The sequence below is a fragment of the Haliotis cracherodii genome, unplaced genomic scaffold (genome assembly GCF_022045235.1).
Source record: "Haliotis cracherodii isolate W230 unplaced genomic scaffold, xgHalCrac1.p SCAF_22, whole genome shotgun sequence".
In the NCBI taxonomy this organism is placed as follows: Eukaryota; Metazoa; Mollusca; class Gastropoda; order Lepetellida; family Haliotidae; genus Haliotis; species Haliotis cracherodii.
In genome coordinates, this window is record NW_027266278.1 from 7,702,867 (window position 1) to 7,847,045 (window position 144,179).

At 41.1% G+C, this 144,179-nt stretch overlaps 3 protein-coding genes and 1 pseudogene across 6 annotated transcripts; 2 read left to right on the forward strand and 2 right to left on the reverse strand.

Annotated features, from left to right (window-relative positions):
- Positions 1 to 14,986: 14,986 nt before the first annotated feature.
- Positions 14,987 to 16,539, reverse strand: LOC139471503 (ankyrin repeat domain-containing protein 50-like). The gene has a single exon (XM_071253860.1). It carries the CDS (start codon positions 16,537 to 16,539, stop codon positions 15,010 to 15,012), a length of 1,530 nt encoding a protein of 509 aa, XP_071109961.1. The 3' UTR covers positions 14,987 to 15,009.
- Positions 16,540 to 29,551: 13,012 nt separating this feature from the next.
- On the forward strand, positions 29,552 to 31,546 carry LOC139471166 (uncharacterized; annotated as a pseudogene).
- Positions 31,547 to 40,171: 8,625 nt separating this feature from the next.
- LOC139471319 (neurogenic locus notch homolog protein 1-like) lies at positions 40,172 to 84,823 on the reverse strand. Of its 4 annotated transcripts, XM_071253628.1 has the most exons (20): positions 84,760 to 84,823; positions 81,695 to 81,841; positions 67,202 to 67,324; positions 65,734 to 65,844; positions 65,119 to 65,250; positions 64,179 to 64,289; positions 62,388 to 62,498; positions 60,594 to 60,704; positions 58,826 to 58,936; positions 58,193 to 58,324; positions 57,231 to 57,341; positions 56,598 to 56,729; positions 54,415 to 54,546; positions 48,809 to 48,925; positions 44,855 to 44,971; positions 43,928 to 44,044; positions 42,600 to 42,719; positions 41,957 to 42,079; positions 40,676 to 40,792; positions 40,172 to 40,338 (listed from the first exon to the last, which is right to left on the reverse strand). In XM_071253628.1, exons 1-20 carry the CDS (start codon positions 84,800 to 84,802, stop codon positions 40,244 to 40,246), a joined length of 2,313 nt encoding a protein of 770 aa, XP_071109729.1. In that variant the 5' UTR covers positions 84,803 to 84,823; the 3' UTR covers positions 40,172 to 40,243. The 4 variants fall into 4 exon arrangements, with proteins under 4 accessions (XP_071109729.1, XP_071109726.1, XP_071109728.1 ...); XM_071253625.1 differs by lacking the exons at positions 65,734 to 65,844; positions 67,202 to 67,324; XM_071253627.1 differs by lacking the exons at positions 58,193 to 58,324; positions 65,734 to 65,844; positions 67,202 to 67,324.
- Positions 84,824 to 108,678: 23,855 nt separating this feature from the next.
- LOC139471459 (buccalin-like) lies at positions 108,679 to 110,649 on the forward strand. The gene has a single exon (XM_071253819.1). The coding sequence runs from the start codon at positions 108,679 to 108,681 to the stop codon at positions 110,647 to 110,649; it is 1,971 nt and encodes a 656-aa protein (XP_071109920.1).
- The last annotated feature ends 33,530 nt before the right edge of the window (positions 110,650 to 144,179 follow it).

Below are 144,179 nucleotides of genomic sequence, written 5' to 3' on the forward strand. Positions count from 1 at the left end.
TTTTTCCAGATTTGTGTTACGGGAAAATCATACCTAAGTTCCACGAAGAAGGGAAATACCTGTATCTAATACTTTGTTAAATAGTAATTTCAAAAAGGGAATTAGAAGTCCCGCGCACTTAAAAACCTCTGGAGGTAATGTGTCCTCTCCAGGTGCTTTGCCGAGTTTTAGATTGGAAATGGCTTCTTCCATCTTGTATGCAGTGATTTCGTCTGATAAATCATAAATAAAATATATACTACCATTTTCACAAGAATGGTTATCAAGGACCTGGGAAATCGAATGATCCATTTCAGAACAATCTTCTGCATCTGCAGGGTTCAATAAGTTTTTAAAATAGGATCCCCAAACGTCAGGTGCTATTGTATTACTAGAGTTCTTGTATTGTTGGGCACGTTTAAGTGTATCCCAGAATCTCTTGCAGTCATTATCCTTTGTTGCTGCATTTATCTCATCACTCATTTTCATATCATAGATTTTCTTCTTTCTTTCACAGCACATTATAAAATCTGCCTTTGCATCAATGTAGTTTTGAAAGTTTAGCGCACAGGTATATTTTCTGAACTTGTTCAGTAGTCTATATTTCTCTGATTTGAATTGGGTACAGTCATCATCAAACCAAGGAGGTTGTAATCTTCCAGTTTGCTTAGATGCTGTATCATAAGCTCCTCCATTTCGAGCACTATGAATCATAATTTCAGATAGTTTGTCAACGGCTTTGTTAATGTTTTCATATGATATCACTGAGAATTGTTCATACATAATCTGACTTGTAGTATTCCGAAGACATTGTAAATATGACGCAAAGTTTCCAACTGGTAGAATATATCTAGGAAAAGTCTCCAATATACCATCTGTGGTTTCTGGCGATTCCACTACTTGATTGTATAGTACACTTGACGGGCATATGATCTGAATCTGTAGGCCGGATAACTGTCATGCCAATGACATTTGGGAAAAGATCACTTGAAACTATGAAATAATCTACAGTACTACATCCTGTAGGTGACACAAAAGTGAAGTTACTCGGGATATACAATGGGGCTCTGCCATTTACAATATGTATGCCGATTAATTTACAGTAAAGCTCTACCACACCTATTTGTTGTGTCGTCACGGACACTTCTTGTAACTGAAAACATATCTCTAACATAATTTTGATCAGTTGGTAAATATTTTATCAAGGATAAAATCCCGGTCACACCAATTTCTTGCATTAAAATAACCACTTAAGATGAATTTACAGGACTCATCATAATCATGTTTGATATGTACGAACTGATTTTCCAATCTATCTATGCCATTTTCCTCACAACTATTGTAGAACGGAGATGATTCAGGATGGGTATAGACAAAAGCAATGAAATCGTGTTTTGGACTTTCAGCATTCACAATCACAATATTATCCCAATTTGAGTGGACTCTCTCGAAGTATCCTGCCGAACAATGTTTATGCAAACTGGAATTCCACCAGATAACCTTCCACGGTCAGGGAGACGTTTTGCGTCACAAACATAATTAACATAGTTACTGAATACGTTCGTCAATACATCACTAGCATCTGTACACATTGTTTCAACAAAACAGAATATATCAAGATCAGGCAGAATGAAATAAAGTCATCAAATTCAATTTTGGATTTTAGTCCTTGGATGTTCCAGGAACATATATTTAATATGTTAAGTGTAGAATCAGTGTTATTTTCATGAGTGTCATTAAGGCCACGTCCATCATCCTATTTGCCGTTACTATAGGCTGATGTAGACGTTGTTGATCCAGCAGCAGATGCAGACGGTGATGATGTCTCAGTAGGATTGTGTGATAATCTTGTCTGCGATTTAGTAACTGATGTCCAGTTCCTACGCTGTCGAACCTGTCTGATTTGTGTGTCGTCGTCTCCCACAACAAAAACTAAACCAGTTTATCGTAGCTCAAAAATGCAACATTGTTCTCTTGTCTGGCTCTCATAAAGGGAAACAACTTTGACCAAACCTCCCTCACTCTGTGTGTGAAGTCTTCTGAAACCCTGTACTCTGTATTCCCCTTCAGAAGCTTTCTGGCAGCTCCCATCACAGCTGCTCTGTCCTTGTAGAAAGAGAACTTGACAATTATCGGTCTACTTCCAGATTTTGGGTGCAGCCGATGTGCTCTTTCTATGCCGATGGATTGAATTTCGCTGTTTAGGGTAACGTCCATAAAATCTCTGACACATGGTCATGACCCACTCTCTTCCCATGTTTCATCCCTCTTTTCTTGCAGACCATGAAAGATTACATTTGATCTTAGAGACTGTGCTTCAATGCTGTCATTTCTGGATTCCAGGGCATCAAGTTTCTCTTTCAAACTAGGACCGCCTCCGTGGTCTAGTGGTAGATCGTCCGCCCTGAGAGCCGAAGGCCTGGGGTTCGATCCCCGACCGCGTCATACCAAAAGACGTTAAAAGATGGTACTTATTGTTACCCTGTCTTGCGCTCGGCATTAAGGGGCTAAAACCAGGACTGGTCGGCTCGGAGTCAGTATACTGTGTCTGATTTGGGTATTCATGTTAAACTGCGGCATGGTATCTCAATGAGCTAGCACTATAAATCGGCATCAGTCCGGACTAGTACAAGCAGCCACACACACACACGTACATGCTCGTCGCTATATAAGTGCAATAATCTTGGACACGACGTTAAACCCCTTTTCACCACACCTCACCTCTTTCAAACTTGTGTTTTCCTCTTGAAGGTCACGAAGTTTGTCATCATAGTCCTTTGTGAATCAGTCCATCTCGTCATTTAGGTTGGTAATCTGTGTTTGTATTGCTTTTAGTGTCCTAGGGAGATCATCTAGTGTTGATTGGCTATGTGAAGTGTCATTTGCCAGAAACATTTGTGCAGATAATCTAGTGTGTACTTTTTCAGAAGAAGGGGGTACTTTGGATGGTCCTGGGTTGGATTCCACGTCTCCTGCTATCAATAAAAGTGACAATGATAACAGAGTGAGTCTCAAAACCAACCTTATACCACTTGGTAGCAGTACACCGGGTACACTTCCACGTGAGTGTTTCCTTCTCGGACAAAAACAACCTGTTCTGCTCCTCTAAACGACAATATCCACACCCATGCTTTTGAATGACAAAGTGTAGGTATTTATGCTCTTACTAGTACACACCTTGTTCTTGCACCAACGGGGGCACGGGTGGCCCAGTCGTCTAAGGCGCCGCGATTCGCTGTGCAGAGTTGCGTCACTTGTGCACGCCAGAAACCTAAGATTGTGGGTTCGAATCCCGGTTCGACCCAATTATGTTTCTAGGTTTGTCAGCACCATACCCGTGCTCGTGGGTTTCACCGAAGTGGTAAACATCTAAAACCTGCATCACGTCGGGCTTTCCTCCCACATTAAGCTGACACGCCGTGATATGACTGGAATACTGTTAAAAGCGGCGTTAAACCCAACTCACTCACTCACTCACTCACTCACTCTTGCACCACCTCTTAATATCTTGAAATTACATTTTCACTCTACAATGAATATGCTGTGTCAACACCATTCAAATGTCAAGCTGTTTCGAACACTGGGTATAAACATTTTTCATTCTTTTGAACAACCAGCAGACCTCTCACCAGAAGCAAATAGGACCCGTGATGATCCGGGGTAGAATAGGTCTTCATCAACCCATGCTTGCCGTAAAAGGCGACTATGCTTGTCGTAAAAGGCGACTAACGGGATCGGGTGGTCATGCTCGCTGACTTGGTTGATGCATGTCATCGATCCCTAGTGCTTGGATCGATGCTCATGATATTAATCACTGGATTGTCTGGTCTAGACTCGATTATTTACAGACCGCCGTTATTTAGCTGGAATATTGCTGAGTGCGGTGTTAAACAACAAACAAACAGGAGCAAATAGCAATGATGTTCTCAAATGTAGGTTGACTTAGCCTAAAGCAGCTTTTTTTTATTAAAGTGGCCAACATGCAGTGTTTTGTATGTCGATCTAAGGATATTATATATCACTTTGTCAATGTTAATTAATACACAATTTGGTTTTCCTTCTGAAACTTGGCAGTTATTTCATTACACTGCAGTAAATGCGCCGCAATGCGCCTATGATCGTGAGTTCGCGCTGATCATGTTTCTAGGTCTGTCAGTACCATACCCATGCTCGTTGGTTTGACCAAAGCAGTACAAGTTTAAGATCTGCATCACTTCGGAATTTCATTCCACTGCAGGCTGACTCGCCGTGATGTACTGTAACTGAAATAATGTTCAAACCCAACTCACTCAATCATTGTTGGAGAGAAATGTCGATTGAAAAACTGTGTCAATCATATCGCCTTCAGAGAATAAGGGAACATCTTATAATTCCGACATTGGCACAGTGCTTTCAGTGAACAGACTGGCATTCATAGTGTGCATCATGAAGTCGATACCTGTGAAGGAGCGTATTGATATATGAACAGTTCACAACACTTGAGTGAGTACGGTTTCACTCTTATTTCAGCAATATTCCAGCAATATCAAGTCGGGGACACCAGAAATGGACTTCACACGAATGGGGAAAGCGAGTCCTGGTTTTCGGCTTGATGAGTTTAATTTGTTTGCTTGCTGTTTAACGCCGCACTCAGCAATATTCCAGCTATATGACGGCGGTCTGTAAATAGTCGAGTCTGGACCAGATAATCCAGTGATTGATATCATGAGCATCGATCCACACATTTGGGACCGATGACATGCATCAACCAAATCAGCGAGCCTGGCCACCCGATCCCGTTATTCGCCTCTTACGACAAGCATGGGTTCCTGAAGACCTATTCTCTACCGGGATCTCAGAGGTCAATGCAGCTTTGAACAGTATATAGGACGTTCACTCATCAATGAAGACAAGGTGTGTTTGTAACGATGTGATCACCTAATGTCCTGCTATAGATGATAAAGAGAGCTACCATCTGGCTGATGTCATGGCGGATACTAATGAGGAGTGTTACCATATGAACTCCAAGCCGCGAGGTGAGAATATGGTTGCAAGGGAGGGGTATATTTCAGTATGAACAGTTGTATTTGACACTTTATTATAATATGTGTCAGTTAGTGTTTTTTTGTTTTTGTTGTTGTTTAATGCCGCACTCAGCGGCAATCCATTGATTGACATCATGAGCATCGGTCCATGCAATTGGGATACGATGACATGCATCAACCAAGTCAGCGAGCCAGACCACCCGATCCTGTTAGTCACCTTTTACGACAAGAACAGTCACCTCTTACGGCAAGCATGGGTTGCTGAAGACCTATTCTACCCCGGATCTTCACGGGTCTTACTTTAGGGACACAATGGACATTAATATATAAAATCCTAACTAACCGTTGCGTAATTTCTTCCCTGTATTCGGGGAATATTCCAGAACGTAAATGTGCATAGCTCTAGCAATGGAACCGTCTTGATAAAGTTTTACTTTTGAACACTCAACAATTAGTCATCGATCAATGGAAATAATAGAAATGATTAAACATTCCGTTAGTTTCATTATTTCTTTTTTTGAAATAGGATGTTTTATCGCCTGTTACATTCAAAGGACCCACGGGGGGGCACAGTCGTCCAAGGCGCCGCGATTCGCTGTGCAGAGTTGCGTCCCTTGGGCACGCCAGAAACCTTTGGTACTGGGTTTGAATCCAGCTTCACCCCGATTATGTTTCTAGGTTTGTCAGCACCATACCCGTGCTCGTAGGTTTCATCGAAATGGTAAACGTCTGAGACCTGCATCACTTCGGGATTTCCTCCCACATTAAGCTGACACGCCGTGATATGACTGGAATACTGTAAAAAGCGGCGTTAAACCCAAATCACTCAATCATTCACTTAAAGGACCCTCTGAAAGAAAAGATTTTCATTTGTTGTCTGAGAGATTCCTGACGCTTCTATCATTTGTATTTGTAAGGGAGGTTACTCTTTAGGTACAAATTTGCAGCAGAAGGGCGCTCGCCAGCTGTGGTGGGATGAGTTATGTTGTGACTGTATTTAGCCGACTGGGTTCCTGTCTACTAAACTTATGGCTCACTGCGTGAGATCTTTACAAACACATCAGCTATGTTGCCATTTTATTAGTTATGGTGTCTTTAGTTGCCTATCTACGGTGTCATATAAGGTTAGTAGACAAATATTGGCGAGGCGTCACTAAGTTACAATTAGCAACGACACAGAACATACCATAGGATGACGTCACAAACAAGAAACGTGACACCAATGACGCCATGACGTCACATATCACTAGAATAGATAGCAGCCCGTCGTTGTGGAAAGCGGACTGCTATTAAGTTACAGTGGACCGCAGATTTGTGTTAACATGCTTGTCCTTTTTACGACAATTCTATCCATTTTAGCTAAAGTACTTTAACGTTCACATTTAGTGCATTATATATTCCATTGATAACGTTTATGTTTACATTAAAGCGTTGTATCGGAAACATATGACGACCGGAAGTAACGCGTACGTGTTTACGTCAAGGAATTGTAGGAAATATTTAGGGGAAACACCGAATTTAATGACAGGTTAATGAAGACACTTACATTAAGGCATCATTAGATAATGATATGCTAATAAACGTTTGACACAACCGATTTTAATGATGCCATTAACTAATGGTGCATTAAGCATTTAATGTATCATTAGGGTTAAATGTAGCAATTACTTAATGAGGCTTTATACAACCGGGTCCTGGTCCTGTGATTTATACCGGTTGTATGGGTCAAGTTTTCATTTTGACATGACATGTGCGACAAAGACAATTAGTGTAAACTTTTCGGCATAGTTTATTCGTTATGGCGTCTTTAGTTGCCGTATACGTTGTCATATTGGGTTAGCAGGAAAATATGACACTGTATACAGCAACTAAAGTCACCATAACTAATAATATTAGGTCAGTAACAACCATCTTCGATACCGGCTTATGTGGGGTTAGTAGTGCTGCTCTCTGATTGGTCAATCTCACTTTGACGCATAATGATTAATAATAACAGGCGCGTGATAGGTCCATGTTGGTGGTGTGATATGTCTTGCTCACCTTCCCGTGCGTTAAGCGTTTCTGATTGGTTACTGAATGGGCGTTTTTTCACATATTCACCGCTGACAGATAAAGTACAAATTCCATATACTTCGCTGGGAAATGCTGAACTTCTTATCAATACAGTGATAAAGTATTATCCCGTAACTGAACACCTATCAAATACCTTTTAGCAAACTTAACCGGGCATGTATGATTGTCATGCTCCTCACAGCGATATCCCGTTCGCGGAGCTCTCTACTGACCTTTTTCACACTTTCGCCATCTTGGATCGAAAATGGGGCTTGGAGAGCATAGCTCCATGCAGTGTGAGTCGCATCAGCTGATAGGGAACAGACAGCATGTTGTGCATTTCACTGGTGGACATTTCAAACAAACAAAAAATGGTATCCTCTGTATCCAATACATAAGATAGTTCACATTTAATCGTGAGGTCCAACTAAAATATGCCTGTAATACAATGGAATTTGCATTTTGCTGTCAGGATCCCGGAAGTGAATCGAAAAGTGTATTTCGAGATACGTATTTCAGAAATAGATTGTTTTATCATAACCTCGTCGGCATATAGGTACAATGTGACAGTACATTCAATGACAGAAGTTTTATATCGTAAATAAACCGCATAACATGAAACACGTCAGTGTACTTTTGCAAAATTGCTCAGTCAATGCGTGGCTTGGCGAACTCGAGATCAAGATCGAGGTCATGTTTATTTCACGTTTCATAGTGGTGTTTGCTGCACAACGCGCAATCGTTTTGCCATGAGTCCAGTTGACAAAAGACACTTTTTCTGCTATGATTTTCATTTTAACATATTACAATGTTAATTATGAAAATAATTCGTGTGTCAAAATAAATATTCAGAAGGGTCGATAACTCTATTCAGTGTGTACAATAAACAGATGATACTTTACTTGTTCTTCAAACATCACTTATTTAACTGATTACTGTCGATTGAGATTGCACCGTGCACGACAAAAGTAATAATGTGTGAACTGTTTAAAATAAGATAAAGGAAACTTTAAAATGATAAAAATAAATAATCCATGAAATTGAAGAAATATAAGAATTGATACAACTATCAACTTCTTGAACACCCTCACCTAATCCAGTATGATGATACGTAATTGTATATCAAAAGGAAGCTACTAATACATTTATCCTGAATAGTTTGAAAATGTCTTGATCAGATATGAGTACAAATAAAATAACAAAAGATAAAAAGGAATCAACTTCAATTGGTAATCAAGCCAAGATAAAATATATGTATTGGTACAAATTATGTTGATGGAACAATCTGGATTTCTTATATTTAACAAAGAAAAACAAACTAAAATTTTCGTATCTTTATTTCTCACAATATAAGTTTTCAAAACTTAACATGGACTGGGTGTCTTTGTCAGTCAAAAGCACCTAATTAAATTCCAGGAGAAAATAATTTTCTTGCTTGTAAACAAATGGTACAATGTGCTTTTTAAATGTCTGATAAATATTGGCCATGTTGTTTTGTGAGTGAATAAGGCTTTTCACTTCCTCGTCCTTTGACAGGATGCACATTGTAACCATTGTGTTACTGTCAGCGGAAAGCTCCTCCAGACGTCCGTCACCCGGATACTAGTACTTCATTGTGGTGACTCGCTGGCCTGAAATGAATAATTCAATAATATTGTAATAATATTCCTACTTCAATAACATTTTTTATAAACAATGCTTATTCACTTTCTCTCAAAATATTGCTTATTTAGAAAACAACATTCTTCTGAAATAGAGAAGTTTAAGGAAAATTAATCAAAGTGTGTAACATTTGCTACTTTAGAACAATCTTGAACAATTCATCTGATATGTCTAAAACTCAAACAGCATATTCTTTGTAAACAGTAAACTCAACAGATGCATCAGTTTAATGACAGTGTACTACAGCTCTTTATATCAATGTCACACAGAAATTCACTCTTGTTTTAATGAAACACGTTTTGATATTTGTATTACCTGTATGTATTTAATCATGAAATACTTTGTTTAGTCTGACCATGCTGAAAACATACTTTCACTAGAGTGAAATAAATAAGATTTTTATTAAAATCAGGTGAAATATCACGTTTTGTCACACCTACAGTCAGTCTGCCTCATTGACACTATGGTTTTCTGAGTAAGGTCATGAAGATCGCTAAGAAAATATAAGACTTGAATTTATTTTGTCAAATACAATGTTTATCTCTTCATGTGGTTTACTAAAGTTGATGTCTTGACTTGAAAATATTAACTTTGTCAGATCACAAGATGAGATATTATTAAACATATTTTATTGTCCAAAAAGACAAAGGGATTGGGCACAAGGGCAGCACTTATTACCGCCTTCTCCCTATATACAGTTATACATAATATTGCATAATGAAAATGAACAATTTACAGTTGAAACTTCACATTGTGGAAACATAGTGCACAATATATATACAGTGCTCATATGAAGGATATGTACAATGTGCTGGAAAGTGAAGACAGTGTGCATCTCATACATATCCTAATATTATACATTTTATTAACATGTTTACATGATTAACAGTTTGGAAACAATACTATGCTAGCTACTGAATCTGTTAGTCGTTTCTATACATTTGTGTACAGACAAGAATATTTTTGTATTCAGGAAAACTTTAAGTTTGGATCCCCCAAAAGAATACTATGTAGAGTTTTTTGTCCTCCAAGATTATCGATAGCTGTCAGTAATGTCTCCCTAAAATCATCATATAAGGTACATTCGAAGAAGAAATGGAATGAATTTTCACAAGGAGCATGCTATACAAGGAGCATGAGATAAATTCATGCTATCATCGTTATTTGACAAGGAAAACAAATTTCTTCTATGTATTTATATTTTTTTATTTTTCTCGTTTTGATTGAATTATAAAAAAATATCAAAATAATCACACCACTTGACTTGACTGAAATAAACTAAAGTTCTAAAGATTGTTAACAATAGTAAAATATTACATCATAACAATATAATTATTGCAAAATGACACAGTAAACTATATTTTTACATATAAATTGATATGATAAATAATCAATAATACATGGCAATTGCTTGCACAAAAGAAATCTTTTTGTTTTAAAAGTTTCAAAACATGTTTGTGGACATAAAACCAAATGGGTTTCACAATTAAACAAAGGGAATTAATGAGTTATGATTGCAATACGCATGGGAATTAAAAATAATTCTGTTTATACTTTAAGTTTTTAGTAATGTCAATATCAATTTATGCATATGAAATATTTGAATACAAACTGTTAAAGAGTTATCTGTTTCTGTAAATTATATAAAGATCACATGTAGATTGAACATTTACTGGACATTAATTAGTTGGATTTTTGTTCATTTCATGACATGATTAAATTGGTACAGTAAAGTAAATATAATTTTGGTGGAAATATTAATTGTTACCAAAATTGCAGATCAAACTGTACTTTACTCCAAATATTTACACACCCTTTATGTAATAATTCAGTTGAAATATTACACCTCATGCTATCTAATCTGACAACATTGACAATCAAAATAACAACTGTTCACAATCACAACAGCACAAGTAGATCTAGAGGTCTAATATTTTATTGGAATGCATTTGAGTCCATTACAATTTACATCAAATACGCAACTGATGCAAAATTCTGATTTGTTACGATTGTAAATTCTCAGTAGGTTACAATTTGATACATTATATCAACATAGGCCTATATCAATTAAGTTAGTTTCTGACATATATCTAGATATGGTCAAAAGGTGAATATTTCGACTTCAAATAAAACCCGCAAAGTTATTTAAACTCACAATAGATAGTTTGGCTTAATGGTGTGTAAACAATGAATTATTCTTTACAAGATTTCAGTAGCATTTGTATTAAGTCTGTTCAGCTACCATAAACTGCACTGGGAGTTACCAGGTGGTCATGGATATTTTAAATTGAAATCACAACAGAACGGCCAGAGTCAAATTTATATCGGTAAGGAGACCAGATAACAGTAGACTAGTTTGTCAATAAGAATAATGTTCAATACTTACGATAAATGTACCGGGGTGGTTAAATTGTCACAGTTTGTCCCGATTGCGTGCCTTGTTGACATCTCCGTGTGTTTCATGTGCTATCCAGCCTTCACCTTCTGCTCTCCAAGCCTCGCTTTCAAACCGGAAGTAGCGAAGTGTGAAAAAGATCAATACTATCGCTAGAACCAGTCAAAACTCCTTTCTGTGTTGGGTGGCCACAACCATGCTTGGAGTTGAACTCGCAACCGACGGACCGTTATGTTTACAAACAAGCGATGAGCGAGACAATCCAGTGATTGACATAATGAGCATCAATCCACGCAATTGGGATTTGATGACATGCATCAACCAAGTCAGCGAGCCTGACCACCCGATCCCGTTAGTCACCTCTTACGATAAGCGTAGTCGCCTTTTACAGCAAGCATGGGTTGCTGAAGACCTATTCTACCCGGATGCCATTTTTATTTCCCTTTTAAGGAATAAATGCATTAATATTAACATCAGAAACTTGTCGAAATCTTACGTATAGCTCGTGTGTAGTGATACATGCTTTCCATTGCCGTATGAAGTTTCTCTGAACCAAAATACAACCGCTTAACTCCTTCATGTCATATTCCTTCGCCGAGAAAAAAATGTTCCTCTGATTATTTTAAACAAAATACTTGAACAGACTTTTGCAGAATAACTGAAACTTTAATAACGGCAATTTGATTATGTATGTGGTGTAATTTCACTTTATATATATAGCTTTCGAATCAAACCGCTCTCTCACTTGAAGAATGTCTCGCGGAGGAGAGGTCAGAGTATGCTTCAGTCGGTGTCACTATCACTTTCATTGACAATCCGGCGTCTATTGACTGGGCTTGGAGGTTTAACAAGATTAATCGTTATGTTTCCACCAGTAATGTTGCCAGCAAACATACTGTTGACACCATCAGAAACATTTATAATTAAAGACCGCTGACTGTGTTGTCTACTGGCGATTTGGAGGGGCCGCTCTGCATGACGGGAGTTTAATCAACAAGCTGATGTCACAGTGTGGGATAAAGTGTTTCGTGAAATAATGTTGGTTATTTGCTTGTGCTGGTCAGGATTAATATGAATTTTTGACTTTTAAAAGGTAACAAACAGTTGCAACATTTTCTTGACTGTGTTTTTGTTTTGACTGTCTAGGATCACACCATCGATCATGCCGTCCTCAACAGCCACAAATCTACCTCGGGCATTGGAGGCTTTGTGGTCGTCGTCGGCGCGCTTCGCCGATGTTGTTTCGATGCATTCGTCACCACTCGCCCCTTTCCGTAACCTGCAAGAAATAACACGAGTTGGTCACGAATGGTTTCGATGATGAAACGTTGGTCACAGGGAATTTTGCCCTCATCACAGTCAAATTCAAATTCGGTACCATCAATCTGTAACCTGTAATGTCAACACGTATATCACTGTAGCACTTCCCCTTTGATTAAAACATTGTCTCCAGCATCAAAGGTATCCATGTTGTTTGTACACACCTACTCACGTGCACCGGCGAAAAAAGCCCCACTTCCGGTTATCTAATTTGCATATTTATGTCTTTGGGGTATGACATACATGATTTTATGTCATAAACTTATGTCATGAATAAATCCTCAGTTAAATGATATATTGGTTATTATCTTCGACACACGAAGTGAGAAGGTGCTGTACTGTTATCCTATGTTTTTTCACAGGCTTTATAAACTCGAAAATCTTCTTATGGCATTTTTCAGGCTGTCCTAATGGAACGGAATACACACAGAGTAAGCAGACCCCCCCCCCCCCCCCCAAAAAAAAAAAAAAAAAAAATGAATAAAAAAATAAAAATAAATAAATGAATAAATCAAATCAAATCAAATGAAAAAAATAAAAATAAAAATTAAAAAAAATCAAAAAAAGAAAGAAAAAAAATCTATTAGATCTATAACAAACCTATTTGGTCCATGTATGCAACTTGAAGTAGGTGTCAATGGTTAAAAAAACATTGTCATTTCAAACATGGAATTGATCGGTTCCGGGTTTTTTGTGTGGATAGGAATAGATGAAGTGGGTGTTATATGCGGAATGCCTGCAGCCAGCAATAATCAAGCTATGTAATCAGTGGATGTATATGTTCTTGACAAGGAAAACCAGTGACCCTTGTCATAACAAGCCTGAGGAGCGATCCCCTTATATGACAAGCTTGAAGTACGTCAAATGACATACACACCCTCGCTCCAACTGTCAATGTATCAAAATGCAATATTTTCTGTCTACATATGACGTCATAATTCAATATTCACGTGAAAGCGTTTTGAAAGTTACTCCAGTGTTGATTTTGGAATAGATTTGATTCTAAGTAGTTGAGGTGAGGTGAAATGGGGTTTAACGTCGCGTCCAAGATTATTGCACTTATATAACGCCGTGCATGCTGGCTGTGGCTGCTTGTCCTAATCCGGACTGATGTCGATTTATAATGCTAGCCCACTGAGATGACATGCCGCAGTTTAACATTAATATCCCACTCAGACACAGTATTCAGACTCCGAGCCGACCAATCCTTGTTTTAGCCCCTTAATGCCAAGCGCCAGACAGGGTAACAACAAGTACCATCTTTTAACGTCTTCTGGTATGACGCAGCCGGGCATCGAACCCCGGACCTTCCGCTCTCCGGGCGGACTCTCTACGACTAGACCTCGGAGGCGGTCTCCTGGAGAGAGAGAGATATCAGAACTATTCATTGCGTTTCATAACATTGGTATTACACGGGCGCTCGTTTTGTATTCTATATTTTAGAAAAAAACAAAAACTGGGAGTTGTTTATCTTACAATATAACACCGCAGGGAGAATAAACCATGAGGGGCTCAGCTTTTGGATGCGATCGTTCGGCCACAGTGTTTATCTGAGTTGCCCAGCTACATCTATGGGAAACATCATATCCCTCTCAAAACTAACGTCGTCCAATTTACGTCATCAAGTTGCGAGCGCATATTAGAATCTCCAGAAAACTTTTGTATGCACATCTGTTTTTCGATTCATACCTCAATGAACCGAAAACAATACACAGTCATTGCTTATAGTTAAATTCGACAACGAAAACATGTTTTATCGACAATAGTTTAACTAAAAACAGGTGTATATATCAAAGCCGACAAAAATGACGACATTGATAAACATTCCAGGTGTAGGTATACATAATGTGGCGTGACATGAATCAGGTGATTGTTTAATTTATGCACATAACTTGACACGTCTACAAAGTCAGTAGCCAATCAACGGAGAGAAGGAACAAAACAATGTTCATTAGACCTGCCAATCAAGGCAAGAGGTGAGACGAACTGCAACAATCAAACTGTAACGAACCGGGATAAGGCGGCTGTTTCAAATGACATGGTCAGTTACCGCCAAATTCAAACATTAGTTCCCTAAGAACGGGAAGACACAGATGGAAATATGCTAGATCTCTAATTAGAAATGAAACCCGAAGACATGAAAGTTGTGGAACCTAGGCGAGCGGGAAAAAAACAGGCGAGCGAGCCTGCACGTTTGCTGTTTCTTTCCTTCACGGCCTTCGGTCTCAAAGGGTAGTTTGGACAATGAATATGCATTAATTTCGCTAAATGTCCTGTGCATGACGATAGACGTGAACAGAAAGGCAACTTCCTCTAATGTAATTTTGGGATTCCCCGACATTCCGTAGTAACGAAAGTAGTCCGCCTCGGTGGGCGTGTCTTAATTTTTTAGAATTCACTGGGAAATGAATGCAAAAACACGTGACCGATTCCGCTAATCAGAATGCAGGAATATCAATGAACACAACGAAAATTTAATTATATCTTCTTAATGCTTGCTGCGCCTTTGGTGGATTGTGGTTGCGAATATGGTCGTACGTCAATAAACATCCTTTCTAATAGTCACGCAACAACAAGTTACAATCCCGACTGCATAGCAAAATGATCATACAAGGTAAGGTTATTTTTTTCTATTGCTATCATTGCAGCTGTTAATCCATATTTGTTTCTGGCATTGGTGTCGATAATGTTCAGTGAGATGATATACTTCAACATCTTTTCCCTGTTACCAACGCATGCCAAATGAAGGATGTTGTTGCCATGGTCATCTGCTAGTGACACATCAGCTCCAATCCTTCTGAGCAAGTCAAATGCCTTTCGATGACCCTTTGCAGCCGCGGTCATTATCGGGGTTCTCCCATACTGTCCTTTACTGTTGACGTCTACACTGGTCTGTAGAAGGATGTGCTTCACCATATCAACATTACCCCCAAGACAAGCAATATGGAGGATGTCTTCTCCATCCTCATCCTTCAGAGACATATCAGCACCATTTTCTACCAGCTTTTCAAAAAGGTCGCGATGTCCACCAGATGCTGCAGTCATCAATGGTGTTCTCCCGAAACTTCCCCTACTATTGATATCAACAATATGTAGGGACATGACATATTTCACCATCTCGACATGGTCTAGCATGCAAGCCACATGCAAAATGTTCTCACCATCATCATCTAGTTGCGTCAAATCACCCCCTTCTTTCATAAGCAGATCAAGTACCTCTCTATGACCCTTCTCTGCTGCTATCATCACGGGCGTCCGCCCATACTGACCTCTACTATTAATGTCAATTATCTTTCTTGATACGATGTATTTCACTACCTCACAACTGCCCCCAAGACACGCTACGTGAAGAATGTTGTATCCGCCATTGTCCACTGGTGACAAGTCACATCCCTTGTTCACTAGTACCTCAAACGCTTTCCAATTTCCTTTAACAGCTGACATCATCAATGGTGTCCTTCCATACTGTCCCCTTCCATTTATTTCAACACTCACCTGTGAGAGGACATACTTCACCATCTCTGCATGTCCTCCTATAAAGGCTACATGAAGAACTGTGTTGCCATCATTATCCACCAATGACACATCTGCTCCTTTAACAACAAGTAAATCAAATACACCCTTAAACCCCCCGCCTACAGCCATCATCGTTGGCGTTCGGTCATATTTTCCTCTACTGTTGATGTCCACAATGTCTCGTGATAGTATATTCTGCACAACATCCACATTACCTCCCAGACAGGCCACATGGAGGATGTTGTTACAATCATTATCAACGAGTGATAGGTCACCTTTATCCATAAAGAAGTCAAACAATTCTCCGTGACCAAATTCAGCTGCCATCATCATCGCTGTCCTGCCATAATGACCTCTGCTATTGACGTCCACAATGCCTTGTAAGAGGATGTACTTCACCATTTCCACATCACCTCCCATACAAGCCACGTGAAGAATATTGTACTCATTATCATCTACTACTAACAAGTCCCCTCCTCTTCTCACAAGAAGATCAAAGACTTCTTTTTGTCCGAATGCTGCTGCCTTCATCACTGGTGTCCGGCCAGATTTACCTCTTATGTTAATGTCAACTTGAGCCTGATCCAACATGTGCTTCACGAAGGCCACCTTCCCATCTCTGGATGCAACATGGAGCTCAGAGTCTTCAACTGTCTGGCTGCGTTCATCATCTGAACAGAAAACCCTTTCATCAGTTAGTAATGCTATCCCCATTCCTGAATGTACTTCTTTAAGTCTCTTGAACAAGAACGTGATGCTTTGAGTACTGCTACCGTTGAGTGAATATAGGTTTTATATTTTACTCACTTAAGAAAGTAAGACAAACAGTAACTTGTTTCCAAGATCACTTGGCAGAGGGGTTACAACGGTTGCGACACATATGTCTACTAAAAGGTTCATAATTCATGTACTGGTCCGAATAGTGCTAACATGTATTATATACAACGTAACAATTTTACCTTCACTCTGTTGTGAATACCCTGTTCTGCTATATATAACAGTCGTAGCATTATTGGATGCTCTTGGGTTCGCCAATCTCTGTCCATCAGCTGAACCTGTGCGGGAGAATGTGAGAATTCATAGAATGACCAACTATATTTGGGTGGGCGGTTGTATTGAGTATCATGGTTAATCTTTGAGACGGAGATATGACTGTACATCTACAATATATCTCCGAGACTGTTATCTGCATGATTAATACCTGTCCAACAAGTATGTATGCCTTTTTTCGATTTTGTGATGGAATTAACGAGGACTTAAATCAATCTTGTATGACTGATAATTGGCTTTGCAAAATATATAACCATCAATTTGCTTTGCAACTGTTATACATACTTCTGTGTGTTTGATTGAAGCTGCAGTAAGGGTGATAGATACATCGAAAGCAACTTTAAGGTGTAGCTAACATTATAATGTGGACATAATCAGGCCAAACGCTCATGACAAAGTCGGGCTGCTTCTGACAGTTATAAGGCTTGTTTCTCATCGGTATGTAATATAGAATGTTATAAGACCATGTCACTTACCACATACATGTTCGATGTAGTTTCCCACGCCTCCGTGTGCAATGCCAGCTATGTTCAGGTTATTGATAGGTCCAGTTCCTGAAATCAGATTGTATTCATAACAACATGATGATATGGAATTGTAGTTCAGATGTGTGATCCCGGATTGGAATTGGTCCCCAGTAATCAATGCTTGTGGTACAGGTTGACTGGAATGAATCGGCTCGTCAGATCGGTTCCCTTGGTTCATTGCCCTTCATACCTGATATCTTGGGGCGTTTCTCATGATGTCAACCACTTGTTTGTCCTCCCATATTATTCAGAGCTGTAATAGACCCGTGAAGGTCAGGTTTAGAATAGATCTTCAGCAACCGATGCTTGCCGCCAAAGGTGACTATGCTCGTCGTAAGAGGCAACTAACGGGATCGGGTGGTCAGACTCGCAGACTTGGTTGATGCATGTCATCATGTCCCAATTACGTAGATCAATGCGCATGATGTCAGTCACTGGATTGTTTTGTCCAGACTCGATTATTCACAGACCGACGGCATATAGCTTGAATATTGTGCGGCGTTAAACAACAAACAGAGCAGTGATACTGCTGATTTCAGCGTAAAAACCAACATGCATGGAACTTACTTGAATTATGTCTAAAGTGCAACCGGCAAGAGATCACAGTTGCAATGATGAACTACCGACAAACTCAATACAGGAACATTGGAGAGGTAGCACAACAACTGACCAGACAAACAATGAAGAGGAAATCAGCACTGTAACCGTATGGGGAGCACGGGTGGCCCAGTCGTCTAAAATGCCGCGATTCGCTGTGCAAAAAAAAAAAAAAATTGCGTCCCTTGGGCACGCCAGATACCTATGATTGTGGGTTCGAATCCCGGTTCCCCCTGATTATGTTTCTAGGTTTGTCAGCACCATTGTGGGTTTCATTAAAGTGGTAAACGTCTGAGACCAGCATCACTTCGTGCTTTCCTCCCACATTCAGCTGACACACCGTTTAAATACTGTTAAAACGGCGTTAAACCCAACTCACTCACTGTAACTGTATGTAAATAAAAAACACTTACCTGCGGTATTGACAGTGATATTAATTATTTGACGTCCCTGTTTGTCGTCGCTGGTCATGACAGTATAAGTTACTTGTAATGTTTATTCCGTCTTCACAGACGGACTGCAAGGCGATAGATCAACTCAAAACGCCAACGTCACAATAAGCTGCGTCCACAGGACAACTGGAAAAAGAGTGATAAAAGGATGACGAGATATGATGGTAGTGTGTCGTAATACAGTGAATTCGCTTACAGGGTGATATTGCAGGCTTCTGATCTATAATTATGACCACCACATGACCAACATAACAAACACCTGGGGTGCGTTGCAAAGCGCCAACCGCATGCAAGCGATGTACAGCGATTCGCCGTACAACGGGGCGCTAACTTTCAGCCACTTGCAATCATACCAATTGCTGACGGAGGTCGCAACGTTCTCAAACCAAAATGGCGGCTGAGTTCGACAGCGGAACAGGACATGCTTGACTGGATCAACTGGGAAATGACCAAAGGCAGCTAACACCCGTCATCCTCAGTCTGCTTCAAAGTAGTCATTAATGTCATCAGTTCGTCATATCGAGCCTCTTCTATTACGTTCTTCATTAGGGGAAGCGGTTGTTGCGCCGCCATTTTGAAAGAGTGCGCAAGCGCTTCGAGCTGTTGCTGACCCCGGAATGAGCGATTAATTTGTTTACTCTAAGCTATTCGTGGCTTGCAACGCGCTCATGGATTAATCAACAAGTGTCAACCAAAACATGTGTGACAAATCCCTACCATATACGGTTTAAAGTGCGCATTGGTGGCGTTCTTGATTACTGATGTTGACAAAGTTCATAGTCCACCACCTCGATACCCAGGACCAGTGCATCACGTGTTGAGTATCGTCTAATCGCAACCTACGTGAAGTTGGCCGCCGCCTGTCTACTCGAACAGATAGACCGGAGCCCAGTCAATTTGGCGACTAGCCAGGGACTTCATAATGTATGCGTAAATCAAGAACTTGAGGACAGGTTGAAGAATTCCTCTGTGCATGGCAGTAGACACATGTGTCCTATGTATACATTTCCTATTCCGTACGTCAAAGCTGCGAGTTGATTTAATTTAAATATATATATAAGTTAGGCAGTTTTGAAATTTAGAAAGGTATTTTGTAATTTGCATGAAATGAACAATCTGTTACAGAGCGTGTGACTAACTGTGCCATCAACACTAGGGGTAGCCTCGTGGTTAAAGTGTTCATTCGCCACGCCTAATGCCTAGTTCGATTCTCCACATGGGTACCATGTGGGAAGCCTATTTCTGGTGTTCCTGCTTTGATATTGCTGGAATATTACTAAATGGTGGCGTAAAACCAAACTCATTCACCCTCACAACACTATACCTTTCTGAAAGCTCATTTCACCCACAGCAGAATGACAACTTGCCCACCGTGGCTAACTGGACTCCTACCAGGTCCGCGCCCTCCGCTCAGTGAGTACGTGCTGTGCTGCATCCACAAAGCATCCTACCCAGAGTTCCATGCGGCCGGCAGCCAGCTAGCATAGTACCTCTGCCACAGGCCAGCGCCATATGACGATTCGTCACGTCTTTCACAGTCCATTCAAGATATTGCATATGTTTTTCATCCGTTTCATGTTTGACAAGTCTACACTTTTTCATAAACAAATGTCAAAGAATGGTTAACTTTCATTGAGAAAGTATGCAAATACGTAAAAATCTACTTGTTTTTGCGTAGTTATCCTATGTTTACATTGGTTGTACGGCTCCACGTTCTGTCATCGAAGCCCGACGGAGAGCTAGCGACACGGTCACTTTGATGCATAAATATATATTGTCATGCAACTCACTGTCGCAGTTGTAGTAGCATATCTATATAGTTATGCAAAACAATATGTAAAGCGCCCCCAAATACTTGCATTAGTCCGTTCTATACTGATTTCTGAAAAAAGCGCGTTTGTTTACAAACAAGAGAAAAGTCCGGTCACGTGATATGCAAATTAGCCTGTGGCAGTGGTGTTATGCTGAGTCACCACTGCGACGGAGTGTGCATAGCAGCTGTGTATGAAGCCGCTTTGATCATGTCTATTATTAGCCACCTGGTGAAGATACAGGTGATAAGATACTGAATCCGTGCGTCACACGTGTGTCGTACAAGGTTGACCTTGTTTTATTCGTTTTGAATAAAATATCTGATAAGGCTGAGTCAACATGACATGCAACGAGGGAGTTAACAAGCCCATTCAACTTTTACGACATTCAATACTTTGCGTCAACATTGCCTCTCAAGGAATATTTATGCTGTTGCGTTAGGTACCATAATAAGGGTTCAATATCCATAAAGAATCAAGTTATTATTATATTGTTAACGTATATAAATGTTTATCATATAATGGGTGGGCTTCTTGGGAGGATAAAGCTAACGGATAAAAAACATATCCGTTGGGGTCATATGCGCTTAGATACGCAAATATCAAAGGTCAAGTAGGGACTACTTTCACTGTTTATAAACAAACATGGCGTCGAGCTTGTCACTCGAAACAGAATTAACCATCGGGAATCCAGTGGTTGATATCATGAACATCGATCTACGTCATTGGGATTCCATGACATGCATCAACCAAGTCATCGAGCCTGACCACGCGATCCCGTTAGTCGCCTCTTACGACAAGCATAGTCGCCTTTTACGGCAAGCATGGGTTGCTGAGGACCTATTCTACCCCGGAATCTTCACCGGTCCCGTAATGGCTTAGGGTAACAGCTACCCAACTATATCGTTCGGAATTGACTGCGTTCGGTCGGATAGAAATCAATGAGTTCTCACAGTGGCTGATAGAATTTGATAGGAGATAAACATTTTGTGTTTGCGAATTATCGGGTGCTGTTGACCATTTGATGCCCTAAAATGTCTTTTGAAACATACGGCGTTAGCGAGAGGTAGCAAATGTTAAAATTTGAAACCACATAATGTTCATCGACATTGTGACATACAAACGTTATCAGTAATTTCACGAAGCATTTTCTTTCTACGAGAACTCTGTTAGAGAGTCACGCCGTCACTCTAGAATGATATGACGTCAGGATACGCTGAATGAAATCGTATCTACTTCCGTGATAACTGACCCCATCGAAATTTTGTTTTCATAATGTTCTATTTGTTTCTGAACTAAATCAAAGTTGTTCTGAAAATATTTATTAACGTTAATAAATTGGTTTGTTGATTCACGCGGCACTCAGCAATATTCCAGCAATATGACGGCGGAATGTAAATATTCGAGTCTGGAGCAGACAATCCAGTGACTGATATCATGAGCATCGATCTACGTCATTGGGATTCGATGACATGCATCAACCAAGTCAGCGAGCCTTACCACCCGATCCCGTTAGTCGCCTCTTACGACAGGCATAGTCGCCTTTTACGGCAAGCATGGGTTACTGAAGACCTATTCTAGGTACCCCGGAATCTTCACGGGTCTCATTCACTGACAAAGCCCATGCCTAGTATCATTTGGCAAAGCGACCCGCCCAAAAAGAGAGTTGGTGTAACAAATCAATTAACAAGGGTACATGCTAGACAGCGGCGGCGCATTGAAGACACCAGAAGATTGAAAACAGCCTTGGGGTTATTGTTGCAAATGTAAATCAAAGATTGGCCCAACTTATGCCCCGTTACCGGCTTGTTCTGGTCCTGCCTTCGTCATTTCATTTTATCCATGATAATATAGGGAATATGTCTGGAAAAACAGCCTGTGATAGCAGTACAGCAATGTTACTATGATGCCTTAAAACATCTTTTTACAAGACGTGCAAGGTGTGGACGGGCATTATCCAACGTGGCGTTACGGCCCTGCATATGCACCAATGGTAGAACTTGATCTTAAACGATGTCACCCCGGTTGCGACCGCCTCCGTGGTCTAGTGGTAGAGCGTCCGCCCGGAGAGCGGAGGTCCGGGGTTCGATCCCCGGCCCGTCATACCAAAAGACGTTAAAAGATGGTACTTGTTGTTACCCTGTCTGGCGCTCGGCATTAAGGGGCTAAAACAAGGACTCGTCGGCTCGGAGTCAGTATACTGTGTCTGAGTGGGGTATTCGTGTTAAACTGCGGCATGGTATCTCAGTGTGCTAGCACTATAAATCGGCATCAGTCCGGACTAGTACAAGCAGCCACACACACACACACACGTGCATGCACGTCGCTATATAAGTGCAATAATCTTGGACGCGGCGTTAAACCCATTTTCACCTCACCTCATCCCGGTTGTGTACGTCATTCAAATTGCCATTAACAACGATGAGTTGTGTTCCTCCACAAGTTGAGAGGCCACCCATACCATTTAAATTCTTCCTCGAAACTGACGACGTTGAGTAATGCAAGCGTCGCTAAAACCTTCTCTTGAACAAGTCATCTGTGAACAGTTTATCGCTGCAGTTTTGTCGTCTGAACCTCAGATGCTGTCTTCTTCAAGCTAGGCCAGCCTGAATGTGACGTGGAAGCAAAATTGGGTGTATTGTCGTGGACGGATGTTGTGCTCCCTGAACGAACACATTTCTGCCATTTATTGTCATTTTGGTATAGATGCACACACCGAATATTGTCTTTTGTTAATTAATAAACAGTACAGTACTACTCGCATGTTGTTGTTTTTAAAAGAATGAAAAACATCTTTTAAACACAATGTTAGAAAAAAAAATCATTATTTTCAGTTGGTCATATTTTATTTCCAAATTTATATTTCTTAATATGATTTTAAAGTTAAAAAAGAGCTTGCAGTGTTTTTTCGTTTAAATGTAGACATACCTCCTCAAATTTCATCGACATTTAACAATCGCAAATGTGTTTTTATCCCCCGCTCATTTCCATGACAAGCTCCACCTCGGTTAAAAAAGATTAGGGTTTGTTTAGATTTAATAATGTCATAAATTCTGCAACATGGGCGGCGGATATAGCCACGTTAGTGACAAACTCATGTTCTTGTTTGCTTAAATGGGCAATTAAAGAAATAATTTATAAACAAGATATCTTTTCAGCTGTTATAAGCATCAAAACACGTGAACCTATGCGTGCCAATGCAAGATCAAATATAAGTTTTCAGTGAAATTCACTGAAAAACTGAAATAACTCTTGGTGATCATGAGAATATGTCTTGTCACACAGGGCTTCGATTTCTAACAATTTGTAAATAAGTTTAATGTATTATGTTAATCATCATCATTATCAGATTTTACTTAAGCGTTAAGCGTCCGCCCAGAGAGCAGAAGGTCCGGGGTTCGATCTCCAGCCGCGTCATACTAAAGGAGGTTAAAAGATGGTACTTGTTGTTACCCTGCCTGACGCTCAGCATTAAGGGGCTAAAACAAGTACTGGTCGGCTCGGAGTCAGTATACTGTGTCTAAGTGAGGTATTCTTGTTAAACTGCGACATGGTATCTCAGTGAGCTAGCACTATAAATCGGCATCAGTTCGGACCGGACTAGTGCAAGCAAACACACATACTTATCACCTCTTGGTACAGATCAAATGGATGTTAAACTGAATTAAGTTTGGGGAGTGGAATTGATCGCCAGCGTTACAACTCAATAAAAATACATATTAACCAATATACGTGTTAGGATGTGATTCCCTCACCGTGCGTTGTCTAGTCTTTATTACTAACTACAAAGCGAAAAATTCATGAAACGCAATTCTGTTATCGATGTACATTGGAATGTCGAAATGACGATTTATACTTATTTATTATTGTCATAATAATTAAGTACTCAGGACTATTTTTATCAAAGTACCTCAATCCTTACGCGCATTCTGATTGATTTGTCGTATTTTCGCGCATAACATTCATCGACCTGGGGACGAGTCCTTTTGCAGGTTACGGAAAGGAGCGAGTGGTGACGAATGCTGAACAGCTGTCAGGGCTTTAACATTCGTCACCACTCGTCTCTTTCCGTAACCAGCTTTTCGGCTTGTCCCGGAATAACACGAGTTGGTCACGAATGAGGGCTTTAATGGATACATTCGTGAGCAACTCGTGTTATTCCGGGACAAGCCGAATAGCGACTCGTGCCCCTCTCATGGCCCTTTTTGCGACTGGGTTCCGTCTTAGCGCAAACGGGCATACCTAAAACAATTGTCAAGACGTTGCGTAATGGTTCACATATATTTCCCCATATATTATATATATTTCAGATGAAATGTAAAGCACATCGGCACGTGCGGAATTATACAGTATGATTGAACATATTTAACTGTGTCTTGGGTATATTTTTAGGTGCAAGACATATGTAAAATCAAAAATTATTTCTGAGGGATTATTTGTCAAAGAACTTGAAATCATACGGGCATTCTGATTGGTTTGTCGTATTTTCGCACATAACATTCATCGATAGGGGGACGAGTCTTCTTGCAGGTTACGGAAAGGGGCGAGTGGTGACAAATGTAATGGATAGTGGTGATTACCTCCCTTGAGTAGTCCTTCCGACATCGAGGCTTAAGCGCGATGGTAGTAGGCACTGTTTAGGCGTATGGAGTTATACAGTTACACCTCGTGACAGGTAAACAGTCTTGATTATTGCAGCTCCTTTTTTGCAACAGTCATAGACGTACTAGTATTAGAATTGCATGCATATCCTCTGTTAAACACAACGCTTAAAGGGCAAGTTCAAACGGAAATGAACCTTTTTTTCTTGTACTTTTTCCACATTAAAAGTGTTAACATAGAAGTGTCATAGACAAAAATATAAAAACATCATATTTAATTAACATGTTTTTTGCACTAAAACGATTTATATTTTTCACATTTACCAAGTGTTCTATTTCCATAACAAAAACACCATGGCTTATGTCCCTTGCAATATGACGTCATTGGTGCCAATTGATAAATATTATGACGTCATCATGCTTTGTTAGAGCCGCTTCACGTGGTGTAGGTACAGTTTTGTGATTCTAGCATCTCAGATGCCAGCCAGAATTGTGTTATGCTGAGTCACCACTGCGCCGGAGTGTGTCGTAGACCATGTTGTTTTACCGCAAACTGGTCCTTGATATCTTTTGCGTTGAGAATAGACAGGGACAGAAAAAGAAAGAAAGTGATTTTTGCGTGTACACTTCCCCTTTAACCAGGATTGCAAGGCTCTTCAACTGTTGAAACAAGCTTGTCATAGTCATGGACCAGTACTGACTGACTCCATGGTTTTACCTTGACTTACGACAGCTGGGGTCCAGTGGATTCCCAGTAATTAATTTTAAGGGTCCTTGCAAGCAATATGAGGGCCCTGTAAAGTAACCAAATGGTTTAATATATCGTGCATTGAGATAATCTCTTTAGAGCCTCGAATGATACTGGTCAGTTTAATGGATGAAATAACATACACCCATAAGTGTTCATTATGCGCTGTTGGTACAATTAATATTATTGTGCGTCCACGGGACGCAGTATATTATTTTTCTGCGTCCTTTATCTACATATGTGCCTACTGGACGCATGTGTGTAAGACGCGTGCAACCCTGTGGACTGTCTTCAGAGAACAGCACCATGGTAACTATGGATGCGTGTCCGCTTACAACACCAGGTTAAACACGCTTTGTTTTTCATACAAGTTTGGCCTCGTCAACTCCTTCAACGAGTACCTACTCGGGTCATGCTGATTTGGACTCTGAGACAATATTGTTGAGCGACTGAGTTTGATCCGTGCGTATTTGAGTCCTAGCTGGACAGTCTCAAGGGATACACGCATTTCTGGTTTCTAGTGGGTCGAGCGTATTGTGTCGAGATGACATATAATTCAATTGAGTGTGGGGTCGGTGTTGGGGTAGCAGTGTGGGTAGCTGAGTCAGGCGCTAAGGCCACTTGGCGTACGTGTCTGATTGTATGGTGTCAGTTGTCAGTTGATACGATTGGCGCAGTATATGTAAGGCGATCTATGCCGAGACTACTACAGGGCTTGGCCATTTAGTTTGTTTTTGGGTCAGAGGAGGGGAGGGGAGGGGAGGGGAGAGGGGGGATGTTAGGACTGAATATTTCATGACACCCCCTCCCTATTGTAAATGGCCAGTTCCTAAAAAATGTACAAATGTTCAGGCCACTTGATCGAGATAACAACAAAAACCATTAAAGCTTTCATTCCTTGTTCTCTTGGTTAGAAAGCTGCAATAAATGTTCTGTAAACATGAAATGAAATACCAAAATATACATTGCTATAACACAACTTCCACCTATTTCTGGTACAAACTTCTTCTTACAAATTGCAGCTGTTGCACCAAATATAGCAGCATTTGTTTGACTAAATATATAATTAATATTCAGCTACCAAGTAGATCTAAATAACACCGTTAAACTCCAGGATTCGGCAACAACACTGTATCATCGCCACAACAGGAGACTAATAATAATCTTCAGACGCCCTATAATGGACAAATAATATAAATACTTAAATATAGTAATTATAATAAGAATTAAAATCATGAAACTGAAGTCAGCAAAGTTTGTTTATAGGCGGATTTCAATATTTCAATACTACTATTAAGAACGGAGACATTATCAGCTGACTCGTGAAGATTCCGGGGTAGAATTGGTCTTAAGCAACCCATGCTTGCCGTAAAAGGTGACAATGCTTGTCCTGAGAGGCGACTAACGGGATCGCGTGGTCAGGCTCGGTGACTTGGTTGATGCATGTCATCGATCCCAATTGCGTGGATCGATGCTCATGATATTAATCACAGGATTGTCTGGCCCAGACTCGATTATTTACAAACCGCCGTCATATAGCTGGAATATTGCTGAGTGCGGCGTTAAACAACACACCAACCAACCAACATTATCAACGGTTGAATGTCCTGTGCGGAAACCTGTTTGAGCATCAGAAATAATGTTATTACTTTCAACATAACGTGTTAAGCGATGATTTATTAAACTGTGAACAATTACTATAAGACTGACAAACATAATCACCTTTCTTAGAAATAGGCAACCTAATTCCTCGCAAACAATTTTCAGAAAAGTGTCCTGTTTTCAATATATGATTAAACAATTCACAATAAACGTTCAATAACAGTTATTAATACCACAAGTTTTCAGTCAAGTATTCACGGTCTGTAAGCTGAAGCCCTGGCTTCTGGTTCCGTTACTTCAAATTCATATATAATTAATAGTTTGTTATATAATTGCTGACCCGTGAAGATCCGGGGTAGAATCTTTCAGAAGTTTGCTCGCTCAGAAGATCTGTTGTCAATGATGACCAAGGTAGATGATATTTCTTGTGAAGATCCGGGGTAGTATAGGTCTTCAGCAACCCATGCTTGCCTCAGAAGGCGACTAAGCTTGTCGTAAGAGGCGACTAACGGGATCGGGTATTCAGACTCGCTGACTTGGTTGATGCATGTCACAGTATCCCAATTGCGTTGGTCGATGCTCATGAGGTATCATAATGACTTTACATTGATAAAAAAACTTGAGTGTACCTAATTCTCATTTCGTCATGCTTGTCGCATGTGCTTAAGTTTGTAAGGGTCACAGACAGCAAGATTACAGTCATGACTGTCTTGTTATATTGATTATATCCATAATACATCCGTTGGTCCCACTTTTATGAAACCTATGGGGTTATGGTGTAACTTTTGCAGTCCCATAGGGAATAACAATGTAGGTTTTTTCTGCGCATAAAATGAGGAAAAAAAGAATGCATAAAACGTCCTTTTTCAAAGTATCTGTCGCTACTAAAAAGACCGTATGGAGAAACTCAAATGATAATGTCTTAATAAACCTTCGCAGAAATTTATGTTATGAAAACTTTAAGGCTAAAATATTTGCTTAAAAATACTGGAATCACTTGCATTTGGCAACGTCAAAACATTGCTAATGATACAGATGAATAATTACTTGGAATATTATCATAATTTATATAGTAGATACGACCAAATATGGCACGGGTATGGTCCCCCGTGCCCCCCAGGTAGTCCCTTGGGCACACCAGAAACCTATGATTGTGGGTTCGAATCCTGGTTCGCCTCGATTATGTTTCTAGGTTTGTCAGCACCGTACCCGTCCTCGTGGGTTTCGCCGAAGTGGTAAACGTCTAAGACCTGCATTACGTCGGGCTTTCCTCCCACATTGAGCTGGCACGCCGCGATATAACTGGAATACTGTTAAAAGCGGCGTTAAACCCAACTCACTCACTCACTAACAACACTACCGACAGTCAAATCCCTGCTACAATATTCCCTACATTCTTGGTGTGCGGATAGCCATCACGTACCACTTGAGTGGTCACTTTCCGGGACATAAAAAACTCAACCCGACCATTCAGATACGTATTTCCGGTCTGTGATATCACTGATACTCACTTTAAGATTTGATCAAAGTGGTGAAGGTCTGAGTCCCGCATCACTTCGGGATTTCCTCCCACATTAAACTGACACCCAACAATATAGTGAGTGAGTATGGTTTTACGCTGCTTTAAGCAATATTCCAGCAATATCAGCAATAAACCTATGATTGTTGGTTCGAATCCCGGTTAACCCCGATTATGTTTCTAGGTTTGTCAGCACCATACCCGTGCGCGTTGGTTTCACCGAAGTTGTAAACGTCTGCATCACTTCGGGCTTTCCTCCCACATTAAACTGACACGCCGTGATATAACTGGAATACTGTTAAAAGCGGCGTTAAACCCAATTCACTCGTTACATCCTTGCCTGTAGTTCTGCTTCTGTACAGTTTCGTGCATTTAACCTTAGTGATGATATTATCTGTTCGAATGTTTCGGGTGTTTTATGACATATCTCAAAGTTGCTGCGTACGAGCCCTTCTCGCAGAACCTACATCCTTGCCTGTATTGCTGATTTTGTACAGTTTCGTGCATTTTACCTTATGGCGCACATTATCGCGCACTGTTCGAATGTTTCGGGTGTTTTATGACATATTTCAAAGTTGTGGTGTAGAATATGTTGTGTACTCTTCTCGCAGAACCACCTACATGTATTTTCAGATGGGTTACACAGATGTCCTGTTGCTGTCCGTCAGTGTATTTCGATCCAAGAAGAAGTTAAAGATGACGTTTTTGAGCCTTCTGACTGTTGTGTTCCTCTTCGCCAACACAATAGAAACAGGGGTTAAATTAGGTATGCTGAGAACAAGGGAGTTCGATGTTACTGATTGTATCTACCCTGGAATTTGCCGTGCCATGACACAGGATGAGACAGAGTACTTCGTTACAACCGACAACAAACGTTCTTCTCAAATCTTAGTGTGCCAGTGGAATATAATAGAACAGCATGGCATGATCATTCCGTCGTGCCAAACATAGTACACATCACGTGGTACGGAGGTCCAAAGAGGAACACATTTTTATTCCACCATTTTGTGTCCTTGTTAGCCATCCATAAATTTCTGAAGCCCAAGGTGATACTCTTCTGGTTTGATCTGTTACCGGAGGGGGTCTACTGGGACCAAGCTACGGATGGCTTCCCGGAGATAGTGTTGGTGTACAGGGCCCCGCCCACCACCATCCTAGGACAGGAAGTACACGTCCCAGAGCACCAATCAGATGTCATCAAGATCGAGGCGGTGATGGAGTTTGGCGGCATCTACATGGATTTTGACGTCCTTGTTGTTCAGCCTTTCTCAGCCCTATATCAGTAAGTCATTCTCACCTTCACATCAGTATGTCAGATAAAGTTCTTCACACATCTACATGGATCTTGACGTCCTTGTTGTTCAGCCTTTCTCAGCCCTATATCAGTAAGTCATTCTCACCTTCACATCAGTATGTCTGATATAGTTCTTCACACATCTACATGGATCTTGACGTCCTTGTTGTTCAGCCTTTCTCAGCCCTATATCAGTAAGTCATTCTCACCTTCACATCAGTATGTCAGATATAGTTCTTCACATATCTACATGGATCTTGACGTCCTTGTTGTTCAGCCTTTCTCAGCCCTATATCAGTAAGTCATTCTCACCTTCACATCAGTATGTCAGATATATTTCTTCACACATCTACATGGATCTTGACGTCCTTGTTGTTCAGCCTTTCTCAGCCCTATATCAGTAAGTCATTCTCACCTTCACATCAGTATGTCAGATATAGTTCTTCACACATCTACAATGTCTTCACTGCATCAGAGCGACCTGTGAAGATCCGGGGTAGAATAGGTCTTCAGCAAACCATGCTTGCCGTAAAAGGCGACTTAGCGGCGACTAACGCGATCGGGTGGTCAGACTCGCTGACTTGGTTGGAGCATGTAATCGATCCTAATTGCGTGGATCCTAATCGATGCTCATGATATCAATCACTGGATTGTATGGTGCAGAGCTGGAATATTGCTGAGTGCGGCGTAAAACAACAAACCAACCAAACCAACAGAAGCAGTCGTTCTCACAGCTGCATCAGTAAGTCAGATATTCAGTAAACTACGGTTATAACGAACTCGAAGGGACCACTAACTTTAGTTTGTTATAACCGTAGTTCGTTATAAGCATGTATACAGCATAACTATAGCAAATAGTCGGGACCAAAAAATCAGTTTGTTATATCCGTCAGTTCGTTATAAGCGTTTTCGTTATAAACGTACTTTACTGTAATTGTACCCTACTCCACATCAGTGTGTCATTAATAGTCGTAATCGCCTCTACATACTTGTGTCATAAATTGTCGTTCTCATCCCATCGTTGTTGTTAGCGTGAGTGCTGTTTGGGCAGAAACAATAATCAATAAGGGACGTTTTTAAAATCCAATGTAACATGATAAAATAAATACTATTCAAACTGTTTCCCTCTAATGCAGATACGAAGTGACGATGGGGTACGTGACACCGGACGGCCTCTGTAACGGCATAATTGTAGCGAGGCCGTGGGCAGATTTCCTCAAGATCTGGTACTAGAAGTACAAAACACTAGATGACAGTGTCTGGGGCTATCATTCTGTCCAGCTACCTGCAATACTGGCCCAGAAGTACCCAAACCTCATAAACACAGAACTCCGGTCCATGAATCAACCAAATCCGGTAGAAAGTTTTGGACTTCTTTACGGAAAAGAGTCGTTTGATTGGCAAGTTTCAAACTATGCTATCCATACTTGGATTCGAACTCAGTTAATTTCAAAGAAACTGAATGCATGGTCGATCAGAACCTGGGACTGTGTGGCTGGTGAAATATTTAGATACATATACTATGGGAATAAAACGCTTATACAACCCCTTGGTAGAATATAGGAAACTTCAAGAACAGGGATAAAACTTGTATACAACCACTTGGTGGATGAAGCGTTATCTGCTATGGAAATAAAACTGTTTTACAACCAAATGGTGGATGATACGGTATGTAAAATTCGTATACAACCACGTGGAAGATGACAATTTGACATTCAGGTAGTCTACCTTCCAGATAAGGCTCTTTTACCAAAGATATCTTGAGGTGTATCTTTGTCTAGCCCAACATGGTACAGCAAACTACGGTTATAACGAACTCAAAGGGACTACTATTTTTAGTTCGTTATAACCGTAGTTCGTTATAAGCGTGTTCGTTATAACCGTAGTTTACTGTATTGACAAAATGTTTCATTACAGTCCCTAAAAACCTACTTGCCTTTTCCTCTGAACATTTCATGTTTTGTCCTGCCTCACCCCTAAACACGATATACACCACCTTGCCTCTTCTCCTGAACATTTCATGTTTTGTCCTGCCTCACCCCTAAACACGATATACACCACCTTGCCTCTTCTCCTGAACATTTCATGTTTTGTCCTGCCTCACCCCTAAACACGATATACACCACCTTGCCTCTTCTCCTGAACATTTCATGTTTTGTCCTGCCTCACCCCTAAACACGATATACACCACCTTGCCTCTTCTCCTGAACATTTCATGTTTTGTCCTGCCTCACCACTAAACACGATATACACCACCTTGCCTCTTCTCCTGAACATTTCATGCTTTGTCCTGCCTCACCCTTAAACACGATATACACCACCTTGCCTCTTCTCCTGAACATTTCATGTTTTGTCCTGCCTCACCCTTAAACGTGTCATACACTGACGTGCCTCACCCCTAAACACGATATACACCACCTTGCCTCTTCTCCTGAACATTTCATGTTTTGTCCTGCCTCACCCCTAAACATGATATACACCACCTTGCCTCTTCTCCTGAACATTTCATGTTTTGTCCTGCCTCACCCCTAAACACGATATACACCACCTCGCCTCTTCTCCTGAACATTTCATGTTTTGTCCTGCCTCACCCCTAAACATGATATACACCACCTTGCCTCTTCTCCTGAACATTTTATGTTAAGCCTTATCTCACACTGAAACACGATATACACCACCTTGCCTCTTCCCCTGAACATTTCATGTTTTGTCCTGCCTCACCCCTAAACATGATATACACCACCTTGCCTCTTCTCCTGAACATTTCATTTTTTGTCCTGCCTCACCCCTAAACACGATATACACCACCTTGCCTCTTCTCCTGAACATTTCATGTTTTGTCCTGCCTCACCCCTAAACACGATATACACCACCTTGCCTCTTCTCCTGAACATTTCATGTTTTGTCCTGCCTCACCCTTAAACGTGTAATACACTGACGTGCCTCACCCCTAAACACGATATACACCACCTTGCCTCTTCTCCTGAACATTTCATGTTTTGTCCTGCCTCACCCCTAAACACGATATACACCACCTTGCCTCTTCCCCTGAACATTTTATGTTTTGTCCTGCCTCACCCCTAAACACGATATACACCACCTTGCCTCTTCTCCTGAACATTTCATGTTTTGTCCTGCCTCACCACTAAACATGATATACACCACCTTGCCTCTTCTCCTGAACATTTTATGTTAAGCCTTATCTCACACTTAAACACGATATACACCACCTTGCCTCTTCTGAACATTTCATGTTTTGTCCTGCCTCACCCCTAAACACGATATACACCACCTTGCCTCTTCTCCTGAACATTTCATGTTTTGTTCTGCCTCACCCCTAAACACGATATACCCCACCTTGCCTCTTCTCCTGAACATTTCATGTTTTGTTCTGCCTCACCCCTAAACATGATATACACCACCTTGCCTCTTATATATATACATGATGTCATGTTGTTGTGCGAGGCATGACGAGGTTCATGTTGTTACTTAATGTCATGTAGCTGTGTGAGGTATGGCGAGGTTCATGTTGTTACTGCTAATGTCATGTAGCTGTGAGAGGTACGACGAGGTTCATGTTGTTACTGTTAATGTCATGTTGTTGTGCGAGGCATGACGAGGTTCATGTTGTTACTTAATGTCATGTAGCTGTGTGAGGTATGGCGAGGTTCATGTTGTTACTGTTAATGTCATGTAGTTGAGCGATGTATGATGAGGTTCATGTTGGTACTTAATGTCATGTAGTTGTGCGAGGTATGACGAGGTTCATGTTGTTACCTAATGTAATGTATGTGTGCGAGGTATGATGAGGTTCATGTTGTAACTGTTAATGTCATGTATGTGTGTGAGGTATGGCGAGGTTCATGTTGTTACTGTTAATGTCATGTAGTTGAGCGATGTATGATGAGGTTCATGTTGGTACTTAATGTCATGTAGTTGTGCGAGGTATGACGAGGTTCATGTTGTTACCTAATGTAATGTATGTGTGCGAGGTAGGCCGAGGTTCATGTTGTTAGTGTTAATGTCATGTTGTTGTGCGAGGCATGACGACGTGCATGTTGTTACTGTTAATGTCATGTTTTTGTGCGATGTATGACGAGGTTCATTATTTTACTGCTATTGTCATGTAGCTGTGCGAGGTACGACGAGGTTCATGTTGTTACTTAATGTCATGTAGTTGTGCGAGGTAGGATGAGGTTCATGTTGTTACTTAATGTCATGTAGCTGTGCGAGGTACGACGAGGTTCATGTTGTTGCTGTTAATGTCATGTAGCTGTGCGAGGTAGGATGAGGTTCATGTTGTTACTTAATGTCATGTATTTGTGCGAGGTACGACGAGGCTCATGTTGTTACTTAATGTCATGTAGCTGTGCGAGGTACGACGAGGTTCATGTTGTTACTGTTAATGTCATGTAGCTGTGCGAGGTAGGATGAGGTTCATGTTGTTACTTAATGTCATGTAGTTGTGCGAGGTACGACGAGGCTCATGTTGTTACTTAATGTCAAGTAACTGTGCGAGGTATGACGAGGTTCATGTTGTTACTTAATGTCATGTTGTTGTGCGAGGTTGATGAGGTTCATGTTGTTCCTGCTAATGTCATGTAGTTGTGCGAGGTACGACGATGTTCATGTTGTTACCTAATGTCATGTAGTTGTGCGAGGTAGGATGAGTTTCATGTTGTTACTGCTAATGTCATGTAGCTGTGCGAGGTGTGATGAAGTTCATATTGTTCCTGCTAATGTCATGTAGTTGTGCGATGTATGAGGTTCATGTTGTTACTTAATGTCATGTATGTGTGCGAGGTATGATGATGTTGATGTTGTTCCTGCTAACGTCATGTATGTGTGGAAGGTAGGATGAGGCTCATGTTGTTCCTGCTAATGTCATGTAGCTGTGCAAGGTAGGATGACGTTCATGTTGTTCCTGCTAATGTCATGTAGCTGTGCAAGGTAGGATGACGTTCATGTTGTTCCTGCTAATGTCTGCCACGTTTCTCCCATCTCTCGTCACGAATTTGCAGGAAAAGATCAGTAGACTTGTACAATCAATACGATCACTGTACGAACTTGGTTTTTCAACCGCTACTCCAACCCAGTCCCTTTCTCCAATGCAGCAAAACATGCTTTTAAGTAGCGGGATCAGCTTGTCATGTAGCTGTGTGTCATCGTATCGCAATTGCGTTCATCCAAGGTCACTATATCCATGACTAGATTGTCTGGTCCAAACTCGATTACTTATAGACTGCCGTAATATAACTGAAATATTGCAGACTGGGCGTTAAACAAACACACAAACCCCAATATCTCTCTCGAGTTCATGTTCCGGTCAGATCTCGCGAGATTCTAAGTGTTACTAATCACGTGACATGTCTACTTACAGCCCGACTCCTACTCTCTATAAGCAATTGGAATCTAATTGGGGAATGACGAATTTGCATACATGATATACGTATTTATGGGTACATCAAGGTCACTCGAATATGACTGTCGAGTTTGACAATAGGCATTTTGTCCTCTAGCATGTCCTCCATCTGTAATCACCAAATGATTCCCGTGATCCCACATTCCCCAAAGATGAATGAGTGAGTTGTTTGGGTTTTACGCACGCCGCTTGAAGAATATTTCTGCTGTATAACAGCGTGTCAGCTACATGTGGTAGCAAAGGCATGTAATAACTTTGGTCAAACCCACGTGATTTGGGCTGGGATTCAAATCCATGACTTTTCGGATCCTGGCACGTCTAAGTGACGCCTTAGATGGTGAGTGAGTGAGTTGGGTTTAACGCCGCTTTTAACAGTATTCCACTTATATCATGGCGTGTCAGCTTAATGTGGGAGGAAAGCCCGAAGTGATGCAGGTCTCAGACGTTTACCACTTTGGTGAAACCCACGAGCAGGGGTATGGTGCTGACAAACCTAGAAACATAATCGGGCCGAACCGGGATTCGAACCCACAATCATAGGTTTCTGGCGTGCCCAAGGGACGCAACTCTGCACAGCGAATCGCGGCGCCTTAGACGACTGGGCCACCCGTGCCCCCCCTTAGATGGTGAGGCCTTATCTCAAAACGTATGTGTCGGAATACTCCGAGTGTTTGAGTCGGGGTGAGATAATTGCACAAACAAGACGAAACAGTTATACGTATGCCATCACTTTTATTTCATGCCGTGGTGGATTGGAAAGGGCGAGAAAGAATTGAGAAAGACATGTTCAGCATTCGTGGCTGTTACCAAAATCGACCTTATTAAAAAACTTTCAAATACATAGATCATGAGGAATGTCATAGAAACTACTTAGCAAAAGATTTTCGAATACAAATATCATCAGGGTTGTCACGGGAACTGCCTTTATCACAGCCGAATGTCAAACAGACACATTATCAGGAATATAAAGGAAACTTCCTCTTTAACAGCATATATCCAAGTACACAGACCACAAGGGTTGTCATAGAAACTACCTCATAACAGCAGATATCCAAGTACACAGACCACAAGGGTTGTCATAGAAACTACCTCATAACAGCAGATATCCAAGTACACAGACCACAAGGGTTGTCAGAGAAACTACCTCATAACAGCAGATATCCAAGTACACAGACCACAAGGGTTGTCAGAGAAACTACCTCATAACAGCAGATATCCAAATAAACAGACCACCAGGGTTGTCAGAGAAACTACTTTTATACAGCAGATTTCCAAATGCACGGAGCACTAGGGTTGTCATAGAAATTACTTTTAAACAGCAGATTTCCAAATACACAGAGCACTAGGGTTGTTATAGAGACGACATTATAACAGAAGACTTACTAACAACAGATAAACCAGGTGTGTCACAGAAACTACCTTTATATCGCAGACTTTCAAGTACACTGACCACCAGGAATGTGATAGAAACTACCTTAATAGCAGATTTCAAAATACACAGATCATCTGGAATATGATAGAAACTACCTATTTACAGCAGACTTCCAAATACAGAGATCATCAGGAATGTCATAAAAACTGCCTTTACAGCAGATTTCAAAATACACAGATCATCTGGAATGTGATAGAAACTACCTATTTACAGCAGACTTCCAAATACAGAGATCATCAGGAATGTCATAAAAACTGCCTTTACAGCAGATTTCAAAATACACAGATCATCTGGAATGCGATAGAAACTACCATAAAAACAGACTTCCTAACACAGAGATCATCAGGAATGTCATAAAAACTACCTTAACAGCAGATTTCAAAATACACAGATCATCTGGAATGTGATAGAAACTACCTATTTACAGCAGACTTCCAAATACAGAGATCATCTGGAATGCGATAGAAACTACCATAAAAACAGACTTCCAAACACAGAGATCATCAAGAATGTCATAAAAACTAGCTTAACAGCAGATTTCAAAATACAGAGATCATCAGGAATGTGATAGAAACTACCTATTTACAGCAGACTTCCAAACACAGAGATCATCAGTAATGTCATAAAAACTACCTTAACAGCAGATTTCAAAATACATAGATCATCTGGAATGCAATAGAAACTACCATAAAAACAGACTTCCAAACACAGAGATCATCAGGAATGTCATAAAAACTACCTTAACAGCAGATTTCAAAATACACAGATCATCTGGAATGTGATAGAAACTACCTATTTCCAGCAGACTTCCAAATACAGAGATCATCTGGAATGCGATAGAAACTACCATAAAAACAGACTTCCAAACACAGAGATCATCAGGAATGTCATAAAAACTACCTTAACATCAGATTTAAAAATACAGAGATCATCTGGAATGCGATAGAAACTACCTATTTACAGCAGATTTCAAAATACACAGATCATCTGGAATGCGATAGAGCTACCATAAAAACAGACTTCCAAACAAAGAGATCATCAGGAATGTCATAAAAACTACCTTAACAGCAGATTTCAAAATACACAGATCATCTGGAATGCGATAGAAACTACCTATTTACAGCAGATTTCAAAATACACAGATCATCTGGAATGCGATAGAGCTACCATAAAAACAGACTTCCAAACAAAGAGATCATCAGGAATGTCATAAAAACTAGCTTAACAGCAGATTTCAAAATACACAGATCATCTGGAATGTGATAGAAACTACCTATTTCCAGCAGACTTCCAAATACAGAGATCATCTGGAATGCGATAGGAACTACCTTAAAACAGACTTCCAAACAAAAAGATCATCAGGAATGTCATAAAAACTACCTTAACAGCAGATTTCAAAACACACAGATCATCTGGAATGCGATAGAAACTATCTCTATTTACAGCAGACTTCCAAATACAGAGATCATCTGGAATGCGATAGAAACTACCATAAAAACAGACTTCCAAACACAGAGATCATCAGGAATGTCATAAAAACTACCTTAACAGCAGATTTCAAAACACACAGATCATCTGGAATGTGATAGAAACTACCTATTTCCAGCAGACTTCCAAACACAGAGATCATCTGGAATGCGATAGGAACTACCTTAAAACAGACTTCCAAACAAAAAGATCATCAGGAATGTCATAGAAACTACCTTAACAGCAGATTTCAAAATACACAGATTATCTGGAATGCGATAGAAACTATCTATTTACAGCAAACTTCCAAATACAGAGATCATCTGGAATGCGATAGAAACTACCATAAAAACAGACTTCCAAACACAGAGATCATCAGGAATGTCATAAAAACTACCTTAACAGCAGATTTCAAAACACACAGATCATCTGGAATGCGATAGAAACTATCTCTATTTACAGCAGACTTCCAAATACAGAGATCATCTGGAATGCGATAGAAACTACCATAAAAACAGACTTCCAAACACAGAGATCATCAGGAATGTCATAAAAACTACCTTAACAGCAGATTTCAAAACACACAGATCATCTGGAATGCGATAGAAACTACCATAAAAACAGACTTCCAACACAGAGATCATCAGGAATGTCATAAAAACTAGCTTAACAGCAGATTTCAAAATACACAGATCATCTGGAATGTGATAGAAACTACCTATTTACAGCAGACTTCCAAATACAGAGATCATCTGGAATGCGATAGACACTACCATAAAAACAGACTTCCAAACACAGAGATCATCAGGATTGTCATAAAAACTAGCTTAACAGCAGATTTCAAAATACACAGATCATCTGGAATGCGATAGAAACTACCATAAAAACAGACTTCCAAACACAGAGATAATCAGGAATGTCATAGAAACTACCTTAACAGCAGATTTCAAAATACACAGATCATCTGGAATGCGATAGAAACTACCTATTTACAGCAGATTTCAAAATACAGAGATCATCTGGAATGCGATAGAGCTACCATAAAAACAGACTTCCAAACAAAGAGATCATCAGGAATGTCATAAAAACTACCTTAACAGCAGATTTCAAAATACACAGATCATCTGGAATGTGATAGAAACTACCTATTTACAGCAGATTTCAAAATACACAGATCATCTGGAATGCGATAGAAACTACCATAAAAACAGACTTCCAAACACAGAGATCATCAGGATTGTCATAGAAACTACCTTAACAGCAGATTTCAAAATACACAGAGATCATCTGGAATGCGACAGAAACTACCAGACTTCCAAACAAAGAGATCATCTGGAATGTCATAAAAACTAGCTTAACAGCAGATTTCAAAATACACAGATAATCTGGAATGCGATAGGAACTACCATAAAAACAGACTTCCAAATACACAGATCATCTGGAATGCGATAGAAACTACCATAAAAACAGACTTCAAAACACAGAGATCATCAGGAATGTCATAAAAACTAGCTTAACAGCAGATTTCAAAACACACAGATCATCTGGAATGCGATAGAAACTACCATAAAAACAGACTTCCAAACACAGAGATCATCAGGAATGTCATAAAAATTAGCTTAACAGCAGATTTCAAATCACACAGATCATCTGGAATGCGATAGAAGCTACCATAAAAACAGACTTCCAAACACAGAGATCATCAGGATTGTCATAAAAACTAGCTTAACAGCAGATTTCAAATCACACAGATCATCTGGAATGCGATAGAAGCTACCATAAAAACAGACTTCCAAACACACAGATAACCATGAACGTCAGAGAAACAACCGTGACATCAGGAGCGGTACTTGAATCCTGACCATGTCCTGAAATATAATCCAACAATCATTACCGCCACTGTAGAAATAACATATGCATTGTCTGATCTGAACACAGCAGATATTTCATGAATGAATTTTAAACAGATACATTCACAGTGGTTACACATAACTTTGATATATTTGGTTAGCATTTATCACCCATATGATACCCATTTTATCAGGATTTTAAATTGTAGATGCATCACACTGATGGACCTGCTCCCAATACAGCGGCCAAAGCAATAACCAATCTACACCACGTATAGGGGAATGTTAGTATGTACCTGTGGAAACAATAACAATCAGCACCTTTATCTAATCTAGCAATTGACGACACACTCACCCGCGGAACAGGTGTCCCCGTTGTAGCCAGGAGAACATTGACAGAAGTGGTAGTTGGTACAGATGTTACACTCTCCATTTCCACCACATTGATCCCCTGACGCCGCACAAATTGGGGCTAAAATAAAAAAAAATGATAATGATATATAACTTAATCATAACAAAAACAAAAATAATAAGTAGTGTGTTGAGAAGATCAGCGACCCTGAAGAGTTCTTTGCTTGGATTAAATTGGCTGGACTAGTACTGTGCCTGTAAAATGAAACAGAAGGCTTTCTGTTTGCTGCTCAGGACCAGTTACTTCCCATTCGAAACCGTCAATGTGTGATTTTGCATCAAAATGTAACTATGAAATGCAGATTAGGCAATGATTTCAGTGAGACTGTCCGACACATTATCAGTGGATGCCCAGCTTTGGAACAAACACAGTATCTTCGTCATGTCTTCGCCATGCACAGAAGTCCATTCATGGTACGAGCCAGAATATGCAGAGGGCGTCAAGGAAAATAGTGAAAGCAAAGTTTGAATAGGCCCGTTTACAGCCTCAGACCTATCCAGGCCAACAAACCTCATCTTTTTGATAAATCGAAAGAAATCATTTACATTTCTGAGGTTTGCTGTCCCTTTTGTGATTGTCAAGATTCAGGAAAAAAACATGTCAAATATCCGACTCCTCATTGTTCCTGGTACCTCTCACTCTCACAATGAGAGAGTACTCGGGTTCGCTGCCAGGAATACACCCCTTCTGACAATCTGGGTAATGCAGAAGGCTGCAGTGTTGGGGAGTCTTCACATTCTCCTAAACGTCCTGGGTGGGTTCGAGAAGGCAGCGCTTCCTGGGAGAAGTCCCTTTCGCAGTCTAGGCTGCATGTACAGGGGACAAGGGCCCTGAGCTGATGATGAGCCTAACCAGCCTGACTGTGCCAGGATCAACCAAACCTCCCTTTGCTGAATTTATTATTTCAATTTGTATATGATAGTTTCTCCTACTATACTGACATCAATACAATAGGATAATACATCACAATTTTAAAACTTGTTCTGTGTTAATGGTTCATGGTTCAGTGCAAATAATATCTTGACGTTTCATATCTCTTATAAAACGCTTTACATGGAATCTTATACAAGGGCTTGTTGCTAAGCATTGTCATAAAATTAAGATTCTAGAAGTAGTATCGTATTCATCTGTTGAGAAATGCCATTCATTCAAAATATTCCCTTCCTTGAGAAATATTCCGGATTAGCACATTATATACAATGTGTTACATATGCCCAATCTCACCTATGTTACACGTTTTCCCAGTGTATCCATTCTTGCAGAGACAGTAATTTTCCCATTTCCATTCCTCGCAGACTCCGTTGACGCCACATTCGCTCCCTCCAATAGTGCACACGCGGCTTGTTGCTGCACAACACAAAAACATAACGTTGACACGGCTATAAAAGGAGCTGTCAAAGCAAAACAAGTTAATCTTTTAGAACAACAAAATCAAGAGCCTCTCTTCGCAGAAATGATATAATTGTTTCTATGTTATCATTTTTGAGCCATTGTTCAAGGCTGCGTTTTACTTTTATTTTATCATGATAGTGAAGAATACTCGATTTTGACTGGACAAAATAAGATAAGGAGTTGTTCCATTGAAAACATCAACATTATCATCATTTCCCGACACAACCGTCCTTTTTCGATGATTCAGCCTTAAAATTACTGAAACACTGTCATTCAACCTTTTTGTCACCAATCGCGTCACTGTTTCTGTCATCCTTCACAATGAAAGATTTCATTTTGTTTCCTAGCACCAAAGCCCTGGGCTTCAAACTAATATATCTGATAATCTACAGTAAGGCTACCTTAAATTTCAAAATACAGTAGGTTTATCTCATAATTTACACATTCACTGATAGCAAATAATAGATAGCCTCACCAATTGTGCATTTGTCGCCTGTGTAGCCGTTCATGCAGAGGCATACATAATTTCTTCCTTGTGCCATTGTGCATTCCCCGTTGGTGCCACAATCTGTCCCTCCAATAGTGCAGAAGGGGGCTGTGAAACAAACAGAGTGAATATGTCGGGTTAAAAACCATTTTGAAAATAATTCCGGTTATATAACGGTGCGTCAGCTTCATGTGGGAGAAAGCCTGAATTGATACAGGTGATAGAACAACACAACCAAGAACCTCTCTCCGCAGAAATGATATAATTATATGATAATTTTTTAACCATTGTTCAAAGCCGCGCTTAACTTTTATTCTATCGTGATACTGAAGAATTCTCGATTTTGACATAATCGGGACGAACCGTGATTCGAACCCACGATCATAGGTTTTTGGCGTGCCCAAAAAGACGAAGCTCAGCATAGCGAATTGCGGCGCCTCAGACAAATGGTCCATCTGTTGCCCCTACAGATTATTGTGTTAAGTAGTAGCTGCAATAACGATATCTGCGACACAGTGTCACCATATATACGTAACTGTATCCTTCATAAAGTAAGACAAGTTCTATGGATGAACAACTTTTTTATTCTTTTATTCTTTTACACCGAAACGTCGCACTAATTGTAATAAAGAAGTCGTTCATCCATAGAACTTGTCTTACTTCATCACACCAACTTCGAAATGCCACTGAAAGAAGTTGAATCCTTCATAGTATATGATTAGTACATAGTATCGTCTATTTCAACTATATGTCAACTATAGTGATGATTTGATAATGTTCTATTCACAGAGAAATAGCACGAGGCGAAATTTAATCTATAATTTATGATATCTATGTTTCATTTATTGACCATCACAGAATGCGAATTAATGTGAATCATAAACGCGATTTACGATGATATCTGAACATATTTATTGATATCACAAATTGAATTGTTAGATAACTATATATGATTAAGGATATCTAAAAATCATATTTTGTGATATTTAGAAATGTATATATGTTCTATATTGTCTAAGAAAAATAAGTATTACCACAGATTTTATTAAGTGATGTTAATATTTTATTTAATGCTATCTTTCAATCGAGTAATAAATAAAACAGTGCCTCATAGAAACGTAACTTGAAGCACTGACGTGTTTATATTCAATTCAAACAAAAACCCAGATCTACAGAAAACGTAAAACGTTAAAAATATATGAGATGAATTTATCCGAAACGTTTATGACATTGATCGATGACATTATACGATCTATGATAATAATGTTTAATACTATTTATCCTTAAGCTTAGTGCTATGCTTTAAGTCTCCTTACCCCTCGTACACCTTGGACCAGTGTATCCGTTCTTGCAGACACAGTAATGTTCACTGGATTGCTTGTAACAGTAACCATTGTCTCCACACGTGTTTCCTCCAGCCACACAGAAGGGAGCTGTGGAGACAACACAGAAAATAACTGCGCCACCCACAACATAATATTCAGGGGTGGGGGATTTGTTGTAATATGTGTGTTTTTATGTTTTCTGCCATAGCTTATGAACACACAATTCCGTCCTATGAATGCAACTGCCTAACATTTTAATACTTTTACGAACGTTTTATGACGACTTTCAGCATGTCAAGCGTACACTTAAACAAATATCCAAGCCCCTCTTGAATATAATAGGTTCCTAATGAACCAAAAGGAATATGGATTTTCAGTCACTAGTGAAATAATTTAGTGATATTATTTCTCTTGGGACAGATACTCCGTTACTCGTAGTCAACCAATGTAAATTCCAAGGTTTATTTTCTTAGGAGGATGGACAAGAATGTTGACACGAAGTTACTGATTGTAGAGATGGAGATGGTGACGTTACTTTCTCAACGAGCTTATGGTAACGATTGGGAACAGGGTATTTATGACGCAAGAATGGAGGTATACTACGTTGGATAATCATGGATGGTGTCATTCTTTACTTCTTGCCTGATCTAGTACCGAAGTACCACCCTCGATTTGAATTTTTTTTTCGCCCCTTTGAAAGGTATTCCTTGTCTGCTTAAGCAAGGGGAAAGTCTATTGTCTTGGGCGTTAAGCAGGGCTATTTTGGGATCCCACTGTCCGAGGACTCTGAAATAGCTTTGCTGAAGCGATGTTTAACAATTAGGTTCTTTTAAAATTAAATTTCAAATCTTAATATGAGCCACTTAATTGTTAAAGTTGAAAATCGGGACAATGTTTTAAAGAAATATTTGTTTTTACCTGAGGTACACCTTGGGCCAGTGTATCCGTTCTTACAAGAACATACGTATTCTCTTCTCGACGTATCACAGTCGCCATGGTCGCCACACTCATTTCCCTGGACCGTGCATATCGGGGCTGTGGAGAAAAACCAATGGCATCACCTTGGAGCAAATATGACAGGACTATTACGACTATACTTTCTGTACATGTTGACTTGAAGACTTCCTCTCAGAAGGTAATTTAATTAGTTATTTTCATATTTAGCAATTATGTACATAACATAAAACAATGATACCATACAACAATGATACCATACAACAATGATACCATACAACAATGATACCATACAACAATGATACCATGCAACAATGATACCATACAACAATGATACCATGCAACAATGATACCATAAAACAATGATACCATACAACAATGATAGCATGCAACAATGATAACATGCAACAATGACAGCAGGCAACAATGATAACATGCAACAATGACAGCATGCAACAATGATAGCATACAACAATGATACCATAAAACAATGATATCATGCAACAATGATACCATACAACAATGATACCATACAAAATTGACAGCATGCAACAATGATAGCATACAACAATGATACCATACAACAGCGATACCATGCAACAATGATACCATACAACAATGATACCATACAACAATGACACCATACAAAAATGATACCATACAACAATGATACCATGCAACAATGATAGCATACAACAATGATAACATACAACAATGACAGCATGCAACAATGATACCATACAACAGCGATACCATGCAACAATGATACCATACAACAATGATACCATACAACAATGATACCATACAACAATGATACCATGCAACAATGATACCATACAACAATGACAGCATGCAACAATGATACCATACAACAATGACAGCACGCAACAATGATACCATACAACAATGATACCATACAACAGCGATACCATGCAACAATGATACCATACAACAATGACAGCATGCAACAATGATACCATACAACAATGATACCATACAACAATGATACCATACAACAGCGATACCATGCAACAATGATACCATACAACAATGACAGCATGCAACAATGATACCATACAACAATAATACCATACAACAATGATAACATGCAACAATGACAGCATGCAACAATGCTGATATGTGACAATGATATGATAATATGCAACAATGATACCATACAACAATGATAACATGCAACAATGATAACATGCAACAATAATAACATAAAGCAATGGTAACATGCAACAATGGCAACATGCAACAATGATAGCATGCAACAATGATAACATACAACAACGATAGCATGCAACAATGACAGCATGCAACAATGATAACATGCAACAATGACAGCATGCAACAATGATAACATACAACAATGATAGCATGCAACAATGATAACATGCAACAATGTCAGCAGGCAACAATGATAACATGCAACAATGATAACATGCAACAATGATAACATGCAACAATGGCAACATACAACAATGATAACATGCAACAATGATAACATGCAACAATGACAGCAGGCAACAATGATAACATGCAACAATGATAGCATGCAACAATGATAACATGCAACAATGATAACATGCAACAATGATACCATGCAACAACGATAGCATACAACAATGATAGCATACAACAATGATATCATGCAACAACGATAACATGCAACAATGATAGCATGCAACAATGATACCATACAACAATGATAGCATACAACAACGATAGCATACAACAACGATAACATGCAACAATGGCAACATACAACAATGATAGCATACAACAACGATAACATGCAACAATGATAGCATGCAACAACGATAACATGCAACAATGATAGCATGCAACAACGATAACATGCAACAATGATAACATGCAACAATGATAACATGCAACAACGATAGCATACAACAATGATAGCATACAACAATGATAGCATGCAACAATGACAGCATGCAACAATGATAACATGCAACAATGATAGCATGCAACACTGATAGCATGCAACAACGATAGCATACAACAACGATAGCATACAACAATGATAGCATACAACAATGATAGCATACAACAATGATCACATTCAACAATGATAACATGCAACAATGAAAACATGCAACAATGATAACATGCAACAATGATAACATGCAACAATGATAGCATGCAACAACGATAGCATACAACAATGATAGCATACAACAATGATAACATGCAACAATGACAGCATGCAACAATGATAACATGCAACAATGACAGCATGCAACAATGATAACATGCAACAATGATAGCATACAACAATGATAACATACAACATTGATAACATGCAACAATGACAGCATGCAACATGATAACATACAACATTGATAACATGCAACAACGATAACATACAAAAACGATAGCATACAACAATGATAACATGAACCATGTTGAGGAGATTTCCAAATTGAAGGCATCAGTGACATCCCTATTTTGTCTTATGATTATGGGGGCGGTCGGGTAGCCTAGTGGTTAAAGCGTTCGCTCGTCACGCCGAAGACCCGGGTTCGATTCCCGACATGGGTACAATGTGTGAAGCCCATTTGTGGTGTCCCCTGCCGTGATATTGCTGGAATATTGCTAAAAGCGGCGTAAAACCATACTCACTCACTCACTCTTATGATTATGTGATGGGTGCAACCGGTGGGGCAGGATATTGTTACCTTTTGGCGAACACCTAGTATAACCACTATTCGATAGTGAGTCATAAACGCGTATGATATAATCGGAAGTGATAATGTAACAGTGGAAATTTCTTATATCGTTATTCATGTAATTTCAAGGTTTCAGCTAGTCACTTAGAGTTACCTCCCTTAACTGGTGTTCACGTCACAGGGAGGGGCTACACCGGGGACTTCTAAAGGCTAACGTCCGTCGTATCTACTCGCTCATCGCGGATAGGATACCCATCTCAAACCACCGAGTTTCTGCCAGATTCCAACGCTATTTAACGAAAAACGGAATAACACGAGTTGCTCACGAATGATGTCTAAGCTAACCTTCGTTGATTCGATTTGGAAATCACCTTGGAACATTGTGGGAACGGTTTGTCGCTTTTAACCGAGTGTGCTGAACGAGGACACATTTCTAAGTATCCAGACGTTAAATTGCATTGCTGAAAAACTATTAGAGCTAGATTTGAGTATTGTCATCAATTTGTACCGTGATTTTGTCCACATTGTAGTACATATTGTCACAGATATGAACAAACGACTATGTCAGTTGTTCATTGCATGTGCCGCATCCGACCTATAATTTAAATTGGATTACATTAAACCAAGTAAGGATAAGAATTTATGGATGAACAACTTCTATATTACAATTAAGAGCGACGTTTCGGTCTAGGTTCTAACAACTTTATCAAGCAAGTGATAGGCAAGTATATATACAAGTAGGAGGCAAAGTTTATACAGTAGAGTAGATATTGTTATACTGGAGTAGAGAAGCCTGTTGTGAACACAAGTCTTCTCTACTCCAGTATAACAATATCTACTCTACTGTATAAACTTTGCCTCCTACTTGTTTATATACTTGCCTACTACACTCTGTATATCGTTTGCTTGATAACGGTGTTAGAACCTACATCGAAACGTCGCTCTTAATTGTAATAAAGAAGTTGTTCATCCATAAATTCTTATCCTTACTTAATACTCTAACTTCTAAATGCCTATCAAAGAAGTTACATTAAACCAGTGTAGCCACGTTTTCGGGAACTATCTAACCTTTAATACACTTTTTACCAGTTTAGTTATTCCTAAATTCCTATTTAGTTATCTCACATTTGTATCAAATCTCACCTGTAAAATGTTTAGCCCTTTCTGTGGTTCTTTGGGTACATATTGTATAAACATAGCCATTGCCGTTGGGAAATCTCACCTATTGTACACAGTTTGCCAATGTATCCATTGAGACAGCCACAGGCATAGGCTGTTCTGGATGTGTCACAAACTCCGTTGAAACCACACTCGCTTCCGCGGGAAGTACAGATAGGGGCTGTAATTAAACACAAGTTGTACCATGAAACGATAGGAAAATGAAGTGATGAAGGAACCGATGGAGGAATGCTATATGAGATGCGAAACACATTCCTTTGAATGTTGACCACTTGTCGTGTACGCAAGCAACGAAGATCGGCGATGTCAAGGGAAAACAATACATGTAGTTGGGGAGCCCACGACCTGCGACTTTCGCCATCTATTAGCCAGTCTATTATTTCCGTGTAAATGTCATCGCTTAATCATATATAAACAGGCATGCATTCACCAATGGACCCGTGTAGACCCGGGGTAGAACAGGTCTTCAGCAACCCATGAATGTCGTAAAAGACGACTGTGCTTGTCGTAAGAGGCGACTAACGGGATCGGGTGATCAGGCTCGCTGACTTGATTGATGCATGTCATCGATCCCAATTGCGTGGATCGATGCTCATGGTGTCAATCACTTGATTGTTTGGACCGGACTCGAATCTTTACAGACCACCATCATATGGCTGTAATATTGCTGAGTACGGCGTTAAACAACAAACAAACCAAACCATTGGAATATGACAGAATGCAAAACATACTTATGGTAACATTTGGCTTTCCTTCCACATTAGGATGCCTGAAATACCGTTGAAATCGCCTTTTGTTCACCATGATCAAGTCATTCACAAAAAGATCAATCAGAATATGCGCTGATGTGTTAATAATTTCATTTAGTGAGTGAGTGAGTGAGTGAGTGAGTTGGGTTTAACGCCGATTTTAACAGTATTCCAGTTATATCGCGGCGTGTCAGCTTAATGTGGGAGGAAAGCCCCAAGTGATGCAGGTCTCAGACGTTTACCACTTCGGTGAAACCCCTGAGCACGTGTATGGTGCTGACAAACCTAGAAACATAATCGGGGCGAACCGGGATTCGAACCCACAATCATAGGTTTCTGGCGTGCCCAAGAGACGCAACTCTGCACGGCGAATCGCGGCGCCTCAGACGACTGGGCCACCCGTGTCCCCGATTTCATTTTGTATCATATCAGGTCAAGCGGACTTTTCCTTTCTTAGTTTTGTGACTTTGTACGACTGAAGTTGCATAGATGCACAACAGTATTACCGCTTCATTTGTCACATTTGCAATGCATGAAGCAACAGGCTCTCCTCCAACATTAAACTATTTGTTTTATATCAGCCGACGTGTAGTAGAGGTGATGACTGACCCAAAAATTCAATTGGTCTTTTTTTTCATTTTTTCCCACCTACCGACGGGTATGTTCATGTAACAAATTCTTAAAATAAGTATTACAGAAATGTGGCCTAAGTAGTCTTACAAACGTTGCACCTGTCTGGCGCTCGGCATTGATGGGCTAAAACAAGGACTGGTTGGCTCGGAGTCAGTATACTGTGTCTGAGTGGGGTATTCATGTTAAACTGCGGTATGCTAGCTCAGTGTGCTAGCACTATAAACCGGCTTGCAGCCACACACAGTGCAATAATCTTGGACGCGACGTTAAACCCAATTTCACCTCACCTCACATAATCACTATAACTGTAAGGTCGAGATTAGAGTGTTTATACACATAGTTCACATTCAAAGCAGCCAAGGACAATTATTATCACATTCCTCACTGTCGACTGGAAAATACGTTCCCTTAGACGACGTAGGGACATAAAAGGGTCAGGGTATGGAATCGCCAGCGATCTCACACAGAGACAGGGAATAAGCTGCGAGTACCACGTGAAAAACAAACGAGGATACTTTAGCCTACTTCAAGAATGGCGTACCTATTGTTACCGACTCCAACCAAGACGCAATAAAAGCTGCTTACAGGGGAGAGAGATCTGATGATACTAAGGGGTGGGGCAAATACGGGTATGGTCCAGTCCAAGCAAATTCTCGCCGATGTCCAAAACAATCATTATCTACTGATCTTCTTTTCTGGAATATATCTGGTTTGGTAAATACCGTTTCCGACGTAAACTTTATAAACTTTTTATCTAATGCAGACCTTAATGAATTAATAGACATTGACAATTGTCTTTCTTTATGACCTGAATGCAATTTAAACAGCTGACAGAGGACGATTCTCAGGAGGCTTAACCGTGATTGTGAAAAAAATCCATCAGTGTCCATGTGCAATGGTAAAAAATTGCAGACAACGGTATATTTTTTATTTTTAGATAATTGAGTATTTAATCTTGAAAAAAGACATTCTTATTTGTTGTGTATATGTCAATCCGCCAGGATTAAGCTGGTTTAATAACAGAAAAAAACAAGTGTAGTTTGACTTTATTCTTTAACTCACTTAAACAAGTTATTTGGTCATTAACAAGAGATATACACATCCTCATAGGGACACTGTCTGATCATATTGATGATGATATCGCCGAGGTCTTAGGTGACGAGAATACGTCAATTCTGTCCGATAGTATCAACATAGATAGTGAGTGAGTTTGGTTTTACGCCGCTTTTAGCAATATTCCAGCAATATCACGGCAGGGGAACACCAGAAATGGGCTTCACACATTGTACCCATGTCGGGAATCGAACCCGGGTGTTCGGCGTGACGAGCGAACGCTTTAACCACTAGGCTACCCGACCGCCCCTCAACATAGATAGAATGGCATGTGATATTTGTAAACAATGCCGGCAAATATCTTGTAAATACGTGTGCCGCTCTCGACATGCCTATTCTAAATGGTCACTGTGGTTCGGATTTAGGTATAGGTGATTATACTTACATCGGTCACTCAGACCCCAGTGTAATTTACTACATTTTTGTATCCAACAGTCTATTCTTCCACTGTAAAATATTTGATGTTGTGTCGAGGGCAGAATCCTCACACCCTCCACCATCTTGTTCGTAACAAGCACGTGATCAGGAGACTCCAGTTGAAGCAACAGGGAGCGCACGTGCGTCTCGTGAAAACTACCACTATGTGTTGGACATGGCGAAACTACAGCAGTTCAGGGATAGTCTAGTTTTGCGACATGTGGATGATTGTTCTGAACAGTGTACCCTGTTACTACCAGATAATATAGATGATGCTATTGACTCATTCACAGACCCCAGGTGTACCGCTGCTCAATGCATGAAAAGGACTTGTAAGTCTCGCGACAGTCGCCCCAACCCTGGTTTGACACTGAATGTCAGTACTACAGATGGAACAGAGAGGTGTCTCAGAATATGAAGTTGGTTGGTTGGTTTGTTGTTTAACGCGGCACTCAGCAATATTCCAGCTATATGACGGCGGTCTGTAAATAATCAATCCAGTGATTGATATCATGAGCATCGATCCACGCAATGGGGATCGATGACATGCATTAACCAAGTCAGCGAGCCTGACCACCCGATCCCGTTAGTCAGAATGTAAAGACATTTTAAGAATGATAGCACCTTATTTAGTTATTTAAAACAAAGATATACTTATACTAGTTTATTACGCGATGAAAAGAAAAGTTATAAAGAATATATGTGTAATAAGTTTTTATCTAGTCTTCCAAATAGTAAATGTTTCTGGTCTACCATACGAGGATTATCTCAGAGTGTGGCAACTCGTGTACCTCACATTGGTACAATTGGTCGAACATTTTAAAGATGTGTTTGACAATCCAACAGATGAGGATATGGTTATCACCGATACGACTATTAATGACATTCATGATGATATGCCTTGCTATATTCTGGACTCCCCCATTTCACAAGAGGAGGTGCTATGTGCTATTAACTCTTTGAAATTTGATAAATCCACAGGAAATGACCACCTCATTTCGAAATTTGGTTAAATATGCGAATGATATTTTTGTGTCGTATCTTACAGTGCTGTTTATCAGGTTGCTTGATAATAGTGAGTTAGGTTTAACGCCGCTTTTAACAGTATTCCAGTTATATCGCGGCATGTCAGCTTAATGTGGGAGGAAAGTCCCAAGTGATGCAGGTCTCGGACGTTTAGCCCTTCGGTGAAACCCATGAGCACGGGTATGGTGCTGACAAACCTAGAAACATAATCTGGGCGAACCGGGATTTGAACCCACAATCATAGGTTTCTGGCATACCCAAGGGACACAACTCTGCACAGCGGGTCGCGGCGCCTTAGACGACTGGGCCATCGGTGCCCCCTGTTTAATAATATATTATTCTTATCTCAGATACCATTGATGGACTTCAGAAGCGTATTGATGTTCTAGAAAAGTATTGTAATGATTATGATTTAGACGTCAATTTGGAAAAAAATAAGATGATTGTTTTTAAGAAAGGTGGAGTGTTGAAAGAAAAGAGATTTGGAGTGTGTTTCTTCTTATAAATATTATATAAAAATATAATACAAATATTACTTTTACGAGAAGCCTGGCCTGGTCAAGTCATTTCTCTGATGCTTTTTACAGGGGGGAAAAGCAATGTTTCGAATTTTAAAGTCATTGATAAAATTATAGCCTCTTCCACCTGACTTATATTTATAAATATTTAATATGAAAATAGTCCCAATTTTGCTCTGTGGTTCCGAAGTCTGGGGTCTACATACATACATTGGCATGCAAGCGCTTTCTAGGTGTCAAATCGTCAACACCCAACAACATGGTTCGAGGCGAATGTGGGTCGGTATCCATTAAATCTTTATGCATACAAAAGAGTTATTGGTCATCGGATAAGGTTATTGAGTATGTCCGATTGTTGCTCTCCAAAGAAATGTTATTATATGATGCTTTATGCAGAAAGTAATGTTAAATTTAATTGGGTATCAAAATGTAAATCTTTAATGTTAAGTTTGGGTTTTGTCTCTGTACAGGAAACCAGTGTATAAGTCATCCTCATTCGTTTTTGTCAGAATTTATGTCGCGTCTGAAATGTAGTTATGAATATGATTGGCATAGTCTTCTGGAAAAGGGTAGTAAATCTTTCTCTCATTCTCTATTCAAGGTATTGTTGGGTACAGAGTTGTATCTTAGCTGCGTGACCGTCAATAAATTAATAGTGGCGCTTGCTCGGTTTAGATGTTTTTCGTATCAGCTGTGTGTTGAAACTGGGAGATACGCTAATATCCCCCGTGATAGAAGACTATGATGTGTTTGTAATGTTGGGTATGTGGAGGACGAGTATCATGTTCTGTAAGTCGTAGCAAGTTACGGGTGGACTACCTACCACAGAAATATTGTTAATATCCGACCAAACAAAAATTTAATATCATTATGTGTACAACTGATTGCAAATTAATTAAACGCCTAGCTATCTATGTCTATCAAGCGATGTCACTTATACGATCTGTGTACATCACGTCCATTGTGATACAAATGTAACTATGGGCCGATGACCTACACGTACGAATTAAACCGAATTGAAAACACATAGTTTATTTCTGGTTAAACAAACTTCAACTGTACTCGGCGCCACCTTAGAACTCTTGTGGTACATCCTTATTGCGAAATACAGAGCACTTGATTGTACACCAGCAACCATGAAAATAGTTTTCCACTTCACCCCACTGTTGATGTAGTAAAATAAGTTGTCTTACCAATGTTGCACCTGTCTCCAGTAAAACCGTTCCTGCAGACACAAGAATATGTCGGAGGTCCATTATATCCAGCAGTTTTTGTGCAATTTCCATTGGCGCCACAGCCGCTTCCCCCAACAGTGCAGAAAGGGGCTGCAACAATCACAACGAATTTCAGACAATATAACATGTCGTAATAAATGTATTGCTTCCATGAATTTTGGAAATATTCGCTTCTTATTTGTCAATCAAAGGGATCAAAACACAATAAACACCTCTGATTTAAACAGCCGATTTGACGACCGAATCATAGTGGAAGCTAATAGTTTTAGAATAGTACTTCTAGTACATTTTCTCTTGTAGTACATCATTTCTGCCATTTGCACATCGGATGTTATTACAGCAGTTAGCTGTTTTGGACTAAGTTGGTTTGCAACGCCATGACATGACTGAAATACTGTTTAAGATGACGTTTAAATATTATTCCCTCAGTAATGCTAATGTCGTATAGAGGTGGTCGTCTAAACCAATGTTGCGCTTGTCGCCAATATAACCGTTTCTGCATTCGCATGAATAATATCGTTTGCACGTTCCGTTGGCACCACAGCCACTTCCCCCAACAGTGCAGAAAGGGGCTGTTACAAACACATCGAATTACAATGGACAATAGATTAATAGACGCCCAAATGTCACCATCAATCTAGCCTGGTCAGGTTGCAGTCTGATCTTATGGTACTATACCACATTCAGTGATTTTTTTTAACATTAGGTAGATTTGTTGTTCTGATCAATCAGGTCGAGAAAACAGTCTGTAACCACAGGTTTGTTCCTGATAATACGAACAATTAGCTGCACTGATCAATCAAATGTGTTATCGGGCGTACACGAGAAGCATTGTGGTAGTCTGTATTGTCAGTTACAGTGTAGCGCGAGTAAGTGAGTATGGTTTTACGCCGCTTTTAGCAATTTTCAAGCAATCTCACGGCGAGGGACACCAGAAATGGGCTTCGCACATTGTGCCAATGTAGGGAATCGAACCCGGGTCTTCAGCGTGACAAGCGAACGCTTTAACCACTAGGATACCCACCGCCCCGTTACAGAGTACAGAGCACAAACCATTGGGTATTGTCATTGATCAGAATACGAGCACAAACCATGGGGTATTGCCATTGATCAGAACACAAGCACAAACCATTGGGTATTGTCATTGATCAGAGTACGAGCACAAACCATTGGGTATTGTCATTGTTCAGAGTACGAGCACAAACCATTGGGTATTGTCATTGATCAGAATACGAGCACAAACCATTGGGTATTGTCATTGATCAGAATACGAGCACAAACCATTGGGTATTGCCACTGATCAGAGTACGAGCACAAACCATTGGGTATTGTCATTGATCAGAGTACGAGCACAAACCATTGAGTATTGTCATTGATCAGAGTACGAGCACAAACCATTGGGTATTGTCATTGATCAGAATACGAGCACAAACCATTGGGTATTGTCATTGATCAGAATAAGAGCACAAACCATTGGGTATTGCCACTGATCAGAACACAAGCACAAACCATTGGGTATTGTCATTGATCAGAGAACGAGCACAAACCATTGGGTATTGTCATTGATCAGAATACGAGCACAAAACATAGGGTATTGTCATTGATCAGAGTACGAGCACAAACCATTGGGTATTGTCATTGATCAGAGTACGAGCACAAACCAATGGGTATTGTCATTGATAAGAATACGAGCACAAACCATTGGGTATTGTCATTGATCAGAGTATGAGTAAAAACCATTGGGTATTTTCATTGACCAGAGTACGAGCACAAACCATTGGGTATTGTCATTGATCAGAGTACGAGCACAAACCATTGGGTATTGTCCGGCGAATATGAGTAGTACTGTAGTATTAACATGTGATGAACACTTGTTACATCGTTATCGCCACCATCCCCAACACCCACCCACCCCTACCCCACACACACAACACAAACACCCACCCACCCCCTCTCCCCCAGACCCCCCCCCCCCCCCCAACACACACTAACACACACACTAACACACACACACACACACACGCACACTCATAATAGTTTCGTACGCAATGATATATGACTTAACAACTGTTCAAAACAGCGTTTAGATATAATTCACTTCGTAATATTGTTTGTTGATGTGGTAAAGGACATAGTCTTACCAATGTTGCATCTGTCTCCAGTATAACCGTTTCTGCAGACACATGAATATGTATCAGGTCCATAATCTCTAGTAGTTCGTGTGCAGTTTCCGTTGGCGCCACAACCGCTTCCCCCAACAGTGCAGAAAGGGGCTGTAACAAACACATCGGATTACAGTAGATAATACATAACTATCCCACAAATGTGTTCATCAATCTAGACACTATAACTTTTTCCGAGAAGCATATTGAACATTAGTTTTCTAATGAATCTAAGAATCAGATCGCAATTAAAATATACCCACAGTTTCTTTTCTGATAATACAAACAATTAGCTGCACTTATCAATCAAAGGTGATAACAGCCGTACACGAGAAACATTGTGGTACATCCGTATTGCCAGTTACAGAGTAGTGTGAGTAAGTGAGTATGGTTTTACGCCGCTTTTAGCAATTTTCCAGCAATTTCACGGCGAGGGACACCAGAAATGGGCTTCACACATTGTGCCAATGTAGGGAATCGAACCCGGGTCTTCAGCGTGACGAGCGAACGCTTTAACCACTAGGCTACCCACCGCCCCGTTACAGAGTAAACCAATCAACAGTTCAGTGAGACATGCCAAACTTAATGTTGAGTCCTTAGTTGCCTCCTCACGTGTGGTGCACTTTTGACCAGTGTATCCGTTCTTGCAGGAACAGGAATATGTCGATGTGTCACAGTCTCCATTGACACCACACTCACTTCCTCCAGACGTGCAGATCGGAGCTGAAATATACAAAAGGAATAAATGCTGAACACAAACTATACGATATTGTCACTGATCAGATATGAAGTGCAGAGCATATACCACACTCACTTCCCCCAGTCATGCTGATCGGAGCTGAAATAAACTGAGCACAAATTATAGGTTATTGCCATTGATCAGAAAACAAGCACAAACCATTGGGTATTGTCATTGATCAGAATACGAGCACAAACCATTGGGTATTGTCATTGATCAGAGTACGAGCACAAACCATTGGGTATTGTCATTGATCAGAGTACGAGCACAAACCATTGGGTATTGTCATTGATCAGAGTACGAGCAGAAAACATTGGGTATTGTCATTGATCAGAGTACGAGCACAAACCATTGGGTATTGTCATTGATCAGAGTACGAGCACAAACCATCGGGTATTGTCATTGATCAGAGTACGAGCACAAACCATTGGGTATTGTCATTGATCAGAGTACGAGCACAAGTCATTGGGTATTGTCATTGATCAGAATACGAGCACAAACCATTGGGTATTGTCCGGCGAATATGAGTAGTACTGTAGTATTAACATGTAATGAACACTTGTTACATCGTTATCGCCACCATCCCCAACACCCACCCACCCCTACCCCCCACACACAACACAAACACCCCCCCTCACCCCCAGCACCACCCCCCCAAACACACACTAACAGACACACTAACACACACTAACACACACACACACACTAACACACAAGCACACTCATATTAGTTTCCTACGCAATGATATATGACTTAACAACTGTTCAAAACAGCGTTTAGATATTATTCACTTCGTAATGTTGATTGTTGATGTGGTACAGGACATTGCCTTACCAATGTTGCATCTGTCTCCAGTATAACCGTTTCTGCAGACACATGAATATGTATCAGGTCGATAATCTCTAGTAGTTCGTGTGCAGTTTCCGTTGGCGCCACAACCGCTTCCCCCAACAGTGCAGAAAGGGGCTGTAACAAACACATCGGATTACAGTAGATAATACATAACTATCCCACAAATGTGTTCATCAATCTAGACACTGTAACTTTTTCCGAGAAGCATATTGAACATTAGTTTTCTAATGAATCTAAGAATCAGATCGCAATTAAAATATACCCACAGTTTCTTTTCTGATAATGCAAACAATTAGCTGCACTTATCAATCAAAGGTGATAACAGCCGTACACGAGAACCATTGTGGTACATCCGTATTGCCAGTTACAGAGTAGTGTGAGTAAGTGAGTATGGTTTTACGCCGCTTTTAGCAATTTTCCAGCAATTTCACGGCGAGGGACACCAGAAATGGGCTTCGCACATTGTGCCAATGTAGGGAATCGAACCCGGGTCTTCAGCATGACGAGCAAACGCTTTAACCACTAGGCTACCCACCGCCCCGTTACAGAGTAAACCAATCAACAGTTCAGTGAGACATGCCAAACTTAATGTTGAGTCCTTAGTTGCCTCCTCACGTGTGGTGCACTTTTGACCAGTGTATCCGTTCTTGCAGGAACAGGAATATGTCGATGTGTCACAGTCTCCATTGACACCACACTCACTTCCTCCAGACGTGCAGATCGGAGCTGAAATATACAAAAGGAATAAATGCTGAACACAAACTATACGATATTGTCACTGATCAGATATGAAGTGCAGAGCATATACCACACTCACTTCCCCCAGTCATGCTGATCGGAGCTGAAATAAACTTAAGGAATACATGCTGAGCACAAATTATAGGTTATTTCCACTGATCAGAACACAAGCACAAACCATTGGGTATTGTCATTGATCAGAGTACGAGCACAAACCATTGGGTATTGCCACTGATCAGGACACAAGCACAAACCATTGGGTATTGTCATTGATCAGAATACGAGCACAAACCATTGGGTATTGCCACTGATCAGGACACAAGCACAAACCATTGGGTATTGTCATTGATCAGAATACGAGCACAAACCATTGGGTATTGTCATTGATCAGAATACGAGCACAAACCATTGGGTATTGTCATTGATCAGAGTACGAGCACAAACCATTGGGTATTGTCATTGATCAGAATACGAGCACAAACCATTGGGTATTGTCATTGATCAGAGTACGAGCACAAACCATTGGGTATTGTCACTGATCAGAATACGAGCACAAACCATTGGGTATTGTCATTGATCAGAATACGAGCACAAACCATTGGGTATTGTCATTGATCAGAATACGAGCACAAACCATTGGGTATTGTCATTGATCAGAATACGAGCACAAACCATTGGGTATTGTCCGGCGAATATGAGTAGTACTGTAGTATTAACATGTAATGAACACTTGTTACATCGTTATCGCCACCATCCCCAACACCCACCCACCCCTACCCCCCACACACAACACAAACAACCCCCCCCCCCCCTCCTCACCCCCAGCACCCCCCCCCCCCCCCACCACACACTAACACACACTTACACACACACACACACACACTAACACACAAGCACACTCATAATAGTTTCCTACGCAATGATATATGACTTAACAACTGTTCAAAACAGCGTTTAGATATTATTCACTTCGTAATGTTGATTGTTGATGTGGTAAAGGACATAGCCTTACCGATGTTGCATCTGTCTCCAGTATAACCGTTTCTGCAGACACATGAATATGTATCAGGTCGATAATCTCTAGTAGTTCGTGTGCAGTTTCCGTTGGCGCCACAACCGCTGCCCCCAACAGTGCAGAAAGGAGCTGTAACAAACACATCGGATTACAGTAGATAATACATAACTATCCTACAAATGTGTTCATCAATCTAGACACTGTAACTTTTTCCGAGAAGCATATTGAACATTAGTTTTCTAATGAATCTAAGAATCAGATCGCAATTAAAATATACCCACATTTTCTTCTCTGATAATACAAACAATTAGCTGCACTTATCAATCAAAGGTGATAACAGCCGTACACGAGAACCATTGTGGTACATCCGTATTGCCAGTTACAGAGTAGTGTGAGTAAGTGAGTATGGTTTTACGCCGCTTTTAGCAATTTTCCAGCAATTTCACGGCGAGGGACACCAGAAATGGGCTTCGCACATTGTGCCAATGTAGGGAATCGAACCCGGGTCTTCAGCATGACGAGCAAACGCTTTAACCACTAGGCTACCCACCGCCCCGTTACAGAGTAAACCAATCAACAGTTCAGTGAGACATGCCAAACTTAATGTTGAGTCCTTAGTTGCCTCCTCACGTGTGGTGCACTTTTGACCAGTGTATCCGTTCTTGCAGGAACAGGAATATGTCGATGTGTCACAGTCTCCATTGACACCACACTCACTTCCTCCAGACGTGCAGATCGGAGCTGAAATATACAAAAGGAATAAATGCTGAACACAAACTATACGATATTGTCACTGATCAGATATGAAGTGCAGAGCATATACCACACTCACTTCCCCCAGCCATGCTGATCGGAGCTGAAATAAACTTAAGGAATACATGCTGAGCATAAATTATAGGTTATTGCCACTGATCAGAACACAAGCACAAACCATTGGGTATTGTCATTGATCAGAGTACGAGCACAAACCATTGGGTATTGCCACTGATCAGGACACAAGCACAAACCATTGGGTATTGTCATTGATCAGAGTACGAGCACAAACCATTGGGTATTGTCATTGATCAGAATACGAGCACAAACCATTGGGTATTGCCACTGATCAGGACACAAGCACAAACCATTGGGTATTGTCATTGATCAGAGTACGAGCACAAACCATTGGGTATTGTCATTGATCAGAATACGAGCACAAACCATTGGGTATTGTCATTGATCAGAGTACGAGCACAAACCATTGGGTATTGTCATTGATCAGAATACGAGCACAAACCATTGGGTATTGTCATTGATCAGAGTACGAGCACAAACCATTGGGTATTGTCATTGATCAGAATACGAGCACAAACCATTGGGTATTGTCATTGATCAGAATACGAGCACAAACCATTGGGTATTGTCATTGATCAGAATACGAGCACAAACCATTGGGTATTGTCATTGATCAGAATACGAGCACAAACCATTGGGTATTGTCCGGCGAATATGAGTAGTACTGTAGTATTAACATGTAATGAACACTTGTTACATCGTTATCGCCACCATCCCCAACACCCACCCACCCCTACCCCACACACACAACACAAACACCCCCCCCCCCCCCTCACCCCCAGCACCCCCCCCACCTCACACTAACACACACGTACACACACACACACACACTAACACACAAGCACACTCATAATAGTTTCCTACGCAATGATATATGACTTAACAACTGTTCAAAACAGCGTTTAGATATTATTCACTTCGTAATGTTGATTGTTGATGTGGTAAAGGACATAGCCTTACCGATGTTGCATCTGTCTCCAGTATAACCGTTTCTGCAGACACATGAATATGTATCAGGTCGATAATCTCTAGTAGTTCGTGTGCAGTTTCCGTTGGCGCCACAACCGCTTCCCCCAACAGTGCAGAAAGGAGCTGTAACAAACACATCGGATTACAGTAGATAATACATAACTATCCTACAAATGTGTTCATCAATCTAGACACTGTAACTTTTTCCGAGAAGCATATTGAACATTAGTTTTCTAATGAATCTAAGAATCAGATCGCAATTAAAATATACCCACATTTTCTTCCCTGATAATACAAACAATTAGCTGCACTTATCAATCAAAGGTGATAACAGCCGTACACGAGAACCATTGTGGTACATCCGTATTGCCAGTTACAGAGTAGTGTGAGTAAGTGAGTATGGTTTTACGCCGCTTTTAGCAATTTTCCAGCAATTTCACGGCGAGGGACACCAGAAATGGGCTTCGCACATTGTGCCAATGTAGGGAATCGAACCCGGGTCTTCAGCATGACGAGCAAACGCTTTAACCACTAGGCTACCCACCGCCCCGTTACAGAGTAAACCAATCAACAGTTCAGTGAGACATGCCAAACTTAATGTTGAGTCCTTAGTTGCCTCCTCACGTGTGGTGCACTTTTGACCAGTGTATCCGTTCTTGCAGGAACAGGAATATGTCGATGTGTCACAGTCTTCATTGACACCACACTCACTTCCTCCAGACGTGCAGATCGGAGCTGAAATATACAAAAGGAATAAATGCTGAACACAAACTATACGATATTGTCACTGATCAGATATGAAGTGCAGAGCATATACCACACTCACTTCCCCCAGCCATGCTGATCGGAGCTGAAATAAACTTAAGGAATACATGCTGAGCATAAATTATAGGTTATTGCCACTGATCAGAACACAAGCACAAACCATTGGGTATTGTCATTGATCAGAGTACGAGCACAAACCATTGGGTATTGCCACTGATCAGGACACAAGCACAAACCATTGGGTATTGTCATTGATCAGAGTACGAGCACAAACCATTGGGTATTGTCATTGATCAGAATACGAGCACAAACCATTGGGTATTGCCACTGATCAGGACACAAGCACAAACCATTGGGTATTGTCATTGATCAGAGTACGAGCACAAACCATTGGGTATTGTCATTGATCAGAATACGAGCACAAACCATTGGGTATTGTCATTGATCAGAGTACGAGCACAAACCATTGGGTATTGTCATTGATCAGAATACGAGCACAAACCATTGGGTATTGTCATTGATCAGAGTACGAGCACAAACCATTGGGTATTGTCATTGATCAGAATACGAGCACAAACCATTGGGTATTGTCATTGATCAGAATACGAGCACAAACCATTGGGTATTGTCATTGATCAGAATACGAGCACAAACCATTGGGTATTGTCATTGATCAGAGTACGAGCACAAACCATTGGGTATTGTCCGGCGAATATGAGTAGTACTGTAGTATTAACATGTAATGAACACTTGTTACATCGTTATCGCCACCATCCCCAACACCCACCCACCCCTACCCCCCACACACAACACAAACACCCCCCCCCCCCTCACCCCCAGCACCCCCCCACCACACACTAACACACACTTACACACACACACACACACTAACACACAAGCACACTCATAATAGTTTCCTACGCAATGATATATGACTTAACAACTGTTCAAAACAGCGTTTAGATATTATTCACTTCGTAATGTTGATTGTTGATGTGGTAAAGGACATAGCCTTACCGATGTTGCATCTGTCTCCAGTATAACCGTTTCTGCAGACACATGAATATGTATCAGGTCGATAATCTCTAGTAGTTCGTGTGCAGTTTCCGTTGGCGCCACAACCGCTGCCCCCAACAGTGCAGAAAGGAGCTGTAACAAACACATTGGATTACAGTAGATAATACATAACTATCCCACAAATGTGTTCATCAATCTAGACACTGTAACTTTTTCCGAGAAGCATATTGAACATTAGTTTTCTAATGAATCTAAGAATCAGATCGCAATTAAAATATACCCACAGTTTCTTTTCTGATAATACAAACAATTAGCTGCACTTATCAATCAAAGGTGATAACAGCCGTACACGAGAAACATTGTGGTGCATCCGTATTGCCAGTTACAGAGTAGTGTGAGTTAGTGAGTATGGTTTTACGCCGCTTTTAGCAATTTTCCAGCAATTTCACGGCGAGGGACACCAGAAGTGGGCTTCACACATTGTGCCAATGTAGGGAATCGAACCCGGGTCTTCAGCATGACGAGCGAACGCTTTAACCACTAGGCTACCCACCGCCCCGTTACAGAGTAAACCAATCAACAGTTCAGTGAGACATGCCAAACTTAATGTTGAGTCCTTAGTTGCCTCCTCACGTGTGGTGCACTTTTGACCAGTGTATCCGTTCTTGCAGGAACAGGAATATGTCGATGTGTCACAGTCTCCATTGACACCACACTCACTTCCTCCAGACGTGCAGATCGGAGCTGAAATATACAAAAGGAATAAATGCTGAACACAAACTATACGATATTGTCACTGATCAGATATGAAGTGCAGAGCATATACCACACTCACTTCCCCCAGTCATGCTGATCGGAGCTGAAATAAACTTAAGGAATACATGCTGAGCACAAATTATAGGTTATTGCCATTGATCAGAAAAGAAGCACAAACCATTGGGTATTGTCATTGATCAGAGTTCGAGCACAAACCATTGGGTATTGTCATTGATCAGAATACGAGCACAAACCATTGGGTATTGCCACTGATCAGGACACAAGCACAAACCATTGGGTATTGTCATTGATCAGAGTACGAGCACAAACCATAGGGTATTGTCATTGATCAGAATATGAGCACAAACCATCGGGTATTGCCACTGATCAGAATACGAGCACAAACCATTGGGTATTGTCATTGATCAGAGTACGAGCACAAACCATTGGGTATTGTCATTGATCAGAGTACGAGCACAAACCATTGGGTATTGTCCGGCGAATATGAGTAGTACTGTAGTATTAACATGTAATGAACACTTGTTACATCGTTATCGCCACCATCCCCAACACCCACCCACCCCTACCCCCCCCCACACAACACAAACACCCCCCCTCCCCCCCAGCCCTCCCCCCCCCCCCCCCAACACACACTAACATACACACTAACACACACACACACACACACTAACACACAAGCACACTCATAATAGTTTCCTACGCAATGATATATGACTTAACAACTGTTCAAAACAGCGTTTAGATATAATTCACTTCGTAATGTTAATTGTTGATGTGGTAAAGGACATAGCCTTACCAATGTTGCATCTGTCTCCAGTATAACCGTTTCTGCAGACACATGAATATGTATCAGGTCGATAATCTCTAGTAGTTCGTGTGCAGTTTCCGTTGGCGCCACAACCGCTTCCCCCAACAGTGCAGAAAGGGGCTGTAACAAACACATCGGATTACAGTAGATAATACATAACTATCCCACAAATGTGTTCATCAATCTAGACACTGTAACTTTTTCCGAGAAGCATATTGAACATTAGTTTTCTAATGAATCTAAGAATATACCCACAGTTTCTTTTCTGATAATGCAAACAATTAGCTGCACTTATCAATCAAAGGTGATAACAGCCGTACACGAGAACCATTGTGGTAATCTGTATTGTCAGTTACAGAGTAGTGTGAGTGAGTAAGTATGGTTTTACGCGGCTTTTAGCAATTTTCAAGCAATTTCACGGCGGACGACACCAGAAAAGGGCTTCGCAAATTGTGCCACTGTAGGGAATCGAACCCGAGTCTTCAGCGTGACGAGCAAACGCTTTAATCACTAGGCTACCCACCGCCCCGTTACAGAGTAAACCAATCAACAGTTCAGTGAGACATGCCAAACTTAATGTTGAGTCCTTAGTTGCCTCCTCACGTGTGGTGCACTTTTGACCAGTGTATCCGTTCTTGCAGGAACAGGAATATGTCGATGTGTCACAGTCTCCATTGACGCCACACTCACTTCCTCCAGACGTGCAGATCGGAGCTGAAATATACAAAAGGAATAAATGCTGAACACAAACTATACGATATTGTCACTGTGTATTGTGCAGGGCATAGGACCCTGTTCAGGTGTGTACACTGACTAACATATTGTTCAAAGAGACCTTTATACCATATACCACCGTTGACACCACACTCACTTCCTCCAGCCGTGCAGAATGTAGCTGACATTGATCAGAATACAATCACAACCCATAGGACATTATCACTGTTTAGATGTGTAATGCAAGACATTATATATTGTCATCTGGATTGCGATGGAAATCATTGATCTATCGGTTGACTGACACAACACCATACTCCTATCGTGGCTGTCTCTAAAGCGCTAACATGGGTACAATGTATGAAGCCCATTTCTGGTGTCCCCCGCCGTGATATTGCTGGAATATTGCTAATGTAGGGAATCGAACCTGGGTCTTCAGCGTGACGAGCAAACGCTTTAACCACTAGGCTACCCACCGCCCCGTTACACAGTATTGTCATTGATCAGAATACGAGCACAAAACATAGGGTATTGTCATTGATCAGAGTATGAGCACAAACCATTGGGTATTGTCATTGATCAGAGTACGAGCACAAACCATTGGGTATTGTCACTGATCAGAGTACGAGCACAAACCATTGGGTATTGTCCGGCGAATATGAGTAGTACTGTAGTATTACCATGTAACGAACACTTCTTACATCGTTATCGCCACCATCCCCCCCCCCCCCCACCCCTACCCCCCCCCACCCCTACCCCCCCCCAACACAAACACCCACCCACCCCCTCTCCCCCAGACCCCCCCCCCCCCAACACACACTAATACACACTTACACACACACAAACACACTTACACACACACACACTTATACACACACACACACACACACACACACACACACACACACACACACACACACACAATGATATATGACTTAACAACTGTTCAAAACAGCGTTTAGATATAATTCACTTCGTAATGTTGATTGAGCATGTATGTTGAGTGAGTGAGTTAGTTGGGTTTAACACCGCTTTTCACAGTATTACAGTTATACAACGGCGTGTCAGCTTAATGTGGGAGGAAAGCCCCACGTGATGCAGATCTCAGAAGTTTATCACCTACGAGCACGGGTATGGTTCTGATAAACCTAGAAACGTAATCGGGGCGAACCGGGATTCGAATTCGAACCCACAATCATAGGTTTCTGGCGTGCCCAAGGAACGCCACTCTGCACAGCGAATCGCGGGGCCTGAGACGACTGGGCCACCCGTGTCCCCTGGTTGTATATTGAACATAAATAGGAACAGTATTATTATTCCCTCAGTAGTGCCGATGCAGTATAATATGAAGTCTTACCATCGTTGCATCTTTCTCCAGTATAATCGTTTTTGCAGACACATGAATTACCACGACCAGAATCTTTACGTGTGCAGTTTCCGTTTGCCCCACAATCGTTTCCCCCAACGGTGCAGAAAGGGGCTGAAATAAACACATCATTATAGTGGACAATACTTTTATAGCTATCCTACACATGCTACCATCAATCTAAACACAGTAACATTGCGCCTTTGGTTTGCCTTTTCCTTACATTTATTGATATGGGTACCTGTGATTTGTTGATTTGTAATTAGTGTCCATCAGTAGTATTCACAACCCTGCTCACCTGATTTGCACTTTGGTCCAGTGTAATCGTTGATGCAGCGACAAAAATATTCTTTGGAAGATGTATTACAGTGGCCATTGTCGCCACACTCGTTTCCTTTAGCAGTGCAGATTGGGGCTGTGAAGGTAAAACAGATAAGTAATTGTAAAAAATACTGCCCGACTAGATTACAAAAGTACCAATGGATCATCCATGCATGATAATTCAAAACAAAATGCAAACCTGTCCACTAGGTCACAAGAGTATCGCTCTGTCACACCCAGCTAGTTGTTCAACACAGTATCACATTGCGACCCTTAGCTAGTAGTTCACCACAGTATCACATTGCCACCATTAGCTAGTAGTTCACCACAGTATCACTCTGCCAACCTTAGCTAGTAGTTCACCACAGTATCACTCTGTCACCCCCAGCTAGTAGTTCAAAACAGTATCATTCTGACGGCCTTAGGTAGTAGTTCACCACAGTATCACTCTGTCACCCCCCGCTGGTAGTTCACCACAGTATCAATCTGCCAACCTTAGCTAGTAGTTCACCACAGTATCACTCTGCCAACCTTAGCTAGTTGTTCACCACAGTATCACTCTGCTACCCTTAGCTAGTAGTTCACCACAGTATCACTCTGCCAACCTTAGCTAGTTGTTGACCACAGTATCACTCAGCCACACTTAGCTAGTTGTTCACCACAGTATCACTCTGCCACACTTAGCTAGTTGTTGACCACAGTATCACTCAGCCACACTTAGCTAGTTGTTGACCACAGTATCACTCAGCCACACTTAGCTAGTTGTTGACCACAGTATCGTTCAGCCACACTTAGCTAGTTGTTGACCACAGTACCACTCAGCCACACTTAGCTAGTTGTTGACCACAGTATCACTCTGCCACACTTAGCTAGTTGTTCACCACAGTATCACTCAGCCACACTTAGCTAGTTGTTGACCACAGTATCACTCTGCCACACTTAGCTAGTTGTTCACCACAGTATCACTCAGCCACACTTAGCTAGTTGTTGACCACAGTATCACTCAGCCACACTTAGCTAGTTGTTGACCACAGTATCACTCAGCCACACTTAGCTAGTTGTTGACCACAGTACCACTCAGCCACACTTAGCTAGTTGTTGACCACAGTATCACTCTGCTACCCTTAGCTAGTTGTTCACCACAGTATCACTCTGCTACCCTTAGCTAGTTGTTCACTACAGTATCACTCAGCCACACTTAGCCAGTTGTTGACCACAGTATCACTCAGCCACACTTAGCTAGTTGTTGACCACAGTATCACTCTGCTACCCTTAGCTAGTTGTTGACCACAGTATCACTCAGCCACACTTAGCTAGTTGTTCACCACAGTATCACTCTGCTACCCTTAGCCAGTTGTTCAACACAGTATCACTCTGCTACCCTTAGCTAGTTGTTCAACACAGTATCACTCTGCTACCCTTAGCCAGTTGTTCACCACAGTATCACTCTGTCACCCCCAGCTAGTAGTTCAAAACAGTATCACTCTGCTACCCTTAGCTAGTTGTTCACCACAGTATTACTCTGCTACCCTTAGTTAGTTGTTGACCACAGTATCACTCTGCCACACTTAGCTAGTTGTTCACCACAGTATCACTCTGCCAACCTTAGCTAGTTGTTCACAACAGTATCACTCTGCCAACCTTAGCTAGTTGTTCACCACAGTATCACTCTGCTACCCTTAGCTAGTTGTTCACCACAGTATCACTCTGCTACCCTTAGCTAGTAGTTCACCACAGTATCACTCTGCTACCCTTAGCTAGTAGTTCACCACAGTATCACTCTGCTACCCTTAGCTAGTTGTTCACCACAGTATCACTCTGCCACCCTAAACTAGTAGTTCACCACAGTATCACTCTGCTACCCTTAGCTAGTTGTTCACCACAGTATCACTCTGCTACCCTTAGCTAGTAGTTCACCACAGTATCACTCTGCTACCCTTAGCTAGTAGTTCACCACAGTATCACTCTGCTACCCTTAGCTAGTTGTTCACCACAGTATCACTCAGCCACACTTAGCTAGTTGTTGACCACAGTATCACTCAGCCACACTTAGCTAGTTGTTCACCACAGTATCACTCTGCCACACTTAGCTAGTTGTTCACCACAGTATCACTCTGCCACACTTAGCTAGTAGTTCACCACAGTATCACTCTGCCACACTTAGCTAGTAGTTCACCACAGTATCACTCTGCCACACTTAGCTAGGTTTTCACCACAGTATCACTCTGCTACCCTTAATTAGTTGTTCACCACAGTATCACTCAGCCACACTTAGCTAGTTGTTGACCACAGTATCACTCAGCCACACTTAGCTAGTAGTTCACCACAGTACCACTCAGCCACACTTAGCTAGTTGTTGACCACAGTATCACTCAGCCACACTTAGCTAGTTGTTGACCACAGTATCACTCTGCTACCCTTACCTAGTAGTTCACCACAGTATCACTCTGTCACCCTTAGCTAGTTGTTCACCACAGTATCACTCTGCCACACTTAGCTAGTTGTTCACAACAGTATCACTCAGCCACACTTAGCTAGTTGTTGACCACAGTATCACTCAGCCACACTTAGCTAGTTGTTGACCACAGTATCACTCAGCCACACTTAGCTAGTTGTTCACCACAGTATCACTCAGCCACACTTAGCTAGTTGTTGACCACAGTACCACTCAGCCACACTTAGCTAGTAGTTCACCACAGTATCACTCTGCCACACTTAGCTAGTAGTTTACCACAGTATCACTCTGCTACCCTTACCTAGTAGTTCACCACAGTATCACTCTGCCACACTTAGCTAGTTGTTGACCACAGTATCACTCTGCTACCCTTAGCTAGTTGTTGACCACAGTATCACTCAGCCACACTTAGCTAGTTGTTGACCACAGTATCACTCAGCCACACTTAGCTAGTTGTTCACCACAGTATCACTCTGCCACACTTAGCTAGTAGTTCACCACAGTATCACTCTGCCACACTTAGCTAGTAGTTCACCACAGTATCACTCTGCCACACTTAGCTAGTAGTTCACCACAGTATCACTCTGCCACCCTTAGCTAGTAGTTCACCACAGTACCACTCAGCCACACTTAGCTAGTTGTTGACCACAGTATCACTCAGCCACACTTAGCTAGTTGTTGACCACAGTATCACTCTGCTACCCTTACCTAGTAGTTCACCACAGTATCACTCTGTCACCCTTAGCTAGTTGTTCACCACAGTATCACTGTGCCACACTTAGCTAGTTGTTCACAACAGTATCACTCAGCCACACTTAGCTAGTTGTTGACCACAGTATCACTCAGCCACACTTAGCTAGTTGTTGACCACAGTATCACTCAGCCACACTTAGCTAGTTGTTCACCACAGTACTACTCAGCCACACTTAGCTAGTTGTTGACCACAGTACCACTCAGCCACACTTAGCTAGTAGTTCACCACAGTATCACTCTGCCACACTTAGCTAGTAGTTCACCACAGTATCACTCTGCTACCCTTACCTAGTAGTTCACCACAGTATCACTCTGCCACACTTAGCTAGTTGTTGACCACAGTATCACTCTGCTACCCTTAGCTAGTTGTTGACCACAGTATCACTCAGCCACACTTAGCTAGTTGTTGACCACAGTATCACTCTGCTACCCTTACCTAGTAGTTCACCACAGTATCACTCTGCCACACTTAGCTAGTTGTTGACCACAGTATCACTCTGCCACACTTAGCTAGTTGTTGACCACAGTATCACTCTGCTACCCTTACCTAGTAGTTCACCACAGTATCACTCTGCCACACTTAGCTAGTAGTTCACCACAGTATCACTCTGCCACACTTAGCTGGTAGTTCACCACAGTATCACTCTGCCACCCTAAACTAGTAGTTCACCACAGTATTACTCTGCCACCCTAAACTAGTAGTTCACCACAGTATCACTCTGCTACCCTTAGCTAGTAGTTCACCACAGTATCACTCTGCTACCCTTAGCTAGTAGTTCACCACAGTATCACTCTGCTACCCTTAGCTAGTAGTTCACTACAGTATCACTCTGCTACCCTTAGCTAGTAGTTCACCACATTATCACTCTGCTACCCTTAGCTAGTTGTTCACCACAGTATCACTCTGCTACCCTTAGCTAGTTGTTCACTACAGTATCACTCAGCCACACTTAGCTAGTTGTTGACCACAGTATCACTCTGCTACCCTTACCTAGTAGTTCACCACAGTATCACTCTGCTACCCTTAGCTAGTTGTTCACTACAGTATCACTCAGCCACACTTAGCTAGTTGTTCACCACAGTATCACTCAGCCACACTTAGGTAGCTGTTGACCACAGTATCACTCAGCCACACTTAGCTAGTTGTTGACCACAGTATCACTCAGCCACACTTAGCTAGTTGTTGACCACAGTATCACTCAGCCACACTTAGCTAGTTGTTGACCACAGTATCACTCAGCCACACTTAGCTAGTTGTTGACCACAGTATCACTCAGCCACACTTAGCTAGTTGTTCACCACAGTATCACTCTGCTACCCTTAGCTAGTTGTTCAACACAGTATCACTCTGCTACCCTTAGCTAGTTGTTCAACACAGTATCACTCTGCTACCCTTAGCCAGTTGTTCACAACAGTATCACTCTGTCACCCCCAGCTAGTAGTTCAAAACAGTATTACTCTGCTACCCTTAGCTAGTTGTTGACCACAGTATTACTCTGCTACCATTAGTTAGTTGTTGACCACAGTATCACTCTGCCACACTTAGCTAGTTGTTCACCACAGTATCACTCTGCGAACCTTAGCTAGTTGTTCACCACAGTATCACTCTGCCAACCTTAGCTAGTTGTTCACCACAGTATCACTCTGCCACACTTAGCTAGTAGTTCACCACAGTATCACTCTGCTACCCTTACCTAGTAGTTCACCACAGTATCACTCTGCCACACTTAGCTAGTTGTTGACCACAGTATCACTCTGCTACCCTTAGCTAGTTGTTGACCACAGTATCACTCAGCCACACTTAGCTAGTTGTTGACCACAGTATCACTCTGCTACCCTTACCTAGTAGTTCACCACAGTATCACTCTGCCACACTTAGCTAGTTGTTGACCACAGTATCACTCTGCCACACTTAGCTAGTTGTTGACCACAGTATCACTCTGCTACCCTTACCTAGTAGTTCACCACAGTATCACTCTGCCACACTTAGCTAGTAGTTCACCACAGTATCACTCTGCCACACTTAGCTGGTAGTTCACCACAGTATCACTCTGCCACCCTAAACTAGTAGTTCACCACAGTATTACTCTGCCACCCTAAACTAGTAGTTCACCACAGTATCACTCTGCTACCCTTAGCTAGTAGTTCACCACAGTATCACTCTGCTACCCTTAGCTAGTAGTTCACCACAGTATCACTCTGCTACCCTTAGCTAGTAGTTCACTACAGTATCACTCTGCTACCCTTAGCTAGTAGTTCACCACATTATCACTCTGCTACCCTTAGCTAGTTGTTCACCACAGTATCACTCTGCTACCCTTAGCTAGTTGTTCACTACAGTATCACTCAGCCACACTTAGCTAGTTGTTGACCACAGTATCACTCTGCTACCCTTACCTAGTAGTTCACCACAGTATCACTCTGCTACCCTTAGCTAGTTGTTCACTACAGTATCACTCAGCCACACTTAGCTAGTTGTTCACCACAGTATCACTCAGCCACACTTAGGTAGCTGTTGACCACAGTATCACTCAGCCACACTTAGCTAGTTGTTGACCACAGTATCACTCAGCCACACTTAGCTAGTTGTTGACCACAGTATCACTCAGCCACACTTAGCTAGTTGTTGACCACAGTATCACTCAGCCACACTTAGCTAGTTGTTGACCACAGTATCACTCAGCCACACTTAGCTAGTTGTTCACCACAGTATCACTCTGCTACCCTTAGCTAGTTGTTCAACACAGTATCACTCTGCTACCCTTAGCTAGTTGTTCAACACAGTATCACTCTGCTACCCTTAGCCAGTTGTTCACAACAGTATCACTCTGTCACCCCCAGCTAGTAGTTCAAAACAGTATTACTCTGCTACCCTTAGCTAGTTGTTGACCACAGTATTACTCTGCTACCATTAGTTAGTTGTTGACCACAGTATCACTCTGCCACACTTAGCTAGTTGTTCACCACAGTATCACTCTGCGAACCTTAGCTAGTTGTTCACCACAGTATCACTCTGCCAACCTTAGCTAGTTGTTCACCACAGTATCACTCTGCTACCCTTAGCTAGTTGTTCACCACATTATCACTCTGCTACCCTTAGCTAGTAGTTCACCACAGTATCACTCTGCTACCCTTAGCTAGTTGTTCACCACAGTATCACTCTGCTACCCTTAGCTAGTTGTTCACCACAGTATCACTCTGCTACCCTTAGCTAGTAGTTCACCACAGTATCACTCTGCTACCCTTAGCTAGTTGTTCACCACAGTATCACTCAGCCACACTTAGCTAGTTGTTGACCACAGTATCACTCAGCCACACTTAGCTAGTTGTTCACCACAGTATCACTCTGCCACACTTAGCTAGTAGTTCACCACAGTATCACTCTGCCACACTTAGCTAGTAGTTCACCACATTATCACTCTGCTACCCTTAGCTAGTAGTTCACCACAGTATCACTCTGCCACCCTAAACTAGTAGTTCACCATAGTATCACTCTTTCATCTTCCCAATTAGTTTACAACAGTACCTCTCTGTCACCTTCCTCAGTAGTGTGCAACATTATTACTCTGTCACCTCCCCCAGTAGTTGACAACAGTATCACTTAGTCACCTTCCCCAGTAGTTTACAAGAATACCACTCTTTCACCTTCCGCAGTTCTTTACGACAGTACCTCTCTGTCACTTTCCCCAGTAGTTTACAACAGTGCCTCTCTGTCACCTTCCCCAGTAGTGTGCAACAGTACCACTCTGTCACCTACCCCAGTAGTTGACAAAAGTACCTCTCTGTCATCTTCTCCAGTAGTTTACAATAGTACCTCTCTGTCATCTTCCCCAGTAGTTTTCAAAAGTATCTCGCTTTCACTTTCCCCAGTGGTTTACAACAGTACCTCTCTGTCACCTTTCCTAGTAGTTTACAACAGTATCACTCTGTAATCTTCCCCAGTATTTTACAACAGTACCACTCTGTGATCTTCCCCAGTAGTTTACAACAGTAACACTTTGTCACATTCACCAGTAGTTTACAACAGTACCTCTATGTCACCATCTCCAGTAATTTACAACAGTATCACTCTGTCATCTTCCCCAGTAGTTTACAACAGTACCACTCTGTGATCTTCCCCAGTAGTTTACAACAGTAACGCTTTGTCACATTCACCAGTAGTTTACAACAGTACCTCTATGTCACCATCTCCAGTAATTTACAACAGTATCACTCTTTCACCTTCCCCAATAGTTTCCAACAGTATCGCTCTGTCATCTCAGTAGTGTGGAAGAGTACCACTCTGTCACCTTCCCGAGTAGCTGACAACAGTACCTCTCTGTCATCTTCCCCAGTAGTGTACAACAGTAGCTTTCTGTCACCTTCCCCAGTAGTTTACAGCAGTGCATCTCTGTCATCTTCCTAACTAGTTTACGACAGTTCCACTCTGTAATATTCCCCAGTAGTGTGGAAGAGTACCACTCTGTCACCTTCCCCAGTAGCTGACAACAGTACCACTCTGTCATCTTCCGCAATAGTTTAGAACAGTGACTTTCTTTCACATTCCCCAGTAGTGTGGAAGAGTATCACTCTGTCACTTTCCCCAGTAGCTGACAACAGTACCTCTCTGTCATCTTCCCCAGTAGTTTAGAACAGTACCTCTCTGTCGCCTTCCCAGTAGTTTACACCAGTATCTCTCTGTCACCTTCCCCTGTAGCTGACAACAGTACCTCTCTGTCGTCTTCCCCACTAGTTTACGACATTTCCACTCTGTGATCTTCCCCAGTAGTTTATAACAGTATCTTTCTTTCACCTTCCCCAGTAGTTTATAACAGTACCTCTATTTCACCTTCCCCAGTAGTTTACAACAGTACCTCTCTTTCACCTTCCCCAGTAGTTTACAACAGTACCTCTCTGTCACATTCCCTAGTAGTTTATAACAGTATCACTCTGTCACCTTCCCCAGTAGTTTACAATAGTATCACTCTGTCATCTTCATCAGTAGTTTACAAGAGTACAACTCTGTCACCTTCCCAAGTAAATTACAACAGTATCTCTCTGTCACCTTCCCGAGTAGTTTATAACAGCACCTCTCTGTCACCTTTTCCAGTAGTTTACAACAGTATCTCTCTGTCACCTTCCCCAGTAGCTAACAACAGTACATCTCTGGCATCTTCCCCAGTAGTTTAAAACAGTACCTATCTGTCACCTTTCCCAGTAGTTCACAACAGTATCGCTCTGTCACCTTCCCCAGTAGCTGACAACAGTACCTCTCTGTCATCTTTCCCACTAGTTTACGACAGTTCCACTCTGTCACCTTCCCCAGCAGTTTAGAACAGTACCTCTCTGTCACCTTTCCCAGTGGTTTACAACAGTACATCTCTGTCACCTTTCCCAGTAGTTTACAACAGTATCACTCTGTCATCTTCCCCAGTAGTTTACAACAGTATCTCTCTGTCGACTTTCCCAGTAGTTTACAACAGTACCTCTCTGTCACCTTTCCCAGTAGTTTACAACAGTACCACTCTTTCACCTTCCGAAGTAGTTTACAAGCGTACCACTCTGTGATCTTCCTCAGTAGTGTACAACAGTACCACTCTGTGATCTTCCCCAGTAGTTTACAACAGTACCACTCTGTGATCTTCCCCAGTTGTTTACAACAGTACCACTCTGTGATCTTCCTCAGTAGTGTGCAACAGTACCACTCTGTGATCTTCCCCAGTTGTTTACAACAGTACTACTCTGTGATCTTCCCCAGTTGTTTACAACGGTACCACTCTGTCACCTTCCCCAGTAGTTTATAACAGTATCTCTCTTTCACCTTCCCCAGTAGTTTATAACAGTATCACTCTGTCATGTTTCCCAGTAGTTTACAACAGTATGTCTCTGTCATATTCTCCAGTAGTTTACAACAGTAGCTCTCTGTCACCTTCCCCAGTAGTTTACAACAGTACCTCTCTGTCACCTTTCCCAGTAGTTTACAACAGTAACTCTCTGTCGCCTTCCCCAGTAGTTTATAACAGTATCTCTCTTTTACCTTCACCAGTAGTTTATAACAGTATCACTCTGTCATGTTCCCCAGTAGTTTACAACAGCATGTCTCTGTCATATTCTCCAGTAGTTTACAACAGTAGCTCTCTGTCACCTTCCCCAGTAGTTTACAACAGTACCTCTCTGTCACCTTTCCCAGTAGTTTACAACAGTGTCTCTCTGTCGACTTTCCCAGTAGTTTATAACAGTACCTCTCTGTCACCTTTCCCAGTAGTTTACACCAGTACCACTCTGTCACCTTCCCCAGTAGTTTACAACAGTACCACTCTGTGATCTTCCCCAGTAGTTTACAACAGTACCACTCTGTGGTCTTCCCCAGTAGTTTACAACAGTATCTCTCTGTGATCTTCCCCAGTAGTTTACAAGCGTACCACTCTGTCATCTTCATCAGTAGTTTACAAGAGTACAACTCTGTCACCTTCCCAAGTAAATTACAACAGTATCTCTCTGTCACCTTCCCGAGTAGTTTATAACAGCACCTCTCTGTCACCTTTTCCAGTAGTTTACAACAGTATCTCTCTGTCACCTTCCCCAGTAGCTAACAACAGTACATCTCTGTCATCTTCCCCAGTAGTTTAAAACAGTACCTATCTGTCACCTTTCCCAGTAGTTCACAACAGTATCGCTCTGTCACCTTCCCCAGTAGCTGACAACAGTACCTCTCTGTCATCTTTCCCACTAGTTTACGACAGTTCCACTCTGTCACCTTCCCCAGCAGTTTAGAACAGTACCTCTCTGTCACCTTTCCCAGTGGTTTACAACAGTACCTCTCTGTCACCTTTCCCAGTAGTTTACAACAGTATCACTCTGTCATCTTCCCCAGTAGTTTACAACAGTATCTCTCTGTCGACTTTCCCAGTAGTTTACAACAGTACCTCTCTGTCACCTTTCCCAGTAGTTTACAACAGTACCACTCTGTCACCTTCCGAAGTAGTTTACAAGCGTACCACTCTGTGATCTTCCTCAGTAGTGTACAACAGTACCACTCTGTGATCTTCCCCAGTAGTTTACAACAGTACCACTCTGTGATCTTCCCCAGTTGTTTACAACAGTACCACTCTGTGATCTTCCTCAGTAGTGTGCAACAGTACCACTCTGTGATCTTCCCCAGTTGTTTACAACAGTACTACTCTGTGATCTTCCCCAGTTGTTTACAACGGTACCACTCTGTCACCTTCCCCAGTAGTTTATAACAGTATCTCTCTTTCACCTTCCCCAGTAGTTTATAACAGTATCTCTCTTTCACCTTCCCCAGTAGTTTATAACAGTATCACTCTGTCATGTTTCCCAGTAGTTTACAACAGTATGTCTCTGTCATATTCTCCAGTAGTTTACAACAGTAGCTCTCTGTCACCTTCCCCAGTAGTTTACAACAGTACCTCTCTGTCACCTTTCCCAGTAGTTTACAACAGTAACTCTCTGTCGCCTTCCCCAGTAGTTTATAACAGTATCTCTCTTTTACCTTCACCAGTAGTTTATAACAGTATCACTCTGTCATGTTCCCCAGTAGTTTACAACAGCATGTCTCTGTCATATTCTCCAGTAGTTTACAACAGTAGCTCTCTGTCACCTTCCCCAGTAGTTTACAACAGTACCTCTCTGTCACCTTTCCCAGTAGTTTACAACAGTGTCTCTCTGTCGACTTTCCCAGTAGTTTATAACAGTACCTCTCTGTCACCTTTCCCAGTAGTTTACACCAGTACCACTCTGTCACCTTCCCCAGTAGTTTACAACAGTACCACTCTGTGATCTTCCCCAGTAGTTTACAACAGTACCACTCTGTGATCTTCCCCAGTAGTTTACAACAGTATCTCTCTGTGATCTTCCCCAGTAGTTTACAAGCGTACCACTCTGTCATCTTCCTCAGTAGTGTACAACAGTATCTCTCTGTGATCTTCCCCAGTAGATTACAACAGTACTCTTTGTGATCTTTCCCAGTTGTTTACAACAGTACCACTCTGTGGTCTTCCTCAGTAGTCTACAACAGTACCACTCTGTGATCTTCCCCAGTTGTTTACAAAAGTACCACTCTGTGATCTTCCCCAGTTGTTTACAACAGTACCACTCTGTCACCTTCCCTAGTAGTTTACAACAGTATCTCTCTGTCACCTTCCCCAGTAGTTTACAACAGTACATCTCTGTCATCTTCCCCAGTAGTTTAAAACAGTACCACTCTGTCACCTTCCCCAGTAGTTCACAACAGTATCGCTCTGTCACCTTCCCCAGTAGCTGACAACAGTACCTCTCTGTCATCTTTCCCACTAGTTTACGACAGTTCCACTCTGTGATCTTCCCCAGTAGTTTATAACAGTATCTCTCTGTCACCTTCCCCAGTAGCTGACAACAGTACCTCTCTGTCACCTTCCCCAGCAGTTTAGAACAGTACCTCTCTGTCACCTTTCCCAGTAGTTTACAACAGTACCACTCTTTCACCTACCCCAGTAGTTTACAAGCGTACCACTCTGTGATCTTCCTCAGTAGTTTACAACAGTATCTCTCTGTGATCTTCCCCAGTTGTTTACAACAGTACCACTCTGTCACCTTCCCCAGTAGTTTACAACAGTATCTCTCTGTCACCTTCCCCAGTAGTTTATAACAGTATCTCTCTTTCACCTTCCCCAGTAGTTTATAACAGTATCACTCTGTCATGTTCCCCAGTAGTTTACAACAGTATGTCTCTGTCATATTCTCCAGTAGTTTACAACAGTAGCTCTCTGTCACCTTCCCCAGTAGCTTACAACAGTACCTCTCTGTCACCTTCCCCAGTAGTTTATAACAGTAACTCTCTGTCATCTTCCCCAGTAGTTTACAACAGTACCTCTCTGTCACCTTTCCCAGTAGTTTACAACAGTACCTCTCTGTCACCTTTCCCAGTAGTTTACAACAGTATCACTCTGTCATCTTCCCCAGTAGTTTACAACAATATCTCTCTGTCGACTTTCCCAGTAGTTTATAACAGTACCTCTCTGTCACCTTTCCCAGTAGTTTACACCAGTACCACTCTGTCACCTTCCCCAGTAGTTTACAACAGTGCCACTCTGTGATCTTCCCCAGTAGTTTACAACAGTGCCACTCTGTGATCTTCCCCAGTAGTTTACAACAGTACCTCTCTGTGATCTTCCTCAGTAGTTTACAACAGTATCTCTCTGTGATCTTCCCAAATAGATTACAACAGTACCACTCTGTGGTCTTCTCCAGTTGTTTACATCAGTACCACTCTGTGGTCTTCTTCAGTAGTGTACAACAGTACCACTCTGTGATCTTCCCCAGTTGTTTACAACGGTATCTCTCTGTGATCTTCCCCAGTTGTTTACAACAGTACCACTCTGTCACCTTCCCCAGTAGTTTACAACAGTATCTCTCTGTCACCTTCCCCAGTAGTTTATAACAGTATCTCTCTTTCACCTTCCCCAGTAGTTTATAACAGTATCACTCTGTCATGTTCCCCAGTAGTTTACAACAGTATGTCTCTGTCATATTCTCCAGTAGTTTACAACAGTAGCTCTCTGTCACCTTCCCCAGTAGCTTACAACAGTACCTCTCTGTCACCTTCCCCAGTAGTTTATAACAGTAACTCTCTGTCATCTTCCCCAGTAGTTTACAACAGTACCTCTCTGTCACCTTTCCCAGTAGTTTACAACAGTACCTCTCTGTCACCTTTCCCAGTAGTTTACAACAGTATCACTCTGTCATCTTCCCCAGTAGTTTACAACAATATCTCTCTGTCGACTTTCCCAGTAGTTTACAACAGTACCTCTCTGTCACCTTTCCCAGTAGTTTACAACAGTACCTCTCTGTCACCTTTCCCAGTAGTTTACAACAGTACCTCTCTGTCATCTTCCCCAGTAGTTTACAACAGTACCTCTCTGTCACCTTTCCCAGTAGTTTACACCAGTACCACTCTGTCACCTTCCCCAGTAGTTTACAACAGTGCCACTCTGTGATCTTCCCCAGTAGTTTACAACAGTGCCACTCTGTCACCTTCCCCAGTAGTTTACAACAGTGCCACTCTGTGATCTTCCCCAGTAGTTTACAACAGTACCTCTCTGTGATCTTCCTCAGTAGTTTACAACAGTATCTCTCTGTGATCTTCCCAAATAGATTACAACAGTACCACTCTGTGGTCTTCTCCAGTTGTTTACAACAGTACCACTCTGTGGTCTTCTTCAGTAGTGTACAACAGTACCACTCTGTGATCTTCCCCAGTTGTTTACAACGGTACCACTCTGTGATCTTCCCCAGTTGTTTACAACAGTACCACTCTGTCACCTTCCCAGTAGTTTACAACAGTATCTCTCTGTCACCTTCCCCAGTAGTTTACAACAGTACCGGTCTGTCAGCTTCCCCAGTAGTTTACAACAGTACCACTCTGTCACCTTCCCAAGTAGTTCACAACAGTACCACTCTGTCACCTTCCCCAGTAGTTTACAACAGTATCTCTCTGTCACCTTCCCCAGTAGTTTACAACAGTACCACTCTGTCAGCTTCCCCAGTACTTTACAACAGTATCACTCTGTAATTTTCCCCAGTAGTTTACAACAGTACCACTCTGTCAGCTTCACCAGTAGTTTACAACAGTACCGCTCTGTCACCTTCCCCAGTAGTTTACAACAGTACCTCTCTGTCACCTTCACCAGTAGTTTACAACAGTACCGCTCTGTCACCTTCCCCAGTAGTTTACAACAGTACCACTCTGTCAGCTTCCCCAGTAGTTTACAACAGTATCACTGTGTCACCCCTGCTAATAGTTTTCCTTGACCATTCATGATACATAATCCACAAGATCAATTGTGCAGCAGTTATAATTCCAGTTAACCATTTCCTTTCAAATGGGACTGGAAAAGGCCTGTCCCTCACATCTTTATCATTCTGGTATTCTACTGTATGAAATTTTACAACGAGACCCGAAGTTCAGATTCACATACGTTTGGTGCAGTCATGGCCGCTGTATCCATTGAGACACTCGCACGCAGATCGACATGGAATGGGACAAGTACCGTTGCCGTTACAACTTCTGTCGCTGATGCAGACGTACTTGAAGCTGCCGTATCGGGCTCGGCATACGACAATCTCTGGAAAAAAAAATAAAAAAAATAGATAAATAAATGAATGAATACTCAAAGAAACAAACAAAGAAACACACAGAGCAATAGCCTCATCATTGACGTGAGCAGGAGTCTCAACGTGACTACACAAAAAAATCCGGGACATAAATTGGATAGATGCTATTGGAAAATGTTAGTGGCTTGATATTCGACAAATGGTGCGTCAAAACGCAGCAATGTCGATTTGCAATGTCTTAAACGGCATCGTTTTCACACTTGTTAAAAAAATATCACGGAGAAAAACAGTAAAGCAAAATGCACGTTCAAGTTATGACATTCTCAACTCGTGGCAGTGGCTATACAAGGGTAAGCATAAGCAAAAATATTGTCATTCAATTGTCAATATTTTTCAAGTTTCGAAAATGTCGGACTTACAGCTGCCGATCGGAGCATCTCTGGGACGAAGACACTCCAACAACTGACCAACACGTTACAAGCAGAATGGCGCAGAATTCCGCAGGACAATTGGTCGGTTGGTTTGTTGTTTAACGCCGCACTTAGCAATATTACAGCTATATGACGGCGCTCTGTAGAAAATCAATTCTGGACCTGACAATCCAGTGATATATCTCACGAGCATCAATCCACGCAATTGGGATCGATGGCATGCATCAACCAAGTCAGCGCGCCTGACCACCCGAACCCGTTAGTCGCCTTTTACGGCAAGCATGGGTTGCTGAAGACCTATTCCGCAGGACAGAATTCGTGCACTTATCCAGTCAGTGCCGCGGAGATAAAGCCGTGATTGCTTAATCCTATATGCTTACGCCCTCATCAGGTAAATGAATGCCATGAGGCAGAATGCATATATATGTACATGTAAGGACAACAAAATTAATAACATAACAAAAGGTGGAAAATAACAAAGGGAGGCCAACAGGTGATTGGCGCTGATAGGTGATTAACGACAGACAATGGAAGTAAACACTTTCAACAGTAATTAGCGCTGATAGTATGGAAGCCAGTACTTAAGTATCATAGACAAGTAATCGGTAATGGACACTGGGCAAACGGGTGGCCGGGGGTATGTACATATATATGCTCTCTGCCTCATGGCATTTATTCACCTGTGAAGCATATACTCCGAAACGTTGTGTTCCTCATAATAAGAAGTTGACATCCATATACTCTCTTCCTTATGTGTATCACTTCTAAATGCCTTTCAAAGATATGTACATTATAGTCCTTATATTAACGTCATCCTCAAACACGACATCAATGTGATTTTTTTGCAATTAACAAAAACGCCACAGAGCAGAGGTATCGATTGTATTAAAAATGAATATTTGATTGAATGTGATAGCTTATTGTGTCCATTTAATTATTAAAACTTCTTTTATCTTCCGCTGTACTTCCAGAAGCAAGTCTTGATGGCACAATTGAAACAATTCATAAGAAGAGAGGACAGGTCCTCGATATATAGACCTGTTACAATTCAGAGCTATTTTGGCGAACTTTTTACGAAGACACGATCAGCTCTTAGAATGTAATTGCAAGCAGAAAACAATCATCAACAAGTGATGCTATCTTTAATATTAATACACTGATGCACTTACTTGAAAAATCTAAAAGAAAACAATATTGCGCATTTATTGACTTCATAAAAACCTTGGTAATTTGTGGAAGAACCTACTTGAACATGGTATTAACGGTATATTTTTACACAGGTAAACAACATGAATTCAGGTATCAGAACCTTTACTTGGGTATACTGGTATTTTTCCTCATTACCTCTCCTAATTTATCTTGAGACATTCCTAAATGAACGCCAGTGAAGTGGTCTATACTGACGAAGTACCAATATACAAATGAATGAGATCTAAGACCCTTCATCCTGAGGTTAATTCAAACGTGCAATGTGTGTGTGTGTGTGTGTGTGTGTACCAGACAATCCAGTGATTAGTATAATGAACACCGATCTACGCAACTGGGGTACGTTCTTTGATAGGCATTGAGAAGTTGGAGTACTAAGTAAGGATACGAATTTTTGGATGAACAACTTCTTTATTACAATTAAGAGCGAGTCGGTTGATGGTTGAGATTGCCACGTCTCAATGAAGACGACGGATAACTTCTTTGATAGACATTGAGAAGTTGGAGTACTAAGTAAGGATAAGAATTTATGGATGAACAACTTCTTTATTACAATTAAGAGCGACATTCGGTGTAGGTTCTAACACCGTTATCAAGCAAGTGATTTACAAAGTGTTGTTGGCAAGTATATATACAAGTAGGAGGCAATGTTTATACAGGCTTCTCTACTCCAGTATAATAATATCTACTCTACTGTACCAATGTCTTAAGCACTGAAACGTCGCATGTAAATGTAGCACTGGTGAAACAACATCGTCACTACATCGGTAATACGGAAACAATCTCTTTGGTATTGTGCTGAAATATATTTAGAACTTGGCTGAAACATCTTTTATATTGTGTTGAAACATCTGTAGTACTGTGATGAAACAGCATCTGTAGTACTGTGATGAAACAACATCTGTAGTACTGTGCTGAAACAACATCTGTAGTACTGTGATGAAACAACAACGGCAGTACATCAGTAGTGCCGAAACAATATCTTAGGTATTATGGTGAAACAATTTTAGTACTAAACTGAAACATCTGTAATATTGTGTTGATAAATTCCTATCCTTACTTAATTGGGATACGATGACATGCATCAACCAAGTCAGCCAGCCTAATCACCCGATACCGCTAGTCGCCTCTTAAGACAAGCATGGGTTGCTGAAAGCCAATTCTAACTTGGATCTTCACAGGTCAGTTGTATATAGTATTGGTTTTGAGTAAATAAATTAATCTTAATGAATAATGAAGTTAAAACATTGATGTTAGCGGCATTAAACAACAATCAGTCAGGTGTTACTTACGCAAAATGAAGAAAGTGATTCCAAACACTACTGTTCTCCCCATATTGAAGGTAACACGTGCCTGGCTGCAGACGAAAGGAATGCCTAGTCTACTGTAACCACACAATATATAGTGTCACACTCCCGGATACCCACTCGACATCCTGGTGCTGAGTGGCGCACGCCAATATTTCTTCCTGTATCTACATTTTGCGTTGCGTTCACTCAATGGACATAAAGGTTTATCAACGCTTACAATTCTTAGAGTTATCTGAGTTACTTTCGAATGAATACGGTCAAGAAATCGTATACCGTTACGTATTGCGTTCCCAAACATCTTATCGTTTTATTTCAGTAATTTGAGAAAGGATTAATCAAGGGTGAGCGATTAGGTGTAACGCCGCTTCGAGCATTGGTTCAGTTATATCACGCCATGGCAGCTTGATTTGGGACGAAAGCCACGAAGGGAGCACGCCTTGAACATTTTGCCAATGGTATGGTGTTGACAGATCTAAAAAAGGCCAAGGAGACCCAGGATACGAACCAACGATCATACTGGCACGTCTAAGGGACGTATCTCTTAAGAGCGAATTCGGGCGTCCGAGGCGACTGGGCAACCCATGCCCCGGGGTATATATATATATATATATATATATATATTGATATATATATATATATATATTGATATATATTTAAGAATTGACCTTCATTTTCATTGGAGTATGAACCTTCATAGAGTGAGGGCCAAACTGTATGAACGTCGGAGCTTGCGATTTTCATGACTATTTAGTGATATCTTTTTATTGTTGTATGCTACTTTTAAACATTAAATCGGTGATATTCTAGTAATTGTACTGTCCATCTATCAACAATGGTGTTTTTGTTGCGTCTACAAAAATATTTTATTGTGTCAGCAATAATTCTTTTATTACGTCATCAATAATCCTTTTTTAACAATCATACGATAGATGAGTGTGCATGTAAATTAAATTTTCATGTGATTGTATTTAACCGCATGGATAAAAATATAGGACATTCAAGTCGAGAACTTGCTTTAACAAGGAGGCGATCGAGATACATCATTGAATCCGGTTCGTTTTTGAGTCTTGATTTCCGTATGTGGTCAGAATGGCGAAGTGCAGCTTGCGTGAATAATTAAATGCGGAAAAGGAACCTTATCACTTTCTGCAGACCGTACAATCACGGCGAACAGGCAACTGAATATGACAGCGGTCTGTAAATAATCTAGTCTGGACCAGACAATCCAGTGATTGATATCATGAGCATCGATCAACGTAATTGGGATCGATGACATGCATCAACCAAGTCAGCGATCCTGACCACCCGATCCTGTTAGTCGCATCTTACGACAAGCATAGTCGCATTTTACGGCAAGCATGGGTTGCTGAAAACCTATTCTACCCCGGATCTTCACGGGTCACTTGTGCCATGACGTAACCAGCTTTGCTTCCTTTTCTTGTACTAAGTGTATTCATAAGGTAGAGAATATATGAATGCCAACTTCTTTATGATGAGGAACACATCGGGTGACTGGAAGCCACCCAGCTAACACACGACGTTGTCACAACGTTGTGGAAAGGTTGTGGATTGGTAACGTCGTGATATAACGTTGTCACAACATTATCATAACGTCAACGTGCAACGTTATTTCACAACGTTATAACAACGTTGCACATTCACGTTGGGAAAACGTTGTGCATCGGACATCACACAACGTTTTGTAACTAAGTTTCTGAAACGTCGGTGAAACGTTATAGAGTTTGCTTCTCGATAGTCATAAAGGAATAAAACTGCTTTATCAAAATCAACATGAACTTGTCAGAATGCCAAGGCAGTAATGAATTACCTTTCTTTATATTCGGCATTTGAATTTTCATCTCTTAATACTAAAATTTTCAGAACGTAATTGCGTATCTCTATGACAACGTTAGTATTACGTTACATTGTAACGTTATTCCACAACGTAACAACAACGTTGCAAATTAACGTTGTGATAACGTTGTTGCTTTGGACATTACAACACTTTTTGTAAATGATGTTTAGGAAACCACTTGTAGATCTACCATCTCTACTAAATGTTGTCACGAGCAATATTACAGTTAAAAACAATTGGCGAGCATTATTTGCGACGTGAGAGCGACCGCTGAAAAGTTTAACCTGTTGCCTCGTGAAGTGACGTCAGAATGACGTCACATTGTCGCGGAAGATGTGTTGTCACCAGCCATCTTAGTTCACTCTGGACATATTACAACCAAAAAAAGTGATTGTGCTGCATTTGGAACTGGACAGATGATCTGTGAATTGAAGTTAATTTTTCAAAAGCAGTCTCCGCTTGTTGATGTGTTTCTGTACATGCAGATAGTCAAATGATTTAAATGTGTCGTATTATTCAGAATTGGCGGGGTTTTGAATGCAGTTTGCCGGTCACTTTCACTGAGCGTCAGTGTTGATATTAATATTTGATACACAGAACATGATGTATATAGATATGAAGAAAGCCAAAGACTTTTTTCCATATTATTATTTTATGGATACCAAGGGTAATTAATTACCAAGGGCAAGCAGTATATGTTTGACCAGAATTCAATCTGGCGGCGTTTTGTGGCCGTCATATTTGTTCGGGTTTTGATCGTAAGCGTATAGGTCTGTAAATATGCCTAACTTATGCATCGCATACTGACCACTGACAGTTATCGCCATTTCTTCCTTGTTATTTCTGAAATCATTTCTTTTTAAAGTTAAAATGTACTAATCTTCTGACTTTGGTTTTTGTGAAACAATGTGGCTCATTCAGGCCATGGGAAAGGTTGATAAGACTTCTCTTATACAGCGAAGAGAGGGAATCAAAACAATGGAAGTATTTTTAGATCGACTCTCTGTAGGCTGCTAGTTACAATTTTATGTACAGCCCTAGTCTAAAACGCTCAGTGATGTCATGAAAAATCGTATTTTCGGGAAGAGACAGAAACATATTTGTTGTTTCCGAAAAGGCCTAATTAGCACTGACTCAAGTAGCCTAAATGTGGATCATCTGGTTGTTGGTGCTGTCTATTGACCTTTTTCACACTTTCGCCATCTTTGATTGAAAACGAGGCTTGGAGAGCATAGCTCTATGCAATGCGAGTCGCTTCAGCTCATAGGGAACAGACAGCATGTTGTGCATTTCACTGATGGTCATTTCAAACAAACAAAAAATGGTATCCTCTGTATCTAATATAGAATATATTTCACATTTAATCCTGGGGTCCTACTAAAATATGCCTGTAATACACTGGAATTAGCATTTTTTGTCAGGATCCCGGAAGTGAATCGAAAGGTGCATTTCGAGATACGGATTTCAGAAACAGATATTATATTTATCATAAACTCGTCGGCATATAGGTACAATGTGACAGTGCATTCAATGAAAGAAGTTTTGTATCGTAAATGAACCGCATAACATGTAACAGGTCAGTGTACTTTTGCAAATTTGCTCAGTCAATACGTGGCTTGGCGAACTCGAGATCGTCGATCATGTTTATTTCACGTTTCACAGTGGTGTGAACAAAGCACTGTCGTTTTACCATGAGTCCAGTTGACAAAAACACTTTTTCTGCTATGATTTTCATCTAAACATATTACGATGCAAATGAAATTAGTTCACAAAATAACTAGTGTCAAAATAAATATTCAGAAGGGGCGCTTACTCTATTCAGTGTGTACAATGAGAGATGAAACTTTACTTGTTCTTCAAACATCACTTATTTAACCGATTATTAACGATTGAGATTGCACCGTGCACGACAAAAGCAGTAATGTGTGAAATCTTAAAAAACAAGTTAAAAAAACCTTAAAATTAAAAATAATTTTCTTGCTTGTAAACAAATGTTACACTTCCTCGTCCTTTGACAGGATGCACATTGTAACCATTGTGCTATTGTCAGCAGAAAGCTCCTCCAGACATCCGTCACCGGATTTTAGTACTTCATTGTGTTGACTCTCTGGACTCAAAGCCTGAAATGAATACTTCAATAATATTGTAATAATATTTCTACTTCCATAATTTTTTTTATAAACAATGCATATTCACCTTCTCTCAAAATATTGCTTATTTAGAAAACAACATTCTTCTGAAATAGAGAAATTTAAGGAAAATTAATCACAGTGGGGGACATTACATGCTACTTTTGAACAATCTTGAAGGCATCAATTCATCTGATATGTCGAAAACTCAAACAGTATATTCTGTGTAAAGAGTAAACACAACAGATGCATCAATTTAATGACAGTGTACTACAGCTCTTTATATCAATGTCACACGGCAATTCACTCTTGTTATAATGAAACACGTTTTGATATTTATATTACCGGTATTTAATCATGAAATACTTTGTTTAGTCTGACCATGCTGAAAACATACTTTCGCTAGAGTGAAATAGATAAGATTTTAATTAAAATCAGGTGAAATATCACGTTTTGTCACACCTACGGTCAGTCTGCCTCGTTGACACTATGGTTTTCTGAGTAAGGTCATGAAGATCACAAAGAAAATATAAGACTTGAATTTTTTTGTGAAATGAATTCTTGTGGTTTACTAAAGCTGATATCTTGACTTGAAAATATTAACTTTTTCAGATCACAAGATGAGATAAATTCATGCTATCATCGTTATTTGACAAGGAAAACAAATTTCTTTTACGTATTTATATTTTTATATTTTTCTCGTTTTGATTGAATTATAAAAATTATCAAAATGATCACACCACTTGACTTGACTGAAATAAACTAAAGTTCTAAAGATTGTTAACAATAGTAAACTATTACATCATAACAAAATAATTATTGCAAAATGACATTAAGCACAACTATATTCTTACATATAAATTGATATGATTAATAATCAATGATACATGGCACAAAAAATTATTTTGTTTTAAAAGTTTCAAAACATGTTTGTGGACATAAAACCAGATGGGTTTCACAGTTAAACAAAGGGAATAAATGAGTTATGATTGCAATATGCATGGGAATGAAAAATAATTCTGTTTATACTTTAAGTTTATAGTAATGTCAATATCAATTTATGCATTTGCAATATTTGAATACAGACTGTTAAAGAGTTATCTGTTTCTGTAAACTATATACAGATCACATGTAGATTGAACATTTATTGGACATTAATTAGTTGTGTTTTTGTTCATTTCATGACATGATTAATTTGGTACAGTAAAGTAAATATCATTTTGGTAGAAATATTGTTTACAAAATTGCAGATCAAACTGTACTTTACTTCAAATATTTACACACACTTTATGTAATAATTCAGTTGAAATATTACACCTCATCCTATCTAATCTGTCGACATTGACAATCAAAATGACAACTGTTCACAATCACAACAGCACAAGTAGACCCAGAGGTCTAATATTTTATTTGAATGCATTTGAGTCCCTTACAGTTTACATCAAATACGCAACTGATGCAAAATTCTGATTTGTTACGATCGTAAATTCTCAGTAGGTTACAATTTGATACATTATATAAACATATTTTAGTTAGTTCTGACATATCTGGACATGGTCAAAAGGTCAATATTTCGACTTCAAATACAACCCGCAAAGTTATTTAAACTAACAATAGATAGTTTGGCTTAATGGTGTGTAAACAATGAATTATTCTTTACAAGATTTCAGTAGCATTTGTATTAAGTCTGTTCAGCTACCATAAACTGCACTGGGAGTTACCAGCTGGTCATGGATATTTTAAATTGAAATCACAACAGAACGACTCAAATTTATATCGGTAAGGAGTCCAGATAACAGTAGAATAATTTGTCAATGATAAGAATAAGAATAATGTTTCAATACTTATGATAAATGTACCGGGATGGTTAAATTGTCACAGTTTGTCCCGATTGCGTGTCTTGTTGACATCTCCATGTGTTTCATGTGCTATCCAGCCTTCACCTTCTGCTCTCCAAGCCTCGCTTTCAAACCGGAAGTAGCGAAGTGTGAAAAAGGTCAATATACACATCGTAAATGGCAGAGCAGGTCAGGACATATAGTATGGACAAATTCGTTTAAATATTGACAGATGTATGCTTGAACATGACCCGTGAAGATCCGGGGTAGAATAGGTCTTCAGCAACCCATGCTTGCCGTAAAAGGTGACTATGCTTGTCGTAAAAGGCGACTAACGGGATCGGGTAGTCAGGCTCGCTGACTTAGTTGATGCATGTAATCAATCCCAATTGCATGACATGAATCACTGGATTGTCTGGTCCAGACTCGATTATTCACAGACCACCGTCATATAGCTGGAATATTGCTGAGTGGGGCGTTAAACAACAAACCAACCAACCAAACCAAACCAACCAACCTTTGTTTATATTGTGCAGTACACTGTGAACAAAGGGAGATAATTTACTGAAACTACGTCGTTAAGCCTTGAGAAATGTTTTGACACCATAAGTCGGAGAGCTAAATACTGCAAGAAAGATTTGTCTTGAATTTGTCACTGAATGGTCCAGAAAATTCCATAGTAATAACCATGCTGAATAATAAACTGTAAATAATGTCTCTGTAGCTGTCCAACAGCAATCCATGTTGAACCCATGTTGTTGACCGGAAGTCTATATTGATCTGAACATTGCGACCAGTTCATCAATAAACTATAATATTGTATTGTTTGTTAAATTTATATTAAGTACAAGAGGGGAAGCAATTTGATTACAAAGAAGATTCAATAACTTTAAAGGTATGTGTTTTCACTGTAAATGTACCATAGGAAAGAATATTTACCACGTTGATAATATTCAAGCACTCGTACACAATGTAAGTATTCTACACATGCTATATTGAATTCAGATACTCTGTACAGAACTTTAGGCAAACATTCTAGAAATATGCACCTTGTGTTTTCAAACACTTTTCAGGAAGGTATGCAAACTCTACCATACTATTTATCAATGAGTGTTAACTCATAGTGATGCCATCAGTATACGCGAACATTGATAACGTTTACAATTACATCTGAATTTAAAAAAAAGTTATTTTCCAAGTCGCTTGTACATCATACATATTCATGAATAAAGTCAAACAACTTGTTACATCATCTTCACATACACCACACGCTATTAGCCCTCACATTGTACATGTAAACAGTAACCATCATTAAGTGTTCAGACCAGTGAAGATCCGGGGTAGAATAGGTCTTCAGCAACCCATGCTTGTCGTAAAAGGCGACTATGCTTGTCATAAGAGGCGACAAACGGGGTCGAGTGGTCAGGTCGAGTGACCTATTCTACCCCGGATCTTCACGGGTCTAGTTTTCATGGACAAGATTCTTAAGGGAACATTAATTGAAATGAACATAGAGATTATGAGTATTACTGAGATTAAAACGGTCCTGCGCAATTTTAAAAACGAATTTCGCAGTAGGCGACTAGGTGGGAATTTCCATGTAGACTGTTACTTGAGTACTGAGCATTTTGTGTGAGGTGTTTCCGTTTTTTCAGATGAGAGTTCTTATTGGCCGGATGTGGACAGGAAATCTCCAGGACGATATGATCAGCTACATACAGCAATGAAACACACAGAGATATACACACGCTACACATAAATTAATAATATATCAACTGACGGCCAAATGAAACTTTACCATAGATTTAAGTCACTCTTGTTTAAGAACTACAAAAGATAGACCTATGTTGTAAAACGTAATCAAAAGATAAAAATTTCGACGAAATCAACATTTAAAACGACAGGTCATACAGCAACCGATATAAGCATGACAGTTGCCCCAATTAAGGTGAGGTTGTAAGCACAAACTTTCAACGTAATAGACAAAGGCCACACATATCTGACCGCCTCCGTGGTCTAGTGGTAGTACGTCCGCCCGGAGAGCGGAAGGTCCGGGGTTCGATCCCCGGCCGCGTCATACCAATAGACGTTAAAAGATGGTACTTGTTGTTACCCTGTCTGACGCTCGGCATTGAGGGGCTAAAACAAGAACTGGTCAGCTTGGAGTCAGTATACTGTGTCTGAGTGGGGGGTATTCATGTTAAACTGCGGCATGGTATCTCAGTGAGCCAACACTATAAATCGGCATTAGTCCAAGCAGTACAAGCAGCCACACACACACTCGTGCATGCACGTCGCGATGTAAGTGCAATAATCTTGGACGCGACGTTAAACCCGATTTCACCTCACCTCACCTCACCTCATCTCACCACACATATCTAACCTCGCTCAACTTCAATGACCCGTCACATTAAAAGCATGTATGACCGCCTGATATAAGACACGCAAAAGCTCTCCGGCGCACAGAAAAAGTTAGTAGTCTGTTGAAGTCACGTAGGATTCGTCGCCACTGTTCTTGGAGGACACGGATCAGTTCTTGTCGGCTGCCTGAATCCGATGTCTGAGATCCATGATACCTCATAGGTATTCTATGGGGGACATGTCTGGGGAGCGTGCAGGCCACGGTAACACGTTGACGTTGTTGGCTGCACGGACGTTCTGTACGAATTCGGGCTGTATAGGTTCTGACGTGGTCATGCTGATAAAGGACATCACGTGGAGGCTGTTGAAGAAATGGTAGGACAATCCATTAAACCCTAAGTCAAGTTCTCTTCTGTCCACAAGTTCCCCACACCATAACACCCCCTACACCATACGGCACGACCTCCTGAACGCAACATGCCAGTGTTGGTAGTCCCCTTCAGAGATAATCACACTGTCTTCCATTAGCTCTGAACAGACAGAACCGGCTTTCATCAATGAAGTCGACTCTCTAACAGTCACGTACAGTCCGGGCCCATCTCAATATCCGACGACTGTCATAACAGTCCTTGCCCAAATTCCTTAAGCACTGTGTCGCCTAGCTACTACTGTCTGTCGACTAACCATATGCCCTAAGGCATTCAATCGCTTATGATGTCACTGTCAGGAATCGAATCCGGAGATGCTGAGTATGCATGCACTGGTCTTCATTGGGCGTAGTTACCGTGAGTCTGCCTGTTCGTGGCCTGGCTGATGTCTCCCCTGTCTGTCTTTAACGTTAGGTTAGTTACAGCAACACGATATCAACCAAACGTTCTGGCAGTCGACCGTACGACCATGAGCATGCGTCCACGAATTCCTCGCAAACAGTGATGACACCAGGTGTTAGCGAAAAGGTGAGCGTATCCTGGCCCCACCGGTGGTACCCTACACAAACACATGCAAAGATCATCTGAGCTAGAGTTGTATGACGCTCCTTGAAATCTTGAGAGAAAGAGCATGCTCGATTGTACCTCAAAAGTTGTGAAATGTAAACGGGAAGGGCTATTGCTGCAGCTGCATTATGTCTGAAGCTTAAGATGAACTTCATGGCCAATTCACCCTTTTTTTAACATCGCCAATTCGATAAGAAATTTTGATTTATATGCTTAAAGAGAAAAAAGAACAGCAAGAAGATGAGTGCAAGTGGTACCCATGGGGATGCCAATATCTTACCTAAATGGCTTACCCCTCAATTTTACATAGATGTCATTAATGATGAGTGAGTGAGTGAGTTGGGTTTAACGCCGCTTTTAACAATATTCCAGTTATATCGCGGCGTGTCAGCTAAATGTTAGAGGAAAGCCCGAAGTGATGCAGGTCTTAGATGTTTACCACGAGCACGGGTATGGTGCTGACAAACCTAGAAACATAATCAGGGCGAACCGGGATTCGAACCCACAATCATAGGTTTCTGGCGTGCTCAAGGGACGCAACTCTGCACAGCGCATTAATGATGAAGTCACGCATTTCACATATTGTTTTCTGTTTTCTACAGATGATAGTTGCTTCCATTTTTGTCAGACTGACCTGAACCTCTGAAGATAGATATGTAATTATATCTATGGTTACCACGTTTTGTAGCAAAAGCCTATTGGATCAAGGAATGAAGTTTTTCATAGCATAAAAGACGGCGTATAGCGTATTGCTGTGTAATGTATTTTGTGCCTTTTCTACCTCATTATTTAGAATTCAAATCGTTCTGTCACATACTCAAAAAAACATGATTTTAAATAATTCTTTATTAGATACGTAAAAACTGTCCATATGCATGATGAAGAATGTCAATTCGTTTTAAGGACAGCAAGAAAACCAGTGACAGTCATGAGGTAGTGACAGTCATTAGCTAGTCCTTATGGCGTTGTGCACGTTGACAGTCAATATCGCACGCTGTTTGTCAGTTGTCTGTTTTGGTTGATGCATCTCTTCGTATCCCCATTGCATGGAACGATGCTCATGATGTTAATCATTGGATGGTCTGGTCGAGACTCGATTACTTACAGACCAACTTCATATGGCTGGAATATTGCTGAGTACGGCGTTAAACAACAAACCAACCAACCAATCGTGGTGTTGTTTTGCGTTGTCAATGACGTTTTATGTCACCAACAATAATACTTTGAACAACGGAATCTTTATTTCGTCAACAAAAAAGTTTTTTTGGTGACAGCAATAATGTTTTTGTTACGTAATCAATACTGCTTTTACGATAATCGTTTGTTTATTAATATACATTTTGTCTGCATGTTCATAACACCGACAATGCCGTCGTGCACATGGAAAATAAATGTATGTTTAAACGAGATCGGGTAGTCAGGCAAGCAGACTTGGTTGATGCATGTCATCGTATCCTAACTGCACGAAGCTCATTATGTCAATTACTGGATTGTCTGATCCAGACTAGATTATTCACAGACCGCCATCATGTATCTGGAATATTGTTGAGTGTGGCGTTAAATAACAAATAAAAAAACATTAAACAGATGAACCAAAGTAATTAAGCAACTTTTTTTATTTTTGTTTTATTTGTGAACAACATTCATTATAGATATACATCTGAAGTATGACCAAGACAATTTGACATATTGCTAATAATGAGTCCGGCTCACGTCAGAAAAGCTGGTTTACAGAGCACGTATGTTTGGAATTACATGACGTCTCTGTCAAAAGGAGTCAAGTTGTCCATTATTTCGCCTAAAAAATAACGTGTTACTCTTGGTCACCCCGGATGATGATAATAACCAATGATGGTACGAACTGCAAATAAATAATCGACCTTTTTCATGCCTACTGGATGCATGCGAATAAAAATCGTGAGGACATTTTATTGACATCCATCCAGTCCTATGGAATTAAATTTATTTGAAACACCCCTGTATTTCTAGCAAATGATTTTTATAAAGAATTGTAATGAACTTTTATATTTGTCAAGGGTATTTTCTCGAGGACGTTAGTGAAGTATTTCATGATATTATGGATGAAAGTACGACACGGATACTTCTTATCGTGAAACACATTACTAACAGAAGGAGATAAGTGTACGAGCATGTGTGTCATACTGATTTTACTAAATGGGCGTCAGGATTCTTGAGCGCGGGGCTAATACATAAATTCCCTCACGTTCGTAAAATCAGCATGACACACATGCGAGTGTAATAATTTCTTTATTACCCATGAAAATGCACTGACCACGATGCCGTCCTGAGTTATGACGTCGTTTCTAGTGTCCTTTAAACATTACGTCACAATAAGACTCGAATGAGGTCAACAATCATGTCTGGATGACGTAACCAATATAATAGATCGCGTGAAGTGATATTTGCAAGTGAGGAAGTATAAATTTACTTGTACCCTTTGCTATTTTCCACCTTTTGTTATCTTATTAATTTCGTTGTCCTTACATGTACATATAGATGTTCTCTGCCTCATGGCATTCATTCGCCTGATAAAGCAGTAAGCATATACTCCGAAACGTTGTGTTCCTCATAATAAAGAAGTTGACATCCATCTATTCTCTTCCTTATGTGCATCACTTCTAAATGCCTTTCAAAGACCTATAAATTAACTGTCGGATCATATCAAAATGGAGAGTGTTATATGAACATACAATAGAAGAATCAGCACATGAGTACTACAGATATAAAATCCGGACACTGCTGGGGTCAAGTGTTCTGTAACAACACATCCGTCTTCCATGAACATGATTTACATGAGGTTTTGCAGTAGATACATATTTCGAATTTGATTCCCTTGCTGAAACAAGTGACCTATCAACCTGGCGTGAATGAGTTTGCTTTGGTATTCCAGTTATTTTACGTGTGTCAGCTTAGCGTATGGGTGATTAAGGACTTAAACGTTTACCGCTTTTGTGATACTCACGGGCAAAGATTTGGTGTTGAAAAACATCCAAACATAATCAGAACGAATGTGGGATTCTAACCCATAACCATAGATGTTTCGAACATCACATCACTAGAATGCAGACGCCTGACCTTTTCCCCCATAGAGCACGCCTGGGACATGATTAGGAGACGTGTATGCCGACGTCAAAGGCCACCCGCTACGTTAGCCGAACTGGGCCATGCACTGACAGAAGGGAGGACAAGTCTACCAATAACTGTCATTGGTAGACTGATTCGGACTATGCCACGCCGTATATAGAGAATACTAAAAGAGCTCCTGTGTAATACCAGTTTTATGAAACGAGTGAATAGTTCTGGTATCTGACGGGAGCGAGTTTAGTATTTAAGTATTTTATTTATTACTTGCCATTTATAACGTTTTTAGAATTATACTGTTGAGTGTGAAAAGGCTGACACCTACACGATCCACGGCATAATCCAATTGAGTTTAACAGAATAATCCTTCAAACACGTCAAAAGTTGAAACGTATGAATTTGATACCATACAACGGCCCACCTTTAGAATTCAGGCGTCCGTTCCACAAAATTATCGTAGCGCTAAGGTTATCGCAACTCACATATTTTAACTTAGACTACAACTGTCGTTGCGCTACAATACGATCGCCTTGTGGAACGGGGCCTTGCACCTCAAAGTTAAAAATCATGTCACAATACCCGATGACGTAATTTGTGGAATTGTGTTGCAAGATCCATCGAAGAAACAATGCCATGTGACGTCAGCCTAGCAACAAGGTTGCTGGGGTCATCGAGTATGCATAAGCTCCTCTCAGTGATCTATCATCTCCACACGCAACGTCGTTGAATAAGCCAAGGGATGTTGAGAGCTTTCAATATTTGTTCGTGAAACTTGTTCCGAGAGTACATAAGCACGCGTTTTGGTATAACACAATGTGTAATACAGCTGCATGTTATTAAACGGGTGATATGTTCATGGGCATGTAATAAAACAGTGTATTGTTTCCGTCATCCAGACGGCATTGTTGACGTCATTCTAATCTTGTTTTGACGTGAGCCCGTCTCATGACGTGCTATTGCCCTAGGGTACATACGATTTTTGTGAACCCCGATATGATATCGTAGGTAATACAAACGGCGAAATCATATTATCAGTGGTTCAAGGGCGGTTCCGGACAGTCGGATAGCCTAGTGGTTGAAACGTTCGCTCGTCACGCCTAAGACCCCGGTTTGTGTCCCGACATGGGTACAATGTGTGAAACACATTTGTGGTGTTCCCCCGTCGTGATATTGATGGAATATTGCTAAAAACCATACTCACTCACTCACTCACTTCAAGGGAGGTTCAAGGGAGGTCACTCTATCTACGGTCAAAGTGTGCCTACATTCGAAACTAACTCAAACTTGATATCAATGTTATCTACTTAAAGTGATCCCACATTTTTGTTTTTATTTGGATATAAGTTTTGTCGGTGATATCGCCTGTCGTGGTTCTTTATATCTACAATTAATTAGATAATTAGTACTATGAAATGACCCACTTTTCCTGTCTCAGATATTGGTTATTTCACCACAGGATGCTCGGTGTTTCTGTAAGAAAGTTCCTCTGAAATGTGGGCCCACATCTGTGACCCTCTAATAATTTCAAACTGTTATTTTTTTCAATAGCTTCATCTGCATTGATATTATCACTTTCTCCTATAAAAATCAAAATGTTGTGTTGCTTGAGTAAATGTATATAGCGCACCTAAATCTATCAATAAAAACTTACACGATAGTTTATTCATTCGTCAAAAGCTGTCAATAACCAGCTAGTAAGTGATCCACTATACAACAAAGTTGACAAACACTTTCAACAATCGTAAAGCATACTACTGTTCGTATTGATGGACATGTTTCACTAAATAAAATACTCTGCGTAGTTTTAATGAAGAACTGATTGACAGACGGATCGGATTATCGCGTTCACAGCGCCTTGTTTTTCTCGGTTACGTAACTAGGCAGCATAGCTCCAATGTGTAGGTAGAGTTACCCCATTCGACACTCGAACCACTGATAATGCGTTTTCTTTATTAAAACGAATATATGATCCATTATGAATCAAGTCATGTCCAACGTTCATTTTTTGGCTGAAAACCCTTGTCGCCTTTCTTGTATGTTTGCACTTGTTTTTTTAAATGCGAACAGCTTACAATGATTGTTTAGCTTGCTGAGAGCTTAGCTTTTGCTGTTGATAATGACATAACTAGCCTCACAATGTATAAAACGTATGTTCTTATGTTTTTTTCACTTTCCAAGCTAGAGACAATAAAGAATGTCATTGAACATTAAACTACAGGTACATAACTAGTCATCATTCTCGCGTCTAACATCAGGACGGATGGATGGCCCGAAGATCGGGGTCGGGGTTCAATTCCAAAAAAATTGTAAAATATGTGAAGCGCGATATTGCTTGAATATTTTTAAACGCGGCACAGAAAAGAACTCAAAAACCTCCTGTATATAGCTGAGGTACATGTGCATACATTCTTTAGCTCCAGCATATAGCTGATTTATGTACGTATATAAACTGACGTCCAAAAGAAACTTTACCAGAGTTTGAAATCGCTCTTGCACAAAAACAACAAAACATACAGGCATGAAGTAAAGTGTATTGAGAAGATCAATATATCAACATAATCAACACTGAAAATGACAAACATACATCGACCGCGAAAGACGTCAAAGCCCCCCAAAGTTGGGTGTGGTACATAATCATGGACAATAGGCAGAGTACATAAACAATCGCTCACGTTCAATAACACGTCATTAGTAGCGTGTGTGACCACCAAATGCCTCAATACACGGAAAAAAACTCTTCGACGCACAGAAAAAAAATCAGTCGTGTGAGGTCACGTGGGATGTGACGCCATTCTTCTAGGAGGGCCAAGATCAGTTCTTGCCGGTTGGCTGGAGAGTGTGGTCGTTGTCGAACACGACGATCCATCAAGTCCCAGAGGTGTTCTATGGGGGACATGTCGGGTGAACGTGCAGGCCACGGTAGGACGTTGACGTTGTTAGCTGCGAGGAAGTCAGTGACAATTCTGGCTGTATGGGCTCTAGCGTTGTCATGCTGATAAATGACACCGCATGGCTGCTGTTGGAGAAATGGTAGGACTTTCGTCAGTGACGACAACCCTCTGCAAGTCACATCGTTGCCAACGTCGTACAGTCCGGGCCCATCTCAATCGCAGACGACGATGTTGCGCTGTCAATAGCTGTCCTCTGTATGGTCTAAAAACCCTGATTCCATGAGCCCTGAGTCTCCTGGCCACTGTCTGTCGACTAACCCTGTGACCTAAGGTCACCCTGGGTCTGCCTGTTCTTGGCCTGTCAGCGGTCCGCCCTGTCTGTCTGTAACGATGCATCAAGTTGGTAACGGCATATTACTAGAGATAGAGAGGTTTTCTTTAGTGAAACAGTCTCACGGTAAAAAATAATATAAATATTGGTGGGGATTTTAATACTGTCATTCAGCCTTCTGTTGATAAATTAGGTATTTCTTGCCGCATAAGTATAATTCTCCAGAATGTCATAAATAACCATAACCTTGTAGATATTTGGAGGAGATTACACTTAAAAATACAAAAAATCTTACACATGGAGAGGTAGCAATCATACACAATCCAGTATAGATTTTTGGCTGATTTCGGAACATCTGTCGAAACAGGTTAAAAGCTGCAGTATATGTCCCAGTATTCGCAGTGACCACAAAATTGTAATGTTGGAATACAGCAGCGATAAATTAATGAAACCAAATTTTTGGATATTTAATAATTCACTTCTAGAGGATAAGGTATATGTATATAAAATGCCAAACCAGAAACTGTAGAACAAAGAATGCAGTGGGACTGGATCAAGTTCAATATTATGACACTAACTACTGACTATGCTAAGAATAAGCAACAACGTCAAAACCAAAGAGAAAGAGAGATAATAAAAAATTTAGCAATACTAGATAATCAGAACAAGATGTTAATGATAACAATCTCCAACAAGAATATGAAACTTGTAAGCAAGAATAAGAGTGTATTTATGAACGAAAAGCGGCAGGTGCCTTAAAAAGATCACGTGCTAAATGGGCAGAAAAAGGTAGAGAGAAGCAATCAATATTTTTATAATTTGGAAAGAGAGAGACAAAACAAAAAAGATATAAAAGAATTGTTTAATTCAAATAGTCAAAGGATTGAAAATAAAAAAAGAAATACTTACAGAAATTAAGAATCATTATTCAACATTATATCCAAACAAGATTGATAAGACATGCCTTTTCAAACAAGATTGATAAGACATGCGAAGAGATTTTGACATATTATAATCAGAATGTTCCTCAGATTTCTATTAATGAAAATAAATTAAGCATTTCACAAAGAAGAGCCATTATTACATTAATGGAAAAACCCGGAAAGGATTTGAAGCTATTAAAGAATTGGCGCCCAATTACATTACTTAATGTTGACTTCACGATTTTTGCCAAAGTTCTGGCAAACAGAATTAAGACTATACTTGAAGGGATTAGAAATGAATCTCAAACTGGTTTTATAAAAGGGCGAAGTATTCATGAAAACATAAGGTTATTACTTGACATTATCGAAATTTATGAAGAAGAAGGTTATGTTCTATTTTTGGATTTTGAAAAAGCCTTTGATTCGGTCGAATTTAATTTCATAGATACAGGCTCTAAAGAAATTTGGTTTTCCAGATGAATTTATTAATTTAGTGAATTTGTGTTATACTGATATTTCATCATGTGTATTAAATGGTGGTCAGACAACAGGTTGGTTTGGTAACCTCAGGGGTACCAGACAGGGATGTCCCCTAAGTCCTTATATCTTTTCTTTTTTATCTGTGCAGAGTTAATAAATAAAAGTTTCGAAAGGATCAAAACATTAATGGCCTAATATTTGGAGAAAAAGAAATAAAAGTAATATATTATGCAGATGATTCGGCTCCCATACTGAGATAAAAAATCGGTCAAGAAAACCTAGAATTTTATTTAAATCAAAGTGCCTGCAGCGGCTTAAAACTGAATTTAGATAAATCAGTCGTAATTTCACTTAGAAAAAACAATTTTATTCCTCCTTTTGGCATAAAGAAAATTTCTAGATATAAATTTCTTGGCGTCACGATAGATGTAAATGATACGGTGTGTCACGAGGAAAATATTGAAAGACGTTTTAAAATCTGGAAAAGTAGAAATTTAACAACATATGGACGTTGTCTTTTAAGCAAATCTGAAGGAATTTCTAGGTTAGTCCATCAAGCAAGTTGTGTTCCCTTTTCACCAAAAATAATCAAAATAATCAATAGAGAACTGTTTAACTTTATATGGAACAGCAAGTCAGAAAAAAGTATCAAGAAATCGGTTAATCCAAAAAACAAAGAAGAAGGTGGCATTAACGCTCTAGATTTTGTTACCTTTAACGCAGCGTTAAAACTAGTTCGGCTCGCCAAATATTTCTCTAAGAAGATCTGGACAGTTCTTATTGCACATTATTTTAAAAGCATTGGTTCGCTTGAATTCTTACTTAACTGCAACTTTCAATTGTCCACATTAAAATTAAAGATACCATCATTCTATAAAGAAATGTTATCCTTGTGGAAGACCTTTCTTGCAAAAAGAGAAGATGACATCTATTATGAAATAATTTGGAATAACAAAAATATCTTAATCAATCGAAAAAGTACGAGTATATTTGATGCGAAATGGAAAGATGCGGGCATTATTAATATAAGGCAATTACTTAAAAAGAATGGGGATTTCTTTCAGCGAGAAACAATTGCTAGGAAATATGGAACTGACATGACACCAAGAAAATATAGTAGGTATATCAATGCTATTAGGAAGGCGATAGAGCAGAACATGTTTAGTTTCCAAAACGCGGGTCCTATAGAAATTGAACCACAAACCTGAAGTTAAAGGAATCAGACCTGCTGACACACCTTGTAAAAGTAAATTTTGGTGTAATACAATCTATAATGTGTTCCAAGTTGCTAATGAAGATGTTTTTAAATGGAAAACTTTAAAGGACATGAGAATTGGAAACAAGTATAAGCAACTGCAATTCAAAATTCTACACTCAATCATTCCTTGTAATCAGTATCTATAGAATTGACATTAAAGAAAGTAATGTATGTGAACATTGTGGTAGTAGAGATACTGTTAGACATTACATGTTTTACTGTTCAAGTGTGTTGCCCTTTTGGATAGAATTCTTTAAGTGGGCGAAGGTTAATGTACATAATCAGATTTGAGATAATTACAGAGATATTGTATTGTATGGTATAGAAGGAGGCACAGAGGAGTGTACTTTGATGAATTATTTACTACTGCTACCAAAGTATATTGTGTACAGATGTAAAGTAACTGAAACTGGCTGCCTTTTTAGAATATTTAAAAGAGAACTAGAAATACAATACAAAGTACTACAGTATAACAATGTTAATCTTGCAGAAAAAAAAATGTGTACTGAATAATTAGATGAGTATTATTGCTTTAAGCAACTCAAACCCAAATACAAACCCTGCTATGCCAGTCCACGTGGCAATGTACAGGGCCATGTAGAATCATGGACAATTAACATGAATAAAAAAAAAAGAAAAAAAAAAGTTGGTAACGGTAACACGGGAGCAACCGAGGGTTCGTGCAATATGGGCGTGGGTTTCTCCCATCTGTACCATAACCAAGGCTCGTTCACGTTGTTCGACTGAGTCGTGGCATTTCTTTTGTGTTGTTTTTTTATCACTGTGGATGTCTGACTTGCCGTTGCAATCGTTTTATACCCTTACCCGCACGTGCATTTGCAGTTGTCCGTGGTGCACGCGTTTTTTTATTTTTTTCGCGTGTTATCTCGCTAACAAGTAACAGACGATTAACATTTTCTACAAACACTATTGTTGTATTTAGGATACGTGTTTTAGATAGACTTCATCGAAAACAAATTTATAGTTTGTCTGAAATTTATATTTTCAGTTGGTAAAGTTTCTTTTGGACGTCAGTTTATTAACACAATAGCACCAATATACACCTGATGTATTATGTATATGAACTCTATATATCCTGTATGCAGCGGATGTCCATATGTATGTAGCGACCATAACATTTCCGAGTCCCGCGATGAGATTCAAACCACGGACCTTCTGATCCGAGGTCGGACGCCTTGTCCACAAGACCAAAGAGGTTAACCCCGTCAACAAGCTAACAAGGTAAGGATGTCATCTGTGAGATGACTTCACGAACCATGGACCTTCTGATCCGAGGTCGGACGCCTTGTCCACAAGACCAAAGAGGTTAACCCCGTCAGCAAGCTAACAAGGTAAGGATGTCATCTGTGGGATGACTCCACGCCCTGTCACATACTCCCCCGTCAACAGAAGGCACGTCCCGGGCCGCATAGTAGGGTACTGAGACTTATTTTGCTCAAATTTAATATGAACGTTCTCAGCCCCACGTTGTGCACCAATGTAGCGGCCATAAGATGTCCGAGTTCCGTGATGGGATTCGAACCATGGACCTTCTGATCCGAGGTCGGACGCCTTGTCCACATGACCAAAGAGGTTAACCCCAGTCATCAAGCTGACAAGGTAAGGATGTCTTCTGTGGGATGATTTTTTGTTTGTTTGCTGTTTAACGCCGCACTCAGCTATATTCCAGCTATATGACTGCGGTCTGTAAATAATCGAGTCTGGACCAGGCAGTCCAGTGATCAATATCATAAGCATCGATCCACGCAATTGGGATCGATGACATGTATCAACCAAGTCAGCGAATCTGACCACCCGATCCCGTTAGTCGCCTTTTACGACAAGCATAGTCACCTTTTACGGCAAGCATGGGTCACTGTGGGATGATTCCACGCCCTGCTGTATGTAGATGAACCCTACAGCTCAGATGATGCATAGAAATTGCATAGTTTCAGCATAGTGCTGATGAATATGGGTTATGGACTCCATATTCCTACGGTTAATGTATTACAATGTCCCTGTAGTTTTCATTGACAAGATGAATACCGGCGTATTATTTAAACTGCACATCAATGTTGTGTGTAGTGGTGTTATATGTGTAATCTGGATTGAAACAATTCAGCGGAATTCAAAACCGATTTTCGTAGAAGGCGTGACTGTTTCTTGAGAATTGAGCAATGCTGTGTAACATGTTTCCGTGAGATGTGAGTCATTACTTCCCGGCATCTGACAAGAAATTTCTGGGAAGGCGTGATCATGGACACTCAACAATGAAACATGCAGATACACACACGCTACAATCCGCCTCCGGGGTCTAGCAGTAGACCGTACCCCAGAAGAGCGGAAGGTCCGCGGTCCGATCCCTGGCTGCGTCATACCAAAAGACCCTATAATATGGTATTTTTGTTACCTTGTCTGGAGTCCGGCATTAAGGGACTAACACAAGGACTGGTCGGCTCGGAGTCAGTATACTGTGTATGACTACGATATTCGTGTTAAACTGCGGCATCGTATCTCAGTGGGCTAGCACTATAAATCGTTCGGACTAGTACAAGCAGCCACACACACGCGCGCTATAATAATAGACGTAAAACCCCATTTCACCCCACACATAGACTAATAAAACACAACTGTGTAATTTCTTTGATGTGCGTTTTCTACCACAATCTTTAAAGATGAAAGTTTTTTAAATATGATTCACAATATGTTAATATTACAGGTTCAAATAATTTTTGAATTCAAATAATTAATATGAGATACGTTATTTACAACTTTGCATGTGTATAAGGGAGTGTGTCTGTTCGTTTTAAGGACAGCAAGATAACTAGTGATAGCCATCAGGTCAGCCACGCGCACATTTCATTAGCTAGTCCTTATGACTATATACTCGTTGACAGGATACGGTCGACATCGCAATCTGTCATTCGAAGCTGGCATTTAATCAGTGGGCAACAGTTCGTACTGGTTCAAGCAACCACACACACGCATGCGCACTTGTCATACAGCTCGAACATGGCTCATTGAAGCGTTAAACAACAAACAAACAGGCGGCCTATTCTGAAATATTATTTTTTTGTCAATGTGTCAACTGCAGCGAAACAACAATTATACTGTGTATTTTCCGATACTCATGAAAAAATGGCACAACAACACATCTGATCATTAGATCAATGACAAAAGTTTTCAAACTTCAGATATTATAGGATATGCTTATTACCAGTTAGAGAATTCTTTTTGTATAAGCGTAATGCACAGAATTGAACAAATACATTAAAGCTAAGAACAATAATCAGGTGACGTCTCCTTATCAATGCAGTAGTTTTAGGTTCTAGATCAGCTCTGGTCTGCGGGAGTTGCGGTATGGTCTGACTAAATTCCAGAATACAACAAAATGTTCAGGAAGTCTGTCAAAACACAAGCACCACAAAAGCACATATAAAGTATCTTCATTAGATTTTTAAATTAAATATTTGGGTTAACAAACTGAGGCAAGTTTACAGATATAGCTGGGTGAGATAACACCGGCTATAGTGTTGACCAAATCAATTCCATAGCGGCGCTAGATCCCAAGTAAGTTGGTGTCTTAATCACGCCAAGTAAATAATATTTCATGAGTTTTCTCGTTGCTCATAGGGCAGCTAGAGTTGCCCGGAAATGGTATAACTGCGCCAACGCACTGTGTAATCGCACAATCATAAACATGACAGTATTTGGTTTCTGAGATTTTGTTGTTGTTGCCAGTGGTGTTGACTGTCCGCGTAGATTTTACAGTCGCTTCAGTCCAAACGCAGCCCCAGCCACGAGTTGACGCCGAGAGAGAAAGCGACTGTTAATTTACCCTGCAGTTGGTTGCATTGATGATATAGCTGTTGCTCACATGATTTATTGATTGAAATAGGCAGACATGTAGAGTTTTAAGAGAACATAGACTTTTGAAGATGGGTATCATGTTAGGTGTATGTCCAGTGTTTAAGGATTTAAGAGCAAAATATCTTAAAAAATATGTCTATCACATATAAATGTCCACAAATGTTATAAATTAATGACTTGTGGTTGTGAGAAACTATCAGAAACATATCTATGTTTATTATCATGCTATGACACTACGAAAGTGTATGAATTGTAATGTGTCTTTGTGTTTAACGCTGCAATCAGCAATATTACATCTATGTGACGACGGTCTGTAAATATTCGAATCTGCAACTGACAATCCAGTAATTGACATCATGAGCATCGATCTATTCAATTGGGATACGATGAAATGGATCAACCAATTCTGCGAGCCTGAGCGGCCGATCCCGTTAGTCGCCTCTTACGACAAGCAATGGCGCCTTTAACGGCAAGCATGGGTTGCTGAAGACCTATTCTACCCCGGATCTTCACCGGTCCCAGATAATGTACTGTAGGGCGTCGTCAGTACCATGCATGTTGGTTGGTTGGTGGCTTGGTTTGTTGGCTGGTTGGCTGAGAGCGTGATGTATTCCGGCGCATTTAGCATATTTTGCAAAATAATCTCGTTTCTAGAAATCAAACATGGGCTTGACGTCAGATTAGAACTCGATTCTCCAGGGCGACCTCCAAACATCGACTTGAATAACTGACTTATGTCCCTTCCTCCACAAAACGCAATCTTCTCATTCGCTAGGGAAACTAGAAGTAATACAACTTCACATCTGCGATAAGAGTGTTGCAAAAGCTGACGATAACTCTCACTGCAAGTGTAAGAAAGTATCACGATTTCGGCTGAAACTTAAAAAGTCCTGCATCATGCATTGAATATGCCTACGTAACCAGTACAAGCCTTTGCTGCAGCAAATTGTTCCCGAGAAGCAAACATTGATACGCCTCAAGGTGTATGTTGTTATTTGTACTAACCGTGTCATGATATGTCTCACATTTGTGTACTGGTGAGCTCTGTTAACTTTATTCGCTACAAGTGCTACTAATAAAATGTCAGGACCAGTGCAAGTCACCACACTGTAGCGTAACATCAGGCTTAATACCAGCATGTGTATATAGGTGTTGTCGTAACATCAGGCTAAGTACCAGCATGTCCACATCTGTGTTGCCGTAACATCAGGCTTTGTACCAGAATGTGTGCGTCCGTGTTGCCGTAACATTAGGCTTTGTACCAGCATGTGTGCGTCGGTGTTGCCGCAACATCAGGCTTTGCACAAGCATGTCCACATCGGTGTTGCCGTAACATCAGACTTAATACCAGCATGTCCACATCAGTGTTGCCGTAACATCAGACTTAATACCAGCATGTGTGCGTCGGTGTTGCCGTAACATCAGGCTTTGCACCAGCATGTCCACATCGGTGTTGCCGTAACATCAGACTTAATACCAGCATGTCCACATCAGTGTTGCCGTAACATCAGACTTAATACCAGCATGTCCGAATCAGTGTTGCCGTAACATCAGACTTAATACCAGCATGTGTACGTCGGTGTTGCCGTAACATCAGGAAAAGTAGCAGCATGTCCACATCGGTGTGGCCGTAACATCATACTTGATACCAGCATGTCTGCATCGGTGTTGCCGTAACACCAGGCTAAGTACCAGCATGTTTACATCGGCGTTGCCGTATCATCAGGCTTAATACCAGCATGTCCACATCGGTGTTGCCGTAACATCAGGCTTAGTACCAGCATGTGTAAATCGGTGTTGCCGTCACATCAGACTGAGTACAAGCATGTCCACATGGGTGTTGCCGTAACATCAGGCCGAGAGGCATCATGTATAATCTGTGTTCCGGTGGCATCAGGCCGAGAGGCATCATGTCTAATCTGTGTTCCGGTGGCATCAGGCCGAGAGGCAGCATGTCTAATCTGTGTTCCGGTGCTATCAGGCTGAGAGGCAGCATGTCTAATCTGTGTTATGGTGGCATCAGGCCGAGAGACAGTATGTCTAATCTGTGTTATGGTGGCATCAGGCCGAGAGGCATCATGTCTAATCTGTGTTCCGGTGGCATCAGGCTGAGAGGCAGCATGTCTAATCTGTGTTCCGGTGGTATCAGGCCGAGAGGCATCATGTCTAATCTGTGTTCCGGTGGCATCAGGCCGAGAGGCAGCATGTCTAATCTGTGTTCCGGTGCTATCAGGCTGAGAGGCAGCATGTCTAATCTGTGTTATGGTGCTATCAGGCTGAGATGCAGCATGTCTTATCTGTGTTACGGTGCTATCAGGCTGAGAGGCAGCATGTCTAATCTGTGTTATGGTGGCATCAGGCTGAGAGGTAGCATGTCTAATCTGTGTTACGATGCTATCAAGCTGAGAGGCAGCATGTCTAATCTGTGTTACGGTGGCATCAGGCTGAGAGGCAGCATGTCTAATCTGTGTTCCGGTGGCATCAGGCCGAGAGGCAGCATGTCTAATCTGTGTTCCGGTGCTATCAGGCTGAGAGGCAGCATGTCTAATCTGTGTTATGGTGGCATCAGGCCGAGAGGCAGTATGTCTAATCTGTGTTACGGTGGCATCAGGCCGAGAGGCATCATGTCTAATCTGTGTTCCGGTGGCATCAGGCTGAGAGGCATCATGTCTAATCTGTGTTCCGGTGGTATCAGGCCGAGAGGCATCATGTCTAATCTGTGTTCCGGTGGCATCAGGCCGAGAGGCAGCATGTCTAATGTGTGTTACGGTGCTATCAGGCTGAGAGGCAGCATGTATAATCTGTGTTACGGTGCTATCAGGCTGAGAGGCAGCATGTCTAGTCTGTGTTATGGTGGCATCAGGCTGAGAGGTAGCATGTGTAATCTGTGTTACGATGCTATCAAGCTGAGAGGCAGCATGTCTAATCTGTGTTACGGTGGCATCAGGCCGAGAGGCAGCATGTCTAATCTGTGTTCCGGTGGCATCAGGCCGAGAGGCATCATGTCTAATCTGTGTTATGGTGGCATCAGGCCGAGAGGCAGCATGTCTAATCTGTGTTCTGTTGGCATCAAGCCGAGAGGCAGTATGTCTAATCTTTGTTCTGCTGGCATCCGGCCTAGAGGCAGTATGTCTAATCTGTGTTCTGTTGGCATCAGGCCGAGAGGCAGTATGTCTAATCTGTGTTACGGTGGCATCCGGCCGAGAGGCAGCATGTCTAATCTGTGTTCCGGTGGCATCAGGCACAGAAGCAGCATGTCTAATCTGTGTTACGGTGGCATCCGGCCGAGAGGCAGCATGTCTAATCTGTGTTCTGATGGCATCCGGCCGAGAGGCAGCATGTCTAATCTGTGTTCTGTTGGCATCCGGCCGAGAGGCAGCATGTCTAATCTGTGTTACGGTGGCATCAGGCCGAGAGGCAGCATGTCTAATCTGTGTTACGGTGGCATCAAGCTGAGAGGCAGTATGTCTAATCTGTGTTACGGTGGCATCAGGCCGAGAGACAGTATGTCTAATCTGTGTTCCGGTGGCATCAGGCTGAGAGGCAGCATGTCTAATCTGTGTTACGGTGGCATCAGGCCGAGAGACAGTATGTCTATTCTGTGTTCCGGTGGCATCAGGCTGAGAGGCAGCATGTCTAATCTGTGTTCCGGTGGCATCAGGCCGAGAGGCAGCATGTCTAATCTGTGTTACGGTGGCATCAGGCCGAGAGGCAGCATGTCTAATCTGTGTTACGGTGGCATCAGGCTGAGAGGCAGCATGTCTAATCTGTGTTACGGTGGCATCAGGCTGAGCACTAATATGAGTTCTCTCAGCTCTGTATATCTACAATGCCGGTAACAATTACATCTGCGAATGATGAAGCTCGTTTTTTCTCTTTTCGGAAAGTAAAAATGTACAAGTGTGCTCCCAAACTCCGGCGCGTAATACGAGGCTTATTACCGCACTCTGTGAGATATATGAAGTGAAAATTACAGGAAATTAACCATGGAGTGTGGTCAGAGAGGAGCACTTTAGCCATAGGTGCACTTTTAAGCAAATCCAAAAGTAATGCACAATATATGAATTATCTGTAAAAAATGAAAATACGTTAATTAGGAAATGTTTCCGTGGAAGCCTCGATCTTCTGGATGCAGAATAGCTCTCGGTTTTGTGTTGGCGAACGTTTCATCTCGTCAACGCCACAATGGATCAAGGAGCAATTTAATAAAAAAGGTTCTAGACTAGGGTTGAATGTGGTTTCTAAAGCCGATCGGTTGAACATGGCTAGTTACACGGCAGTATTATATGTAAATACATCGGTAGATAAATAACTAGATACATATATACATGCGAAATAGAGAGCTAAATGCATGGTTAAATACCTCTCTACGTGCATGGATATATGATACATACTTGACGAGATACATTGCTAGCTGTAGGTTCAAAGTTAAATACATCGCTAGATCTAAAACTAAATACATATTTACTTAGCGAGAAGCACGGCTTAATGGGTGTTAAATACAGCCTAGATACATGACTAGATACATATATATGCTAGCCGAGATACACGGCTAAATGCATTGTCAAATACATCGCTATATACATGACTAGATATATGTATACCAGCCGAGATTCACGGCTAAATGCATTGTTAAATACATCGCTATATACATGACTAGATATATCTATACCAGCCGAGATACACGGCTAAATGCATTGTTAAATACATCGCTATATACATCACTAGATATATGTAAACCAGCCGAGATACACGGCTAAATGCATTGTTAAATACATCGCTAGATACATGACTAGATACATATATACTTGGCAAGAGACACGGTTAGAAGATGTTAAATAAATCGGTTTCAACATTCAAGGCGTGTTTGAAGTACATGTATGGACGGAATCGCACACTGAACCTAGCTTTGAACAGATTTTCTTACGATTTATGTCTGGTTCATTTACTTATAATTTCGTAACCAAAAGTGGTTAAGCTTGGTTCGTTGTTGAAGTTACTTTTCGTCACCATGCCTTCTTGTATCATGGGGCCTGTGGGTTGCCAGGTGGTTAAAGCGTTCTCTCTTCACGCCGAAGACCAGGGTTCCGCCCCCCCCCCCCCACCCCCCACATAAGTACAATGTACGGAGCCCACTTCTAATGACCCCAGCCATTATATTACTGAAATTGTGCTGAAAGCGGCAAAAAATTATTTTCACTCACTCATTCTGCTGTAAATGCTATCAACCTTCGAACAATTCGAGTTTTCCTAGGACACCAAACATTGCAATAAACAGGGAATTAGGTTGGAAGTAGTTTTTATCATATAATGGGCAGGATAAAGACAACGGGTTAAAACGATATCCGTTGAGGTCATATGCAGATAGAAATGCAATATCAAAGGTCAAGTAGGGACTACTTTTAGTGTTGATGAACAAACATGGCGTCGCCCTTGTCATTCGGCGATCGAGTCAGAATTAACCATCGGGAGTCTGGATAAACTCCAGGGATAATTGCTATCATTATCAAAAGAACAGTCTAATATACTGAAAATCAATGTCTAACTGTGACGTAGCTAAGGCATTTTATAAGTTTTGGCAACTTTGGAGATATAAATTTCGAAACAGTTTTGCGAGGGCACGAGGCCTAGCCTAGCGGGATCAGTAGCCATATCTGTGCTTGTAGACCTCTGCGGCTTGAAACCTTCTCCACAAATTAAAATAGTTGGATGACGTGGTGTCAGAATAGGTCCTCGGTGTGTCCTTTGACAGTGGAGGTGTCGCACGGTGTCCAGCACTAATATTTCGATGGTGTGTCCCCATGGTCTGTCGGGCAGTTCCTGCAGCAGTAACAAAGCGATCTTGAAGATGCTGTTGCACAATCGGACGATCCTGACATCGGGTGGTGACCCTTGGTCTTCCACTACGTGGTCGGTCATCTGTAGGGTTAGTGGTCTGGTACCGTTGCTGGAGCCTGTATATGGTCTTGCGTGGACTTGCATTGGCTACTTGCCGGGCGGTTTGTACAGCTTGCAATCGTCCAAGGGCTTGGTGTCGCTTATTTCTTCAATTCAATAACGAATGATTATGTTATTCGATCTAGGTGGATTTTTATAGGGCAAGAAATGGGGGAACGCATGTACATTTCAATTTGCATGGAACTCACGTGCATCGGGTTACCATGGCCGTTGCCGTGATGCGTTTGGGCGATCGGATTTATTGTCATCTGCTTCCGGACATGGTAATGTTAAATTTGAGAAACTTTGACAAAAATTACCCAGATATTTACACGACAACTTTTCATGCAATGTTAAGTGGAGTGACGTTTCTTTTGCGGTTCAGTATATTGTCGCTGTGTGTTACTGTTTATTTTAATGACATATTTTCTCTTGTAAGTCGTCTAGCGACTGGTTGTAGATTTTTGGTTATACTTCTTGTCATATAACTGACTACGAGTGAGACGAAACTTAACTTGTCTGTCTATGCAAACCGTCAGAGTTAGCCATCGAGTTTTCAGACCCGTGAAGATTCCGGGGAAGAATAGGCCTTTAGCAACCCATGCTTGTCGTAAAAGGTGACTATGCTTGTCGTAAAAGGCGACTAACGGGATCGGGTGGTCAGGCTCGCTGATGCATGTAATCGATCCCAATTGCGTGGATCGATGCTCATGATATTAATCACTGGATTGCCTGGTCCAGACTCGATTATTTACAGACCGCCGTCATATAGCTGGAATATTGCCGAGTGCGGCGTTAAACAACAAGCCAACCAACCAACCAACCAATCCACGCGCTTCTTAATCCCACAAGTACGCTTACAATATCTAACGCCACTGTGTTGTGTCCCACACATGCATACCAGCTGGTAGTTATAGCACCATGTATAATGTAGAAATGTCTTTGCGACGTGTTTTTTTTTAATATTTGTATTTCAATTGGCGTATTGATAGTAAGGTCACATGTTATTTTAGGCCTTCCAGCTCTTTGGTATCGCGTTGGCATCTTTATAATTAAGTATTCAGAGAAAGATTATCCTTTTCGTCTCCTGGTCATAAGTAGTATTTACATATAACAGCAACGTATAATGTGAGGATCACGTGCCGGGTCACTGTTTGTGTAGTGATACGGTGACGGTGACGGTGACGGTGACAGGTTGTCCGGAGTGGCGAGACGAAGTCGTGATGTACATGCAGCATAGCTCGCAATATGGCACCTAGTCTGCTGCAGTCAAACATTTCATGTTGCCTGTCGACTCGTACATTGTCCATCCACTTAGACGCTGCATAATAATCTGAGAGCAAGCCATTAGTTATTCTGTGTTCGTGGGATGGAGTGTGGGATCAACTAAAATGTGCCCCAGAAAAGGTTCTTCTCACTTTTTACATTTTCAAATTGATGCGCATCTTAAAATAACATGGGATCCGTGAACATGCGGGGTAGAATAGGGCTTCAGCAACCCATGCTTGCCGTAAAAGGTGACTATGCTTGTCGCAAGAGGCGACTATGCTTGCCGTAAAAGGCGACTAACGTTATCGGGTGGTCAGGCTCGCTGACTTGGTTGATGCATGTCATCGATCCCGATTGCGTGGATCGATGTTCATGATGTAAATCGCTGGATTGTCTGGTCCAGACTCGATTATTTACAGACCGCCGTCATAAAGCTGGAATATAGCTGAGGGCGGCGTAAAACAACAAACCAAAGCTAAAATAACCAGGGGCATGCAGACACGGATACTTGCACCTCTGGCCAATGATAATAAATGGAACCTTTGTATCTGACAAAAACAACAGAAAAGAAACTTGAGCGAACTTTGACAGATATTTACATACAAAAACAATGCATAAATAAATCACAAATTACAAAATGTTTGTTTGTTTGTTGTTTAACGCCGCACTCATTCTTGCATTAGTTCGTTCATTCGTTTGTTGTTTAACGCCGCGGTCAGCAATGTTCCAGCTATATGACAGCGGTCTGTTAATAATCGAGTCTGTACCAGATGACCAGTGACTGACATCATCAGCATCGATCCACGCAATTTGGATACAATGACATGCACCAACCACGTCAGCGAGCTTGGCCACCCGATCCCGTTAGTCGCCTATTACGACAAGTATAGTCGCCTTTTACGGCAAGCATGGGTTGCCTCAGTATGTAGTACATGGTTTGATGGATTATGATTTAACAAGGGATTCTTTTGTGATATTAGTCATTAGTCATTGCTCATAAATAGTACAAAATATGAAACCAAACATAAAATATGTTGAAACAACAGTTCTGTTAATATAACAAATTCTGTACTTCATTGTTACGAGACTATAGTCTTAATAATTGTGATAATCTAAGAAACAAAACTAATTTGAGGTTTGTAATGTTTTAAACCAATGGATTATTATCATGACATTTCATATGCACCCAATATTGATGTCCGATGAAATTCCTTATACTGGTATGTCTCCGTGTTTGTTAAGGGAGAATAACTAGATTTACTTTTGTTTGTTCGTCCTTTGATTAACGCCGAACTCATCAATATTTCAGCTCTGTGACGGCGGTCTGTAAATAATCGAATCTGGACCAGACAATCCAGTGATTAACACCATGAACATCTTTCTCCGCAGTTGGGATGTTGTGGCATGCATCAACCAAGTCAACGAGCCTGACCACCCGATCCTTTTACTTTAGGATAACTCTAACCGGATCTTCACGGTTAACGAACTTTACTGTGTTCGAAATTGTGTTCGAAATTTCAATGTTCACGTATAAACCATGGAGACACATATCACTGACAAACAAGATAATAAATAATAAATATCTGTATTTATAATTTGTATCTCAAACTATCACATTTGAAGTATTGTCAGCCATGGCTATGCTGGATTGTTTTCTATCAAGCAAGTTTGTGTTGTCCGCTGTAAGACATCAGGCGTGTAAATAATATAAGCTACCAAACCTTTCCTACAATCGTAAAGAAATCTCTGCGAAACTGAGTGAGTGATTGAGTTGGGTTTAACGCCGCTTTTTTTACAGTATTGCATTTTATGTTGTGGCGTGTCAGCTTAATGTGGGAGGAAAGCCCGAAGTGATGCAGGTCTCAGACGTTTACCACTTCGGTGAAACCCACGAGCACGGGTATGGTGCTGACAAACCTAAACACATAATCGGGGCGAACCGGGATTCGAACCCACAATCATAGGTTTCTGGCGTGCCCAGGGGACGCAACTCTGCACAGCGAATCGCAGCGCCTAAGACGACTAGGCCACCCGTGACCCCACTCTGCTAAAAGTTTCCATTTATGATTCCGACCTTATTATACGCTTTTGTTACAAAATCAATACAAAAGAGTGATATATTTTATGTTCGCGAAAGGTAAGTGACACGGAAGCACGCATGCACAGAAATACTTAGCTTGCCTCATTATTGCAAAATTTAAGAGAAGTGTCGTCAGGTTAAAACTATGAAAACGTGTTGTGTGGAACTGAAAAAAACAAATCTATCTCCAACACTTCCCCGAAACCCTAGCCCCCAACCCCGACCCCCCATGCAAATTGAGTTGTCCATTAATACATACGTTGTCAGCCTTAGTGCATATGACATTTCCCTACAAAACAAATTTCATGATGACGCACAATGACAATCAAATCCGTTTTTATCAGTAACATTGTACATTTCATTGCATTACATTTAACACTGACCAAAACTTGTCATTCCAGGGCAAACCCAATGCCTTCGTGATGGTTACGGTAAGGTACAAGTGGTGACGATTGTATCTGATTTAGATCACAAGCTCACCAGATCAGTAGGCACGTACAGCTCAATCGCTTCAATATTTACCTAATTAAAGTTGATCGTAATGTTAAAAGCGACTGATTACTGAGGGCAGACAGTACAGAAATTCACCAAATTATCATTAGATGGCAATTTCGGATTCCACCGACCAAAATTGTCTCGAATATTGACATCAGAGTTTTTGAATAGGAGGAATTTGTGGGCAGGAGAGAACGCCACTGGTCATCGTTAACGGACATTTGACAGCTCTGCAGTACATGAGTCACATTCTTCGTCCGGGATCGGGTGGTCAGATTCGCTGACTTGGTTAATGCATGTCATCGTATCCCAGTTGCGTAGATCGGTGTTCTTGATGTCTATCACTGGGTTGTCTGGTCCAGACTCGATTATTTACAGACCGCCATCATAAAGCTGGAACATTGCTGAGTGCGGCGTTAAACAACAAGGAAAACTTGCAAAAACGTTGCGTGAAGTCAAACTAACACTGATTCATGCATACGGATACTGATTTCTTGGTTTTTCTGATGAAGAAAGGTTGATACTGGATGTAATTAGTGCTCCATCAGTTACCTGATAGCGCTGAAGGAGTGGTTCACGAATATGAGTTACCATAATATTACCAGAATCGCCTGCACCGTGAATGGCAGCTGGAAAGCCTTGGATCAATTAGTGCCCATCACTGCTTGAATGCTCCTGGCTGAGCAAGTTGTTCCGTTTAGTACAGCATTAGGTTTTTTAAGTTTGTCTAGTCATCCGAATTAGGCACTTTTAGCTTTTACAAAACGGAAGTGTGTGGAGGTTACTTTTTCATGAAGACAAACGACCCGTCCACTGACAGCGTTAAATTTCCATTGCACCGAGTGGTATTTTTCTCAAAACTATCTCTTTCCGGTACCAACCCCCTAATTGGAGCTTTATTGGAAAAGGAGTAGGTCAGATCTAGTAATGTTGATGCTTCACGTCAATTTGAAATAGAAACCAGGAAATGAACGTTTCAGCCGGAAGGTAAAAAAAATGGATGTACTTAACATTTGGTCAAGAATGCCATTGAAATACATGTCTATGTAAGTATACTGTTGGTTGGTTGGCTGGTTGTTTAACGCCGGACTCAATATTCCAGCTATATGATGGCGGTATGTAAATAATCGTGTCTGGACCAGACAATCCAGTAATTGACATCATGAACCTCGATCCACGCAATTTGGATCGCTGACAGGCATCAACCAAGTCCGCGACCCTGACCACCCGATCCCGTTAGTTGCCTTCTACGACAAGCATAGTCGCCTTTCACGGCAAGCATGGGTTGCTGAAAACCTATTCTACCCTGGATCTTCACGGGCGGTAAGTATACTGGCCCGAAGGTGAAAACAGCAGTGCCGGTGTGACATTGAAAATGGACCCGCGTTGAAAAGTGACCCGGGAGTCAGTATTCAATGTTGAAAACATACCCGGTCTCAGTTTTCAACAGACCAAGGTCACTTTTCAACAGTTGAAAAGTGACCCTGTCAGCTTACCAAGTCGTTAAATAGTGACCCGGGCCTCGCGTTGAAAAGTGACTCCGTTGAATTGTGACTTCTAGTGTAAATAGAAAGATTGAATGTTATAATCGATTAAATATCTTTAGTATCCTTATCCGGGTGTTTCTGAGTGCGTATCTGTCAGCTTGCATCAGTTGTTTTACGTACATGTATGTCTTTTTGAGTGCGGTAGGGTGGGGGCGTTTCATGATTTATTAAAACGGGAAAAATCCAGATTCAAGATTTACTGGCCAAACCTATAGATCTATACAACCAAAAATCCAGCTACCTTTCAATCTTTATTTTTGTTAAGATTTAATTAATAAACAAAGTACTTTTACGAGCGGATATCAAAACGTTTTGAGCCTCACTAGTTGAAATTCTGGTTAAAGTTACAATTATTTTTCAACATAGTCCCATTCCAGTTTCACACACTTGTTTCATCTGGTTTTCAAATCATTAATGCCCGATATAAAGTCCAGCCGTCAATTGTTGTCGTCCTCAAATCTTCAACCCCGCTGGTGCTTTTTCAATTTAGGGGACAAGTGGAAATCACCAGGGGCTAGATCTGTAGGTCACAGGTCGAACCCACATTCTCGAACAGCATCCATCTCAACCAAGCTGGCGCGTACTGGTGCTTGGTCTTGTTAGATAATCTAGAACAGGTACAAGTATATGGATATTCTCCATTGTATTGTATAGAATCGCTTAATGTGGTAGAGAATGCTCGTCGTTATCTACTTATTACAAGTGTTTTAGGCTAAAAGCATTTGATAACGTCCACATTTCCAAAATTCATTGTGCATTTTTTAAATTCGGCAAAATTCACAGATGTTACTACAGTTTACTAAAGTTTTTGAAATAGTGCTGGTTTGGTTTCTTTTCATTTAATCGTCCATACCACTTTTCACAATCAAAACAGGCTTCTATAGGAATTGTGTAAAGTGTAACATCATTGTCAATTTTTTAAACGAGTTCAATCTCTTTAATTTTGTGTTTTTTCGAAGAGTTGCCTTCATTGCCACACCAATACGGAAGCAGTTCACTGACGTAATAGAACATTGCCCTTTTGGATAGGTTTTCAGCTTTCTTATCTTGAAATACCCATAATATGCAGATATGTCTTTGAGCCTTGCATTTGTGTGATCTATTGCGTGTTTGACATTTTTAAAACTATACTCAACAACAAAAGTCCCTGTGACACCAATATTTTGGTGTATTTTTCAAACAAGTAAAGTTTGGTTTTCATTATTGTAGTACATGTATGGAATCAAGTCACAAAAACGCTACTGCTACAGAAAAGCATACATTCCATGCAAAAGTTGACTTTTATGCAAGCCCCATACATTTCACTACCCAAGAATGGGTATAAAAACGTGTGCGTTTACGGGATTCCATATGCATTATTTTAGCATCGTGCTGACAACAACCACTCAGAAAAACAACAACATTACGCAATTATTCAACATTACGAAATGTAACGCCTGTCCGAAAATGAGCGTCTGCGAGCCATTGGTATGCTTCAAGCAGGATCGAGTCAACGTGATGTTGTAAGACAATTTAACGTGCAATTTAACACCATTTGGTGTTTATGGCAACGTTGGCAACAGACGAATGCAGTCAGAGACCATCCACGGAGTGGCAGGCCACGCGTAACCAATAATCGACAAGACAACTGGATTCGAACAACACACCTACGAAATCGATTCCAGCCAGCAACAGTGACTGCAAGAAGAATCCCTGGCTTTCGACGAATATCTTCACAAACCATACGTCGTCGCCTCAGATGTGCAGGGATTGTCGCCCGAAGACCCGCCAGACATCCCATTTTGACAGGAAACCACCCCAAGCACGTCTATAGTGGTGCAGAAAGACGGCCATGCTGTGGGGACCAGTTCTATTCACTGACGAGTATCCTTTTCACCTCAGCCACAGCGATGGACGGATTCGAGTGTACCGACGTCGAGGTTTACAGCAAGACAGAGGACCCGTTTGATAGTGGTATACGGTAATCTCAATGGACAACGCTACCGCCCTGTTGTTCTACCGTTTTTGCTTCGTCATGGCCCAGGCATTACCTTTCAACATGACAACGCCCGGCCTTATATGGCTCGACTTGTTCAGGACTCTCTTCAACAAAACAACGTGAATGTCATCCCCTGGCCGGCTGGCTCCCCTGATCTCTCACTAATCGAGCACATGTAGGATGAAATGGATCGGTGCATTCGACGTCAACCCCGTGTTCCATGCTCCAGCAGATATGGACAGATATCCCACAGGATGCCTGGTCCATTTCATGAGACGAAGATGTGTTGCTTGCATCGCAACCGGAGGTGGACACACACGCTATTGATTTGTAAATTGACATTTTGGCATGTTCATTTTCTGAAGTCAGTATGGCAAATTAAACCATTTGAACACTTACATGAGTCTTTTATCTTCTGCAAACCGAGTTTGTTTCAGATTTGGTAAAACACACAACTTTGCATTAAGTGTTATTCAATGTCACAGGAACTTTTGTTGTTCAGTATAGTAAAAAAGTTTAATCTTTTGAAAACAAACTTGGTATTTTGCTGTTGGCGAGTCTGGTAACGTCCATCGCTCTGCCTTGTTTCACGTTGCAAATGATGGTAGTTGTAGTTTATAATTCAAAACTATGCATTTCTGATTTGCTTCACCCGCCTTGTATAAACCGTTGTTTTTCCTAATTCGATGGTGATGATGATGTGATCCACCCTTCCAACAGAGATGCTATTAACCCAGTTAACACAGGGGGTCCAGGTCCATTCGTAGGTTACTATTTGGTTACTATGTAGATGTAATGTTACGAGAACGTTCCTGTGGAACCATGCAACGTCTGTGCAACGTCTGTGCAACGTCTGTGCAACGTCTGTGCAACGTCTGTGCAACGTTCGACTTATTAGCTGCTTTAATACGTTGTAGCAATATTACGACAACGTCACGTTGCTTAAACAAAGTAACGTTCTTACAACGTTGTGGGCACGTCCTTTTGTTAGCTGGTAACACTTGCAGTATTCCCTTTCAGACCTTTGTCATGCATTAGATTAATGGCTTCGAATGCGAGTGGTGCTTTTAATGTCATACTCAGAATGACCTCAAATCACAACATTTATATATGCTTGTACTGAAATGTTAAAAGCGACTGATTACTGAGGGCAGACAGTACAGAAATTCACCAAATTATCATTAGATTGCAATTTCGGATTCCACCGACAAAAATTGTCTCGAATATTGACATCAGAGTTTTCGAATAGGAGGGATTTGTGGGCAGGAGAGAACGCCACTGGTCATCGTTAACGGACATTTGACAGCTCTGCAGTACATGAGTCACATTCTTCGTCCGGGATCGGGTGGTCAGATTCGCTGACTTGGTTAATGCATGTCATCGTATCCCAGTTGCGTAGATCGGTGTTCTTGATGTCTATCACTGGGTTGTCTGGTCCAGACTCGATTATTTACAGACCGCCATCATAAAGCTGGAACATTGCTGAGTGCGGCGTTAAACAACAAGGAAAACTTGCAAAAACGTTGCGTGAAGTCAAACTAACACTGATTCATGCATACGGATACTGATTTCTTGGTTTTTCTGATGAAGAAAGGTTGATACTGGATGTAATTAGTGCTCCATCAGTTACCTGATAGCGCTGAAGGAGTGGTTCACGAATATGAGTTACCATAATATTACCAGAATCGCCCGCACCGTGAATGGCAGCTGGAAAGCCTTGGATCAATTAGTGCCCATCACTGCTTGAATGCTCCTGGCTGAGCAAGTTGTTCCGTTTAGTACAGCATTAGGTTTTTTAAGTTTGTCTAGTCATCCGAATTAGGCACTTTTAGCTTTTACAAAACGGAAGTGTGTGGAGGTTACTTTTTCATGAAGACAAACGACCCGTCCACTGACAGCGTTAAATTTCCATTGCACCGAGTGGTATTTTTCTCAAAACTATCCCTTTCCGGTACCAACCCCCTTATTGGAGCTTTATTGGAAAAGGAGTAGGTCAGATCTAGTAATGTTGATGCTTCACGTCAATTTGAAATAGAAACCAGGAAATGAAAGTTTCAGCCGGAAGGTAAAAAAAATGGATGTACTTAACATTTGGTCAAGAATGCCATTGAAATACATGTCCATGTAAGTATACTGTTGGTTGGTTGGTTGGTTGGTTGGATGGTTGGTTGTTTAACGCCGGACTCAATATTCCAGCTATATGATGGCGGTATGTAAGTAATCGTGTCTGGACCAGACAATCCAGTAATTGACATCATGAACCTCAATCCACGCAATTTGGATCGCTGACAGGCATCTACCAAGTCCGCGACCCTGACCACCCGATCCCGTTAGTTGCCTTCTACGACAAGCATTGTCGCCTTTCACGGCAAGCATGGGTTGCTGAAAACCTATTCTACCCTGGATCTTCACGGGCGGTAAGTATACTGGCCCGAAGGTGAAAACAGCAGTGCCGGCTATAACATGTATGGTACGCTTTACTGCTACAGAGACGAAGAGAGAAGTAAGTGGTCATTTAAAAACTGATTTCAAAATTTTAAAAGTAATTGAGTGAGTGAGTTAGAAGAGTTTAACGGCGCTTTTAACAGTATTCCAGTAACATCGCGGCGTGTCAGCTTAAGCCCGAAGTGATGCAGGTCTCAGACGTTTACCAGTTCGGTGAGCACGAGTATGATGCTGACAAAGAAACATAATCGGGGCGAACTGGGATTCGTGCCCACAATCATAGGTTTCTGGCGTGCCCAAGGAACGCAACTCTGCACAGCGAATCGCGGCGCCTTAGATGACTGGGCCACCCGTGCCCCCTTTTAAAAGTAAAAAACATTACCTAATTGCTCATAAATACGTACAACAATAACTTCACATACTGCTTATTTACCATTAACATACAAAAACTGCAGAAAACAACACAAAATCAGTGACATCGCAACACAAGCCCCGCCCATTCTATTATAAGCAAATCATGAAAAAGTAGCGCGTTACTGTGCGTGGCCTCTGAAAATGTGAACGCTAAAGAATTGCCTGGTTAGCCAATCAAACGTCACGGAATCCCTCACAACTGTGTGCTTCTAAAACACCACAGTAAAATAGATAAGGACATAGTCAAGTACAGTAGATTTTATATTGTATTTCGTGCGTAGTTTCTCAAGACCCGTGACGATCCGGAGTAGAATAGATCTTCAGCAACCCATGCTTGCCGTAAAAGGCGACCATGCTTGTCGTAAGAGGCTACTAACGGTATCGGGCAATAAGCTTAAGGCTATCTGACTTGGTAGATGCATGTCATTGTATCCCAATTGCTCATGATGCCAATCACTAGATTGTCGTGTCCAGACTCGATTATTTAAAAACCGCCGTCAAATAGCTGGAATATTGCTGAGTGCGGTGTTAAACAGCAAATAAACAAGAACATACAGGGAAACGTTCACGTGATGATAAAGGCATACAACTTGACATAAATATTCCTTTTGGTATAAATACACTCACGAGCACGTCTTTGGACTTTGTTGATATGACAATTGAATATTGTCTGGACAAGTCGCTGAACAGTTTCATTTTCATGTATAGATAAAGAGTAAACCAAGTAAATTAATAAATAAAGAAATAGAGCTGTCTTTTGTTCCAATTATATTTAGCTATGATAGTAGAGATAATTTAAAGCGAAAGCATGCAAAAAATTGCACATGAAAAAACAGTCAAAAACATAATTGTTATGTTGAAAGGAATATGGGCGGCCATCTTTGTAAAATGGCGGCGATTTAAATTTTCGGTGGCTAACAGCTTTTTCCTTTCATGTTCCCCAACCACATTTACATGTAAATTTAATTTCTGTGCATGTATCACCATTTGAACAATTCTACCGGTATAGTTAGCTCCACTGAAGGGGAATTCTTTTTGAAATCGTCCTTTACATAAATGGGTCTTTCGACAATCTTGTTCATATCTTTGTTAAAACCATACAAAACATATTTCTTTACATCTTTTAGTTGGTCTAATGAAAGGTAAGTGTATAAGCATCTCGACTGTTAAAGGTCACCCCCATAAATGTCGTTATCATTGTCCAAGTGTGCGAGGAATCAGGCACCTCCAGGGTATCAGACTCAATCAGTGTATACTCACCCATACCAGCAAGTCAAGACTTCTCTACTTTCTGTCAAGAGAATTGTGGGGGAAATAAAATAAGAAATGACTGATTGCCCCATTTGCGATGTAGAAATGATGAGACTGGGGGTATTTCCTTACCCCTCTACATTTAAACTGGATATATGACACACTTGCGACGAATCGTCTAGACGTCTTAAATAATTGCTCCGTGAGGTTTTCGCCTGTCAAAATATAAGCACAGGGAAATAGCCTCTAAGCTCTCCTAAGCTAAAAGTGAATATGGGATCATTCGGAACGCAAGACAGATATATAGCATAAGGGGTCATTAGTTGAAAATGTTGAAATAAGTCAACGTTGCCTCAGCTCAAGTTGACGTAAATGCTATGGCATTTGTTGATCCTGGACACCGGGTTAAGGATGAAATGTTTTATGCCAAATAGTGTACACCATATCCACGTTATAGATCACTGTAAAATGACGTGTATTTAAACAGGCAGCAGATAATCAAAGAAGATGTTTATAATGTGAACATCAATAAGGAAAGTATATTGTGTCCTATACTATTCTTCTTGCTTGTTGTAAGAGGCGACTAACGGGATAGGGAGGTCAACCTCGCTGACTTGCTGGTACATATCATCATATCTCAATTGCGTGGATAGATGGTTATGATGTCAATCACTGGATATTCTGGAGCAGACTCCATTATTTACGGACCGCCGCCATATAGCTGGAATATTGGTGAGTGCTGAGTTAAACAACAAATAAACCAACAACCAAAAATTCACTGTGAAAACCAACCATGAAAACTATATGGACATAGTTGTACATTTAACATCTGAAACATGGTGTCCATTACCCATACTCATCAGCTCTATACTGACAAACAAACAGACAAACAAACAAGCATCATTCCTCTTAACCGCCCCATGGAGATTTCGGGTTAGAATAAGTCCACCGTTTCCTATACTGTATGTAAAAGGCGGCCAAATTGATCGGGTCGTCAAATTTAGGTACTCAGTTGATTGTTTGTCATCGTACCCACGGAGTAGATCGTTGCTTATTATATCAGTCACTGGATAATGTGGGCCAGATTATTTACAGACCCCCATCATATAAATTTAGCTGGAATGTTGCTGAATGCGTCGTTTAACAACAAACCACAATGCTATCGATTGACATGTATTAACACCCGATTAATTTAGTTATCATGGAATTAATTCATTACAATATGAATACTAGAGGAGAAGCTGATACATATTTGCTGATACATATTTGTTTTGTGGTTGATTTTCAGATTTTTCACGTTCGTTGGATTCTCATGCATGTGGCCAGGCTCTTGGGGACAGAAAGTGTTATCAGGTTATACAATATTTCTATTAATACTTTAAATCTAACTTGTCATTTTCTTATCTTCAATGTTAACCTACAGTTCAATGTATTACCAACATAGTTTGTACGAGGCTGTTTTCCAGGATATGAGCAGTTCACTTATTTGCACAAGCTTAATATTATGGAACTACTGCTTAGTATTATGGAACGAAATGATTAAGGAGACAAGTACAAAGAAATACATCTGCTTGTGTTTGTAAAACGTGGCAGACAGTCGTGTTTTTCAAATGCTATTTAATTTGGGAAAGACATATTTTATCAATTCCGTGAGATAACGGTTTCTAAGAATCATCTAAGACTCATAATGCACCCCATACAGCTAAGACATCTTGTATACAAAGATGATGTCTGGTAAGATGATTAAATCTGACTCAACAGAAGCCGAATGAATAGGAATAAGCAATATAACGACAACGAAAAATATTTAATTTGGATTAAACTTATTTTAAACCATGTTTGATTAAATGACGTTTCAAGGCAAATCTGGTCTTCATTATCCTGTTAATAGAAATATATCCATTAGCAGATAGGATGGCTCAGATACATCATATCAGTTTGGAGTTGTACGTTTTAATTTAAACTGCGTTAAGTCCAACTTCCATTGCAGTCATTCAAACTCGATTTTGCCTATATCATTGCTTTACCCTCAAGCAGCAAGCAGCAAATTTTAAGTCTTATCAAAAGTAAACTATCTGGAAAAAGTGAATGAGAGAGTTTGGTTTAACGCCGCTTTTAACAGTAATCCAGTTATATCATGGCGTGCCAGCTCAATGTGGGAGGAAAGTCCGAAGTGATGCAGGTCTGAGACGTTTACCACTTTGGTGAAACCCACGAGCACGGGTATGGTGCTGACAAACCTAGAAACATAATCGGGGCGAACCGGGATTCGAACCCACAATCATAGGTTTCTATGCTAAGGGACGCCACTCTGTACAGCGAATCGCAGCGCCTTACGCGGCTGGGCCATCCGTGCCCCGTCTACCAAAGAAGGTATACACCCATGTTTGATGGTGGCTAAAAATGAAACAAAAAAGAAATGGCTATTCAAAAGTTCTGTTTAGACCTCAAGTTTCCAGCCTTGTTAATTGTTGATGCCCGGCAGAAGGGAATTATTGAGTGAGTTGGGGTTTTACGCTACTGTCAGCAATATAAAAAAAACAAAAAAAAAACGTCGGGGGACACCGCAGATGCGCTTTACACATTAGCCCAATCGAATTGAACAATGTAAACCGAATTGAACAATGGAAACCGTGCCTTCGGTGTGACGGGCGTACGTTTTAACCACCAGCCTATCCCAGGATGATTGTGAAACTTTGAAAACGTAATCAGGTCATGCTTTAGGTGTCGGGACTTTGAATCTAGTAAATATAGAAAGTTAAAGCGACAATAGAATGAGTTTCGTTTAATGCCGCTTTGAAAAATATTTCACATATATCACGACTTGGAGTGGTGGGAAACTTGGATGTGAAGCAAGGTTTACTAGTCCCTTTTAACAAACCCGAGACCCGTGAAGATTCGGGGTAGGATAGGTCTTCAGCAACCTATTCTTGCTGTAAAAGGCGACTATGCTTGTTGTACGAGGCGACTAACGGCATCAGGTGGTCAGGCACGCTGACTTGATTGATCCATGTCATCGTATCCCATGCCAATCGCGTGGATCGATGCTCATGATGTCAGTCCCTGAATTGTCTGGTGCAGATTCGATTACAAACCGCCGTCATATAGCTGGAATATTGCTGTGTGAGGCGTTAACCAAAAAACCAAACCAACACTTTCTACTTGCACAGAACTCTTCAGGACTTCCTGACATGTCAAACTGACAAGCCGTGATGTAACTAAAATAATGTTCAAATCGGCGTAAAACGTAATTCACACACTTATCCATGAGAAAAAAAGTCATCAGATGTGTTTTTAGAAAGTACACATTGAGGTGATGGAGAACGAAGTGTTTAAGCAGCACCTGTAATCTCCAGTGAAGCTGGTTATAAATTAAAGCTCGTGAACAAATTACACCTCACTTTCATCGTGTTGATCAGTCTTTTCTTCAAACCCTTCATATAAGGAGCCCGCTTGCTCGTTATATCGTTAGGACTGATCCATGCAGCACTCTAATGAAAGATCAAAGAGTTATGAAAGTTAAACATCCTACTTTCTCTCCTAGTTGATTGTGAGTGTTTTTAATACACGTGTCTTATTTCCTGATTACCAGGGCATCACGGGATTACAGCTGTTAAAAGGCAAACGTTTCTATTTGAGGCACACACTTTACGTACTGTTTGCAAAACAAACTGTTCTTTCAAGCACTTCACACTCAGAGTCACCCGTCAATCAAAGGTGTCTGTCTATAAACATATGTAACCACCTCTGTGGTGTAGTGGATAGTTCGTCTGGAAAGTCGGTGGTTCGATCCCCTGACACCGTCATGCCAAACGACGCTAAAATGGTGTACTTGTTACCCTGCGGTTTTATTAAAGGGATAAAATAAGACTGGTCGGCTCGGAGTCTGTATAATGCAGGTGAGTGGGTTAACCATGTTAGAACTACGGCATGGTATCTCAGCGGGCTTACTCCATAAGACCGGCAAATGTCCGGTCCAGGACAAGAAGACACACACACGTATGCATGCACATCACTATATAAATGACGTGACGCTTAACCGCATCTTACCTCACCTCACATACTAGTATAGATTCAATACTGGAATTGAGCAGACGCTTATTGCATGGTGTTGGACAGTGATCAGTAGTCAGGAAGTAACTGTATTTATATGCTAGTGTGGTGTGTAAACCTCCGGTTCGGTGCACCGCGGACGGTGTTAGTATGTAAACGAAATTTCAAATTTGTGTACTAATAGGGAACTTCCAGCAGCTGGTTAGACTATATAAGGGGACAAGAACGTTTTAATCGGATCTCTCACGCATTTCATTGCTTCGAAACCAGCTTTCATGTGACGATCGTTCATCATCCGTAATTATTCTCTGCCTAGCCCATCTCGGAAGCTTGACCACTGTCTCTACTGGATGAATATATATTAATATTATCACTGACTTTTGCTATCGGCACTGTTTTTGTGTATTTGATACTGACCACTGGCAACATTTTATATATTGCCATTGAATATTGTACTCCAAATCTACTGCTAACTGCCATTGTAATCGCTGCGCAGTAATTATATCCCCGACCTGACAGGTCGGGGGTACATGTATATAGTTATACCAAGGTTTTGTCTGTCCGTCCGTCCGAAAACTTTGTCCGCACGATTTGTTTTAAACTATTCAGTGGATTCATCTCAAACTTAGTACATATAAAAATAAATGTTTTTATTAATTTTCCATTTTTTTAATGAATTTTTCAAACCCTAACCCTATACATTATTTAATTTGTAACTACTGACACACTAAGCGGGTCGGGGGTATTAGTGAGCCACGCTCATTTTTGCCCTTGTTAGTTTTGATTTGTAAACGTAATGAATTTTGTTATACATTTGTTAATTGTATACCACTTGTTGGTTGTTTGTTCTTTTACGTACATATTTCTGGCTTAACATATTGTTTCAATTTGGGAATCGACGCGTAACAGTAGAAGGGTAAGGTTAGTGTCATGGGTTACCGTGGCCTGAGAGTGTCGTGGTCCCGTGAAGATTCGGGGTTAGAATGGGTCTTCAGCAAACCCATGCTTGTCGTAAGAGGCGACTAACGGGATCGGGTGGTCAGGCTCGCTGACTTGGTTGATGCATTTCATTGTATCCAAATTGCATAGATCGATGCTCATGATGTCAATTACTGGATTGTCTGGTGCAGACTCGATTATTTTCAGACCGCGGTCATATAGCTGTAATATTGTTGAGTGGGGCGTTGAACAAAGACACATTGTCCGGGGGTGTTACAATTCATACACTTTCGTAATTTCATAGAATGATAATAAACATACTGGATACATTTCTGATGCATTTTATCGTATTCAAATTGCGTGGATCGATGCTCATGATGTCAGTCACTGGATTTTCTGGGCCAGACCGCCGTCATACAGCTGGAATAATACTGATTGCGGCGTTAATCAACAAACAAACAAATCAGAGTGCCGTCGTGGTGAAAGGACGGTCTCATCAAGCCTGAAACCCAGGCTCGATTCCTGGTGTGAAAACACGATCCAAGCAAACACACACATTACACAAACACACATACTCAAAAACACGAACACATAGTACACTACAAACACGAACACACATTACACAAACACACACTCAAAAACACGAACACACTTTAAACAAACACACACACATACTTAAAAACACGAACACACATTACACTACAAACACCAACACCTATTACACAAACACAAACAATCACAGACACGAACACACATTACACAAACACACATACTTAAAACCACAAACACACATTACACTACAAACACACACACACACACACACACACACACACACACACACACACACACACACACACACACACACACACACACACACACACAAACACACACACACACACAAACACACACACACACACAAACACGAACACACATTACTCCTCTCACACACTCACAAACACGCATATTCAAACACGAAAACGCAGCACACAACAGTAACCCCCACACAAATACACAGTATACTCCACAAATGCACACTCACAGACAAGAACTGACATGACACGTGGTGATGCTTCCAGGTGTTTGTGCCAGGGGTTGTCGTGTCATCGTAGTGTCATAATGGTAAAAGCATCGGCTCGCTACTTTCGATTCCTGGCGAGGACTTCCAATTCATAGATTGCCCTTCTAGATTTGTTTGTTGTTTAACACCGCACTCAGCAATATCCCAGCTATATGACGGCGGTCTGTAAGTAATCGAGTCTGGACCAGACAATCCAGTGATTGACATCATGAGCATCGGTCCACGTAATTGTTATCGATGACATGCATCAACAAAATCAGCGAACCTGACCACCAAATCCCGTTAGTCGCCTCTTACGACAAGCATAGTCACCTTTTACGGCAAGCAAGGGTTGCTGAAGACCAATTCTACCCAGGACCTTCACGGGTCCTCAAAGTAAAAGGTAACCAGGGCGAACCGTGATTCGAACCAACGATCCCGTTAGTCGCCTTTTACGACAAGCATAGTCGCCTTTTACGACAAGCATAGTCGCCTTTTACGGCAAGCATAGTCGCCTTTTACGGCAAGCATGGGTTGCTGAAGACCTATTCTACCCAGGATATCTGTGTCAAGGCGGTCGTATCTGTAGAAAGAACATTGTGTAAGAAAGAGCCTCGCCAGGGTATTGGTGAAGCTAATCAAAATGTCAGGCACACAAAAAAGTGCATCAATAAACCATATCACAGCATCAGGAAATTAGCAATCTTCATCATCCAAGTCCTTGCAACGTTATGCTGCAAATGAACCTGAAATTTCTTTCAATATTGAAATGTGTTTGGTGCTCAGGTATATGGTGTTTCTTCGTGGTAATTTTACCAACAAACTTAAACAATTATTTTACTCTGTTCACTTTAACACGGCGTATGGTTTTCCAAGGCTCCAACTTAACTGGCGTCAGAAACTTTTTGTTTCTTTGTTGTTTCACGTCGCCATCACCAATATTCCATTCAGTTGACGGTGGTCTGTAAATGATCGAGTCTGGACCAGCCAATCCATCGATCCACGCAATTAGGATACGATGACATGCATCAACCAAGTCAGTGAGACTGACCACCCGATCTCGTAGTCGCATCTTAAGCTTACGACAAGCATAGTCTCCTTTTACAGCAAGCATGGGTTGCTGAAGACCTATTCTATCCCGAATCTTCACGGGACGTAGTTTTGTCAAAAACTACGTCGTCCGCATGATGACGCATGTTTCATTTGGATGCCCATTTAGCTGTACCGACAGATCTTGTTTATTACCATCCTACCATAACAAACTGAGTCCTAATGTTTAGGTGAGTGAGTGAGTGAGTGAGTGAGTGAGTGAGTGAGTATGGTTTTATCCCGCCTTTAGCAATATTCCAGCAATATCACGGCGGGAGACACCAGAAATGGGCTTTACACATTGTATCCATGTCGGGAATCGAATCCAGGTCCTCGGCGTGACGAGCGAATGCTTTAACCACTAGGCTACCCGACCGCCCCAATGGTTAGGTTGTTGATCACAGATGACAATCTGTTGTCGATTAAATAACTTACGTTTACAGTTTTACAAAAAGTGGTGTCGCTGTCAAATGGTTTGCACAAATGCATTGAGATGTCTTCACCAGAAATGGGCTTCACATATTGTACCCATGTCGGGAATCGAACCCGGGTCTTCGGCGTGACGAGCGAACGCTTTAACCACTAGGCTACCCGACCGCCCCTCCCCCCCCCCCCCCTCGTGTCCTTAAGGGCAATATGTCCGTATTTTTTGCCATTCTTAAAAACGAGAATGCCTGTCAGTACAATGAACTTACTCACGTATCTTGTAGTAGTGTTATTGTAGAATATGTCCATACCTAAAGTAACGTGAACTGTGCTGCAAAACGAAGATATTTCTTAAACATTCTTCTGCACTTTGAAGCAGCAGACTCTCTGCACTTGTACGCAGTAGACGTAATTCAAAATCGACATAATATAGTTGTATTATTAGTGTCAACGAAATAAGTAAATACACTATCGTACACTCGATGTTCTGGTACATTGTGTCTTTATTGTCTGGTACAATTTTCAGGCCGTAAAAGGCGACTGTGCTTGTCGGAAAAGGCGACTTACTGGTTCGGGTGATCAGTCTCGCTGACTTGATTGATGCATGTCATCGTATCCCAATTGCTTGGGTCGATGCTCATGATGTAAATCACTGGGTTGTCTGGTCCACCCTCGATTATGTACAGACTGCCGTCAAATATGTGGAATATCGGTGAGTGCGGCGTTAAACAACAAATAAACAAACAAATATTTAAAGTTTTGATACGTTTTTCGAGTTGTGAAGATATGTGATATGTGAAGTGTCATTGAGATCCGCTGACCAGTCATTACATTAATGATTAGATTTGAGAACATATTATTTTCAAGTAATGGATAAACATCTGAAAATAAGGCAATTCCAGAATCGAAGACACAAAGAGTAACATGAACTTAGGTGCTTCATATCACTGAGAGCTTAAATGTCACCGTTCAGATACGTGTGATGTGAGCTTTGAAAGAAGATAGGTAAGACGTGAGAAGATATACATGTATATGCCGCCTTGAATATTGTATATTTAGCCGGCGACATAATAACTTCGTCTTTGTTTACTATTAATAGCGTCTTTGAAAGGCATTGAGAAGTGATACACATAACGAAGAGAATGTCAGGTTCTTTATTATGACGAACGCATCGTTTCGGAGTATACATGTACGATGCTTGCTCCTTCATCAGGTCTGAAAACTCCGAAACGTTGTGTTCCTTATAATAAAGAAGTTAAAATCCAGAGATTCCCTTTCTTATTAATAGCGCCTTCTCGTTTATTGTGAGAGAAACGTGATGAATGTCTTCATGCATATGTTTTATGTCATTTCATGATACATTTATACACAGTTCAACCCTAAAGTGTTATTGTGATATTGCTACCCCCAACCAACCCACTGAGAGTGACTTCTTTGATAGGCATTTAGAATTTGGAGTACTAAGTAAGGATAAGAATTTATGGATGAACAACTTCTTTTTTACAATTAAGAGCGACGTTTCGGTGTACAGGTTCTAACACCGTTATCAAGCAAGTGATTTACAGAGTGTTGTTAGCAAGTATATATATACAAGTAGGAGGCAATATTTATACAGGCTTCTCTACTCCAGTATAATAATATCTACTCTACTGTACCAATGTCTTAAGCACTGAAACGTCGCATGTAAATGTAGCACTGGTGAAACAACATCGTCACTACATCGGTAGTACGGAAACAATCTCTTTGGTATTGTGCTGAAATATATTTAGAACTTGGCTGAAACATCTTTTATATTGTGTTGAAACATCTGTAGTACTGTGATGAAACAACATCTGTAGTATTGTGATGAAACAACATCTGTAGTACTGTGATGAAACAACATCGGCAGTACATCAGTAGTGCCGAAACAATATCTTAGGTATTATGCTGAATCAATTTTAGAACTAAACTGAAACATCTGTAATATTGTGTTGAAACTATGTCTGTTGCATTGTACTAATGATATAAACTACTGAGTTGAAACAACGTCTGTAGCACAACACTAAAAACAATGTAGTACTGAGATGAATTATTGTACTTTTCTTAAATACTTAGAAAAAGTGGGTGAGTATGGTTTTACGCTGCGTTTTTGCAAATGGGCTTCACACATTGTACCAACGTCGAGAATCGAACCTGGCTCTTCAGCGTGACGAGCGAACGCTTTAACCACTAGGCTACCCCAACGCCCCAAAACTAGAAAGAAAATGTAGACACAATTTATGGATAACAACTCCTTTAATACTGTAAAGGCGACGTTTCGATTAAGATCATTATACCGTTGTCGAGCAAGACTGAATGAGGACTGACTGACTGATATAGAAGACTTAACGTGCGCTTTCCGACTGTAGCGTATTTCGCACACGGATGAGGACTTACTTACTTACTTTACTTACTTACTCTTGAGATTTAACGTGCGCTTTCCGACTGATGCGTATTTCGCACACGGGCCCGGCCAGGCCATTTATTGTGTTTCCGAAAGGGGCGAAAGTGGTGTGTGCAACCCAAGAGGGGGCTTTAGGGGTTGCTTATATAGAATTTTGGAATTTTGAGATTTGGAATAGATGCCGATGGGGTTGGGGAGGAGAACTAAGGGAGCTGGGTATGGATGAGGAACACTGTACAGAATATATATAGTAGGCGTTGGATTAACAGCAGAGGATTAACAGTAACAACAATTGCATACATGAGTGGGATAACACGAGTAAAGTAATGACAACAGAAGGATAATACTGTCACAACACGATGGACAGAGAAAACAAAGATGGAAGCCAAAGGGACATGTCCAACTGAACAGGATAAGTTTACATAGGTGTGGTGATTATTGCTTAAAGGGTTCATAATTGGCTGATGGGATGCAATAGCCTTGATCTCTGTTGAGTCATGGCTTGTGTACTGCTTCTGGTAGTTTTCTTTTAGTGAAGTCATAAGGCTGTTGGAGATGATTTGGACGTTTTCCCAGTTGATGTATTGATTGGGGCAGTTGCTGATATTTTATCCATAAATTGTGTCTACTTTATCATCCGTCAACTTCTAAGTAATGCCTGGCAAACAACAGAAAGAACATCTTACATAGTTGCAGTTGTAATTAGCAATACAACGCTACAAGTTAACAGCTGGGTGCTTGCGATAAGGATTGTTTATCAACACATCGAAAAAGGCCGAGACAAGTTGCAATTACTTGATTAAAACATTCCAAGTTGTGAACACAAGAACACTTCCATTAAAAAGAACAAAGGAAGGTGGCTTGGGTCTATCAGTTCCCTACTCTATCCATTCACATGCAAGCAAGCACTTTGATTACAGAGCTATCACCAGACTGTGCGTGTTGCGAATCACTCCGACTAATTAAGAAAAGAGTGTCGTGCTTGACAGAAATGTGTTACATTCAAGACAACAACCCAACAGATGGACAATGTCATCCGTTATTTGCCACGTGGCTTGTGGCACGTGTCTTTAAATTTGAGCGATAAATGAACCCCCGATGAGAACCTCATCACTTGTTTACCTATTGCTTCAACATCAGAACGATTCCTACATGTGTTGTCTATGTGTGTCCTCAGGCTTAAATTGATACACATGGAAGTGAGTGAGTGAGTGAGTTGGGTTTAACGCCGCTTTTAACAGTATTCCAGTAACATTACGGCGTGTCAGCTTAATGTGGGAGGAAAGTGATGCAGGTCTCAGACGTTTACCACTTCGGTGAAACCCACGAGCAAGGTGCTGACAAACCTAGAAACATAATCGGGGCGAACCGGGATTGGATCCCACGATCATAGGTTTCTGGCGTGCCCAAAGGGACGCAACTCTGCACAGCGAATCGCGGCGCCTTAGACGACTGGGCCAACTTCAACTTCAACAGTTGATTAAGTGACAGTGTATGCCTTCGCATCAGAGGGTGGGCAATGTTCAACAAGCTATGCCTCGCATGCCTCTGTAAACAAAAGTCACTTTCAAAGCTATATTTGTTTCTCTCCTTCAAATGAATTGGAAGACTGTCACGAGCAATAGGTAACACAACAACATTTTCTGAAATGTGTACGCTCAGAAAGCAATGTCCTTTAATCAGATATTGATAGCCTGGAATATTGTCACGACCAATAGGTAACACCACAACATTTTGGAGAGGATACGTCTCTCTGAATTTATTTAGAACCACGCATATTTTCGAGGTTTTCCCAAGTATTCATTCAACTCGGCCAAGAACTTGATGCCTGTTATATATACTACTCAAAATTTGATAAGGATCACTAGGTGATATGTGTGTAAGTTACCACAAACATAACAAAAGACATGACTCTGACTCAGAAACGTGTTTAATCATGTTATGAATTACAAATTCATGAACGGCATGAACTTGTATCAATATGGAATGTTTGAAATCTGCAAACACCAAAAGGCATTTCATTAAAAAATGTTAACAGCAAACAAGAGAAAGAATTACACAGTTATGAGGGATAGTCCATCATTACACTCAGTCGATGAAGTGTCAATATCGAGTATGACCTCCCCTTGCATCAATGATGGCCTGACAACGTCGAGATATGCTGTCAATAAGCACCCGGATGTTCCCAATGGGAAGGTTGTTCCACTCTTCCATGAGGGCATGTCCGAGCTCTGCCAAAGTCGTGGGTTGTGCTCTACGGCGTGAAAGGGCAACCTGCAGCATGTTCCAGACATGCTCAATCGGGTTCAAGTCCGGCGAGCGCGCTGGCCAATCCATGCGGACAATTGTCTCCTGCTCAAGGTACTGCTCAACCACCCTGGCGCGATGAGGACGGGCGTTATCATCCATCAGGATGAACTCAGGGCCAACAGCACCAGCGTAGGGTCTGACGTACACATCGAGGATCTCATCCCGGTACCTCACCCCCGTCTTTGTTCCTCTCTCAAGGACATGAAGATCTGTCCTTCCATCTCTGTTGATTCCACCCCAGAACATGATGGAACCACCACCATAACGGTCATGTTCACTGATGTTGGCATCATGGAAACGTTCACGTTGTCGTCGCCACACCCGCTGCCTCCTGTCTGTAAAGTCCAAACAATACCTGGACTCATCGGTGAACAGAACTGGAACCCAATCGTTCCGTGTCCAAGTGACATGATCTTCAGCCCATTCCAATCGCTCCCGCCGGTGTCGAACAGTCAGGGGGATTCGGACACATGCCCTTCTCGAGTAGAGACCTGCATTGTGAGTGGACACATTCACCCCCGAGGCGTTCAGGAGGTCGTTACGTAGGCTGGTTGCTGTCCAGAAGGGATGACGTCGTGCCTGAAGAGCCACAAAATGATCTTGGTGTTGGGTTGTCGACCTCTGACGACCACCCCCATGTCGGTGTGCTGCTGTACCAAAATTTTGCTGTCGGGACCAGGCCCTGCTTACAACGCTCTGGCTGACGTTTAGTGCATTGGCAACGTCACGTTGTGAATAGCCAGCATCAAGCATTCCAATACATCTGCCCAGTTGTTCTGTCGTCAGGCGACGCCTTACACGTTGAGGGGGCATTGCGTAGATAAAGGTAGTGTAAACACTCAATTGAGTTTTTGATTTCACTTGAACACAATATTGCTAGTTATGCAGTTATTTTGTTTTTGTATTAAGAAAAATATCTACGATCCTTATCAAATTTTGAGTAGTATATTTTAGTGCAAACTTCATTGCAGTGACCGAGGTGCAAGCTATTTTAGACGACTCTTACTGAACGTTACATGTGCAGAGTGTTTGGATATACCACGCGCCTCCTTTATTGTAAGAGCGAAATGCCGAAGTAAAATACTGTGGTAACCTGTCACTTTGTCTGTCAGGGTTGAAATCTTGAATCTGTTTGTCATCTGATCAATCAGGTCACCTTCTATAGTAGTTGTCATTGTGAAGCCATTAGAAATAGGAACAAGGATATCACGTTTTAATAATACGTGAACAAGCCGTGATCTACACGGGTCAGCACCGCCATCGAGCCTGACATTGCAAGGGTTTCTGACCTTGGGACAGGATGGTGTATACGATACTCTTGCCTCGGGAAGAGGTGTGAAACCAGTTCAGAAAATTTACCCAAAGGAGCCATTGCCAAGGCACTCTGTTTTTGTGGCACTCATTCCCGAATAGTTTGTGGATGAACAGTCGCCAGAACAGATTAATCGTCCAGGAACATCTCAAATGCACGTAATATAATACTTCTTTGGAACAACATGTCTGACTTTTAGATGCTGTAGTGCAAAAACCCCAAAAACATTAGGTTACGATGTCCCATGTGGAATTAAACGCCGTCTGTTGAGCATGTGCTCGATTTTATTTTCCTGGTGTCCCTGTCATTCGTCTGCAGCCACCATGGACTCAATATCATTGTCCCTGTCTGCAAAACAAATAACAAAATTAATACTTTACAAAAATGGAATTATTCGTGATTGGTGTGTTCTGAATGCACCAAGGGCAGCTGTTACGTCTTGTTTTTTGGATCGTTTGAGGTAGTGTGAGACACTGTATATTTTAATGCAATGATCACTGCTCAAGTAAAGCAATAAAATATAGGCAAACGTAACTTGATTTCTCCAGAAGAGAGCAGATCATAAACAATAACTTCCATGTAAAAAAATGATTATTATTCTCCAAAGAGGATGTAAACTTAGCTGATCCAGCAACACGATTGATGGAGGTTAAGCGAGGACACCGAGGTGTGTGAATGACCGGTTGTATGTTTTTCCCTACATTTCTTCTGTTCTTCAATTACTTGTTGCCACGGGTGATGTTAAATGAGTCTTGTTTGGATGTGCTTCGCCAAGGCTCAGAGGTTAATTGGATAAATGCCATGTAGTGGACATGGACAATCCAGTCGTCTAAGGCGCTGCAACTCGCCATACAGAGTTGCGTCCCTTGGGCACGCCAGGAAAGTATGGTCGTGGGTTCGAATCCCGGTTCGTCCTGATCATGTTTCTGGGTTTGTTAGCCTGTGCTCGTGGGTTTCACCAAAGTGGTAAACGTCTGGGACCTGCATCATTTCGGGCTTTCCTCCCACATTAAACTGACACGCCATCATATAACTGGAATACTGTTCAAAGCGGCGTTAAACATAACTAAGTCACTCACTTTCAGTGAAGACACATCTTTATTTAAGGTAATAATTTCAGCTGTCATTATTGATCGCACAATGGGAATAGTTTTGCTAATGCGCTTGCACAGAAATGTGAACAATGATAATGCTTTGATACATCGTGTGCAACCGCATTTGGAACCGTTTTGGTTTAGAAGAAAATGTTCACTCTTCTGCTTTTTAAAATAATTACGTTATCATCGTGGTTACAAGACCAGATCGTCAATCTGAAGACAAGAATTCGCTTATTAACATGGTACAATGTGTGCAGGCGCCAGTTGTCTTCCCCATCAAGATGTGTCTGTAATAATATTTGAAAGGGCGTAACTCATTCACTTAAACAAAATGAATGTTGGTTCTTTATGAAAGCATCAACAAAAACATTGGAAGATGCACATATATGTAAATGCAGCTTACATGTCAGTTTTTGTTTGTGAAACTGCGGCAAACTTGAAGTTTAAATTAAGACATTATTCCATCCATATTTCTTAAAAGCATTAATGCATTTCATTAAGACCGAGTTTGAAAATTGAACTTGTTAAAAGAAATGTCAACATGAACCTATTTGAAGGCAGCGAAGCATTCCACATTTCTAAGATAAACGTTTTGAAATCTTTTTAGAAGCACACTTCCCTTTTATTATGTTTTAGTAAAAGGTACGAAAATTAAATATCAATGTTGACATAATAATGATTAAATGGAACTTAAAAGCATCAGCGTAAATTGGATATGGTGGATCAAACAAATGTCATATTCAACCCAGAAAACAAAAATGACAAGAGCGCCTGGTCTTTTTCTCAAATGGTAACATATATAATCAATATTCGTTTAAAAGGAAATCACTGCCAAACATAAAAACCAGAAGCTTCAGTGAAAGGAGCGGTCACGTGACCATAGGTTTTGCTTTAGTTTTCTGAGAAGACTGTGTGCGTTGACTGAACATGTAGGTCCGTTTAATACGACAGCCCTAAAACCAATCTGCATGCCCATTTGCACCAAAGCCCTGTGATGTCATTCTAATTTAAAAACCTGACCATCATTGAAATCATTATGTGTTAGGTGTAAATATTAGCCTTAAGGCTGAACAAGTTTAGGGTGAAGAGTGAGTGAGTGAGCGAGTTAATGCTTTACGTCACATCGGCAATATTTCAGCCATATCGTGACGAGAAATCATACATTTTTTAATACATATATTTTTGCTAACTTAAAACCTGTCATCGATGGACAGAAAATTTACTAGAATATCACAGATTGATATGTAAAACTAGTCAACAACTATAAAAAGATATCACTATAAATTACGGCACAATATAAAAAAGGGCTATAGATCGCAAGCAGCTGAAGGGAGATCCCCATGCTAGGGTCCATTGGGGACTTAAAGTACTTTTGCTACCTGCATGGACCCTAGCAGGATTTACATCATCCCGTCAGTCGCTGGCGATTGTTCATAATTTTAGCCACAATTAAAATGACAGATATTCTACGTTTAAAATTAGGGTGAAGAATATGGTTAGGTAAGGTTTATGGTTGTTTCTGGTATCCTCACATGTATAGTAATTACGTCAAAGACTGAATCAATTCTGATTGCATTGTACCATTTCCTGGATATCTAGAGCACAATTAAACATTACAACAATATTCCTGGCTATCAATATCTGGTTAAAGGGCATTGCTTTCTGAGCGTACATATTTCAGAAAATGTTGTGGTGTTACCTATTGGTCGTGACTTTCTTCCCATTCATTTGAAGGAGAGAAACAAATATAGCCTTGAAAGTAACGTTTGTTTACAGAGGCATGCGAACGTTTGTCGACATTTTGTCAAGTGTACTTGTAGCTTGTTGAACAACCGCCCACCCTCTGATCCAAAGGCATACACTGTCACTTAATCAACTGTTCACCCTCTGATACGAGGGCGTATACCGTTACTTCAACAACTGTGCACCCCTGGTAGGAGGGCATATACTGTCACTACAACAACTGTGCACCCTGTTAGGAGTTCATATACCGTCACTACAACAACTGTGCATCGCCTGGTAGGTGTTTATATACCGTCACTACAACAACTGTGCACCCCTGGTAGGAGTTCATATACCGTCACTACAACAACTGTGCATCCCTGGTAGGAGTTCATATACTGTCACTACAACAACTGTGCACCCCTGGTAGGAGTTCATATACTGTCACTACAACAACTGTGCACCCCTGGTAGGAGTTCATATACCGTCACTACAACAACTGTGCATCCCTGGTAGGAGTTCATATACTGTCACTACAACAACTGTGCACCCCAGGTAGGAGGGCATATACCGTCACTACAACAACTGTGCACCCCTGGTAGGAGGGCATATACCGTCACTACAACAACTGTGCACCCCTGGTAGGAGTTCATATACTGTCACTACAACAACTGTGCACCCCTAGTAGGAGTTCATATACCGTCACTACAACAACTGTGCACCCTGGTAGGAGGGCATATACAGTCACTACAACAACTGTGCACCCCTGGTAGGAGGGCATATACCGTCACTACAAAAACTGTACATCCCCTGGTAGGAGTTCATATACTGTCACTACAACAACTGTGCACCCTGGTAGGAAGGCATATACAGTCACTACAACAACTGTGCACCCCTGGTAGGAGTTCATATACTGTCACTACAACAACTGTACATCCCCTTGTAGGAGTTCATATACCGTCACTACAACAACTGTGCACCCTGGTAGGAGTTCATATACCGTCACTACAACAACTGTGCACCCCTGGTAGGAGTTCATATACTGTCACTACAACAACTGTGCATCCCCTGGTAGGAGTTCATATACTGTCACTACAACAACTGTGCATCCCCTGGTAGGAGTTCATATACTGTCACTACAACAACTGTGCATCCCCTGGTAGGAGTTCATATACCGTCACTACAACAACTGTGCACCCCTGGTAGGAGTTCATATACTGTCACTACAACAACTGTGCACCCCTAGTAGGAGTTCATATACTGTCACTACAACAACTGTGCATCCCCTGGTAGGAGTTCACATACCGTCACTACAACAACTGTGCACCCCTAGTAGGAGTTCATATACCGTCACTACAACAACTGTGCATCCCCTGGTAGGAGTTCATATACCGTCACTACAACAACTGTGCATCCCCTGGTAGGAGTTCACATACCGTCACTACAACAACTGTGCACCCCTAGTAGGAGTTCATATACTGTCACTACAACAACTGTGCATCCCCTGGTAGGAGTTCACATACCGTCACTACAACAACTGTGCACCCCTAGTAGGAGTTCATATACTGTCACTACAACAACTGTGCATCCCCTGTAGGAGTTCATATACCGTCACTACAACAACTGTGCATCCCCTGGTAGGAGTTCATATACCGTCACTACAACAACCGTGCATCCCCTGATAGGAGTTCATATACCGTCACTACAACAACTGTGCATCCCCTGGTAGGAGGGCATATACCGTCACTACAACAACTGTGCATCCCCTGGTAGGAGTTCATATACCGTCACTACAACAACTGTGCATCCCCTGGTAGGAGTTCATATACTGTCACTACAACAACTGTGCATCCCCTGGTAGGAGTTCATATACTGTCACTACAACAACTGTGCATCCCCTGGTAGGAGTTCATATACCGTCACTACAACAACTGTGCATCCCCTGGTAGGAGTTCATATACTGTCACTACAACAACTGTACATCCCCTGGTAGGAGGGCATATACCGTCACTACATCAACTGTGCATCCCCTGGTAGGAGTTCATATACCGTCACTACAACAACTGTGCATCCCCTGGTAGGAGTTCATATACCGTCACTACAACAACTGTGCACCCCTGGTAGGAGTTCATATACCGTCACTACAACAACTGTGCACCCCTGGTAAGAGTTCATATACCGTCACTACAACAACTGTGCACCCCTAGTAGGAGTTCATATACTGTCACTACAACAACTGTGCATCCCCTGGTAGGAGTTCACATACCGTCACTACAACAACTGTGCACCCCTGGTAGGAGTTCATATACCGTCACTACAACAACTGTGCACCCCTAGTAGGAGTTCATATACCGTCACTACAACAACTGTGCATCCCCTGGTAGGAGTTCACATACCGTCACTACAACAACTGTGCACCCCTAGTAGGAGTTCATATACTGTCACTACAACAACTGTGCATCCCCTGTAGGAGTTCATATACCGTCACTACAACAACTGTGCATCCCCTGGTAGGAGTTCATATACCGTCACTACAACCACCGTGCATCCCCATGGTAGGAGTTTATATGCCGTCACTACAACAACTGTGCATCCCCTGGTAGGAGTTCATATACCGTCACTACAACAACTGTGCATCCCCTGGTAGGAGTTCATATACCGTCACTACAACAACTGTGCATCCCCTGGTAGGAGTTCATATACTGTCACTACAACAACTGTGCATCCCCTGGTAGGAGTTCATATACCGTCACTACAACTGTGCATCCCCTGGTAGGAGTTCATATACCGTCACTACAACAACCGTGCATCCCCTGGTAGGAGTTCATATACCGTCACTACAACAACTGTGCATCCCCTGGTAGGAGGGCATATACCGTCACTACAACAACTGTGCATCCCCTGGTAGGAGTTCATATACCGTCACTACAACAACTGTGCATCCCCTGATAGGAGCTCATATACTGTCACTACAACAACTGTGCATCCCCTGGTAGGAGTTCATATACTGTCACTACAACAACTGTGCATCCCCTGGTAGGAGTTCATATACTGTCACTACAACAACTGTGCATCCCCTGGTAGGAGTTCATATACTGTCACTACAACAACTGTGCATCCCCTGGTAGGAGGGCATATACCGTCACTACATCAACTGTGCATCCCCTGGTAGGAGTTCATATACCGTCACTACAACAACTGTGCATCCCCTGGTAGGAGTTCATATACTGTCACTACAACAACTGTGCATCCCCTGGTAGGAGTTCATATACCGTCACTACAACAACTGTGCATCCCCTGGTAGGAGTTCATATACCGTCACTACAACAACTGTGCATCCCCTGGTAGGAGTTCATATACCGTCACTACAAAATTCGCGCTACCCCTGGTAGGAGGGCATATACCGTCACTACAACAAGTGTTCACCCCTGGTAGGAGGGTATATACCGATCTGGGGTAGAATAAGTCTTCAGCAACCCATGCTTGTCGTAAAAGGCGACCGTGTTGGTCGTAAGAGGCAACTTAC

Coding starts and splice junctions, on each gene's coding strand:
- LOC139471319 (XM_071253628.1), bottom strand. CDS start 84,802: ATGGGGAGAACAGTAGTGTTTGGAATCACTTTCTTCATTTTGC. Junction 64,290..65,118: donor TGGAGACAGATGCAACATTG/GTAAGGCTATGT, acceptor TGTATATTTCAG/CTCCGATCTGCACGTCTGGA. Junction 42,080..42,599: donor AGGCGACAAATGCACAATTG/GTGAGGCTATCT, acceptor TGTGTTGTGCAG/CAACAAGCCGCGTGTGCACT.
- LOC139471503 (XM_071253860.1), bottom strand. CDS start 16,539: ATGTTGGATCAGGCTCAAGTTGACATTAACATAAGAGGTAAATCTGGC.
- LOC139471459 (XM_071253819.1), top strand. CDS start 108,679: ATGTATAATCTGTGTTCCGGTGGCATCAGGCCGAGAGGCATCATGTCT.